Source organism: Nicotiana tabacum, chromosome 12 (assembly GCF_000715075.1).
Source record: "Nicotiana tabacum cultivar K326 chromosome 12, ASM71507v2, whole genome shotgun sequence".
Taxonomy (NCBI): Eukaryota; Viridiplantae; Streptophyta; class Magnoliopsida; order Solanales; family Solanaceae; genus Nicotiana; species Nicotiana tabacum.
Window position 1 is genome coordinate 115,792,561 of NC_134091.1, and position 144,179 is coordinate 115,936,739.

Below are 144,179 nucleotides of genomic sequence, written 5' to 3' on the forward strand. Positions count from 1 at the left end.
ACATCATTTTCCTCGGTCAGACGGGCAACCTCTGCTCCTTGTGTACTGCTGGAACCAGGTGCCTCCTGGGCCTGACTAAGCTGTCCCTCAGGAATGACATTCCGTGCCTTCAACTTCCTTGTCTCTTCATTGGCAATGTTCTGAGCTTCAATCAGTTGAGAGATAGTGGAATTGCTGCCAACCCCTCCTTTCTTATCGATGCACTCACGCTCTTTTAAGGTGGTCTTGGAGAAGGTCTGCTTGCGAGTACCCACTGTAACCTTTCCCAAAGGAACTTTGAAAAACTCAAATACCTTAGTGAGTAAAAACCCGTAGGGCAGCCCATGATTACCATCCTTAAAATCTGCCAATTTCTTTATGTGCTCAATCATAATGCCCGACAGATTTATAGTGGAGTAGGCATCCAGTGCTTCCATGAGGATCAGGTCTGCTCATGACGTAATAGAACGCCTTTCTGCACGAGGGAGCAAAACCTTTTTCACCATCTCGAACAATAATTGGTACACGGGAAGGAGGGCCTTATTATGTACCCGTCCCCCATGCTGTACTGAATCATCCTTCAAAATGACACTTCTGAAGTTTGATGAGTAAGTCCCCTCAATAGATGATATGCCGCCAGTAGGCACTCCCAGAATCGTGCCCAGTACAACCTCATCCATCACAAAATCAACACCATTCACCTTCAGGCATATGTTGTTATTTTCTACAGTAAACATATCAGCATAGAAACTGCGCACCTCCACCTTATACACCTTAGGGCTCTCAGTAGTGAACAAATGTGTCCACTGTTGAAATTCACAGATGTCAACCAGTTGGCGCATCCCTGTCATGTCAAGAATGTCAGGAGCAAATGTTCTGCCCCACAACACTTTTTGGTTTCTTATATTTTCTCTTCCTTCATCCTTGGCCACACCCACCTTGGCCTTCTTGGAGGAACCTAGTTCCTCATTTACACCAGCCTTCCGTTTCACAGATTTTCTCACACTTTTCCCTTTTTCTGTAGATTTCTCAGACACCTTCTTACCAGACTCCTCAGCCACCTTTTCACTAGACTTTTCCACTTCAACATTGCTAAGCTCCATCGTTCTCATAGAGGACTCTTTCCTAGATTTTTGAACAGTAGGTTTCTTATAGGACTTACGAATTAAGGAACTGGGTTCCTCATTCACCTCGTCATCAGCGTCAACAACAAGTGGTGGAGGCACTACCTTTTCATTTACTAACTTTCTACCCTTAACCAACCTCTTCTTCTTCTTCTTCTTCTTCTTCTTCTTCTTCTTCTTCTTCTTCTTCTTCTTCTTCTTCTTTTCTTCCTTATTTTTATTCAGAACTGATTTAAGAGCTTCCTTCTTTTACAGCCTAGTAGTAGGTCGTTTAGGAGTGGGAGTTTTGGGAATTGCCCTACTACTTCTAGCAGCAATAAAACTAGCAACAGAGATATTGTCATAATCCTCCTCACTATCCTCATTCTCTTTCTCAGAGAGAGATTTCATCTCAGGAATAACAATGGTTAATGGCTCAGCATCGAAATGCGGAGAGGGAGCGGGATCAGTACTGACCTGGGTTCTTTTGAAGAACAAGGGGTTTCATCCCAAGTAGGAGCAGAGGGCTCCTCTTGGGCTGAGGGATCAGGTCCCTCATGTGGTTCCCCAGTAGTACTTTCAGGTGCCTGATTATCAATAGGCATCAGTTCCCTACCCTCTACCCGTAGACTGTCACCTTCCCCCCTGAGACCCAATGGTTTCAGAAGCCCCTTCATAACCACCAACTAAACTCCCCTTGGTAGCTATTAACAGCATATTCTCTATGGCCTCTTTGTCATTCAACTCTAAAGTAGATTCAGAAGCACATGAAGAGTATTACCTGTAGGGTTGACAACATTCAAGTCAAGATTTGGGGTAATCGACTCTGATTCTTCACCACTACAAACCGCACTCTGTTGTGCCTCAGTGCTTTCTTCAACTTGCCGACTAGTAACTTCCTGATTTTCATCTTCCTCTACTGTTTCTCCCTCAGCCATTTTTTTCGGCGAGATAGAGGGAGAGGTCACAACCACAAACCTCTTTGGGTTCGAAGTTTTGCGACTCCGATGAGAACCAGAACTTGATTGGGTTGGAGAAGAAGGAGAGGGTAGTTGAGAATCTTGTTTGGGGGTTTGGATTAGATGACATGGGAGACTTAGACTCTGTTGCCTGTGCTTCTTGAGATGGAGACACAGTGGGGGCGACATTTGGAAGATTTGAGGCTTCTAGATTTTTAGACATGGTGAGGTTTTGTAGTAGGAAGAAAGAGTATTTGGTTTTGAGAGAAAAAGGGTTTTTTGGCTTTTGATGTGAACAGTGGTGATAAAGACACCTTTTGGCTTTATTTAAGGAGGGTGAGGGGCCGGTTGGAATGTGTATTAATGTTTCTGGATATACGGGTTGCTTACTAACGGGTACGACTCTTGGGTTCCAAAAAGGGAAAAAAGGAGAAACTGACATTTTAATGACGTTTCACTTTCTCAGCCGTTAAAAATTTGTGCATGAGAGTACAAAGGAACTACTAATCTGTGTCACGAGAACCAGGTTCCCTAACTACTTTTGTAAATGTGAGCCGCATCCTTTTACCAACATGCAATACCATTGACTTCTTGTCTGCTCTGTAATTGCCATGCGTGTCTACCTATAACGGTATAAAAATGAGTTAGAGCTAGCCAGAAAACACTTTTTAGCCTTTTTACCTGTTCATTTATTTCATAGCCAATCATTGAGGGTCCAGGTGCTCATCTTGATTTCATCAACCCTAGTGGAATCGATTTATTTCAAAATGCTCTCTGCTCAGTGCTTTGGTTAAGATATCTGCAATTTGATCTTCTGTGCTATAAAACTTCATGCAGATAAGTCCTTTTTCAACATTATCTCTAAGAAAGTGATCGCGCACATCAATATGCTTTGTTCTCTTGTGCTAAATTGGATTCTTTGCCTTGTTAAGAGCACTGGTGTTGTCACACGGTAATGATACACAATCAGAAAATATACCAAAGTCCTCTAACTGATGCTTGATCCATAACAGTTGAGCACAACAAGAGGCAGATGCCACATACTCAGCTTCTGCAGTTGAAAGAGCCACTGAGTTTTGTTTCCTCGTACCCCATGAAATTAGACACGATCCCAGAAAGTGTGTCATGCCAGAAGTGCTTTTTCTATCCACTAGATAACCAGCATAATCAGCATTAGCATACCTAATCAAGTCAAAGTTGTCTTCTGAGGGATAATAGAGAACCAGGCCTTGCGTTCCTTTGAGATATCTCAGGATTCTCTTGGCAGCCTTCAGATGAGATTCCTTTGGATTGGATTGAAACCTAACACATAATACTACACTGAATATACGATCTGGTCTCTTGTTGTGAGATACAGGAGTGACCCAATGATGCCTCTGTACATGGTCTCGTTCACAGGAGTACCAGATTCATCCAGGTCCATACGAGTGGTAGTGGCAATATGAATCTCAATGATTTTTGAGCTTTCCATATCAAACCTTTTCAGAAGTTTTTTGATGTACTTTTCCTGACTTATAATTGTGCCCTTAGGAGTTTTCTTAACTTGTAGACCCAAAAAAAAATTTAATTCCCCGATCATGCTCATTTCAAACTCACTTCCCATGATCTTTCTAAACTCCTCACACAGAGAATTATCTGTTGCACCAAAGATGACACCGTCAAGATAAACCTGCATAATGAGCAGGTTCCTGCCCCGTTTCTTCAGAAATAGGTTGTTGTCGATTTTTCATCTTGTAAAACCATTTTCTAGGAGAAATTTTGACAGCCTTTTATACCATGCACGAGGAGCCTGCTTCAGCCCATATAAATCTTTGTCAAGTTTAAAAGCATGTTCAGGTTGTTGTCGATTTTTCATCTTGTAAAACCATTTTCTAGGAGAAATTTTGACAGCCTTTTATACCATGCACGAGGAGCCTGCTTCAGCCCATATAAATCTTTGTCAAGTTTAAAAGCATGTTCAGGATGCTCATGACATTCGAAGCCAGGAGGTTGCTTGATGAAGACATCTTTTAGAAAACCATTCAGAAATGCACTTTTGACATCCATTTAGAACAATTTGAATTCCATATTAGATGTAAAGGCAATGAGAATTCTGATGGCTTTCATTCGAGCAACTGGAGCAAAAGTTTCCTCATAGTCATTCCCTTCTTCTTGATTGTAGCCTTGAACTACTATCCTTACTTTGTTCCTTGTTGTGTTTTCAAACTCATCAAGTTTGTTTCAGAATACCCACCTGGTTCCTATGACAGTTCTGTCACTAGGTCGAGGGACCAGGTGCCACACGCTATTCCTCTCAAATTGTTGGAGTTCATCTTGCATGGCAGTAATCTAATCAACATCTTTCAATGCTTCCTTGATATTTTTGGGCTCAATCTGAGAGAGGAAGGCTGAGAAGGCAAGTGAGTTTTTTGACTTTGATCTAGTTTGAATCCCTGAGTCAAGAGGAGTGATCACATTCTGAAGAGGGTATGAACTTTTGTGCTTCCAGTTAGGCACATGAAACTCATTGTGAGAGGGTCCAGGTTCTTGTGAATGTGACCCATTGTTGACTTGAGTCCCACTTCTCAGCTAAGCATCTAGGGTTCCTTGCACAGCATCAACAACTTTGTTCTCAGCTTCAGTTATTGTGACGGAGGAAACAGGTTCCTCTGCATCAGTTGGAGGTACATCTGCATTATCATCATTTGATTCCTTGACGTGAGTCATTATGTCAGCCTTTCCATTTGCTATATTAATGACTTCACCAGGAACTGTTGACTGCTCTCCTTCTTGATCAATCTTATCAAGTGAACCTTTCCCACATAGGTGGTGTGATTAATCAAAGATCACATGTATGCTTTCCTCAACACATTGAGTTCTTTTGTTGTAGACTTTGTAGGCTTTGCTTTGTGATGAATATCCCAGAAAGTTTCCTTCATCACTTTTAGCATCAAATTTTCTAAGTGCTTCCTTACCATTGTTGAGGATAAAACATTTGCATCCAAATGCCCTTAAATGTGTTAGCTTGGGTTTCCTCTTGTTCAGTAGTTCATACGGGGTTTTGTTCAGGAGGGACCTGATCATGAACCTGTTGACTAAGTAGCACGCAATGTTAACTGCTTCTGCCCAGAAGCTTTTTGCAACGCCACTGTAACGACCCGACTTGTCATTTTGAGAATATACGTTCCGTTCAGTGACTTAAGGTCCCGAGCAAATTCGTAATATGTATTATGAACCGCGTGTAAGGTCGAGTTTGATTTTCGGAAGATTCGAAATTTAATTGAAAGAACAATTCTCATTTATAAAGCTTGAATTTCTAAAGTTTGACTAGAAATTTGCTTTTGAGCAAACGACTTCGGAATGGAGTTTTGATGATTCCAATAGTTTTGTATGGTGATTTAGGACTTTGGTGTATGCCCGAATTTGGATTTGGAAGTCCGTAGAACAATTTGACGCATTTTGGCGAAAGTTAGAAAATGAAAGATTTTTAGAAAGTTTGACCAAAGAGTTGACTTTTCGATATCGGGGTCGGAATTCAGTTGTGAAAATTTTCATAGGTCTGTTATGTCATTTATGACTTGTGTGCAAAATTTGAGGTCAATCGAACTCGATTTGATAGGTTTTGGCATCGAATGTAGAAGCTGGAATTTGTTAGTTTCATTAGCCTTGAATTGGAGTATGATTTGTATTTTTAGCATTGTTTGATGTGATTTGAGGCCTTGATTAAGTCCGTAATATATTTTGGGACTTGTTGGTATGTTCGGACGGGGTCCCGAGGGGCTTGGGTGAGTTTCAGAGTGGTTTCACACCATTTCTAGGCCTTTTTTAACTGCTGTTTTTTTTACTACAACAGTGTGCATCGCAGAAAATTCTGTTGCACATAGCTGACTTTGAAAGCTTATATCTCGTAATCTGTAAGGAATTTGAAGATGATCTAAAAGTAAAAGTTGTAGCCTTTTCTATTTAGTTTTTAGAAATTTAAACCGTTTGGCACTCGGAATTGGGTACAAAAAGTTATGGTTGATATACATCAGGCTGTCTGGGAAGAGTTTTGGAAGAGTTTGGTGTTTTGAGCATAAACATGTAATGATTCAAAGGTCCATTTTTAGTTTTAGAGATCGAAATTCGATTTCAAGACTTCCGGGAATTTGATAATGAATTATAGGAATGATCTGGAATGTTTGGTCTAATTTCATCAAGTCGCGATTAAGGTTATAGCGCGAAACATGAGTTAATTGTTTAACGAGAGAAATTGGTATCGCATTGAGCATATGAGCTCCGAATTGAGTTTCAATTGAACGACTAGGTTTGTATTATTATTTTTGACTCATAGGAATAAGAATCATCGAATTCCGAGTTCGTATGATGGATTTAGAGTCTTTTTAGTAAAAAATAAATTGTTGGTGTAAACAGTTATGGTGCGCACCTTTAGCGACTAGATTTGGCACTTTTAGCGATGACAATGGGGCTTTTATGACCAGATTAGTGTTTTTATTGGGCCGAAACTTAAGGACCAAAAATGATCATTTCCTTCATTTCGTTTTGAATTTTTGGAGCACAGTTCTTGGGCGATTTTGAGGATTTCTTCATGGCTTCGACTAGGGTAACTGTTCTACATCCGAAAGTGATTATATTTCATAAATCCATGGTTATATTCATCGTTTAATTCGAGTTTTAATGGAAGAAATTGGAATTTTTGTAAAATCTTTCAAAAATAAAAATTTTAGATTTAGAGGTTGATTCGTTATCGGAATTTGATAAAATTGGTATGGTTGAACTCGTATCGGAATGGGTGTTCGGATTTCATAAAAAATCTATCGGGTTCCGAGAGGCGAGTCCCGCATTGACTTTGGTTGATTTTTAATGCATAATTTTAAGTTGACATTTTTTTATCCGAAATTATTTCCGATGAATTTTAATGAAGTTATACAATCAATTTGGATAGATTTGAGCTGTTCGGAGGTCAACTCAAGCAAGAAGGTTATTTTGGAATATCGGCCTAACTTCAAAAAGGTAAGTATCTTGCCTAACCTTGAGTGAGAGAATTACCCTTTAGGCATTAAGTCGTATGTGAAAATTGTGTAATTGAAAATCATGCACGCGAGGTGACGAGTACGTATTTGGTTTATATGTGCCAATTGACTTGGTTGAAATTCATAAACGCCCTTATGTATTAAATTGAAAAATTATTGGAACATAGCAAATCCTTTATTTGTCATGCCTCATTCCTTGTTTGCCGAAATTGTTTTTATATGATAATTTGGTGTGATTTTTATTTGTTTTTTATGTGAAAAATCGTGGTTAGTTGGGTTGACATTTTTTGTAAATAATTTCATTATGGATTCCTTATCTGCAAATAATTATTAAATAAGTTTAAAAGGAGGCATTAATCTATTTGCCAAAATTTGGATTTAAGAAGGCGTTGTTCCTTGATGAATTATTTTCTAGTTCATGTTGTTGAAATTGGTATTGAGTTATAAAGGCCGTAAATCATATTGAGGCAAAGCGTTAACTTGTGAAATATTATTCTGTTGAGTTGTTCACTCTCGGATTTTTTGTTAAGATTTTGTTCACATTATGGTCGAGCCATGGGCTCCTTATTGTGAAAAATAATGTATTATTGATTTCCGTGGCAAGTTGTAATATTTGAGCACTTGAGCTGCAATTTATGAGATGTTGTGATATTGAAACGTGATATTGTTGGGAGGTTTGTTCGGGTGTTTGCACGAGGTTTCTGCCGTGCTATTGTTACTATTAATATATGCACATGCGGGTGACAAGGCGAGCTATATATGTGGATTTGCACATATAGAGAGACAAAGGTGGAAATATTATTATGCGGGTGCGGCGAGACAAGGCGGGCATTTACTTTATTATTGCGCACGTGGCGAGACAAGGTGGACTATGTCGGGGATTGATTTGTGATGACTTGTAATGGCGTGGGGGCCTTGTTTTTGTTGATATTTGTGTTGGGATTACGAGGCGGTACCTCGGGAGTGCCTTTTTGTTGATATTTCTCTATGGCTGCACTTGCCTTTGGTTATTTTGTTTTTCCGTAATATGTAAATTCTTGTGTTCTCCTAATGTATTATTTGACTTAATATTAAGTGTTTTGTATTTCTTGTTGTATTGTGTTGGCTTTGGCTTTTTCATACGAGACTCTAAGGATTCGTATGTCGGGTTTGTACTTGTTCTTTATGATTGAGTTGTTTTAAATAAAAGTGTTACACCTCATGTTTTCGTACATGAGAGTACATCATAAGTCAATTGATGTAAGCTTAGAAATGTGATCGTCTTTGAAAGTATATATGGTAAGTTAATCATGTTACCTCGGAGGTTACATATCTTTTAGATCATAAATAACAAGTACCAAGAGGGTTGAAGGACTTAGAAGCTAAGCAAATTGAAGAAAATAAGTTTCGTCGAAAGTCGACAAGTTGGGAATATTGTAACATGTAATCTTGGGATAAGAATAGGGTGATTAACATGATAATGAGGTTATGTTATGAGTTATTTTAGTCTTATGATAGTCATGCGTTACGTTTTTAAGTCAAGCGAGTTATGAAATAAAAGTTGGCAAAGGTCATCACAAGTTACATTCATAAATATTGCGAAGCTTTTCTCCCAATATAATTAGAATTATGGGATGATACACATATCAAATTGAAGATCTACGAGTCTATTTTCTAACTCATTGAACCGTTTGTTGATACGACATAGGAGTAGAGAGATATTTCTAGTTTTGCAAGACTGCATAGGTGACAAGTAGGTGTGTCACTAAAGCTTTTTGAGCAATACATTTTGTGTGTTATATGAGGTCTTTTTGGGACATATTATATACCAAATTGAAGGTCTTGTAATTTAGTTTCCAAATCTTTCAACCGTTCATTTATACGACATCCAGATAAAAAGATATAAGCGTTGGAAGAAGGGCCAATGATAGGGTGTCAAGCTAGCACCTCTTTGACTGTTCAAAAGTTGATATATTAAGGTTTTAGGTCGTCTTTATCTTCATTTTTCCATAGCACACAATCGTAGAACACCAATAAAAATATCCGTAAGCTCTATTCTAGGGTTTCAAAGAAGATTAAAATCCCGGGTACGAAAGCAAGAAGCGATAACACTAGAATGATCCCTACGACGTATGTATCGCGATATCGCCTCTCTTTTTCTTTGTAATTTGAGTTTTGGAAGGTGCCTCATAGTTAATAAAATGTCTACTTTCTGTATCAAGCTTTTATATATCAAGGAAGGTTGATAAATTCGTTTCCTAATAGTTAGAACTCACTGGACGGTGATCGGAAGTCGTGAGTTTGATTTATTTCACCTTTAGTGGACTATTTTGTAGTCCACTCGTGTTGGCCTATTTTGCTGCTGGTTTATGGAGTTTGGAAGGATGAAGGGCATGGAGAAATGCCACATGTGGTAGGTTAGTGGGCTGGTCGCTCGTCGTTGCAATTTCAGGCTAATTGACAACTTGTTGATTGGGCGTGTTGTGGTATATTTGGGTTTTTATGTTGTCTTGAAGGTACTGAATCGTAGTTGGGTTGTTTTTGAGTTGCTGATTGTATTGTGTTTGTATCTCGCCTATAGTAGGCTTGAGGGAGCAATAAAATCAGTGGAAATGCTGTCCGTTTTATTTTAAGAATCAAGTTATCGTTTGAGATACATGATATACTAGCGCCATCTAAGTTGTACACGTATTTCTTTGTTATAGGGTTGGCGCGCTAGTTGTCATAAGCTTGTTGTTGAGTTGCATTGACAACTTGAGGTATGTTAAGGCTATCCATTCTTTTCTTTTGGCATGATCCATATGATACAAACGAAACGTGCAAACGTGGAACTTTTATAAATGACTCTATTCATAGAAGTACTAGGGGTGACTATGTTCTTGATTCCCCATGTGTCCTATTATTATATCTTCTGTTCATGGGTATCAAAAAAATACGTAAGTTGCTAAAGTTTTTCTGAAGGCATATTGATCTTATGACATTCCGAGAAATCTTACTGACTTACTTCATTATGTATTGCATTCATTTATACATGTAAATTGACCCATGACCAGATGACGTTATATACGCGTATATTATATGTATATGGGATATGGAAAAAGGTTATGGCGTTATATACGCACCACCACCTGATCAGCTGGTATACGTTGATGATTTCGCCCACAGTGGCTGAGATGTTATGATGGGATGCCCTCAAAGGCTTGATGATGTTATGTACGCATATACCTATGCATGGTATGACATTTATATGCACATGCATGGCATTATAAATTTTTCATGATTCACATAGCTATTCAGAATTACAGGTTGAGTTCTTTACTCCATGTTTCTTTCATGTCTTTTATATACTACTTTCATGCCTTACATACTCGATACTTTATTTGTACTGACGTCCCTTTTGCCTGGGGACACTGAGTTTCATACCCGCAAGTCCCGATAGACAGGTTGAGAGTTCTCCTAGTAGGCTATCAGCTCAGCGGAAGGTGTTTGTACACCCTACTTGCTCCGGAGTTGCATATTTGGTCAGTATGATTTGGACATGTATTGATTGGTATGGCGGGGCCCTGTCCCGACCTTTATGATATTTATGTACTCTTAGAGGCTTGTAGACAGATGTCATATATATGGATACTTATATGGCCTTATCGACCCATGTTTTGAGTATACAAATGATCATGTTGGCCTTATAGGCCCGTATGTCACATGTATAAGTTTTTATATCATGTTGGGTCGTCCTATGTCTAGTATTCCCTTATATTTTATTCCCGTTATCTCATTATGGCCCTTGTGGCCCACTTATCCATGACGGTATGATAAGAAATATATGTTAGGTTGGTACTCGGTTGTGTAGGGCACCGGATGCCCGTCGCGGCCCCTGCGGTTTGGGTCGTGACAAAAGTGGTATCAGAGCTGTTCCGTCCTAGGGAGTCTACAAGCCGTGTCTAGTAGAGTCTTATTTTGGGTGTATTGTGTACCACACTTATAAGCAGGAGGCTACATGGCATTTAGGATTGTCACTCTTTTTTCTTACTCTAGATCGTGTGGTAGAGCTTAGTTGTAAGAATTCAAACTCCTTAATTCTATTTTATTCGTAATACAATGATACCTACATCGAGAAAGACATTTGGCAAGAGATTGAATGTGGCTGTGGAAGAGTTGAGTAAGAGGAACTCGATTTTGCATCATACTTATGATGAGTAAATGTAAGGTCTTCAGCAGATAATGCGTGTACTAAAATGGGTAAGTTTCTTGATAAGGAACCCTAAGGCATGAATATCTATCCACCCATATGGTAAAAATCAACGAGAGAATCATAAAGTATATACAAGTTTCAGCAAGTAAAAGAAGCAATGCGAAGAAGGATACGAGGTATCTAGTTAATGAAGATTATCAGTATTTATAATTCAGGCAGAGAAACATAAGTATTCTGATTTACTTTCAACAGTAACAGAGATATATACACTTGACAACACCCATCTCAGTTATGCCCTATGAGAGCATCAGGATCCAGTTGGGGTCAGAGTAACCCAAAATTGTGGATGAATTGTTATCATTAGCTCACATTTTCGAAGGACTTGGTAATAGTTCTCCTTGTGAGACACCTAGATGGTGCATTCTAGAATCGTACAGTCAGATATGAATACTAGAATGTTCAAAATTTTTAGAAGATAGGCAGTGGAATCCTAGAAGGGATAAATATTTACCTTAGTATGACTCCCGTCCCTAGAAAAAAAAAGGAGAGAGAATGTTAGGCGTCCCAAAGTGCCAGCGAGATGAAGCAAGGGGAGCTAAAACTGAAAGAATATTTTGTTGAAGTTTTCAGAATAAAGGGATAGACATAATTATTAGCTGGAGAATAAGAAGATCATAAATGAAGTATTGTGAGTAAGATATGATAAATAGGTGATAACGGTAAATCAAAATATGACAGAATGACAGAGTCTATAGTCAAGTGAAAGAAAATACAAGAGGAGACAAGCCTTGAGACAATACAAGAGTATAAGCCCTAAAGTCATATCCTCATTTTGAGAAATGAGTTGGTCAGTCCAACGTGATTACCAAAAGGAAAAGTTCGACCACCCGGAGTAATAGAAATCAGTATGGGCTAGTAAAAAAGATAAACTGAACATGAATTAGGGATCGGAAGATTTGATAATAGTCGGCATCGTGAGAATTTCAGAGATTGTGTTCCGAAAATAATAGAATGGACAACAGAAGAATAACCTTTAAAGGTCATTCAGGAAGACGCTTCCCTAAAATAAGCGCTGTGAGCAGAGTTAAGCTTAAGGGACTAAGTGTGCCAGTTACACTAGGTGTCACCTTCGTGCGTAAGGAATTCAATTATCCTTGGTACAGAAGGGTTACCGCAAGGCGAGTAAGATATGAAAAAAATATGCCAAAGATGAAGAGGTAACTATGGAATAGTGAAGGAAGAATGCGGTAAAAAGGAGAAAGGAATGAGATTACATTTATTCAGATCCTACGGATATGATACGACTCTAGAACATTATATAAGCATGATGACGGGGAGAGGCAGTAAGAGTTACACCACTAGATGTTATTGATAAATAAGTGTAAATGAACACTTGATACATAAGGAGCCAGTGTGCGAGGTAAGTTAAGACAAAGGATATAACCCAAAAGCAATTACGCAGAATATAGATATGAGAATGGACTAATGAGTAGTTAGTAGTTGATTCAGGAAGAGCCTAGTCATGGCTAGACAAGAGGATACATACAAATCAACAGATCATGCAAGATAAACATAGTGAACCCCAACATAGGGAATCCAGTCTCGCAGATACGAGATCGCAATTGTTGAAAAATTTTCATATAGGAGTTGGGGTAGTTAAAGGTACTTTATAAGTGTTCCAAAAATAAAAGAGAGTGCCACTGGGGAGACATTCAAAATTTCAGTTCAGAAGCAACCCTATGAGCACAAGGGTGCGGAGGTAAGTAACGAAGGATAATTATAGGCGAGTAAGAATATCAAAAATTCTTTCGAGTATACGATGTAATAAGCTTGCAGCTTTACAGGAGTCAAAGGGCCCCCCCAAGTACTACAAAGAAAGACTAGCTGAGGAAATAAGGAAGAAGGCTTCAACTTAGGCATAGTGACATAAAGAAGAAATGGTCTTGTAACAACAATCTCACTACAACATTGTATGAACTCCATAAGAAAGTGGAACTTATCGTGGCTAATAAACGGGAAGAAGAAAAAAAATCAAAAGTTATATTTGAGATCATATGAGTTACTGGAAATTCCAGTATTCGTGGGCACTAAGGTAAGCCAAGAATTCATGCAGCAAGTGGCAGAACGACCAGGAAAAGTAATTGTTTATGTTTAAAGGAAATTGAGAAGGCACGAAAGAAAATCTATGGTGCTAGCAAGTTAAAGAAATATTGCGAGTAGTATGAATATATATGTGTAGGTCGCAAGCTAAAGTATCGTAGAGCAATAAGGTTTTAGGTAGATAGGAGCAAGGATAAGAAAAGATAAGTGATAAGGTGATAAGAATAGGTAAGCATCGAGATTAAGCCATCAAAACAAGAGAGGTGATGGTTTCCGAAAGTTATAGAAAGCTCGGTACAACCTGAATGAACTCAGAGGAGTCTAAGACTAAGAGCAATTAGAAGAGATGAAATGCCGCCCTGGTAGTAGAATAAGGGTGTAATGGTGATAGATAAGAGGATGACGTTTAGGCCTTTTAATTGAGTGATGATTTTAAAGAAAAGGGATTTCATGAATTGCACGTGATTAGAATATCCCCATAAGTTGAATCACGTTAGGATGCCATGAAATACGGTTATTGAAGTATAGTATTTTCCCTATGTGGATCAGGCAAATCACTTCAAATGTTCCCCGATGCAACGTGAGCCCTAGTGATAATGTATTACGTAAGAGATTTCAAGTTATCAGTGGTAGAATATAGATCAACGTTGAGGTGAATCACCAATAGATGGATAAAAGTACAAAGTATGAGATGAGATTAGGCTGTCATTCTTAAGATGAAAAGTAATGAGGAAGCACTAAAGGACTTTGATTTATACATATAGATAAGCAACGAGAGAGTAACCTAGAGTTGGGTAGCAGACCTCGATAATAATAAACCGAAGTAGGAGTTATGGTATAGTATGACCTACCTAGTTGTAGTAAAGCCATAAGCATAGATAACCGAGGCTATGAAAGAAGATATAGCAATAGTCGTAAGTTCGACAAAGTACCGAGTGAAGAACTTCAGTACACCTATAGAGGGGCAGCTTGTCATAGTTTTGTATATGTTCACAAAGTGAGACCTAGAGATTGGCTAAAAGCTAGACGAAAAAGGAGAGAAGAGTTGTATAGGCGCACATACAAGGAAAAAGACGTACAAGCTGCATGACAGAAGGTAGCAACAGTTAAGAGATTGGAAGAATTCCGATCACAAGTCGTGGTATGAGAAAGAGGCCTAAAGGGGGGAATGCCCTGACCTTTAGATTTATTCACAGAACAATTACCTAGATGTCAAGGACAATATTAAAGTATTCGCAAGAGCTATAGGTTATGAGACTGATAAGCACATTAGTCAACATTCGAGGATGAATGTTCCTAAAAGGGGAATGATGTTACACCCCATGTTTTCGTACGTGAGAGTACATCATAAGTCAATTGATGTAAGCTCAGAAATGAGATCGTCTTTGAAAGTACATATGGTAAGTTAATGATGTTACATTGGAGGTTACATATCTTTAAGATCATATATAACAAGTACCAAGAGGGCTGAAAGACTTAGAAGCTAAGCAAATTGAAGAAAATAAGTTTCGTCGAAATCGACAAGTTGGGAATATTATAACATGTAATCTTGGGATAAGAATATGGTGATTAACATGATAAACAGTCTATGTTATGAGTTATTTTAGGCTTATGATAGTCGTATGTTACGTTTTAATGTCAAGCGAGTTGTGGAACAAAATTGGCAAAGGTCATCACAAATTACATTCATAAATATGCTGAAAATTAGGTCAAATATTGCGGAGCTTTTCTCCCAATATACTTGGAATTACGGGATGATTCACATATAAAATTGAATATCTACGAGTCTATTTTCTAACTTATTAAACTGTTTTTTGATACGACATTGGAGTAGATAGATATTTCCAGTTTTGTGAGACTGCATAGGTGACAAGTAGGTGTGTCACTAAAGCTTTTTGAGCAATACATTTCGTATGTTATATGAGGTCTTTTTGGGACATATTATATACAAAATTGAAATTTAATTTAGTTTCCAATGCTTTTAACCGTTCATTTATATGACATCCAGATAAAACGATATAAGCGTCGGAAGAAGGGTCAATGATAGGGTGCCAAGCTAGCACATCTTTGACTTTTCAAAAGTTGATATATTAAGGTCTTAGTTCGTCTTTATCTTCATTTTTCCATAGCACACGACCAGAGAACACCCATAAACATATCCTTAATCTTTATTCTAGGATTTCAAAGAAGATTAACATCCCGGGTACGAAATCAAGAAGCGATAACACTAGAACGATCCGTACGACATAAGTATCGCTATATCACCTCTCTTTTTCTTTGTAGTTTGAGTTTTGGAAGGTACTTCATAGTTAAGAAAATGTCTACTTTCTGTATTTACACTTTTATATATCAATGAAGGTTGATAAATTCGTTTCCTAATAGTTAGAACTCACGGGATGGTAATCGGAAGCCGTGAGTTCGATTTATTTCACTTTTAGTGGACTGTTTTGTAGTCCACTCGTGTTGGCCTATTGTGTTGCTGATTTATCGAGTTTTGAAGGATTAAGGGCATGGATAAATGCCACATGTGGTAGGGTAGTAGGCTGGTCGCTTGTCTTTGCAATTTCAGGCTAATTGACAACATGTTGATTGGGCGTGTTGTGGTATATTTGGGGTTTTTATTGTATTGAAGGTACCGAATTGTAGTTGGGTTGTTTTTGAGTTGCTGATTATATTATGTTTGTATCTCGCCTATAGTAGGCTTGAGGGAGAAGTAAAATCAGGGGAAATGATGTCCGTTTTATTTTAAGAATCAAGTTATCATTTGAGATACGTGATATACTACCGCCATCTAAGTTGTACACATATTTCTTTGTTATAGGGTTGGCGCGCTAGTTGTCATAAGCTTGTTTTATTCCCGTTATCTCATGACGGCCCTTCTGGCCCACTTACCCATGATGATATGATAAGAAAGATATGTTACGTTGGTACTCGATTGTGTAAGGCACCGGGTGCCCGTCGCGGCCCTACGGTTTGGGCCGTGACAAAAAGTAATTGCTATTATGTTTTAATTTAATAAGTTTTACATCCAAATCAGTATCTTATCTGATGCTTTAATTTAATTGAAATATCATTTTTTTCCACTCAAACTATTTCAAAAATAAACTCTTTTCTTTGTTGAATTCTTACTTGATTTACAAATAATAATAATAATAATAATTGTAACCTTACTTTATTGAAAATAAATTGATCGTGCAAATTTTATGTATTGAGATATATTTGGCACGAGAGTTATCCATGCAGTTGTGATAGATATATGGGCACGAGGTGCCGTGAGAATATGAAAGGGGGCTAAGACCCGTATTTATGATTATGATATAAGATATTTATTTGAAAGGATTTTCTTCCAAAGATTTCTATTCGAAAAACTTATAGATAAAAGGTGTATATTTTGAAGGACTTCATTAATTGGTTGTGCTTGTGTTTATTATTCGTTTGGGCAATATTTATGGTGTTCTTGTTGCCTTGCTGTTTATATCACTAGTTGATTATTGTTGCTATCACTGGTATTTGGTTTCTATTATTTTTGTATGTTATGTTACACAGGTTATTTGAGTAGTGAGTGTCTTGATTGTACCTCATCACTACTCCACCGAGGTTAGTCTTGATACTTTCTGGGTACCGACTGTGGTGTACTCATACTACACTTATGCACATTTTTTGTGAAGAGCCAGGTATTGGAGATATCGTACTCGGGCAGAGTTAGTGTGTTGATCGCAAGGAATTAAGGTAGAGCTGCTTGGCCGTCGCAGTCCCTTGGAGTCTTTCCATTTTTATTGTACTGTCACTCTTATTCGAACAGTATTGTACACTCGATCCTTGAGATCATTGCATGTGTTCAGTTAGAGTTCGTGACTCAGTATTACGAGTCTGGGGAGGTTGTTATATTTGTTTCCGCTTTTGGTTTTGGCACTTGTAATAAATTACATGTTTCAAAAAAGAAATGGCTCGAAATATAATTTTAATCGGCTTACCTAGTCTTAGAGACTAAGTACCATCACGACGCTTGTGGTGGGATTTTGGGTCGTGACAAGTTGGTATCAATGCTCTAGGTTCATAGGTTCTACGAGTCACGAACGAGTTTAGTAGAGCCTTGCGGATCGGTACGGAGACGTATGTACTTATCTTCGAGAGGCTACAGAAATGTTAGGAAATTTTCACTTCTTTCATTCCTGTCATGCAGAATTTGTTGATCTTGGATTTTGAATCTTTGTATCTCTACTCTCTAACAAATGGTGAGGACACATTCTACCGAGTCAGCTGAGCAGACACCCGCGCATTCTGCTAGGTCCGCAAGAGGCCAGGGCCGAGGTAGAGGCCGAGGAAGGGCACATGTCGCAACTAGAACACTGGTCAGGAGTAGCGCGAAAGTCTACCGAACGTGGGAAAACTAACTTCTAGTGAGGGTTGGCGCCCTAGCCTAAACCTATTAGTCTTGCTAGCTTAATGTCTTGGGAGTGAAGTTCTTCCCGGGCGGGGAGAGCGAGCGGTCATGCCAGAGTCTGTCCGGGTGGCAAGCTAAAGCAGGAGAAGAGAGTTAGCTTTCTGCTGAGTGAGACCGAACAGGAGCGGACACACACTAGATTAGAGCAAGTTTAGCTGGCTCAATGGCGCAGACACCTACTAGGATGAGGCATAGCAGGAATTGAACCCACATCTCGTTAAGCTGCTCCAACAAGGCCTCCCCCCAAACTGTACTTGCAAGTTTCCCCGCAAAAAGCTCTGAGCAGTTTCCACTCTGCTCGTACTGAACACGAGTAATTCCCTGCTACTTACCCAATATTTTAATAGAGGGACAACCAACGGTGAGGCGTATCAATGGTGGCAAGCTTATGAAGGGGGTATACCAGCCGATGCAACACCACCAACTGGGGCTCAATTTTCAGAGATATTTTTGAAAGAGTTTGTTCCCCAGACTCTCCAGGATGAGTGGCACACAGAGTTTGAACGGTTGCGTCAGGGCACTATGACAGTGTCAGAATATGCTATCAGGTTCATTGAGTTAGCCCGTCATGTACCTATCTTGGTTTCTACAGTTAGAGAGTGAGTCCGCAGATTCATCTAAGGGCTTGATTATGATTTTAAAATATGTATGGCTCGAGAGTTGCAGACTGACATTCCATTTCAGCAAGTAGTTGAGATTGCGAAAATGTTAGATGGTGTTCGAAGTGAGGAAAAGGAGTCTAAGGAGACCAAAAGATCTGGGAACTCTGGAGGATTTAGTGGATTCTAATCTGCAGCTATGGCTCATCATGGCGGAGACTCGGACAGTCGGTGAGCCCAATCTGCAATTCAAAGTACTCGTAGTGCTCCAGTTAATACTTTTAGTGCACCACTAACACGAGGTTCTTATAGTGGTTATTTTAGTTATCCGGCACAGACTCAACACGAGTAGCCGCGACCTCAGAGGGGTTGTTATGAGTGTGGTGATACTAGGCACATCATGAGAGATTGTCCCAGATTTGGGAGAGGCGGATTTCATCAAAACACTCAGGCTACAAGCTTTATTCTATCTAATACTCCAAGTGCATAGCCATTTAGGGATGGAGGACAGACGGATAGAGGGCGCCCTAGAGGGGGAGGCCCAGCCCGTTGATATAATTGCTATGAATTGGCTGAGGCCAATACACCAGATGTTGTCGTTACTGGTACGATCTTGATTTATTATAAAGCAATATTTTCCTTAATTTGATCTGGTTCTATGTATTGAGATGAGTCCTCCTATCATGCTCCACTTATGGGCGAGCTTCGTAATTCTATAATCTACTTTTGTGTTTACCCTGTTGGGAGATTCTATGGCGATAGCAGTGTCTATCATTCTGTTTTGATCACTATTGAGAGCTATGAGGCTAAAAGTGGCTTTCTGTTACTCATTACGATGAGTTTTGATGTAATTTCGGGATAATTGATTACAATTTTATGAATTATATGCCCTATTGGTATGGGGGTTCATTATGTGTTGTTAAATTATTTCACAGAATTTATCAAAAAAAAAAAGGAAAATTTCAGTTGGCACAATGTGCGAAGTACTTGTGATTCATAATTTGAGGATGGGATCCTCGCGGTTTAATATTATTTGATATGTTTAAACCGGTCTACGTGCCGCGGTAGAAGTTATATCAGGATGAGATCCTTGTGGTTAAATTCATGTGTTTTAAATTCTCCCTTTGTGAAATTTAATTTGTACTATAGTACTGATAGGGAGTCATGCCTGTTACGCTTATTAGATAATTCTTTTATGTGTTTCTATGCATATTTAGCCATATTCGTGCTGTAATTATTGAGTTTTAGCCTACAAGGTGAGTGTCCAGGTGGCGTTAAATGTGACTCATTAATTCGGGTAAATAATTATGAGGTCTTCATGCCTCGTGTCTCGTTGTTAGTAAGGTGAAGGTTTGAAACGAGATTTTAGGAAACATGAGGTTAATTGACGACGCTGTAATCGATTATGAACAACTATTATGACCAGAGATGTGGTTATGAGAATATGTATGATGTGTGCGTAGGCACGAGTTGCTACAACCGGTTGAGACTAATACCATATGTTGATCTGAAAAATCAGGCCTTTTAGAAATGTTTGGAGTGTAAGAAATTGGTTTTAAAGTTTATAAATGTGGATAAAAGAAATAATCTCAACTGAGATGGTGTTGTCAGACCATGTTAAAATTTCGGTGAAGTAGACTCACCACGAGTAGGTGTGTAATAGTACACTAAGTAATTTAATGTTCTCAGAATAATTCTTGGCATGTTCGAGGACAAACCTATGTTTTAAGAGGGGGAGAATATAACGAACCGACTTGTCATTTTGAGAATTTACGTTCCGTTTAGTGACTTAAGGTCCCAAGCAACTTTGTAATATGTGTTATGACCCGCGTGTGAGGTCAAGTTTGATTTTCGGAAGATTTGGAATTTAATTGAAAGAACAATTCTCATTTATAAAGCTTGAATTTTTAAAGTTTGACCGGAGATTTGACTTTTAAGCAAACGATTTCGGAATAGAATTTTGATGATTATAATAGCTTCGTATGGTGATCTCGGACTTTAGCGTATGTCCGAATTTGGATTTGGAAGTCCGTAGGAAAATTCGATGCATTTTGGCGAAAGTTGGAAAATGGAAGATTTTTAGAAAGTTTGACTGAGGAGTTGACTTTTCGATATCGGGGTCGGAATCCAGTTCTGAAAATTTTCATAGGTCCGTTATGTCATTTATGACTTGTGTGCAAAATTTGAGGTCAATCAGACTCAATTTGATAGGTTTCGGCATCGAATGTAGAAGTTGGAATTTGTTAGTTTCATTAGGCTTGAATTGGGGTATGATTCGTGTTTTTAGCATTGTTTGATGTGATTTGAGGCCTCGACTAAGTCCGTAATATGTTTTAGGACTTGTTGGTATGTTCTGACGGGGGTCCCGAGTGGCTCGGGTGAGTTTCAGAGTGGTTTCAAACCATTTCTAGGCCATTTTTAACTGCTATTTTTTTTGCTACAACAATGTGCATCGCAGAAAATTCTGTTACACAGAGTTGACTTTGGAAGCTTATATCTCGTAATCTGTATAGAATTTGGAGATGATCTAAAAGTGAAAGTTGTAGTCCTTTGTATCTAGTTTTTAGAAATTTAAACCATTTGTCAGTTGGAGTTAGGTACAAAAAGTTATGGTTGATATACTTCAGGCTGTTTGGGAAGAGTTTTGGAAGAGTTTGGTGTTTTGAGCATAAGCATATAATGATCCAAAGGTCCATTTTTAGTTCTAGAGATCGAAATTCGATTTTGAGACTTCCGGGAGTTTGATAATGAATTATAGGAATGATCTGGAATGTTTGATATAATTTCATCAAGTCGCGATTGAGTTTTTAGCGCGAAACATGAGTTAATTATTTAACGAGTGAAATTGGTATCGCATTGAGAAAATGAGCTGCGAATTAAGTTTTGATTGAACGACTAGATTCATATTATTATTTTTGACTCATAGGAACAAGAATCATCGAATTCCGAGTTCGTATGATGGAGTTAGAGGCTTTTTAGTGAAAACTAAACTGCTGGTGTAAACAATTCTGGTGCGCACCTTTAGCGACCAGATTTGGCACTTTTGGCAACGGGAATGGGTTTTTAGCAACAAGATTATTGTTTTTATTGGGTAGAAACTTAATGACCAACAATGTTCATTTCCTTCATGCCTTCGACTGGGGTAAGTATTCTATATCCGAAAGTGATTATATTTCATAAATCCATAGTTATATTCATCGTTTAATTTGAGTTTTAATGGAAGAAATTGAAATTTTTGTAAAATCTTTCAGAAACGAAGATTTTAGATTTGGAGGTCGATTCGTTTTCGAAATTTGATAAAATTTGTATGGTTGAACTCGTATCGGAATGGGTATTCGAATTTCGTAAAAATTCTATCGGGTTCCGAGAGGCGAGCCCCGCGTTGACTTTGGTTGACTTTTTGATGCAAAATGTTAAGTTGATATTTTATTATCCGGAATTATTTCCGATGAATTTTAATGAAGTTATACAATCAATTTGAATATATTTGAGTTGTCTGGAGATTTATCAAGAAAGAAGGCCATTTTGAAATATCGGCCTAACTTCAAAAAGGTAAGTATCTTGCCTAACCTTGAGTGGGGGAATTACCCCTTAGGCATTGAGTCTTATGTGGAAATTCTGTAATTGAAACCATGTACGCGAGGTGACGGATACGTACTTGGTTTATATGTGCAAATTGCATTGGTTGAAATTCGTAAACGCCCTTATGTATTAAATTGGAAAATTGATGGAACATAGTAAATTCTTTACTTGTCATGCCTCATTCCTTGTTTGCCGAGGTTATTTTTATATGATAATTTGGTGTGATTTCCACTTGATTTTTATGTGAAATACCGTGGTTAGTTGGGTTGACATTTTTTGTAAATAATTTTATTATGGATTCCTTATCTGCAAATAATTATTAAATAAGTTTAAAAGTAGGCATTAATCTATTTGCCAAAATTTGGATTTAAGAAGGCGTTGTTCCTTGGTGAATTACTTTCCAGTTCATGTTGTTGAAATTGATATTGAGTTATAAAGGCCGTAAATCATATTGAGGCAAAGTGTTAAATTGTGAAATATTATTCTGTTGAGTTATTCACTCTCGGATATTTTGTTACAATTTTGTGCATATTATGGTCGAGCCATGTGCTCCTTATTGTGAAAAATAATGTATTATTAATTTATGTGGCAAGTTGTAATATTTAAGCACTTGAGGTGCAATTTATGAGATGTTGTGATATTGATACGTGATATTGTTGGGAGATTTGTTCGGGTGTTCGCACGAGATTTCTGCCGTGCTATTGTTACTATTAATATATGCACATGCGGCGTGACAAGACGGGCTATATATGTGGGTTTGCACATGCGGCGAGACAATGTGGAAATATTATTATGCGCATGCAGCGAGACAAGGCAGGCATTTACTTTATTATTGCGCACGTGGCGAGACAAGGTGGGCTATGTCGGGGATTGATTTGTGATGACTTGTGATTGCCTAAGGGCCTTGTTGTTGTTGATATTTGTGTTGGAACTACGAGACGGTACCTCGGGAGTGCCCTTTTGTTAATATTTCTCTATGGCTGCACTTGCCTTTGGTTATTTTATTTTTCCGTAATTATGTAAATTCTTGTTTTCTCCGTGATGTATTATTTGACTTAATATTAAGTATTTTGTATTTCTTGTTGTATTGTGTTGGCTTTGGATTTTTCGTACTAGACTCTGAAGATTTGCATGTCGGGTTTGTACTTGTTCTTAATGATTGAGTTATTTTAAATAAAAGAAATTACTATTATGTTTTAATTTATTAAGTTTTATATCCAAATCAATAGCTTATCCGATGCTTTATTTTAATTGAAATGTCATTTTTATACACTCAAACTATTTCAAAAATAAATCAAATTATTTCTAAAATAAACTCATTTCTTTGTCGAATTCTTACTTGGTTTAAAAATTATAACCTTACTTTATTGAAAATAAATTAATCATGCGGATTTTATGTATTGACATATTTGGCACGAGAGTTGTCCGTGCGGTTGTGATAGAGATATGGGCACGAGGTGCCGTGAGAATATGAAAGGGGGCTGAGACCCGTATTTATGATTATGATATAAGATATTTATTTGAAAGGATTTTCTTCCAAAGATTTCTATTCGAAAAATTTGTAGATAAAAGGTGTATATTTTGATGGACTTGATTAAATGGTTGTGCTTGTGTTCATTATTCGTTTGGACAATATTTATAGTGTTCTTGTTGCCTTGCTGTTTATATCACTAGTTGATTATTATTGCTATCACTGCTATTTATTTTCTATTATTTTTGTATGCTATATTGCACTGATTATTTGACTAGTGAGTGTCTTGACTGTACCTCGTCACTACTCTAACGAGAATAGTCTTGATACTTACGGGGTATTGACTGTAGTGTACTCATACTATACTTTTGCATATTTTTTGTGCAGAGCCAGGTATTGGAGATATCGTACTCGGGCAGAGTTAGTGTGTTGATCGCAAGGATTCAAGGTAGAGTTGCTTGGCCGTCGCAGTCCCTTGGAGTCTTACCATTTTTATTGTACTGTCACTCTTATTTGAACAGTATTGTACACTCGATCCTAGAGATTAGTATTACGAGTCTTGGGAGGTTGTTATATTTGTTTCCGCTTTTGGTTTCGACACTTCTATTAAATTACATATTTCAAAAAATAAAAAGCTCGAAATGTAATTTTAATCGGTTTACCTAGTCTTAGAGACTAAGTGTCATCACGACGCATGTAGTGGGATTTTGGGTCGTGATAGCCACTGTCAATCAACATTGTCCTTGCCATGTCTTCAAAAGTCCTATTTTTCCTCTCCACAACACCATTTTGTTGAGGTGTTCTTGGAGTTGAAAATTGTGATTTATGCCATTTTCAGCACAGAATTCATCGAATTTTGCATTGTCAAACTCTGTGCCATGATTAGATCTTATACACACAACATTTTGGCTCATCTTCACCTGGATTTTCACAAACGCAGCAAACACTGATAAAGTTTCATCTTTGGTTCTGAGGAACAAGGTCCAGGTGAGTCTAGAATAGTCGTCCTCTATAACAAAAATGTATTTTTTTCCTTCTCTACTTGGCACCCTCATAGGTCCACACAGATACATATGGAGAAGATTAAGTGGCCTTGAGGTGTTGACCTCCTTTTTTGGGCTTGAACGAGGACCTGACTTGCTTTACTTTTATACATGCATTATACACCTTGTGATTTTTGAAGTTTGACTTAGGCATGCCATGAACCAGGTCCTTCTTGACCAATTTGTTCAGCAAAGTAAAACTTTCATGGCCCAATCTTCTATGCCATAGTTCAGTATCATCATCAACAACGCTCAGACATGTGAGATCCCCATTTTGCAAGGATTTAAAAATAAATGTTTTTGTATCTTTTTGCCACCAGGACCACTTCACGAGTCACACAATTTGTGACTATGCAGACTTTTGACACAAATTTCACTTTGTTTCCTTTGTCGCAGATTTGGAAAACACTCACTAGGCTATATTTCAAGCCGTTCACGTAGTACACATTTTTACTTGAGTGAGTGAGTGACTTTCTAATTCTTCCTACTCCCAGAATGTATCCGTTTTTGCCATTGCCAAAGGACACACTCCCTCCTTGCAGGGCTTTGAGCGAAAGAAAATTATCGATGCTTCCAGTCATGTGCTTAGAACAGCCACTATCCATGTACAATTTTTGACTTCTTCCTTTCACTGCTCCTCGCACAAGAGAATCAAGGATTAGACTTAGGAACCCAAACAAGTTTGGGTCTCTTGTAGTGAGGAAAAAGGAGAATTAAATTTCTTTTTGTCCAGGTAGGCAATACACGTTTTTTAACGGAGGGACCATGTTCCTTAGCAGCAGTTACCTTTTCAATAAAAACCTTGTTTTTCTATTGGGACTGAATTCTAGCCTTACAGTTTTCTTTAAAGTGACAATGTTGCCACAGTGAGTGCAAAGCCAGTTATTAGGGACAGTAACATACTTGCTATGTGGATTATGGGGAGTCTTTTCCTTTTGGAACCCGACTCCCTGTCTGTTCCCACCATTGCTTTGTATACATGGCAGCAATTGTGTCAGAGGACCAGGTCCACTTTAGAGATTTTTCTAGGTCATTTTTAACTCTGCCTAGATCTTCTTGAAGCTGTCTATTTCTTTCAAGTTCAGCACACAGACTAGATTTCACAGATTTGAATTCATTTTCAAGCTTAATGTGTGCCTCATTTGCAACTTTCTTTCCCTTTTGGTCAATCCCAAAACCGTTTCTCCTTTTTAATTTCTCTATTGTTTATTTTAGGTCCATGACAACTACCAACAAATCATCTCTCTCATTTTCTATGTCCTCACCTTTTTTTTAATCAGAACACTCTTTTCTCTCATTAGATCCTCGATGGTTTCTTTTAGGTCAGCCACTACGATTATCAAATCATCTCTCTCATCTTCTACCTCTCCTAGCTCAATAGTTAAAGCATTTTTATCATTTATAAAATAGTTATAAGCATCAATTAAAACATTTGCCAAATATATAAGCTTTTTCTGAGAGTAAGACTTCAGATTTCTTTGAACGTCTAGAAAGTTTACCTCATCATCATCATTATCTTCATCATCGTCAAAATTTGCTATCAGGGCAAAGATAGAATCATAGTCAGCTGCTTCACTTTCAACTGCCATCATGGAGCTGTCACCTTGTTCATCATCTCCTCCAGATTCGTTGGAAGAGTCTCCCCATGTAGCAAGAGCTTGTTTTACAACATTGTCAGCGACATCTTTTCTCTTGAATCTTTTGTCAGGAACCGGGTTCCTTTTGGTTGTTTTGTTTGTGTTGTGCTTGTACTGATCTTGCTTGAGGAGAGGACAATCCTTGATGAAATATCTTGGCTTCCCGCACTCATGACATAAGTCATACCCTCTTGGCTTGCTGGAGCTGCCCCCGTTTTGGAATGCCTCCATTTCTGCGAACCATCTTCTGAAATCTCTTTGTTAGGTAAGCCATATCAACATCCTCACTATTTGAGTCATTGTTGTCTGTCTTGAGGACCAGGTTCTTCTCCCTTTTGGGCTCTCTTCTCTCATGATCCTTCTTCTTCTTCTTCTTCTTCTTCTTCATTTCATAAGTTTTCAGATTACTAATGAGTTCATCAATGGTCAGCTTTTGTAGATCCTTTGCCTCTCTGATATCATTCACTTTGCTTTCCTAGGAACCAGGTAATACACTAAGTATTTTCCTGACAAGTTTTTTCCTTGGAATGATTTCTCCCAAAAAATGAAGCTCAGTGATGATAGAGGTGAAACGAGTGTGCATGTCCTGAATGGACTCATCATCCTTCATCCTGAAGAGTTCATACACAGTGGTTAACATATCAATTTTTGAATGCTTGACTTGAGTTGTCCCTTCGTGTGCCATTTGGAGAGCTTCCTATATCTCCTTGGCAGATTGACAGGCAGAAATCCTGTTGTATTTGTCTGGTCCAATGCCACAGACGAGGATCTTCTTAGCTCGAAAGGTCTTCTCTATAGCCTTGCGATCAGCATTGTTATACTCCTTCCTTGTCTTGGGAACTGTCACTGCTGGTTCACTAATGGTCATCATGGGAACGAAAGGACCATCGCAGATAACGTCCTAGAGCTCTAAATCTTCAGCCATGATAAAATCATGCATCCTTGTCTTCCACCATTTGTAGTATTAGCCATTGAATCTTGTGGTCTGTAGGTAGATTGACCTTCTTCAAAGTTTGGTAGAGTAGCCATGAGGATCTTTTCTAGGTGTTAGCCAGATAGAAAGTACCTGCTCTGATACCAATTGATAGAAATTGAGGGTCCACCAAGCTGTATAGAGAACCGGGTTCTCTATCGGTTCCCACAAAACACACACAAAGAGATAAGAAAATGAGACGACATAATTTTATATGGAAAACTCCCAGCTCATGGGATTAAAAACCACGACCTATATTTGTAGGATTTCAACTTCACTAACCGAGCAAGTTCAGATTACAACTTATTGTAACCTAGGAATTTAACCCTTAATCCCTCACTTACTTATAATAACTCTATTATAAGCCTCTTTATAATAACTCTATTACAAAATTCACAACTCGACTAACTCTAGCCAAGACACAAATACATGGTTTATGATTTTACAATTTGTTTGCTATACGATGCTTCTATCTAAGCTAAGTAGGAATTACAATTAAATCGCACTAACAAAAGAACAACACAACTAGGGACATGTGATGATACAATACTGGGAACTGGTCCTTCGTTATGTTGTTCTTTGTTCTTGAAGCTTGGAAATCACTTGCAAGTCCGCGACACACCTTGAGAGAGAGCTTAATGAAATCTGGAATGTGTAAGTGTTGATTTTCCTTTGCTTCATGTTAATATTACACAAGTGACATCACTTGAGTTATGCAAGCATATTTGGTACAAGGGCATTTCCCATAAAGTGACTGCTCCATTGTTTGCACTGTTGCGTGTGTGCAGAGGCACAATTGCAGCCACTTTACAACTGTGGGAAGTTGACTGGTACTGGCAGCTAGGGAACTGATGTCGATCCGTTCCCTCTATTGTTTCTTTGACTCTGAATGTTGGAACATGTCCCAAACTTGAGACTTGTTGATGTTGAGCACTTTGAGGATGTAAAACATGTTCCCTATTTGATTCTTATCATGTAAGTTTGTTAGATCATCAAAACAAAATATGGCACTTAACCTATTAGAGATCCTCTATCCGTAATCAGAAGTTTTGTTCGAGTCTTGGAAATGAAGAATTCATAATAGGATTCCCATAAATCGACTCTACTTGTCCCTAAGTTGGTAAATGAATTTCGAATACCAAATGGTTAAAAAAACCCGCGTATTATCTTCTCATATCCATGTGAGATATACGTATAAGCAAGGATTTGAATATATAAAAGACACGATACCTTGGCTTAAAACATAGATATAAGGCTGTCACATCATAGCAATTTCTTATCATATTCCTTTCCAACTAGCTAGTTTAAGTACCGAAAGTATTCTTTTGGATATTCCATTAATATACTCTTCATTCATAAAACCATTTCCCCTTACGGAAGCAAACAAAAGAGGCCAATCTTGTGTGTTAATTCCCTCCAAATTAAAGTCTTTCATTTTTCATATCAAGAAAGTAGTATGCATTTTCAGTACTATCTAATATTCTTGGCTAGTTTTGGATTGTGTGTTCTTCTTTGTGGTGCTGAATTTCCATATTTGAAGCAATCTGTAAAAGCTGATGGCTCACTTAGTTTTTTGGTGGTTGGAGATTGGGGAAGGAAAGGACTCTATAATCAGTCTGACGTCGCCTTCCAGGTTCTTCTTCTTTCCCTCCCATTAATTATTAAGGCGGAACTAGGTTTTTTGAGTTTATAACTTCTCCATTCTAAAAAAGCAGTTAACTACATAAATTATTTATACATATTAATTAATAAAATAATTTTTTTTTAATATAAGTTTTGAATCAAAGCTACTGAATTCTGCTGAACCCGCTCTCGATACTCTAGCTCTGCCGCTGCTGCTCAGTATCTTCTTTTATTCCTTCATACCCTATGAGTTTTCTAGTTCGTGTTCTTGTTCTTCTACTTCTTCTTAAATATGGTTAGTCATAAGAAATCATGCTTGTGTTCTTGAAGTTTTAATCCTCTCATAATACTTACAAGTCACGTTCCTTCGTTTTTCAAAGTAATTGTTTACTGTTTTTTCAGAAATCTTTAAATGTTGAAAAGTTGTGCATGATCAGTACTTGATTAGTCTGAAAAAAGTTTGTAAGAAAATACAATAAAACTCACATTTTTTTTATTTTCTTCTTTAAGTCTGGTTAATATAAGAAATCATGCTTGATCTATATAGTGGATTGACCCTCAAAAAATATTTGAAGAAATAAAGAGGAATTTTTTCTTTTAAATTTGGCATAAATGATGACATATCAATAGGTGTAGGAAAGGCAAAATCCCAATTGTTACAAATGCAACAAAATAGGATGTTAATGTTGGATCTACTTTGTATTATCGCTAATGTTTGACTTTTAATTATGCATGTGAGGCACAAAGTTAAATACTGTATTAAATTGTTGCAGCGCAATAATAGTTGCCATTTCATTCTCTAAGAAATACGAAAAAAATTTCTCTGAAAAAATTAATAATGCCATTTAGTTAACTACCTTTAAACACTCAATTTTCTTCTCTATTTTCTTTTTTCTTCTGATTATTTAATAAGGGGTTGGGATGGGGTGGGATGGGGTGGGGGAGGTAAAGAGGAAGAGTTATGGGGGATTCAAAATAATTAAGCATATGACTTTTTTGGCAAAAGCCATTCATCCAAACTTCCAAAGTTCATTACTTTAAGCAAGAGAAATTCTTTTTACTCTTCTTGTGTTCCATATGAAAATCGAATTTTATTACCAGGTTTTATGCACGTTTAAAACACCGTATCAACCCTTTAACCGTTTAACATTATATCCATATCTGTACTGTTTTCTTGGGGTACGTAACATCATAAAGTAAAGGAGAAGAACAAAGAAACGTGCCATATGTTTTGACGCTAGATTTAGATGTACTTTTGTCAAGTTTGAGTGAGAGCCCGTTTAACCCATCTGTCAAAACTGCTTATTTATAAAAGTATTTTTCAAAAAAAATATAATTTGTGTTCAACTAATTTATTAAATAGAGTTCTATGCAAGTAAATTGTGTTTGACTAATTATTTTAAAAAATATTTTTGATTATCAAATTACGAAAAAGGCTGTAAAAGTACTTTGATTAATTTATTTATCCAGTTAAAGTTAGTTGAAAAAGTAAGCAAAACATCTTAAGCATGAGTTGAGAATATAGTGTTGCTATGATCTAAAAATTGGTCAAACTTGAAAATTTAACCTTTATGTTTTGATTTGTAATATATTATTATGTAATCATGTTCTTTTGTTATTTTTGGTTTATTAAATTTGTAGATGGGAGAAATAGGAGAGAAGCTAGACATTGATTATGTAATATCAACTGGTGACAATTTCTACGACGATGGGCTCAAAGGTGTTAATGATCCTGCATTTGTTGATTCATTCACCAATATTTATACAGCTCCTAGCTTGCAAAAGAAGTGGTACAATGGTAAATCTTTTATGCAATTTTTTTATCACCATTATTGTACTCAGAGTCGAATTCAGGAGTTATAGTTTATTGGTTCTTACAGGATGCAACAATTTTAAATTAATATACAATAATAACTAGTTCAAAAATAAATATATATATATATATATAATCTGAACAAAAACTATTGGATTCACGTTAACCCATAGATGACACTCGCCCTGATTGTAGTTTATTATGATTACAAGCCTTTAAAAATTACGAGGACGTAAAAACAAGATTAGGTAAACGCATTAATTCCATGTGATTAATCCTAAAGAACATAAAACTAAATTAACGTGTAAATATATTGTATGAAACTGAATATCCAAATTTGTATAATTAAGTTGCTACTTTTTTTCCCGCTTCTTGTGGCAGTGTTGGGAAATCATGACTACAGGGGTGATGTAGAGGCGCAATTAAGTCCACTCCTTAGAGAAAAGGACGAAAGATGGTTTTGTTTGAGATCCTATGTTCTTGATGCAGGTAAAAATAAGAATATTTGACTACAATTATTTTTTTTTTCAAAAAAGAATCGTCTTTTTCCAAATAAGAAAAGAAAAAAATTAACACTAAAGAGAGGTGCATATTCTTAAGAGCAAATATTGATATTCTTGTCCATTTTTTGGTGAGGCAGAAATTGTGGAATTTTTCTTCATAGACACCACCCCATTCGTGAACGACTATTTTACACACCCAAAAGATCACACTTATGACTGGAAAGGTGTCTTGCCAAGGGACAAATATCTCAAAGATCTCTTAAAGGTAATATTTCATCTGTTATAATATAGTATGTGTTTTATTCTTCTTTTTAGTCTGTTTAAAAAAATATTATTTTTAATACTTTAATTCTAACATTTCACATGGAATATTTAAAACTAAAATTTTAAAGAACATTTTAGTACATTACATACATCTTTAATTCAAAAATCACAAGATTTAAAGTTGCATTTACAATTTCTTAAATTTCATGATCTCAAACTAAGATATATAATATAAAATGATATGGAGGCAGTAATGAATGCTATGGTACCTCATATTATCAGATTATTACCATGTTGGTCTTTTTAAACTTTTGGCCTATGAGTTATTAAGAGTTGTGATATCTTCACAAAATTTACAACACAAAAGATAGAAAGATAGAAAGATAGAAAAACATAGAGCATTAGTAGTATTCGAGGACTTTTTGTGCCTTGTAAAATGGTTATATATATATATATATATATAATACTTTATAGAATTAATATATTGAGAACTTTTCTTCTTTAATTTCTCTTAACCTTTTTTTTCTTATATTTCTATTTGGGGTTTTCAAAAAGGATTTGGATTTGGCATTAAGTAGGTCTACTGCAAAATGGAAGATGGTGATTGGTCACCATACGATTAAAAGTGCTGGACATCATGGTATTATTAAAGAGCTTGCTGAACAATTAACCCCAATACTTCAGGTAATTTATTAATTAATTAGTACTACACATATATAGTTTTGAGAGTTAAATATGAGCTAATCTTCACAATTTCTTTTTTGGATTTATAGTTATTGTTAACTTTATCCAATTATTCCATTTAGGAACATAATGTTGATTTTTACATTAATGGCCATGATCACTGCTTAGAACGCATTGGAAGCATTGACAGGTAGCCGAACTTCAAGTATACATTACATATATTGTTTTATCTAATCAAAATTAATTAACATACATTTTCATCTCACTTATATACCAGAAAAATATCAATATTTATTTTTATCTCACTTTGATTATAGTGTGCGAACTAATTATCGGTTTAATTATTTATTTAGCAACTTGGAATTTTTAACAAGCGGAGGCGGATCCAAAGCATGGAGGGGAGATGTTAAATGGTGGAATCCTGAGGAATTGAAATTTTATTATGATGGACAAGGATTTGTTTCAGTTGCATTGAACCAATTAGAAGCTGAGTTTGTGTATTACGATGTTTTTGGAAATGTCTTACACAAATTCAAAGTGTCAAAGGACTCTTATTTAGCTAGTCAATAGCTAAAGGTAAATGCTAGTACATAATAGCAAGATGAATATCGAAATTAAAGTGTATTTTAGTATGTTATTGATTGTCTTCTATGTAATCTGTTAGAGATGGGAATGAATATTGCATACAATATGTTTCTTGTTTTGTCTATATGCATGTTTTATCTATGGAGTAATTTCATTGGTATTAAGTTAGATTTTCTTATTCTTTTAGATCGTTATTACTATCTGATGTTGCTTCCGCTGCGGTTATATAATTATCTTCTTGTTGTTTTCATTAACTTCTTGAATACTGTATTTCTTTCTCTAAACTGTTGTGATTATGTGTTAGGATCAGAAACTCGGATAGTGCGGAATTTAGCCAAACAACGTTATAATGACAATAACAAAGACAATGCAAGTTGATAACAATGACAATTAAATCATATAAAGAAGACATCAATTTAACGTGGTTCGGTCAAAGTGACATATGTCCACAAGTGGAGAAGAACAATTTAACTATAGCAACACGAGTACAAAATTAGAGTAAATACTCTAATTAGTCCTAAATATCCTAAGAGAATAACCTCACAAAATCACTCAAAAGAAAGGGTTCACACAAGTGCTTCCCAACACTCAACTCTCATACAAAACACTCTTAATAAAAGAGAAAAAGAAGAAACAAGAAAAGACTCAAGTTTTGTTAGTGTGTATAAAATGAACTAATGACCTTTCTTTTTATAGGCAGTAAAAGCCTTGGCCTCCTAGTTGTAAAAAAAAAAATACAACTTGTACAAATGATACCCACTACACAATATAATATTTTTGGGTCCCAAAGAATATTGACAACAAAGTCTACTTTGCAAATAAGCTTATGCTTATGTGAGATGAACTCCACTAGCCAAAATATTGGCCATAATTACACTATGCTTGACCTGAGTCGATGGTTTATCGGAAACAACCTATCGACATGCATAAGGTAGGAGTAAGATCTGCGTACACAATTTACTCTCCAAACCCCACTTGTGAGATTTTATTGGATATATTATTATTGTTGTAAATCATATGTTGATGGTGGTTGGGGAGGAGGTGATGGTGATGGAAGAAGAAGTGGAAGAGATGGATTAAAATGGATTTGGGGCGCGGTGAGGTGGTATGTACACCTCACAAAAATATCAGTTCTGCGTAAAATCGAACGTTTCACCTTGGATATAACCCTAACACAGGAAGCGTATATTTAAGCCACTCAGGTAATGAGGGGAAAAGTACAAAAGGTAAATTAATCTTTTCCCCAAAGTAGAAGGGCAAATTTGGATATTTTCCCATGAATATTGTAATAGAAGGTAGTAGGTGCAGTACATCCGCCCATGAAATTGGATTATAGACAAGAAGCTGCATGCACTAGTTTTCTATTACATCAATGGTAAGGAGATTTTACTGCTAAGCAGAAGCAAATTAAATCCATCAATTTTTTTTGGGAGCTATTTACATAATGGAAAATAGGGGTTTTGAGGCACTCCATTTATGCAAAAGGTTGCCAAAAATGTCAAAAAATTGGAGTCCAACTTCTGTTTGAGAAATTTGCATTGCCATAAAACCTTGTCCATCATAATAAAACTTCAATTCCATTGGGTTCCACCAATTGATATCACCCCTCCATGCCTTTGACCCCCCACCACTTGTCAAAAATTGAAGTGGACTGCAAAAAAAAAAAAAAAAAATGTTATAAAAAATTTGACCCCCTTTTTAATTTTTTTGGAATTAAATTAAAGTTCACTTTTTAGTTTTAGTTATGTTTAATATTTACCTGTCTGAACTGCTTATATGCTCTAAGCAGTGATCATGTCCATTTATATAGAAGTCAACATCGTTTGCCTGAAAAATGAAGGTTAAAAGAATAAGAGAAGAAAGAACTACTTAGGAAACGATATTATTGTTTCAATTTATTAAAAAGTCAACATTGTTTGCCTGCAAATATCACTTGTATTTTATTTTCAAAAATAAAGATCTCGGGAAATTTGATATAAAAACTACAAGAATTTGTACTTATTAAAAAAATTCAAAATTCTTTAGAGAAATGTATATTTTTAGCCGCTCCCAAAAATAATAACCGATAAAATGTATATTTTTTGTACATATGTGTATTATATACCCATTTTATATATTTTTTGGCTAACAAATACAATTAATCTCGACCGAATGACCAATTTTGTATCTTGCCCAATTCTTTACCTGCAAGACAGGGAGTAACTGGATTTCAAGCTCCTTGGTGTTACCATGGTGGCCAGCACTTTGAATTGTGTGGTGACCAACTACAATCTTCCATTTTGCACTTGATTCCTTTAATGCAGAGTCCAAGTCCTAATTTGGTCAAAATTTAAAACACATTTAATATTTAGTGGGCGTTTGGACATAAGAATCGTAAAATTCAGGAAAAAATTAAAAAAAATTTAAGTGAAAATGGTATTTGAAAATTAGAGTTGTGTTTGGTCATGAGTATAATTTTGGACTATTTTTGAATTTTTGTGAGTGATCTGAAGCGAAAATTTTAAAAAATAGTTTTTTGGAGTTTTTAAAATTTTCGAAAAATTTCTAAATTCATTTTCAAGTGAAAATTGAAGATTTCAACCCCTGATTTCGAAAAAAAAATCGAAAAAAAGAATATTTTTTTGGCCAAACGAGCCCTTAGGTTTGTGTTTTCTAAAACGTTAAACGTCTTGAAACAAATTCAGTTTACCAAAACGGCTAATGCATAAATTAACTTTACCTTCAAAATATTGTCAAGATAATCTTGTCGAGGCAAAATGTCTCTCCAATCATAAGTATGATCTTTAGGATATGTGAAATACATATCTTGGAAAGGAGTTGTATCTACAAAGAAAAATTCTGCCACATCTGCTCAAGCCAAGGGAAGAAGGTGAAATGTTTAGATATTAGTGAAATTTAAAATTTTCACCTAATAGTTAAAATTTCCTAATCAAGCTTAATTTAATTAAGTTTGTTACCTGTATTAACAATATAAGACCTTAAACATATCCACCTGCTATCCTTTTGCTTAAGGATGGGACTCAATTGTGCTAAAGCATCACCTCTATAGTCATGGTTCCCCAAAACTGCAATAAAAACATTAACAAATAAAATTTTCAATATGGACCAAATTAGTTTTTAAAAAATATTTTTTCCTGGAAATATAAGCATATGTCTTCACATGTATCATTATCACTAGTTACTAAAAACAGATTTCGACCGTCATATGATAAATTAATATAATTTTATATAAATATTGAATGAGAATAAGTTTTAATTCATGAATTTCGTACGATATCTTGTTGGAATTATACAGTGGTCCAAAGTAGTACTTAGCTGCTGCCCAAAATAAATTTTTGAAAGATGATAGCCACAAATGCATGCATAAAATCAAACGTGGGAAGTACATATATCCACATGCTATTGTTATTATTGTTTTTTATAATGATAATATATTCACATACTATTTTAGTTAGAAACCTTTTTGACTTTAAGTTAAAAGAATTCAATATATATATATATATATATATATATATATATATATATATATATATATATATTAAAGTTATAATAAATAAATAAATATTATATTTGAATCTATTATATGTTAAGAATCTTAAATATTGAATTTATCAAATTTAAATATTGTATTTGTCTCTACTTTTTGTTACTCTAATATATTTGAATATATTGCAATAAATAATTAAAAAGGGAAAGGAAAGAAGCTCACCATTGTACCACTTTCTTTGTAAACTTGGAGCAGTGTAAACATTGCTAAATGACTCCTCAAAAGCTGAATCATCCACACCAGTCAATCCATTATCATAGAAATTGTCGCCAGTTGATACAACAAAATCTATGTTTAATCTCTCTCCAATTATTCCCATCTACATATATTCAAGATAAAAGAACAATATTTTAGGAAATATAAAATAGAGAAATTATATTTAACCATTTATCTACTCCTATTCATCTTTGAAAATATTGGCAGGCGTACATTTTACTTCTTTTGCAAATAACTACATTATCATGTCATATTGGGGGTTTTCAAGTTTTTATTTTTATTTTTTAAATCACACTTTAAGAGTGGAAGGTTAATATTAGAAGTGATTAGTGACACATTATACCTTTTAAAATAAAAGAAAAAGGTAAGGCAGTATGAATGAAAGATATGAAGCCACGTAGTCAAATTTAAGTGAACCGACAAAAGAAACATAAAGTTTGAAATACACAATATTGATTAGCTAGGTGTCAATAAATGAATGGATTAAATAAAACAGAAAAAAAAGAAAATGGGTCCTCAATGAGTAAAGATATTACTCATATTGCCTATTATTCTGTCAATTTCAAGTTTCATATCTCTAACTTAATAAAACCATAGAGGTTAGGAGGCATTAATCAAATGTCTTTATTCAAGAAATAATACAAAAGAGAAACAAAATGAATTGGAAGGTCGCCAACCAACAAAAAAGAGCTGAGTTGATTAGGGCCGAAGTATGATTATGACTCCTCTTTCATTAGTGAGATATGTTAGATAATCGATATTTTTGAGGACCCACATGCTTAATTAATTGAGGAATAGGATTAGAGGTGGAAGCTTAAATTAATATATAATATTAATAATAATAATAATTTATCGTCAATAAGTTATTGAATTCCTGTAAATTATGATCTAAATCCATCACAGGTTATAGGAACATATTTGGAATCTGCAAGGTATCATTCTTTAGTTCCCCTGCCGGCCAAAGGCAATGAGAAGTGGGAAATAGACATTTAATTTTTGTCTTCCACCACTTGTATTCTTTCAAATGGCTGGCATTGGTTTCACTTATAATAATGACACAGTTTTTTTATTAGGTCATTTTTAGAAGAATAACATATTTTTGTATTTGAAAATAATTTATTTAAATTTTTATTACTTTTAATTAAAAAAATATATTATTTGGCAATTTTAAGATCAAATTGTGTCATATAAATTGGAAAAGATGGGTAAAATATTCTTTTCTGTTACTCAGTTTGACCTTAATCTATTTTCCTACTTCCATATAATTTATTCCAAGAAAATTATGGAAGATAATTAAAGTCAAATTAACTAACCCTTTGTTGTAAAGATTAAGTGTAATCTTAATTACCTGATGAGCAACTTCAGTTTGGTTATAGGTTCCTTTCCGTCCCCAATCTCCGACGACCAAAATGCTAAGCGAACCGTCGGTTTTCGCCGGATGTTCCAACCTGTGAAGCTCAGCCGTGGCCTTAAGTAACAAGAAGAAGAAAGTAAAATGGTTGAGTTGAAGAAACATAAGCATTTTCATGGAAGCCATTTGGAATTGAAGGTATAAGTGTGGGTGGGGGTGGAGGGGTGGAGGAGATTTAAGTGAGAGAGAAGATAGGAAGTTTCCTTCCTCAAATAAGCTTGATAAATGTTCAGCTAAAGTTTAGACCAAAGGACAATAGGCTTTGGATTTCATGATAAGGAACTCAGTAAGGGAATTAGGAATATAATAAGAGTTGTAGTTATGTATATCATAAATAATTCCGATACGTTATTAGGTCACTCAAAGAATATTTATATATAAAACTCCTTAAAATATGTGATTTGTGACACAAGTTACTTAATAAAACACGTAATAGTGATGGATGCTTAAGTCGAAGATGTATATAACTTAAACTCTAATAATGATACTACATGTGTTAACTCTTGTACATCGAACCCCACTATCCTTTTAGAGACAGAGGGAGTACCGACTACTAAGTAGTTAATAATAATTTGAAAGAGTGTATATAAGTCTGGTTGGTTCGGGTTTTACAATTACCAAACTAAATAAATTGTGTCGGATTATTAAATTTAAAGACCAAATGAAACAAATAAAACTCGGGTTTTTCAATCACGGTTTTTCTCGGATTTTTGGTTTATTCGGGTTTTTTTCGGTAAAATATTCATAGCATAAAACATATAACTTGTTCTCTAAATATTTCTTTAATCCTAATAAAAAACAACTACATAAGGTGCTTTCCAAAAAAATAATATAAAATATGCGATGTGTCATGACATTATCCTAAAATATTTAACAATAAAGACAATAAAATCACGTAATATAAATATTGCTAATTAAAAAGTCATAATAAAAATAAACATAATCTAAAAGTACTAAGTCATGCTAAAATAAGTAGACTAATAAGGGAGTATTAATTACATGACTAAACGCTAAAGAAAAAATAAAAATAGGTTATGCATTTTTATCTAAATCGTTGCAAAACAAAAAATAGATATTCAATACATTGTCATTCCTAATATTGAATTGAATGTCTTTTGTTAGCATTAATATTGATTTGATTTTGGTTTGGGCTTTTGTTAGCATTATTTGAGTTACTAATATTAATGGCTTAAAACTAACTGAAACACTCAAAAGTTCTAAGTACAACCTTAAAATAATACCTTAAAAGATAAAATTATGAAAAAGTTTAATAAATACTTATAAATTACATCACAATAAGTATATTTATGTATTAAATATATCTAAAAAATTTATATATGTAATGTCGGGTTGGTTTGGATTCGGTTTGACCTTTTTTAGTTAAAATCAAACCAAACCAATTATGATTAGATTTGTTTTCCAACACCAAACCAAATCAAACCGAACCATAGTCGAGTTTTATTTTCTTGGTTTGACTCGGATTATCGATTTTGTGCGGTTTATCAGTTTCCTTTGTACACCCCTAATACTTTGTTATATCCTTCATACATTTCAAATTATTTAACATATTTTGAAGTCAAACAAATTATATTTTGAATGTGTTTGCAACAATAAAATTTATTGCGATATTGTTCCCTTTGGCCTAAGTTTACACAACTTTGAATGTGTTAGTTGGGTAATTAGGCTTGTTTCTTTGTATTTCTCATGTGTTTTATCTACGTGGATTTTGCATATTGTATTTTATACTCCCCTTCCGGGACTTACCGTCTTTGCTATGAGTTTTTTAAATATGGTCGAAGTTGCACGCAAAGTGACTCTAAAATTTAGCATGACAATTTATCCCAAAATTATTTGCTTATACATCATACTAAACGACCATTTAGAAATTTATTGTCTATTCTCGTAAACTCATGATTGCCCATAATCATTTTAGGTTCTAAATTATTTTAGAACCTAAATCTGGATATCACATGGAATAAGTTTCCTCATTTAGCATTTTAGAGATTTTTAAATTATCTTTTCTCATACACTCAAGATTCCCCGTAATCATTTCTTCACTAAATTATTTTAGAACCTAAAACTAGATATCACATGGAATACACGTTCTTCTGTGTTAAAAATGAAAAATGTCTAAGTGCAAAGAAGAATAGCTCGAGTTTGACTGACAAATATAAGACTCAATACACGATTGGATCTTGTATTTTGTTACTCCACTGATACATTTACACAGTTATTAAGACATAATGATATAGTAATAAATAAAGAACATGTAGCATTATTAAAGGAAATAATGTGGAACCACATCCAACTTTTTAATTCTAATTGTAAATAAAATAACACAAATTTGTGTTAATTACAAAGAAAATAAGTCAGTCTTAAATATATAGTCTCTTTGACTTCATATTAAGTAAATTATAGTACAATTGGATAATCTATGTAACTGTTTGCTGAAATTTTTCTCTTTATGTCTATGATATAATATATAATGAGATGGCAAGATAAGTGTGGTCCCAAAGACAAGAACTATATAAGTGAGATAAAACCATGTGACCACAGCCCTATTCATTTTTTTTGGGCTAAATCTGAAGTCTGAACTATATGTGAGTGAATAGTGATTTTGATCTGTCACTCACATAAAGTTCATTGTTTTAGAATCTAATCTTCTTAAATTAATGTTAGTTGTAAAACTCTTATCTTGTTTAGCAGTAGGTTAACAAACAAGTGATTCATCTTCTCGTTTCCTGATCTAGAAAACAAGCATATGAGAACGACTCATAGCTTGTTACTTGGAAGAGCGTCAAATATTCAATCCAAGCTTCAATTGAAGTTCGAGGCATTTACCTTCCAATAATGTTTTCAAGTTTCAAACTCAATCAAATACAAGAGATCATTTCTTTTTCATTGACCCGTTCTCGTCGGTCGCCTCCTGTCATGGACGTCACATTTACAATTTAATCTTTATAACAAATTATAGAATGATCACTCACTCGGAAAGAAACTTAAGCACAATTTTTCTAGCAATTATAAGAGTATTGTTTATAGAAGAAGATAATAAATGAAATTAAAGCAAATCAAGTCAATCAAAATAGACTAGGAGTTGTTAAGTTGTTCCTATTCCATTCGACGTTTTGAAGTAATAATGTGGAGGAAACCGGTAGAAGAAGGATGAACCCACTAAATTTATTTTTTAATCAATGATTCATAAAAAGCTGAAGAATGTGGTGGAAATAAACTCTATCTACACAAACCGTGTTCAGTTGTAACATCATTTCCCATTATTTGAAGTACTTCTGAACCAAACTAGTCTCATTTTTTATTTTTATTTTGCTTTATTAAATTAGTTAACAGTTTCTTTCGGTTGTCTTTTTGTCATTTTCTTATTATTTCACTCTCTTTTAGTGGAAACATCAGTTTCATCATTGAATCATACCCATATCTCCTTTGTCCCAAATACTTTAAGAATATTAAAATAAAAATGTTCATTTCTAGTATTATCTGCCTTTGACAGATATATAGTTCCATTATCCAACTGTGAATTATTGGATCGAGTTGAATTGTTTTGAACCAGAAAAGCCTTGTTTTGTTAAGAGGATTTTCGGAGCAACGGTAAAATTATTTTTGTTCGAGCCGTGAAAGCAGTCATTAATGCTTGTATTAGGATAGGGTAGGTTGTCTACATTATACTCATGGCTCCTAGGACTTGGGATGCGACCCTTTCCCAGACCCTGCATGAATGCGAAATATTTCGTGCACCAGGTTACCCCAATTTAAAAAAAGCCTTGCTTTTTGTACTATTTTTAGACATGTTTGAATTTTTTAACTGAAACTTTTATTTATATGAAACTTAGAAATGAAAATGTTAGAAATACTCGGTAGCGCTTTTCAAACCCAAGATTTAAACTTCAGTAAATTAGTGAGTATTTGTACTAGTAAAACACCTTATTCTAATTTTACTTTCATGTTATAGTGAACTTACGTACGCTTTTATAGGTTTCTTGCAAGTTTATGGAGAAAATAGCTTCAAATCACTCTCTTTTATATGCTACAAGTTGTAAAAATATCTTTAAACAGTTAAGAGTAATTAATTATTCTCTCAGCCCTATTTAAAGTGAAGAAATTTGGAGTACGAGGATTAAAGTACCTAATTATTAGTGTAAATTCGAATATAGATGCTTCAAATTATTTTGAAATAAAATTAATATATATTCATAATTATGTGAGCTAGTATAAGTTCATAATTCAAAATATTGTCTCTTTAATTAAGAGTAGTGTAATTATGTGAAGAGGAATTAATTATTACAAAACAAAGCTAGAGAGAAATTTTTTTGTACAAGTGCTCGTTAACTCTTCAAAAGTCAAAGACACCTTTTTTTTTTGGGGCTAGAAGGCGCTGAATTTATTATTATGCAGTAAACTAAAGAGAGTTATTACAGATCCGGACTGATCTTAACGAAACAGTCCCTAGTAAGTCTTTGGGGAAAGTAGAGAAAGCAAATAAAGGTGGTTCACTCCAGAAATGTTCGTCACATTCAGCGTTAGTATGTGAGTTACAACTTCTCCCAAACTGTGCTAGTGTGTGCACCACTTGGTTTCCTTCACGGTAGACATGCCTAACATCCGGCTGGCCCAGTGCGTCGATTAGGAACCTGCAATCATGGAGAAAATTAGCATTAGCTTTACTGTGAGATTTGTCTTGTAATAGGTTCAGTAATACCTGACAATCTGTTTTCACTATAATCGGAATTCGATTTTTTTGTGAAACAAAGTTCCAATCCTTTTAGTAGGGCGAGAATTTCTACTTGGATGGGTGACGAGACCATTATGTGGCAGGAGAACCCATCAATCCATTTTCCTTCGGAATCTCTTATGATTCCACCTACTCCTCTAATGTTGGAGTTTTTATGGTGTGCACCATCTATAGTGAGTTTATAGATGTTTTGTGGCGGGGTGTCCATTTTATTGGGATTTTTGTGGTTATGAAATGTTTGAAGTTATGGTTTGTTAGGTAGAGGTATTCCATTGCGTGGGTAATCATTTTTTTACTATCAATGTGTGTTGAGTAGTTATCAAAAATATTATGATTATGGTTGAGCCAAATATGCCAAAAAATAATTGGTGTGATAATAGCCAACATGATTGATGAGTTATTTGGTAGTATGATGCTCGTAGTGGAGGTACAATTATCCTTTATCCAATCTAGTTGGTTTGAGTTTGGGGTGAGTTTGGGGTGGGGTGGTGATGTTTAGCTCTCCCCATATTGTATTGTTCATAGGGCAGTGAAAGAATGTGTGGTTTATGTTTTCCTCTGTCCCACAATGTTTGCAATAGTTGCATTCAATTATTTTCCTTTGGCTTAGGACAACTGCAGTAGGGGATTGAATAAAGACTGATTCCAGTAGGGGACATTTATGCCATTACTACATGATAGTAGGAAGAAAATGCATAGGAGTTGTTAAAAGGTCCTATGCACATCCGGTAGATCAAATGTGAATTAAAAAATAAAAAATAAGTACTTTCATTATTATTAAATGTTAATAGACAGTCGGTGATGTATTAGTAGCCAGAGGAAAGTTTTGAGTTTGATGTGGCAGTGTGTTTTCCATATCTAGAAGTAGTTAAAAGGTTCATGAGGTTGAATTGCCTCTCTAAGCCTAAAGAAGAGATTGTAGGCAGATTTTTCGGTGAAGTTCCCATCTTCCGTTTCTTTCCAGAAGAAGGAATCATTTAATATTTTTGAGAAAGGAATGTACGTTTATGTTACGATGTCAGAAAGCGTATTTGGTAGGTCGTATGGTGGGGTTTCTAGGTTCCAATTTTTATTAGTAATGATGCAGTTAACTTTTTTATTTATATCTTCCTTGCCTAGCGGCCCCTCAATTAGTTCCCTTATGGTGTGACTGCCAATAACCCATCTATCATCCCAAATACCTATTTGGCTCCCGTTTCCAATATTCAAGGCGATGCCTTTTGTAGCACCCCTGAAAATTTTTGAAGTGCCTAAGCGCTATTAAGAAAGTTGATGTATGCTAATTACATTATTTTGTATGCAGACGAGGACTATTAATTTGATAAATATTAGTTAGATATAATAATAAGTGTAAGAGGTGTATTTGAAGTGATATAGGGCCTAAGGAGAGCTCTTGGGACAAGTTAAGTTGGAAATTTCATGATAGACTAAAGCTCCAAATGAGTACGCGCAAGACCTAAATTTGGAGAAAAATATCTAGACATATATAAGAAGTTATGCAGTGTATAACCTATCAAATGGAAGATCTTCGAGTCTAGTTTCTAACGCTTCAAACCACTCGTTATTTGAACATTTCTACAAGAAGTTATGATCAAATTACCAAAGGCTGGTAGTGAAGTACTGCCATAGCGTCTGGGTCTGCATCCGAGCTTGGAGGAGGAGTGAACTGGGGACGCGAAGCGTCCGGGGTAGCATCCGAAACCCAGAAATTTGGGCCTGTAAGTACAAAGTCGGGGAGAGGGACTATTTTGAGCTTTTGGGGTTAGGGTTCTTGAGGTCAAGAGGCGATTTTAAGCACAAATCAAGTCCAACCAACTAAGGTAAGTTGTTAATGATATTTTGGGTTGATTCTTACTCAATATACATGATTTATAATATAATTCTTGCATCCAAATACTAAATTTCATCATCAAATCCTCAAGAACACAAAAATTACCAAAGTTATAATTTTTCAAGATTAGGTAATTCTAATGCTTCAAACTCGTTTATTATGAGTAGTTAGAAGTATTTGAAGCATTTATTATAAATTTTAATGGTTGAAAGATTGGATTATAAAATCCTAGTTCACGGCATGAATAGTACTTTTGAAAAAATGAGAGAGAAGATGAATAGTAATCTTGGTGATGAAATTGATGAATACAATAAACCTATGAAATTATTTGTTAGTAAAAGTGGGAAGTGATCAACTATGTAATCACCCGAATTGTGTATTTTGCAAGTGTTGATTATGAACGACGATAAATAGTAATTTGGTGGTATTGGACAATTAATGTAGTATCATTAATGACTTCGAATGGGTATTAAAATATAGGAATGAAGTTGAATGGGCTAGCATTTTAATCTATTCGGCGATTTGAGTTATTGGTGGCTTGTGGTCAACTTATGATCCATAAATGAATATTGTTCAAATTTTTAGGTCATATTTTGATGTAATTAGAATATCTAATTGTAGATATCGACTTCTTGGTGATGTTTGAGAATTTTAATCAATATTGGAACGATGGACGAGGATTGAAAGCTTGTGAATGTTAATAAAGCGAAATCGAGGTAAGTTGATTAAAACTTACTCTTCTTGAGGGATCTTCTCTAAAAGCATGTTTCGAGTTAATGCGTAAGTTGTTTGCAAATGTGCTTTCGTGCTTGTGGGGACAAACAAGTACGGATGTCTCCATGTACTAAAGTATTATGTTGCATATGTAGTTTCGTGTTGTTTTATAAAATTTTATTTTAAATCTTGTTGGCAAAATGACACTTAAGGTAAATGTTATAAGTTTTTATCAAAACTTACGTATTGATAAGAGTGTACATATTTGAGTGCTAAATATAAGTTTTCATGGAAAGTAATTCTGTTGAAAATTTATAAATAGAATAGCACTTATGGTATCTTTTAAAGATTGATGTTAAATTGCTAAAGGCTTTAACATATAAAAGATTGTTTATTTAAATTTTATTCAAATGGTTTAGATTTTCTATTAAAGTTATGATTTGATAAAAAATAGATCCTTTGAGGCTACTATGTTATCAATCTATCTTTGAAGTATCAAATATTTTGGGAGTTACTTGTGTTCATCGAGATTGACTTCGGATATATTGTGTCTGTCGTCATGAAACTACACGTGCCAGTGTAGGCGTAGATGGCCACTTTGTGGTATAGACTACGACAGAGTGCTCTCCCTCGAGAGGATACTATTTTGTGCTATTATTAGCATGACTTAGTCGATTCTTACGGTACTACGATGAGACGACCTGAGCAAGTATGGTATATGATACTTGCCGCTAGGTAGATAACCAAGTTGACCTTCTTTTTCGGTGATGGTATAGTACTCCCAGTGAAAGGTAAGGATGATTTTCTTATGTTTAGGCCTAAGGAGCCGAAAATGATTTCAATGACTTAAAGCAAATGGAATGATTTTGTATGATTTTATTCAAAATCTTGGATTGACATAAAAATTTTAAAAGTTTATATTGTTGTTATATTTCACTTGTCTTTTATTTAAAATGATAAGGATCATGAATTGATAAAATTTCTTATCGTTTTATATCAAATATTGATGCATTATTTTTATAAAGTTTGTCCCAAGAACTTAAGTTAGAGAGAGTCTATGACACTTATTGAGTACCGTTGTGATGTACTCAGCCCTTAGGGGCCCCCCCTCCAAGGCCCCGCTTACTTTGCATATTTCAGGATGAAGTGTGATATGTGGCATGCAGTTAGGGCTAGGATGACTCTCTTCCTGAGGTATATGGTGAGGCACCACTCCTATTTCGTGGTAGCTATCATGTTGTTTTCTTAATTTATGCTAGTCGTGTATTAGCCCAAGTGTTTGATTCTATTCTTTACTATAGAGGCTCCATAGATAGTTGTGAAAGGTTGTAGTAACGGGTTTGTACACGACATACATAAAAATATATTTATTTTACTTAGTCTCATTATTATAATCATGAAAGGCGTCATGTGTGACTTCGAATTGGAAAATATTTTATCATTTAATTTAAAAATGTATATGATTTTTAAGGAGCTTTCGCAGTTGAATTGATTTTCATGTATATGATTTGGATGCATCACATGATTTGATTTGCTCGGGTCGGGTAGTGTGGAAGGTACCAGTCACGTGGTTTTGGGTCATGACACCTTTGGAGAAGAAAGAATAAGTTTTTGCAGAGCTTTTCCAAATGTAGGAGTCATTTGTTTTGTAACCCATAGGGTTCCTTCTTTGAGTGCTAATGTATTTACCCTTAATTATTTTAGCCCATAGAGATTCAGAATTTGATAGATATCTCCATAGTAGGCTTGATAATAGTGCGATATAATTCCCTGTCGCTTTGTACAGCCCCAGGTCTCCCTCTTGCTTAGGTGATACTACCTTATTCCAGTTGATGTGATGGATTTTTCTTTGGTCCGTTGCAGAACCCCATAGGAAGTTTCTCTGGATGTGATCAATATTGTTTCTAGTCTTTGCTGGAAGAAGGTTTATTTGCAATTGATGGGAATAACTGACAGAGTCGACTGTATAAGAGTTAATCTCCCAGATAAAATGAGTAGTTTTGCTTTCCATCCTTTTAGTCGAGTATTCATCCTGTCAAGTATGAATTGATAATCCGAACTTTTTGACTGTAAGTTTGTAATCGAAAATCCCAGGTACTTCCCCACATTAGTTTTATCTTAATGTTTAGTGTGTTGGCCAGCGATGTTTGGTTGGTAACTGGTACATTAGAGAAAAAAATTATGTTGGATTTGAAAAAATTTATTCTCTGCCCGGATTGATGGAAAATGAAGTTGAATATGTTTATGATAAAAGTTGTACTAGTATTGTCTGCCTCGGCAAATAGGATAAGGTCATCCGCAAAAAGGAGGTGGGATATGGCTGGGCCATTGTGGCTTATTTTAATGGGTTTTCAGTTCAAAATATCTACTTCATAATCAATCTCTAGTGATAGTAACACAAAGATCCCTTATGTTTGAGCGTATGTCTAAAATAGTCTCTTATACTCTTGAGCAATTTTGATCCCTTTTTCAGTTTTGGTCCTTTAAGTTTGTCAAAAGTAATTTTTTTGTCTTCTTCAGATATTTAACAAACTCTGGTCGTTAGATTTAGCAAAAACTGTAAAAATAAATAAATAGAAACTCTAGAAGGCCCATCAAAACCCCAAAACTGCAATACGAAAAGCTACACTAAACTCTCAGAAATATACCAAAAATAAAAATAAAAAATACACCCAAAAAAACTACATCATACATTAAAAATAGACCAAAAAAGCAAAGATTACAAATTACACATCCAACTATGAGTTCTCGTTAATTCTTATTTTTTTCTTTCAAAATTCTTGATAAATCTAGCAACTACAAGTTATTGAATATTTTGACGACAAATAAAAATGCTTATTTTTGACAAACTTAAAGGATTAAAACTGCTCAAAGGTACATTTAAGGTACTATTTAGACCTGCCCCAAACATAAGGGACCATTTTTGTCATTTTCTTACATCTCTACAAATATGTAAATTGGGTTAGCCTGCAGTACCGCAATAATGGCTCAGAGTTTAAGGCCCATAAGATTGTTTAACTCCCTATTTACACAGAAACTACTCCTATTTAAAGAGAAATAATTATTTCTTCTAAGGTTTTCCTCAATGAACTATATAATTGATCTATATTAATTTGTACACAGTTTATCAATATATCTCATTCTCCATAAGTTTTATGTAAACAAGTCAATATTTAGGTAAACTCGAAGACAACTTGGCTATCGAACTGTGAATCATGATATTTTGTTGGCAAAAACAATACCATATTAGAAATATACTTAAAAATAGAACACTGAAGACATCCTATGTAATGAACTTATAGAATTGAAATGAAAACTAGAAGTAATCGAGAAATGTAATGCAACAACTGTATTTATTATTTCTTCAACTCAGTTACAATTGGAATTACAAATTGAATTGAAAATAATATGCAACTCCATTGATGAATTCCTAACCTGAAAGAAAAGAATTATGGTGATGTAAAGAAGAAGAGAGAGGATGAAAAGAAGAGAGAATTACCGGCCCAAAACTGAGTGTGTTGGCCCAAGTCCCATTCTGTTATAACATCCCAATCCGCTAACTGCCACTAATTATCTACACCATTAGATTTAATGCATCTGAGCTGTTTGATCTCTTATTATGTCTCCTCTATTGTTGCCACATGTCCTGATGATTAATCCCTAATTTCTAATATATCCCTCTCTTCAGACAGTCGTCACATACCTAACAATACTACCTCGTTTAAATTGACCTTGTCCTCAAAGGTCAGAACTGAGCTACAAATGCCGGAAACTGGCCTTTAATGTAACCTCAGTCCTCCCATGTAGCCTCATCGGCACTGAGATTAGTCCACTGCACAAGGACCTTCACTATCTCCACATTATTGAACTTCACCATCCTTCTCTTCAAAATAGCTAATGGATGCACTAATATGCGACCATCACCATCACATACCAGAAGCTGTTGGCTAGGCACAATCGTGGGTCTGACTCGTCGCTTCAATTGGGAGATGTGGAATACATGGTGGATTTGAGACCCTGGTGGCAGATCTAGCAATGACTAAACCCACTCTCTTTAGCACTGTATAAGGCTTGTAGTACCTAGCACATAGTTTTAGATTCTTTTGCATAGCCATCAATGCCTATCTGTAAGGCTGTAATTTAAGGTAGACCAAATCGCCCTCATTTAGAGATCTATGAGTCCAGTTTTGGTATGCGTAGAATTTTATGTGAGCCTGGGCTTGCACCAAATTCTCTTTTATTTGTTGCCGTTGGGCCGCATGCTCTCAAATGTAAGTGTGTCGAGTGAGGGAGAGACCCTAATGGTATCTGAGGAGGAATGAACCCATAGAGTACCTGGAAGGGAGTAAATTTCAGTGAGCTATGGTGGTTGGTGTTATACCACCATTCCGCTAAGAGAAGCCACTTAACCCATTGTTTGGGTTCTGAGAATACCATAGATCTGAGGTAAGATTCGTGACACCTATTGAGTCTTTCAGTCCGACCGTCTGTTTGAGGGTGATAAGCAGTATACATGGTAAGTTTAGTACCCATAGCTCTGAATAGCTGTTGCCAGAAATGGCTGGTGAAAATGGGGCCTCAGTCTGATACAATTGTCGTAGGCAGGCCATGCAACTTAAGATCTCTTTCAAAAAAAAATATTAGCCATATCATGAGTTATGTAAGGATGTTTTAAGGACAGAAAATGACCATATTTGGTCAGTTTGTCTACAATCACTAGAATAGCATTCTCCTGACTTGATAAGGGTAGACCTTAAATGAAATCCATGGTTATATCCTGCCATGGTAACTCAGGAATGAGGAGGGGTTGTAGAAGCCCTGAAGGGTGTACATTTTCTATTTTAATCCTTTGACATGTGTCACATTCAGAACCCTATTTAGTTATATCAGCTTTCATGTTGGGCTAATAGAACCTAGATTTGACCCTTTTATATGTACCCTGCTGACCAGAATGGCCTCCCAAGGGTGACAAATGTAAGGCTTCAAAGATCTTCAGCCTTAAATCAGCTCCTCTTCCTACATAAATCTTGTCTTCAAACCTGATGACCCCTTGAGTCAAGGCAAACTTAGGTTTAGCCCTAGGTGTTGTAATCAGCTCAGTTATGAGTTGCAAGCCTGCAGGGTCATGCTCATAAGTCATCTATATTTCGTTCATCCATGTAGGTTCTACTATAAAAATAGAATATAGTATCGGCTCCTCTTCTAATCTTCTAGATAGAGCATTCACCACCCTATTTTCAGTGCTTTTTTTTGTATTGAACCTCATAATCCAAACCTACCAGCTTGGTTAGACCTTTCTGTTGTAGTGCAGTTATCTCCCTTTGCTCCAGTAGATACTTTAAACTGTGGTGATCAGTTCTAATGATGAAATGACTCCCATGTAGATAATGTCTCCATCTATCCACAACAGATAATACAGCCATGTACTCCTTCTCATAGGTAGACAACCCCAAGTGTCTAGGGACTAGTGCTTTGCTGAAAATGTCAATGGGCATGCCTTCTTGTATCAACACTGCACCCATTCCTTTAGCACAAGCATTAGTCTCAATTATAAAAGGTTTAGTAAAGTCTGCTAGAGCTAGCACATGAGTTGTTATCATGGCTTCTTTGAGCTGAGAAAATGCATGCTCAGCTTCAGGGTTCCATTGAAAGGCATTCTTCCCTGCTACCTAAAAAACCTCCTGTAGTATCCTGTCAATCCCAAAAATCCACTTAGGATTTTAATTGATTTGGCTACAGGCCAATCAGACATAGCCTCAATCCTGGAAGGATCAGTGGCTACTCCTTCACCAGTTATGATAAGGCCCAAGTAGTCTACTTTAGGTTGCCCAAATGAACATTTGGACAGCTTAGCATAGAGATGTTATGCTCTCAATATTTCTAATACTTTCTTGAAATGGATAACATGAGTAGTAATAGAAGAACTGTAGACTAATATATCATCAAAGAATACTAGAACAAACTTCCTTAAGTAGGGCTTGAACATATGATTCATTAAGGACTGGAAAGTGGCAGGGGCATTGGTTAAGCCAAAAGGCATGACCCTAAACTGATAGTGCCCCAAGTGAGTCCTAAATGTTATTTTATAGATGCCTCCTTCTCCCATTCTAATCTGGTGATACCCTGCCCTTAAGTCAATTTTAGAGTATATGTTTGACCCACACAGTTTATCCATCAGATCATCCACTAAAGGAATTGGGAACCTGTCTTTAATGGTCATGTTATTTAGCTCTCTATAGTTAATACAAAACCTCCAGCTCCCATCTTTTTTGTTTTTAACTAATAGGACATGGGAAGAGAAAGGGGAGTGACTTGGTTGGATCAGCCATTATGGAGCATGTCATTGACCTGTTTTTCTATCTCATTCTTCTGAAAGAAACTATACTTGTAAGGTCTTATGCTGATTGGGTTATCATCTGCTTTCAGGGGAATATGGTGATCATGGTTTCTCCTTGGTGGTAGGGTTGTGGGTTCAGCAAACACATCTGAGAAATGCTGAATGACTGAACTGATAGCTGCAGGTATGTCCTCTTTGCTCTGCACTTCGAAGCTAAAATGGTAAGCAAATGAGACCATATTGTCTTTCCTTTTTTAATGAGTTGTTTCACTCCATAAGCAGACATATTTTTCAGTTCCCCTTGGCTATAGATTCCCTTAAACTTTACTCTCTTACTTTTGTATGTCACTTTCACCTTGTATTCAACAAAATCTAGAAACACAGGGTTGTGCCTTTTCATCCAATCTCCTCCAAGAATCATTTCATTTCCCCCTAATCTGATCAGCCTTACAGTCTTCAAACTCCACTCCTTGAATTCTCCATTTGAAGGTTGGGCAAGTGTGATAGCTCATCACATGATTCCCATTGGCCACAGTAACCCTCATAGGAGAGGTGTTCTTGATCATACACCCCATTTTTTAGCAGTTTCTGTGTCTAGAAAACTGTGAGTGCTACGTGAATCTAACATAATGGGCATACTGTTCCTTTAGCTTAATGGTGTTGTGAACCTCAGTACCTGACAAAGCATTAAAGCTGACTACCTCATCAATGACTTCCTCTTGTGGGTCTAAGGCTGTTTCCTCAGACCCTGCTTTTGTTAGCTCCTCTCTATTCTAATCAGTGGTTGCAGAGATAGCATTTAACTGCTTCTGTTTGCACTGGTTGCCTGGATAATATCTATCCCCACACTTGTAGCACAATCCTTGAGCCCTCAAACTCTCAAACAGTTTATTCCCCTAATTACCAAACGAGTTACTGGGAAACTTAGTAGCCTGGGATGAATATATGTACTTAGCCCTTTACCCCTTTGCAACTTTTCCTTCTACTCAAAGACTCCAATAAATTCTCCTAATGTCTAGCCTTTTCTACAACCCTGCTGAAAGAATATGGGTCGAACATTTTAACTAAGTGTCTAATCTCTTCCTTCAACCCTTCAATGAAGAATTCTAAGAAGAATTCTTCTGGGATTGTAGGGTTCCTAATCAACACCCTTGCCTTCAATTCTTCAAACTCCTCCAAGTATTTATTGACATTCTCTTTTTGTTCAATATTTTTAAATTCACCAATGAGGTTCAATTTACTATTAGATGTACCTTCAAATTTGTCACAAATTTTTGTAGTAAAATCTGCACATCTAACTATGTCTTTACTGACATGATAGGAGAAGAACCATGATTCAGCCTTACCATTGAGGTGGAGGACTACCTCCTCCAGCTTTTGATGTGGGTCAGTGATATGGTTGTATTGGAAGTATCTCTCACATTTGCGCAACCAAGCACAGGGATCCACACCTTCGAAATATGGAATATCCCGCCTCGAGTGAGAAGAGTTTCCTTGTGGCCGACTCAAAGAAGAATCTCCATTTTCTCCCATGCGATGTATACTACCAGATCCCACACTACTAAAAAAAGGGGAAAAACTGACCGCCAAAACCGACCTATGTTGGTCGGTAATTGGCAAAAACAGACCGAAAATCGACCGATCTGTGGCGGTCGGTAATCGTAACGTCGGTAGAGCTAACCGACCGACTTTGGTCGGTATTTTCCGATCGATTTCGATCGGTCAATTAAATTTTAAAAAAATTCAAAAAAAAAAAACGATCAAAGTTGGTCGGTTTTTTCCGACCAAAGTCGGTCGGTATTTTAATTATGTAATTAAAAAAAGCACCATCTGAAAATCGAACCGGGGTCTGTACTGTGGCAGGATACTATTCTACCACTAGACCATTGGTGCATTTTGTTTTAAGACTGTATTTTATTTCATTTATACTCTTTAATTGTATTTTCGCACGAAAATAACCGACCGATGTCGGTCGATTTTATTAAAAAATAAAATTACCGACTAAATTCGGTCGATTTTTTAAAATGACTGGCCGAATTAACCGAACGATTTCGGTTGGTTTTTTAAATATTAATTTTAATTTATTTTAATGAAAAACCGACCAAAGTTGGTCGGTTTCTTGAAAAATAAATTTCGCGGGACTCAAAAATAGTTTCCCGCATTTTTGCGCCAAAGAAAACCGACCAAAGTTGGTCGGTTTCGTAAAATAAAATTAAAAAATAAAATATTTTGAAAAATCGACCGACTTCGGTCGGTTTTTTGGCTGGTTTTTTGACCGACCAAAATCAGTCGGTCGACCGCGGTCGGTTTTTGCCGAATTTCTAGTAGTGCCCTAACTTGCAAACCTTTAGTTGGAGCACTGCCCAGTAGTCCACCTTGTTGTGGAATAAGCTTCTCCATCAACATGTCAATCTTCTTCCCCAAGTCATCAATCTTTGAATCATTGGACGATATGTAATTTTGCAACTGAGCCTTCAGTTTTTTTACTATTTCGTAGTGGATTTATATCTCGTCTCTGATCCTGTCAATGTGAATTTGGCTAGGAAGCAGCTCTGATACCAATTGTAATGAACTTTTAGAATTGAAATGAAAATTAGAAGTAATCGAGAAATGTAATGGAACAACTGTATTTATTATTTCTTCAACTCAGTTACAATTGGAATTACAAATTGAATTGAAAATAATCTGCAACTCCATTGATGAATTCCTAACCTGAAAGAAAAGAATTATGGTGAGGTAAAGAAGAAGAGAGAAGAACGAGAAGAGAGAGCATGAGAAGAGGAGAGAAATGAAAAGAAGATAGAATAGAATTATCGATCAAAAACTGAGTCTGTTGGTCCAAGTCCCATTCTGTTATAACAACCCATAACAGCTCAATCCACTAACTGCCACTAATTATCTACACCGTTGGATTTAATGCATCTGAACCGTTTGATCTCTTATTATTTCTCCTCTATTGTTGCCACGTGTCCTGATGATTAATCTCTAATCTCTCATATATCCCTCTCTTCAGACAGTCGTCCCATACCTAACATCGTAGGGATGTCAAATGAGCGGGTTAGGCTGATTTTGGACGGGTCAGAATGAGCTGAATCAAAAATGAGCGGGTCAATGATCTGCCCAAAAGTTATTTGGGTTGGGTCAAGATGAACTAAAATTTGGGCCATAGCCTAACCTGCCCAACTTACCAAGCTTTAATTAATATGTATCATTTTCTTATGAATTGTGTAATTATGAAATACGACTTTTTTCCTTTTGTTATGGTCATATATAACATATATAATAAAAAAGAATTATTCAAATGACATTTTAGCAAAGTTACTCATGCATCAATTTGGGCTAAAAATCAGCCCAACTTTAGATGGACTGAGATGGACTGGGTCAAGGTAGGCTAAGTTCAACAAATTGACGATCAATGACCGACCCAACCTTAGGTGGGTTAAATGGATTTGGACTCAAATTGCCATCCTTAAATACATCCTTGTTATACAGATGAACATAAAAGTACCTTTTTCTGTTTTATCTTCAGAAGGATACACTTAATATAAAGGAACAAAATTTACACCACCATATTAAAGCACCTTTACAAATGGCATCTTAAGAAAGCGCCTTTTGGAAACAGTTGCATTAACCACAAACCAGGAAACTTATACATAAATTACAATAAAGAAAACATATACAGATGTGTTCCGAATGATGTTCAAGATCAAGAACCAGCAGGATCAACATTTAAACACAAAAGGGAAATGCACAGCTGCTTATTAGCCTATAAAAACCACGCCAATCACAAACAAGTTGGAATCAGCTATATGAATTCTCATTGTACGCTCCATTTTATTAAGCCCGACCAAGTCCAATATTATGAAAATGCTTCTAGGCCTATGGCTTACCAAAATTGCAAACAACACTTCTTGCTTAGGACATGGATTTGTAACAAAACTGAACTCCACAAAGCTAAGGCCTCATTCAAACTGTATGATACTCTCATTTTCACGGTGACATATCCGCTAGTAATTTGGCCCCAAAAGATCCAGTAGGAAGGTCCGATAATTGCCAGAAGTCTCCGAATAAACAGCATCATTCAGACATTTCTTGTATTTCTTTCGGTACTCTGCTTTTATATACTGCATATCAATCTCAGCTCGTGTTATTATTATTCTAATAAGAGTTGCATCATTTGTTCCCAAGCCCTTCATAGCCTTGTGCAATTGCTGAATGCAGTAAACATAGTTTATGTTATATAAAGTAGTGCTTTGAGCATATATTCTACATTTGAACATGTATAAGATTAAGTCAATACTGGTTTTACTAGGTTAAACACAATATAACAATACAAATCCAAAAAATGAGTTCACAAAAATCAATATCATGATAGGCACTACTACCTTTGCTTTTGTGAATTTCATGAGGACTTTAGAGAATTAGACAATACCTTTGCAAAGTATCTTGCTGGATTCTTAGCACATCGCAAGATAGTCAAGAGTGCAAATCTAAAGAGCCCTGAGGTTTCACTTTTTACAGCCTGCAATATCAGGTATATATCCAATAGTTAACTAGTTATCATAAAGGTTAATTAAGCTGATAAGAGATTTACCTTTTTCAATTTGTTCTTATACTTGCTTTGATAAGCATAACTAACAGCAGCCAAATGTGCACTGCTGCTTTCACAAAAGATGCGTATAAAAGTCTTCTCATCAGTTCCCCATCTATTTTCTCCAGCTTTATAAAGAGCTTTAGCATCACGTTCCGCCATAACACTGTCAACTTCTGGTCCTTCGTAGCGTATTGTACGTACATATGATAGAAGCAACTATAAATATAAAGAAAAGATACCAATATATCAATTTCTTCTTTTGAGAAATCTCAGCATTATGGATTGATGACTTAGTTTAAATTCTTGACAACAAAAGGAGGTAGATCCACAGCTACTACGTCTCATTCCCAAATTACCTGTTGCGCTCTATTTAGATTTAAGCCCACTGGTCCAATATTCAATAATCCATCTCACAATACAAATTAGGAAATCCTAAAGTTGGAGATTCGCTAAATCATATACCTGCACCGACATATAAATCTGTAACCAGACTAAAAAGGCTACTGGCAACACCTAATCTAATGCAAGTGTACCAACAGTTACTACCATCATAGCGTCAAAGGCACAAGGAAAATTTATCAAGCCAATCTCCAGTGTTACCTCAAGCAAACATTTACATCTTCAAAAGATATCAGAGTAGGAATTCCCAACCTTAATATCAGCTAATAAGATCACACAGGCATCTTGAATATGTCAGAGCAATAAGAGGTGAAGGAAAGAACATAACTGGAGAAACCGACTCTTTCTATATTCTTCTCTAATGCATAATGGATGGTGTACACCACTAAGAAAATACAAGATGAAGGAAAATTCACACAGGGACAACTGAAATATCGAAAACGGATACTACAAGAAAGGAAGTTCAGTAGTCCACAGATTGACCTCAGTTCCCATGTGACAGCACCAGTGACTTCAGGTGCCCCAAAACTAAAGGCCGCAGGGCTGGAGCTATATGGTCCGAAGGGCTTCAATTGAATACCTTTCTCGGAAAATTATACTGCGCAGATAGGGTAAAAAGAATTTTTTCTCTACGTATATAAACTGTTAGATCCCATTTACATAAGTAAATCTTATAGTGCTGTGAGAAAGGTGGCTCAAAAATGTTTTAGGTTGCAGGTTTGAAACTCCGGAGTGGGTTGCTCTAGTGGTGAGCACCCTCCACTTACAACCAAGAGGTTGTGAGTTCGAGTCACCCCAAGAGCAAGGTGGGGAGTTCTTGGAGGGAGGGAGCCGAGGGTCTATCGGAAACAGCCTCTCTACCCTAGGGTAGGTGTAAGGTCTGCGTACACACTACCCTCCCCAGACCCCACTAGTGGGATTATACTGGGTTGTTGTTGTTTGAAACTCCGGAGTGTCGTTGTTGCATTTTTATACCCCCTTATTAAAAATCCTGGATTCACCATTACTGAAGGGTGTAGGATATAATTATATGAGTCAGTTAAGCATCCCCTGATCTCTAGGATGATGCCCTCTCAAAAACTTTTATTGCTCATACATAATCATATACATGTTTTGGACTTCAGAAGCTTGTAATTGTAGAATAGCAAATTTACATTTCCTCATTAATTTTCTCTTTTATTCATCAACTCCAAAGTTGTTACCAGACAAAGTTGTCTAATTTTAGATGACCCAAAATCTTTCTCTTTCATGTATTCGTCATTGTTTAACAAGGAATAGAGAAGAACTTAGAGTGACAATTATCTTGTGCATCTTCAAATGCAAAGGAAAATCAGTATACCTTTTTGTGATCATCAGACGCCCGTGACTCGATATCTTGCTCAAGGTAGACACCGTACATGGTATAATAGATTTGTTTGAAATATTGTATCTGGGAAGGAGTCCGGGAGCATATTACTTCGGTAGCAGCTCTGAGATCACCACTCAAAGCCTGCCTGACAACAGTGGCATCCCTTCCTGGTGGATCATGCATCCATAGCAAGAATGCTCTCTGAAATCATTAATCCAAATGATACAGTAAATCAAAATACAAGACAACTTGACAGAGAAATTTAGTGTAAAAAATTTTCACACTATCAGTAATATACTGTATTTAACATGTCGCAGGTATTCACCATATTTTTCAGGACACTATTATGGACGATTACATGTAGTTATCTTGTAAGTGACATGTTACTGTAAAATTTCTTTTATACTATCAGTATAGAAGTTAAACTTGATGTCAATACCTTGGTGTCACCACTAAGCTCTTTGGATAAGCGATTATTAAGCTCTTCGGAATACATAACTTTGTATTCCTGTTGAATGAGAGCACGTTGAGTTGCATCACGATGAGCAAGGATGTTAATGACTGATCCAGTATCACACCCAAATCCTGGTATAAAAAAAAGGAAATAGTTCCTTGAGGTACAAATGAATTAGCAGTACAGATCAGTTAATGAGAGAGAGAGAGTGTGTGTGTGTGTATACTACTACTAATCCACATATATTCTAATCAACTAAAACTCAGTAGGGAATAATTTGTACCTATTATCATGGTTAGTTTGTTAAAGCCGTATAAGCAATACTGTAATGGGATTCATCAAAGTCTAATAAGAAATATGCCGTATAATATATTTGTCTGAGCCGATATAGATAAGTTCATTCGAAGTCCATCCATGTGATACCAGAACCGCAGTATGATTTCCTCTCACCTGAACTCATAGAACTAGTCTGAAGCCACAGATGAAATTCTTATCACTACGTGACCAGGTCTCCAGCATGAAATAGACACTCCAAAAGAAAATTGTATAGAGCAGTGAAGTTGAGGGTAGTAGAAAAATTAACAAAGAAATGAAGCTCTACTGAAAGGTGAGTGGGTTAATTGTGTCACAGTGTCAAGATTCACAGGCGAATATATAGTTTATCCTCAAGGCTCAATGCAATGGAAGACCAATGGTTCCATCAACACAAAATTTCTCACAACACCCAATAGAAGGTTCTTTTTTCTTTTTTTACGATGAACTCAGCAAACTTTTTTGGGTGTTTAAATTGAAAAATAAGTAGTTCCCACCAAGACAAGAATGATAATTAAAATGGCATCAAGAGCTTGATGAAGCCAAGAATCATACTAGTTCAACTTCCACTGGTGATGGCAATTCCTTCTTGAAAAACAGTAGGATTTCCTTGGACGTATTATGGTTTTCACAGAGGGGGTGGATCGAACTTAGCTGTGAAAGACAACTCTCTCGTTGGAACTCGGCTAGATAGCATGGCGTAAAGTGTACTCTTTCTAGTTGGGGGTGGAATGTGCCTGAACTCCAATCGTTATTCCATCCCCAGAATCACTTCACTCTTTATTCTTGCAAATAATAATGAAAAGAAGAGGTCCTTTTTGGTGGTTCAAGACAGAAATGTGAGCGGGGATATTTAGCTATTTAGCTATATGAGTTGAGTTTAAAGAAAGACATGATCATTTTATACCGCCGACCCCAACTTGTTTAGGACTGAGGCATAGTTGTTGTGTTGTAGCCTTAGAAAGGGGAATTTGCCCAAAAATTGGATGCAGCTCAAGACATTGTTGGGAACCGGCAGCTGACTCAACTGCCCCCCGAACCGTGCAACCCTTTGTGGAGAAGGCAAAATACATTAGCTACCAAGCGCCCACATCGGAATTCAGAAATACCTGGATTCGGAAGACCTGCTTCATGCTAATGCTTGTCTGTTTGGACTCTTTGACAGCCATTGATGACATTCATGATACTCTGTCTGACAAACCACTACAACTCTAAGCAGGACAAGCACAGTAATGCATGAGAAGTCTCTCACATTCAGATTGTAACAGGAATAGGGCATAACTTGAGCTGTACACAGATGGAGCACAAATGATGCATTCTGACTGCTAAATCATGTCTACCGCTTCAAAATGCCATTATGAAGCATCTTGAAATTTAACGAACAACAATTGCAAGTCCACATTGATCAACACAATGTGCTCAGCTCTTCTTCAAAGAATATAGTAGCCGATAGTTTAGTTAATTCTTTGATCAAACATCCTAAAATAATATATATGGCCTCATTGTCCGAGTGAGATCTGTCACCAGAGATAAAGGTATGCACAGTGTCTCCTACATATAACCAACTGCAACCAGCAGTTTTCTTGACCTCTTTTCCTCTCATCATTTTCATTACCCTTCCCATCTCATTCCATTTCCCCTCCGAGGCATAGATACCAGCCAACTGCGCATATCTAGACCCATTCTCTCCTTCGATTTGCAATAGCTTATCCTCTGCAGCTTTTGCAAGTTCAGCATTTCTGTTCATTTTGCAAGCATTTAGAAATGCACCCAGAATTACAGCATCTGGTTCTACAGGCAACTTTTCCATTAATCTTACAGCCTTCTCAAGTTGATTTGCCCTTCCATACAAGTCGATCATACTTGCATAGTGGTCAGTTTCAGGTGATATTTTGTAATCTCTGGTCATGGAAAAGAAATAATTTTCTCCCATTTTTACTAATCCACAGTGCCGGCAAACTGATAGAAGGGCAAGGAAAGTGACTGCATCAGGTTGGAAACCTCGCTCTGTCATCTGACTAAAAAGCTGAATAGCTTCATTTTCATACCCATGGAGAGCATAACCAGCTATCATGCTATTGTAAAGCATAGAATCTCTATCAACAGCCAATTGAAAAACCCTCTGTGCATATGTTGCATTACCACATTTTGAGTACATATCAACCAAAGAATTTGCCAACTTAGCATCCATTTCAGTCCCAGTTCTCAGTATACAGGCATGTATTTGCTTCCCATAATTAAAGGTCGCATGTACGGTGCATGCACCAAGCAGGTTTATAAAAATCAGTTCATCAGGAACAGTTTCCCCCTCTGTCATTAACTCTCTGAAAAGCTGAAAAGCATCTTCACATTGATGAGCTTTCACGTATCCAGATATTATAGCAGTCCATACAACATGATTCTTCTCAGGCAATGAGTCAAAAAGCCTTCTTGCTTCTAACATGTTACCCATTCCTGAATATCCTACGATCAATGGTGTGATGGCAAAAGGGTTCTCTTTCTGAGTAGTTGTACAAACAGAATATGCATAACTCAAGAGACCACACTTGCAATAAAGATTAATGATACTACTGCTAATAAATGGATGCAAAATCATTCCTTTCTTCAAAATCCAAGCATGAATCTCCTTCCCAAGTTTCAAATTCTTCAGGCCAGAACAAGCACTTATAACACTAGAAAAACTGTGTTCATTCCATACAAACCCCTCCTCCATCATGCTCCTGAACAACTTGATGGCCTCCTCTTCATACCCATTTTGGGCAAAACCCGATATCATTGTGTTCCAAGACACTTCATCATTCAGTTCAAGCCTACACGAAAACACATCCCGGGCCATTTCCAACTCACCTTCTCTAAAACAAGCTGCCACCATCGCATTCTTGGAAACCGTGTCAATGGCTCCAACATCAGATTCATCAAAGATCCTCCAAGCATCTCTGAAACACCCGCATTTTGAATACATAACAATCAAAGAACTCAATGCATACCTACTTAAACTATTCCCACTCTTCAACATATACGAATGCAATTGGCTACCATATGACAAAAGATTCAACTTTGTTACCAAACCAAGCATGGTAGTCAAGGCATATTCAGATACTTTGTCCTCATATTGCATTTCAACAAATAATCGAACTGCTTGATCCTGAAATCCTTCACAATTTACATAACCAGACAGCATTGTATTATACGTGACACAATCCTTAAGGGGAGCAGCACTCAGAAACGTTCTCGCTTGAGCAAAGTTTTGATCTTTAACATAAGCGTTTATAATAGCATTCCAAGTGAAAACATTTCTTTCAGGCATTTCATCGAACACGTTTTGGACTTCTTGAATAAGAGAATGCTTTGAGTATATATAAATAAGGTGGTTTGCGTCAATGATTCTTGGGGTTAGACCGGATTTGATGATAAAGGCTTGAAACTTGGCGCAGTCTAACAGTGATTTCATTGTGACGTTTGGACTGTTGTTGGAATAGGTTACTAAATTGATATAGTATGATTTTGGGTCATGTTTCAGACTCCTATTCTATTATTATGGAATATGAACATTGATCTCATAGATTATAAGTTCGTATTGCAATCCGAGCGCGGATAGTATGACCCTAGCTTGTTTGGATGGTTTTTATACGTAGTTTCATAATTGCATTATACTGTTTTAATCAATATAATGATTGGACAAATTATATCGTTTTGTCATCAATTCATAAGTGATATACCAGTAATATTAAGTATAAACTTGCAATATTATAAAATATATAAAAAATAAGATACCTGGTAGAATTATTACGTAAAAAGGTAGGATAAAAGATTAAAAAAATTTATTTAATAATAAGTAAGGGCAAGATAAGAGAAAAAAGTAAGGTAACAACACAATCATACCAAATCGATCATTTACATAACGACCGATTTAACAATACAATACAATAAAATTTAAGTAACAATCAAAACAAATATTGTATTTAAAATAATAATACGATACAATATAATAGATAACAGGCAAACATAGTGAGACATCATATGTAGTGTCAAGTTATTGCTATTAGCCCGTTTTGAGGTAAGATTTAAGTAGTATACTAATAGTAATTTGTTTTAGCTAATTAGTATAATTTTTTTTTATATCATGTTATTTTAGCATACTAATATAAATATTTTTATGCGGTCAATAAATAGAACTTAAACTCTTTGAAATATACCATTAAATAGGGGCAGAGCCACCATTATAGTTATGGGTTCGGTAATCGACATATCTTAGTAACTTTAGTACAAAATGCTACGTCTTTTGTCGTTAACTAAGTACACGTGCGGCTCTTGACAACTCTTTTACGATCTTGCACAACTTGCTCACGTTCGCTATGCCAGGTCAGCTTTACCACACTCAAGATCGCTAAGAGAATGTTAGATGAGAAAGATAAGAGAAATTTGTCAAATGAAACTTTTTATTGAAGAGAGCTTGATTGTTTTGCTTAATGAGTTACAAATGAATAACTCTCTTGATATACTAGTCTCCTAGGAACTAGTGAGTAAATAATAATTATTACACAAGGCCCTTATTATTTACAAGTAATTTTCTTTTCTAGAATTTTCAACACAACTAGAATCTTCTAAGGACATTCCTAACACTTCCATAGGGTTCTAATGTCTTCCATGAGAAATCTCCATATTTCTCTAGAACCTTCTCACATGTGCTAGTCTATTTCATATGTAAGCTTTTCATATGGTATAAATATATTTCAAGTGGCACCTACGTGGTATGATGATGTGGCGGGCCATGACACTCTCCCCCACCCAATTTTGTGCCGCCCTCGGCACAAAGCATCGACACGTACAATCGCACCTCACCTTGGCATCGCCAAAGATCTTTGTCCATTAGCCATGATGCCCTGTAGAGCGGTTCGTCTTCCTATGTCACAAGGTACTGGTCACCTTTCTTCTTGCCCCATTTATACTTTGGATGGCTAGCAATGATGGCCTCGATCCTTCGCTCATCGGATGCCTCTCCTTGCTCTTGGCCTGAATCTCCCCGTGGCTCAACCAAGTCTAGCAGCTTCACAAGCATTGGGTCCATGCTTCCACTCCCTATTTGGTTACCCTCCGTGGTCCCAGCCTTACTAGCAAACTTGACCCCTCTGCTTGGTGCATTGCCTAAGTTAGATAGCGTGCCATCACTTTGTAACTCGCCATCCTCTTCAAACTATGTCCATCCAACCTTTCTTGCTACCACTATGCTCCATTTGCATGGTGCTAAGATAGGCTTTGGAATCCCCTATTTTCGGCTTAGATTTCAAGTGCATCCCTCCAATGCAGGCGGTTTCTCTCCTGTGGAACTCTTGTGTGCCTGAGCAAAGTTCCCGAACATTGCTGCAAGCTTCCCAACTCTGGGCATTCACTTGCCCGATGTGATCCTTTACAGAAATAGCACCCTCATTTAGGCACGTACTCGCAACCGTTTTTCGGCCCCTTGTCGTTTCTCTTGGACCTTTGTCCATTATGGAATGGTCCCTTGCCATTGCCCTTGTATACCTCAGCTATGCCTTTTCCGTTGTCCTTATCATGATCTCCCCACCCCCGTCGACGTTGCCTTCTTTGGACTTGGCAGGAACTATTTTGAAGTCAATGAGCGACTTGGCTATCGCTATGGCCTCGTCCACGTTGGCTACTTGATGTCTTATTAAATCCTATTTTGCCCAATTTTTCAACCCATCCATGAAGTAGAAAAGGGAATCATCTTCAGACAATGTATTTGTAGCATCAAGATAGTGAACTCGGGCACATACTCCCGAATTGTGGCCATCTGTCGGAGCTCCCTTAGCTTCCGCCTAACCTCATACACCACATTCACGGGGTAGAATTGCTTCTTCAACTCCTTCTTGAATTTCTCCCACGTCTCATTCTTGCATAGCCCTTTCTCCATGTCGATACACTTCTGAGGCCACCATAACACGGCAATGTCTGAGAGGTACAACACATCGGTGTTGATCTTGGCCCCATCGTCCCTCATTTTTCCGTGCTTGAAGTAATTCTCCAAGTGCCAAAGGAAATTCTCCACTTCTTGTGCGTTACGAACACCTTTGAATATTGGTGGCTTGGGAGCCTCGATCTTAGTCTCCCTTGTCACAACGATATTGCTGGCTACCTTAGTCACGCCAGCATCAACCTGCTCCTCGAGTGCCTCTATCTTAGCCTTCATGGCATCGATAGTGCTCAGTGCCTCAAGAGTCTGCACTCCAAGGTAGTGATGGTTTGTCTTAGCTCCATCTCGACATGCGTGGGTCCCTCCAAGTCATTTTATATACTCTCAAACTCTCCGAGAGTGTGTCCCTCAAGAACACTAAGGGTGCCTTCCACGTTCCCCCAAGCGTTGGCCAAAGATCTCCACAACATCCATCCCCGCGTTCACCTTCATCACCCATTCTTTACCGATCTAGATGTCCTCCGGCAGAACCTCCACTTCATCCTCGCTCGCCTCAGTAGCAGATGGTTCTTGGGATGTAAGCCCTTCATTTGACACAACCTTGGGCGGCACCTCCTGGCTCTTGTTGGTGGCATTCCTCTTTTTGTTACGACCCTTCTTACCAGTAGTATCTTGGATGACGTTGGCTTGGGTGTTGGCAGCATTAATTTCTCCGTCGTTCGCCATTCCCTTAGTTGCAACCTTTGCTCTAATACCACGTTGTCACGTCCTTAGTCGTTAACTAAGTACACGTACAACACTTGATAACTCACCCATGATCTTGCATAACTTGCTCACGTTCTTGCTATGCCAAGTCAGCCTTACTACACTCAAGATCGTTAAAGGAATGGTAGATGAGAAAGACAAGAGAAATTTGTCAAATAAAGCTTTTTATTGTAGAGAACTTGATTGTTTTGTTTGACGAGTTACAAATGAGTAACTTCCTTTATATACTAGTCTCCTAGGGACTAGTGAGTAAATAATAATTATTACATAAGGCCCTTATTATTTACAAGTAAGTCTCTTCTCTAGAATTTTCAACATAGCTAGAATCTTCTAAGGACTTTCCTAGCAATTCCATAGGGTTCTAAGGTCTTACATGAGAAATCTTCATATTTCTCTAGAACCCTCTAGCATGTGCTAGTCTATTTCATATGTAAGCTTTCCATATAGTATAAATATATTCCAAGTGGCACCTACGTGGTATGATGATGTGGCAAGCCATGACAAAAATCTCTATTTGTGTTATAAAATTCATTTAATATGTATAAATGAGTTACACAATTTGCTCACGTTCTTGCTATGCCAAGTCAGCCTTACTACACTCAAGATCGTTAAAGGAATGGTAGATGAGAAAGACAAGAGAAATTTGTCAAATAAAGCTTTTTATTGTAGAGAACTTGATTGTTTTGTTTGACGAGTTACAAATGAGTAACTTCCTTTATATACTAGTCTCCTAGGGACTAGTGAGTAAATAATAATCATTACACAAGGCCCTTATTATTTATAAGTAAGTCTCTTCTCTAGAATTTTCAACATAGCTAGAATCTTCTAAGGACTTTCCTAGCAATTCCATAGGGTTCTAAGGTCTTACATGAGAAATCTTCATATTTCTCTAGAACCTTCTAGCATGTGCTAGTCTATTTCATATGTAAGCTTTCCATATAGTATAAATATATTCCAAGTGGCACCTACGTGGTATGATGATGTGGCAAGCCATGACAAAAATCTCTATTTGTGTTATAAAATTCATTTAATATGTATAAATGAGTTACACAATTTGCTCACGTTCTTGCTATGCCAAGTCAGCCTTACTACACTCAAGATCGTTAAAGGAATGGTAGATGAGAAAGACAAGAGAAATTTGTCAAATAAAGCTTTTTATTATAGAGAACTTGATTGTTTTGTTTGACGAGTTACAAATGAGTAACTTCCTTTATATACTAGTCTCCTAGGGACTAGTGAGTAAATAATAATTATTACACAAGGCCCTTATTATTTACAAGTAAGTCTCTTCTCTAGAATTTTTAACATAGCTAGAATCTTCTAAGGACTTTTCTAGCAATTCCATAGGGTTCTAAGGTCTTACATGAGAAATCTTCATATTTCTCTAGAACCTTCTAGCATGTGCTAGTCTATTTCATATGTAAGTTTTCCATATAGTATAAATATATTCTAAGTGGCACCTACGTGGTATGATGATGTGGCAAGCCATGACAAAAATCTCTATTTGTGTTATAAAATTTATTTAATATGTATAAATGAGTTACACAATTTGCTCACGTTCTTGCTATGCCAAGTCAGCCTTACTACACTCAAGATCGTTAAAGGAATGGTAGATGAGAAAGACAAGAGAAATTTGTCAAATAAAGCTTTTTATTGTAGAGAACTTGATTGTTTTGTTTGACGAGTTACAAATGAGTAACTTCCTTTATATACTAGTCTCCTAGGGACTAGTGAGTAAATAATAATCATTACACAAGGCCCTTATTATTTATAAGTAAGTCTCTTCTCTAGAATTTTCAACATAGCTAGAATCTTCTAAGGACTTTCCTAGCAATTCCATAGGGTTCTAAGGTCTTACATGAGAAATTTTCATATTTCTCTAGAACCTTCTAGCATGTGCTAGTCTATTTCATATGTAAGCTTTCCATATAGTATAAATATATTCCAAGTGGCACCTAAGTGGTATGATGATGTGGCAAGCCATGACAAAAATCTCTATTTGTGTTATAAAATCCATTTAATATGTATAAATAAGTTAGTCAGAATACACTAAGCAAATCAGAATACACTAAGCAAAATGAATTGTAGTCCAGAATAGAGGCAGAACTATATATGATTTAGAATTTATGGCCCGAAGAATTCATAGTTAGTTTTAGTTACTGAATTTATAATTTAATATTTATACACATTTAACGAAATTTCATATTCCGATCTAAACAAAAGCTACTGAATTTATCTGAATCCGTAAATTATACTCAAGTTCCATCTATGATTCGGAACTCATGAATTAAAAATTCTGAATCCAAGCAAAAGCTCTAGTCCAATTATACTCTAACTATGCGATTAAACTTCTGGCTTGGGATAAAATAAATGCCCCGTACGTAACAGCTGTAGGGTAAATCCATATCATCATAAGTACAACAAAAATCATATAAATTCTTTCATTATATCAGTGCAACCAAAATTTAAAAAAAAAACGGTTCTCTACAGATTATGATGGATATCGTAGTTACCTCACTACAAGAAAATGCTTATTTTGTGGAGGTTATTTTACTAGTTTGTGACGGTTTTTGACCCCCACAAAATGAATTGTGTAGGTTTAAAAAAACGGCACAGTTACGATTGCCACGAGCAATATTGTGGTGATTTTTTAAAACCTCCACGTCGACCCCCACAAAATAAATTTTTAATTTGTGACGGTTTTGAAAGATAATTAGTGGCAATTTATAACCTCCTCGAGATGATCTCAATGTTTAAAAAAAAAATTGTGGGAGCATATAGCCCCCAAAATATGATCTCAAATTTTAAAAAAATTAATTAGTGGCAGTTTATACTGCCACAATAGGTATGCTTGACGAAATTTTATTTTCTATTGTAAAATTTTATCGGTAGCATTAGATAAACAGTTTTATTGAATAACCTATAACATAAATCAAATTCCATTACAAATAGCCATGGTAACAAGCATCAGAAATTAAATTCTTATAGGCTTGTAATTTGCTGAGTTTCTTTAACTAGCAACTGTTGTTTCCCTTACATTTTATGTATTCATAAAACGTGCCCGATCAACACTCTCATATACATTCAAGCAGCACCTTATTTTGTGTCGTCTTTTTGCTTATAAATTGCATTAAAATCTGGATATGTGGTGTGCATAATATAAACATATACTTAATCAATCAAAACACTCAAAACTAAATGATCACAAAATAATAAGGTGAAAAAACAATAAACTAATTACCCTTGAACGCTTTGTAAAGTTGCATGGCGTCATCACGAGGCGACGTTAAAACCGGAGGTATAATCAAGGTAGCCATATGTATCTGTTAACTCTGTGCTAACAATCACCCGTACGTTAAAAGAACCAAATCAGAATGGTTTCGCCTATTCAAAATTAAGAAGAGATGCCGCCTACTACTAAAATCTCGGTTTCTCTCTTTTTTTCTCTCCCTTTTAGATATTTTTGATAGTAAATCAAAAAAAGAGAGAAATTAAAGGTAGAAAAGAGAGAAACCTTGATCAGTAGAATATTGGAGACATGCAATGTAACGTAAGTGATCATTCAGAATAGAGTTTGGAAACTTTGCATGAATTAATTGTGCATGATTATGAATGGTACAACGAAAAATGCGTCTGAGAAGTGGACGCTTTTGACGGTCGCTCACCCATCAAATGTTTTTTGGCCTCTCTTCAATAATAAAAAATTATGTATTTTACCGCCAAAGGATGTGGTGCAGTGAATAAGATTGTTCTTTCTTTAACCAGAAATCTCGGGTTCGATCCTTGGGTATGGAAAAATCCTGGGTAGGAAGCGCGTCCCCTCGAATGGGGTCCTACGCGGCGCGAATCCGGATATAGTCGGGCTCCAATGCGGGTACCGGACATCGGATGGAAACCAAAAAAAAATGATGTATTTTCTGGTGTAGTAAATATTTCCTTTCCTTAATCAGAAATTTTAACTTCCAGCTTTGAGTATGAAATTGTTTTTGCATGAATCATTTTGACTTAAATTCAAATTAATCCAACCACAATGTATTGAATGGAGAAAAAAAAACAAGATGATGTGCCTTACACCTAAAAAAGAAAATGTGCGATAAGAAATGTCCAGTCCCATGTCTACCCTTAACATTAATATCTATCCTTCGGATAGTGATTCATTTCGGTTTGTATATCTTTAAAATTTTGTGTGTTCGGTTAAGCTTGTTATGAAAATATCTACTAAAAAATAGGACTGGCAAATTTTGCAGTTAAACAAAAAATTTTATCGCTAATTTTATTTAGCGACGGATAGCAACATATTATCAAAAATATTGTTAGCTATAAACGATTTAGCGATGAAGTTCATAGCTAATCTTAATTTTTTATATTATATATTATTAATAAATTTATAAACATATTTTCGGGTTTCTGTCATTTTATATCTAAGGTTAACAAAATGACGCTCTTGTATAGGTTGGATCAATCTTATTATTTTATTAGAGAAAGAAAGAAAAGTTTTGGCATGGAGGCTTAGGTTAGCAGTACTAAATTTAATCGAACCCATAATATAAGAAAGTATTGGAGTGCATGCATAAACTTCTTGGCTAATTATCTAAAAATTAGATATTTGCTTTTTAAATTTCAGGAATAATTATTGAACTTTTTTTATATAACAATAAAATCACAAATAATTATTTTTATCACATTAAAATAATACATAAGTGTTATAACATAAAAGCAATTTAGTAAAATATGAACAAGAAATGGAGATAGAGAGAAGGAAGAGATTTTCTTCTTCAATTGTGTGTATTTTCTTATCTATTACAAGGCCTTTATATAGACATGAAAAGTGAAGAAAAATATGTCATTGAATATGTCATTAAGCATAGAAATATGTCATTGAATATGTCATTAAGCATTTGAGAAGATCATGGAGGAAGAGTAGGCATCCACCATAATTTGATTTTTCTTATAACACTTCCCCTTGGATGTCCATAGATAATGTGCCTCGTTAAAACCTTATTAGGAAAAAACCCTATGGGAAAAAAACTCTAGTGAAGGAAAAAGAGTACACATGTTTAAAAATACGTCTTTTGGTTGCCTCGTTAAAAACCTTGCAAGGAAAACCCAGTGGGACAAAACCTTGTAAGGGAAAAAGAGTACAACGCGTATTAACTCCCCTTGATGAGAGCATCAATTCACATCCTTGAGCCTTCGCATTCCAATCTTGTACACTAGTTTCTTGAAGGTTGACGTCGGTAGAGATTTGGTGAACAGATCAGCCATATTATCACTTGAACAGATCTGTTGCACATTGATATTACCATTCTTTTGAAGATCATGTGTGAAAAATAACTTTGGTAAAATTTGCTTTGTCATATCCCCTTTATGAATCCTCCCTTCAATTGGGTTATGCATGTTGCATTGTCTTCATACAAAATTGTGGGTAGTTTGTCACACTTCAAACCATATTTGTCTCGAATAAGGTGTATTATAGACCTCAACCATACATATTCTCGACTTGCTTCATGAATAGCAATTATCTCAACATGATTAGATGAAGTAGCCACGATTGATTGATTAGTCGATCGCCAAGATATGACAGTGCCTCCATATATAAACACATAGCATGTTTGAGATCGAGCCTTATGTGGGTCATATAAATACCCAGCATCAACATAACCAACAAGATCGGGACTGCAATCATTGCCATAAAATAATTCCATATCGGTAGTCCCTTTTAGATACCGCAATATGTGTTTGATTCCATTTCAATATCTCCTTGTAGGAACAGAGCTATATCTTGTTAAGACATTAAATGAAAAAGTTATGTCAGACCTTGTAATGTTAGAAAGATACATTAGTGCACCAATTTCACTAAGATATGATACTTCGGGATCACGAAGCTCTTTATTATTTTCATGAGGTCGGAATGGATGTGCTTTATCCATATAGAATCGCTTTAAAATTATTTTAGTGTATGCTGATTGATGGATAAAAATTCTATTTTTCATATACTCAATTTGTAGACCAACACAAAATTTGTCTTTCCAAGATCTTTCATTTCAAATTTTTTTTTTAAATAGTCTACTTCTTTAGGAAGCTCTATATCATGACCCAATTTCACCTGTAGGTCGTGATGGCGCCCAACATTATAACTAGGCAAGCCAACTAATAAATTTAGCATACTTTGATAAAGTTTAAAACTAAGAAAAAAAATATATAACCCAAACTCTACCAATGTGTGTGCCAAGACCTGGTGTCACAAGTGAATGAGCATCTAGTAGATTATACAAAACTCCAAATACTGTCTGAAATAAAATAGACAGAATGTAAATATAAGAAGAGACACTGGTAGCTGCAGAACGGCTCAGAAAGGCAGCTCACCACTATGCCTCGGGATGACGTGGGTATGTGATGATAGGTCCTCCACTAGTACCTGTCTCAGGTCCTGCACAAAAAGTGCAGCAAGTGTAGTATGAGTACGTAAACAACGTGTACCCAGTAAGTATCAAGCCTAATCTCGAAGTGGTAGAGACGAGATGGCCGACTTTGACACTCACTATGGGTCAATAATAACTGAAATAAAACTAGGATATTTAAATCAGCATAAATTACAGAATTTATAATAATCTATTTAATCAGCGGAAATAATCAAATTCCTTCAAATGTAACAATTCTAAATATATTAATTAAATTCCTTCAATTCAAATAATTTCTAATTTATCAATTAAATCTCATTTACAGGAGTAACGATTAATTCCTTAACAAGCAAGAATAATAATTCATTAAATTCCAAAGATTTTCTAATTTATTAAATTCTTATGTGCCTCTGAAAGGAGAGTATGTTTATTATAAGATAAATTTGGGAGGAGAACAATTTCTTTTAATAATTAATTGATTTAAACAAAAATTAAGCATATGAGATTTTCATCCTTTAATATCTTTATCTAATAATTCACAATATATTCATATATATCAATTAATATTAATTAATTAAAGAATACAATTTTACACAAGTAAGGCATGCTTTGAGTCCTAAACTACCCGGATTTTAGCATTAATAGTAGCTACGCACGGACTCTCGTCACCTCATGTGTACGTAGCCCCCACAATTTAGCAACAATTGTTTAATCTTAATCACCTATGAGGTGATTTCCCCCTCACAAGATTAGACAAGAGACTTACCTTGTTTTGCTCCAATTTAATCCACTATAAGGCCTTTTCCATGATTATCCAACTCCGTCTGGCTCGAATCTAGCCAAAATAATTCGATACAATCACTAAATATTATAGGAATCAATTCTATAAGAAAATACTACATTTTAAAGAAAAAAATCCCGAAATTAATTAAAAATTCTCCCGCGGGGCTCACATCTCGGAATCCGGCGAAAGTTATGAAATCCGACAACCCATTAAATTACGATTCCAACGATACCAGTTTCACTCAAATTCGACTCCGAATCGATACCGAAATCTCAAAAATTTATTTCTATGAGATTTCTAAAACTTTCCCAAATTTAAATCTCCAAACACTAATTTATGGTGAAAATAATGATATACTTGTATATGTAGACCAAATACGAGTTAGAATCACTTATCCCAATGTTTTTCCCTTGAAAATCTGTCAAAAGTCGTCTCTTCTTAAGCTCAAGTTCGTCAAAAATGGCAAATGGGACGAATGCCCTCTTTTTATAAAACTGCCTAGCAGCCTTCGGAACTGGTCCTCGAACTGGGCCTCGATCGCGGCTTCGATCACAGGCTCGATCCTGGACCTCGTTCATGGCTTGCCTTCAATCAGGACATCGAGGCTGGGCCTTCGATCAGGTCATCGAGCATGTGCCTTCGATCAGGACATCGAGCATGTGCCTTCGATCAGGGCCTCGAGCATGGGTCTCGATCCCAGCCCTCGAGCCTTACCTTCGATCATGTCCTCGAGCTGGACCTTCGATCATGTCCTTGAGCTGGACCTTCGATCCTAGCTTCGATCTCAAGCTCGAGCCTGAGCCTCGTCAACCCTGGGCTCGACAACTCAGAATATCCAACAGAAGAGGAAACACCGCAGCAGCTTTTAAGTCCAATTTTTGATCCGTTAACCATCCGAAACTCACTCGAGGCCCTCGGGACCTCAACCAAATATACCAACAAGTCCTAAAACATCATACGAACTTAGTCAAACCTCTAAATCACATCAAACAACGCTAAAACCATGAATCATACCTCAATTCAAGCTTAATGAAACTAAGAGTTTTCAACTTCTACATTCGATGTCGGAACCTATCAAATCAACTCTGATTGACCTCAAATTTTACACACAAGTCATAAATGACATAATAGAGCTATAAAAATTTTCGGAACTGGATTCCGACTGCGGTATCAAAAAGTCAACTCATCGGTCAAACTTCCAAACTTAAATTCTTGTTTTAGCCATTTCAAGCCTAATTTAACTACGGACTTCCAAATAAAATTTCGAAGACGCTTCTAAGTCCAAAATCACCATACGTGGCTGTTGGAATTATCAAAATTCTATTCCGGGGTCATTTTCACATAATTAGACATCCGGTCACTATTCGAACTAAAATATTTTAGTTTTTCTTCGAAATTCCATATCTCGGGCTAGGGACCTCAGAATTTGATTCCGGACATAAGCCTAAGTCCCAAATCACAATACGGACCTACCAGAACTGTCAAATCACTGATCCGAGTCCGTTTGCTCAAAATATTGATCAAAGTCAACTCAATTGAGTTTTAAAAGCTCTAATCCACATTTTAATCCATTTTTCACATAAAAACTTTCCATGAAATTTTATGGATTGTGCACGCAAGTCGAGGAATAATAAATAGTACTTTTTGAAGTCTTAGAACACATAATTAATTATTAAATTTAAAGATGATATTTTGGGTCATCACATTCTCCACCTCTTAAACAAACGTTCGTCCTCGAACGGGTTTAGAATTATACCTAAAGTGCTGAATAAATCTGAATTATCTACTCCGTATGTTTTCCTCGGCCTCCCAAGTCACTTCCTCGACTGGTTGGCACCTCCACTGAACTTTTATTGCAGAATTCCTCTTGGACCTCAACTGGCGGACCTGTTTATCAACAATGGCAATTGACTCCTCTTCATAACCCAAGCTATTATCTAGCTAAACTGTGCTGAAGTCTAACACATGTGATAGGTCGGCATGATACTTCCGGAGCATTAGATACGTGAAAAATCGGATGAACTCATGATAGGCTGGGAGGCAATGCAAGCTCATAAGCAACCTCCCCAACTCGTTTCAACACCTCAAATGGGCCTATAAACCTTGGGCTCAACTTTCCCTTCTTCCCGAATCTCATAATTCCCTTCATCGGCGAAACCTTCAAGAGAACTTTTTCACCTACCATAAATGATATATCACGCGCTTTCTGATCCGCGTAACTCTTTTGTGTGGACTGTGCTGTACGAAGTCGCTCCTGAATCAACTTTACCTTTTCCAAGGCATCACTTACCAAATTAGTACCATATAACTTAGCCTCACCTGGCTCAAACCATCCGATAGGTGAACGACATCGCCGACCATATAAAGCCTCAAATGGAGCCATCTCGATGCTGGATTGGTAACTGTTATTATAAGCAAACTCGGCCAAAGGCAGGAAACGATCCCACTGACCTCCAAAGTCGATCACACATGCCCTGAGCATATCCTCCAAAATCTGAATTGTCCTCTCTGACTGTCCATCGGTCTGCGGATGAAAGGCTGTGCTGAGCTCTATACGGGTCCCCAACTCACTCTGTACTGCTCTCCAGAAATGTAAAGTAAACTGAGGGCCTCTATCTGATATGATGGAAATTGGCACACCGTGCAACCGAACTATCTCCTAAATATAAATCTGGGCCAACCTCTCTGAAGTATACGTAGTCACAACGAACAAAATGTGCCGACTTAGTCAACCTGTCAACAATGACCCAAACTGCATCAAACTTCCGCAAGGTCCGCGGCAACCCAACTACAAAATCCATAGTAATTCGTTCCCATTTCCACTCTGGTATAGTCATCTGTTGAAGTAGGCCACCTGGCCTCTGGTGCTCATACTTAACTTGCTGGCAATTTAGACACCGAGCTACATACTCAACTATGTCCTTTTTCATCCGTCGCCACCAATAATGCTGCCTCAAGTCATGATACATCTTCGTAGCACCTGGATGAATAGAATATCTAGAACTGTGTGCCTCTTCCAAGATCTTTTTCCTCAGTTCATCCATATTAGAAACGCACAGATGACCCTGGAGTTGCAGAACACCATCTGGACCAATAGTGACTTCCTTGGCACCACCTCGTAGTACCGTTTCACGAAGAACCATCGAGTGTGGGTCATCATACTGGTGAGCCTTGATCTATTCAAATAGTGAAGATTGGGCCACAACACATATAATAACTCGGCTGGGCTCTGAAATATCCAGCCTCACAAGTCTGTTAGCCAAGGACTAAATATCTGAGGCTAATGGCCTTTCCTCTGCTGAAATGAAAGCCAAACTACCCATACTCTCCGCCTTTCTGCTCAAGGCATCTGCAACCATATTTGCTTTGCCCGGATGATACAGGATAGTAATATCATAATCTTTTAGTAACTCCAGCCATCTGCGCTGCCTCAAATTTAGGTCCCTCTGCTTGAACAAATGCTGCAAACTGCGATGATCAGTGTAAACTTCACAAGACACCCCATAAAGATAATGCCTCCAAATCTTAAGAGCGTGAACAATCGCAGCTAACTCCAAATCATGTACCAGATAATTCTTTTCGTGGGGCTTCAGCTAACGTAAAGCATATGCAATAACTTGCCCTTTCTGCATCAATACGCAACCCAAGCTGACGCGCGAAGTGTCGCAATACACTATATATATATATCCCCGAACCGGAAGGCAACACTAACACTGGTGCTGTAGTCAATGATGTCTTGAGCTTCTGAAAGCTTACCTCACAATCGTCGGACCATCGGAATGGAGCACCCTTCTAGGTTAATTTGGTCAAAGGTGCTGCAATAGATGAAAAACCTTCCACGAACCGACGATAATAACCTGCCAAACCCAGAAAACTCCGGATCTCCATTGCCGAAGTAGGACGATGCCAATTCTGAACCACCTTAATCTTTTTGGGATCAACTTTAATACCTTCGCCCAATACAATATGTCCCAAAAATGCTACAGACTCAAGCCAGAACTCACATTTAGAGAACTTAGCATATAACTTTTGTTCCCGCAATGTCTGAAGCACTACTCTCATATACTGCTCATGCTCCTCCTTACTACGTGAGTAGATCAAAATATCATCAATGAAGATAATGACAAATAAATCAATATATGGCCTAAATACTCTGTTCATCAGATCCATAAACGCTGCCGGGGCATTAGTTAAACCGAAAGACATAACCAGAAACTCATAATGACCATATCTAGTACGGAAAGCAGTTTTCGGAACATGCGAATCTCGAATCTTCAACTGATGATGCCTCGACCTCAAATCGATCTTAGAGAACACCCTAGCACCCTGCAACTGATCAAATAAGTCATCAATACGTGGCAACGGGTACTTGTTTTTAATAGTGACTTTGTTCAATTGGCGATAATCAATACACATCCACATTGTTCCATCCTTCTTTTTCACAAATAATATTGGTGCACCCCAAGGCGATACACTCGGTCTGACAAACCCTTTGGCTAGTAACTCTTCAAGCAGTTCTTTCAATTCTTTCAATTCTTTCGGAGCCATGCGATACGGTGGGATAGATATAGGCCGGGTATCTGAAGCCAAGTCAATACAGAAATTAATATCACGATCAGGTGGCATACCTGGAAGATCTGAAGGAAATAAATCGGGGAACTCCCGAACTACAAGCACTGAATCAATGGCCGGAGTCTCTGCAGTAGTATCCCGAACATAGGCTAGATAAGCCAAACAACCCTTCTCAACCATGTGTTGAGCCTTTATAAAAGAAATAACTCGATTAAATGAACTAACAGGCGAACCTTTCCACTCCAGCTTAGGCAATGCTGGAATAGCCAAGGTAACAGTCTTGGCAGGACAATCTAGAATAGCATGATATGGAGATAACCAGTCCATGCCCAGAATAATTTCAAAATCGGTCATCTCAAGCAATAGGAGATCTGCTCTAGTTTCATAACCACAAAATATAATAATACAGGACCGGTATATCCGGTTCACAATAACAGAATCGCCCACAGGAGTGGACACATAACAGGAGTACTCAAGGACTCACGAGAAACGCCCAAGAATGGAGCAAATAGAGATGACACATATGAATACGTAGATCCTGGATAAAATAATACTGAGGCATCTTTGCCACAAATAGAAATAATACCTGTAATCATGGCATCTGGTCTCTGCATCTGGTCTAGCCGGAAAAGCATAGAACCGAGCTGGAGCGCCAACTGTCTGGCCTCCGCCTCTCGGTGGTCGGACTACTGGTGGAGCAACTGGTCTAATAAGCATAGGCTGATGACCCTGTTGTACTGGTCTACCTCGAAGCCTGGGGCAAAACCTCCGCATGTGACTGGGATCCCCACACTCGTAACAACTCTTCGGTGCGATGGGTTGTTGACTAAGTGTCTGGCCCTGGGGACCTGAATACCCATGGAAAGAACCCTGAATAGCTTGTGGGCGATAAGAAATCTCTAGTATAGCACTGAAATAAGGTCGTACTAGAGCACCTCGAGGAGGTGGTGGTGCTGGATATGGGGGTCTGCTGGACTGTCCCCTCACGAACTGACCTCTGCCCCCGGACGGAGCACCTCTGAACTCTCTAGAGTACCTGAACCGCTTATCTCTCATAATCTGCTCTCGGCTCCGCTGACGTACACCCTCAATCCTCCGGGCTATCTCCACAACTCGCTCATAAGAAGTACCCATCTCAACCTCTCGAGCCATAGTGGCCTGAATACCAGTATGTAAACCGGCTACAAACCTTCACACTCTCTCCGCCTCAGTAGGGAGTATCATTAGTGCATGGCGAGATAATTCAGAAAACCTCGCCTCATAATCAGTCACTGACATCTGACCCTGCTGGAGCTGCTCAAACTGAAACCGCAACTCTTCCCTCTGGGAGGGTGGAATATACCTGTCCAAGAAGATGCGGGTGAACCTGTCCCAAGTCATGGGAGGAGAATTTGCTGGTCTGCCAAGAGCATAAGACTGCCACCATCTACGGGCTCTACCCTCTAGCTGAAAAGTAGCGAAATCAACCCCATGGGATTCCAATATCCTCATGTTGTACAGTCTATCCTTGCAACAATCAATGAAATCCTGTGGATCCTCATGTCGCTCACCCCCGAAGACAGGAGGATGTAGTCTAGTCCATCTGTCCAATAGTTTCTGAGGATCGGCGGCTATAGCTGGCCTGGGCTCAGGTATAGCTGCTGCCACTGGCTGGACTCCACTCACGGGTAGTGCACCCTGGGTCTGATATACAACAGCTGCCTGTCTATGAGCCTGCGCGGTAGGGGTCTGTGCTCCCCCGTCCGCCTGAGATGTGACTGGGTCTGCCGGAAATAAACCGGCCTGAGTCATATTATCCATGAATCGCAGCATACGACCCATGACATCCTGAAATCCCGGTGCAGATGTGAAGTCCACCGGAGCTGGCTCTGCCATAGGCACCTCACCCTGCTCCTCAATAATGGGATTCTCTGCTGGATCCACTAGCGGCATAACTGGAACAGTCCTGGGACGTCCTCGCCCTCTACCACGGGCTGGAGCCCTCCCTCGGCCTCTGCCTCGGCCTCTAGCAACTGGGGGAGTAGCTCTTCCCTGGTCTGGAATCTCATTAGAGCGTGTTCTCACCATCTGTGAGAGAATAAGAGAAGGATATTTAGTACTACATCAATTGCACGATGGAATATGAAGAAAGGTAGTTTCCTAACACCATATAACCTCTCGAAGATAAGTACAGACGTCTCCGTACCGATCCGCAACTCTATTAGGTCTGCTCATAACATGTGAGACCTACGTGAACCTAGTGCTCTGATACCATGTTGTTACGACCCAATTTCACCTGTAGGTCGTGATGGCGCCCAACACTACAGCTAGGCAAGCCAACTAATAAATTTAGCATACTTTGATAAAGTTTAAAACCAAGAAAAAAAAATATAACCCAAACTCTACCAATGTGTGTGCCAAGACCTGGTGTCACAAGTGAATGAGCATCTAGTAGATTATACAAAACTCCAAATACTGTCTGAAATGAAATAGACAGAATGTAAATATAAGAAGAGACACTAGTAGCTGCAGAGCGGCTCAGAAAGGCAGCTCACCACTATGCTTCGGGATGACGTGGGTATGTGATGATAGGTCCTCCACTAGTACCTATCTCAGGTCCTGCACAAAAAGTGCAGCAAGTATAGTATGAGTACGTAAACAACATGTACCCAGTAAGTATCAAGCCTAATCTCGAAGTGGTAGAGACGAGATGGCCGACTTTGACACTCACTATGGGTCAATAATAACTGAAATAAAACTAGGATATTTAAATTAGCATAAATTACAGAATTTATAATAATTTATTTAATCAGCGAAAATAATCAAATTCCTTCAAATGTAACAATTCTCAATATATTAATTAAATTCCTTCAATTCAAATAATTTCTAATTTATCAATGAAATTTCATTTACAAGAGTAACAATTAATTCCTTAACAAGCAAGAATAATAATTCATTAAATTCCAAAGATCTTCCAATTTATTAATTATCTTCATAAGCTGAAATAAATTATTAAAGCATCGTGTAATTATTATTATTATTAAGCACGATTTCTGTCGAGGACGTACGGCCCGATCCAGAGTGTCGTGTACACTGCCAAGGGACGTGCGGCGCGATCCATAGATGCATCTATCCTGCCGAGGCGTTCGGCCCGCTCCACAAGAAAGGAGGACATTTTCTTATGTGCCTCTGGAAGGAGAGTATGTTTATTATAAGATAAATTTGGGAGGAGAACAATTTCTTTTAACAATTAATTGATTTAAACAAAAATTAAGCATATGAGATTTCCATCCTTTAATATCTTTATCTAACAATTCACAATATATTCATATATATCAATTAATATTAATTAATCAAAGAATATAATTTTACACAAGTAAGGCATGCTTTGAGTCCTAAACTACCCGAACTTTAGCATTAATAGTAGCTACGCACGGACTCTCGTCACCTCGTGCGTACGTAGCCCCCACAATTTAGCAACAATTGTTTAATCTTAATCACCTATGAGGTAATTTTCCCCTCACAAGATTAGACAAGAGACTTACCTCGTCTTGCTCCAATTTAATCCACTATAAGGCCTTTTTCACGATTATCCAACTCCGTCTGGCTCGAATCTAGCCAAAATAATTCGATACAATCACTAAATATTATAGGAATCAATTCAATAAGAAAATACTACATTTTTAAGAAAAGATCCCGAAATTAATTAAAAATTCGCCCGTGGGTCCCATATCTCGGAATCCGGCGAAAGTTATGAAATCCGATAACCCATTTAATTACGATTCCAATGATACAAGTTTTACTCAAATCCGACTCTGAATCGATACTGAAATCTCAAAAATTCATTTCTATGAGATTTCTAAAACTTTCCCAAATTTAAATCTCAAAACACTAATTTATGGTGAAAACAATGATATACTTGTATATGTAGACCAAATCCGAGTTAGAATCACTTACCCCAATATTTTTCCCTTGAAAATCTGCCAAAAGTCGTCACTGCTTAAGCTCAAGTTCGTCAAAAATGGCAAATAGGACAAATGCCCTATTTTTATAAAACTGCCCAGCAGCATTAGGAACTGGTCCTCGAACTGGGTCTCGATCGTGGCTTCGATTACAGGCTCGAGCTTGGACCTCGATCATGGCCTGCCTTCGATCAGGACATCGAGGCTGGGCCTTCGATCAGGGCATCGAGCATGCCTTCGATCAGGGCATCGAGCATGGGCCTTCGATCGGGGCATCGAGCATGGGTCTCGATCTTAGCCCTCGAGCCTTACCTTCGATCATGTCCTCGAGCTGGACCTTCGATCATGTCCTCGAGCTGGACCTTCGATCCTGGCTTCGATTTCAAGCTCGAGCCTGAGCCTCGTCAACCCTGGGCTTGATATCAACTCAGAATATCCAACAGAAGAGGAAACACTGTAGCAGCTTTTAAGTCCAATTTTTGATCCGTTAACCATCCGAAACTTACCCGAGGCCCTCGAGACCTCAACCAAATATATCAACAAGTCCTAAAACATCATAAAAACTTAGTCAAACCTCTAAATCACATCAAACAACGCTAAAACCATGAATCATACCCCAATTCAAGCTTAATGAAACTAAGAGTTTTTAACTTCTACATTCGATGTCGGAACCTATCAAATCAACTCCGATTGATCTCAAATTTTACACACAAGTCATAAATGACATAATAGAGCTATAAAAATTTTCGGAACTGGATTCCGACTCCGGTATCAAAAAGTTAATTCATCGGTCAAACTTTCAAACTTAAATTCTTGTTTTTAGCCATTTCAAGTCTAATTTAACTACGGACTTCCAAATAAAATTTCGAACACGCTTCTAAGTCCAAAATTACCATACGGAGCTGTTGGAATTATCAAAATTCTATTCCGAGGTCGTTTTCATATAATTAGACATCCGGTCACTATTCGTACTTAAACATTTTAATATTTCTTCGAAATTCCATATCTCGGATTAGATCCTAAATCACGATACGGACCTACCGAAACTGTCAAAATACTGATCCGAGTCCGTTTGCTCAAAATATTGACCAAAGTCAACTCAATTGAGTTTTTAAAGCTCTAATCCACATTTAATCCATTTTTCACATAAAAACTTTTCATGAAATTTTACGGATTGTGCACGCAAGTTGAGAAATGATAAATAGTACTTTTTGAGGTCTTAGAACACATAATTAATTATTAAATTTAAAGATGACATTTTGGGTCATCACACTCTATTGCTTTAGGAAGCTTCCTAAGAGTTCCAATGATATTTAAATCATCAACATACACGGTGATTATAACAATTTTAGATTCAGATCGTTTTATAAAGATACAAGATCAAATTGAATTATTCTTGTACCCTTCTTTCAACAGGTACTCACTCAAGCGATTATACCACATGCGCCCTGATTGTTTCAATCCGTATAAGGATTTTTGAAGCTTTATTTAATAAATATTTTGAAAACCTTAATATGCTTCAGAACAATTTAAATCCTTCAATGATTTCCATTATACGCCTATCACGTTTTTCTTTTATTGCCAGATTAAAACCTGAAATGGCGACATCCACCACAGGAGAACATGTCTCTATATAATCAATGCCAGGATATTTACAAATCTTCTTGTGACACAAGTCGTCTTTATGTCTATCCACTTGACCTTTATTTTTTGCACAAGAACACATTTATACCTCTACTGGCTTTATACTTTCAGGTGTTGGGACTATCCGTCCAACTTTATATTTTTCAGGTGAAATCAATTTTCATTGCGTATTTTTTATTTGGCCAATCATTTATCTGTCCAAATTTCATGATAGATTTGAGCTCAAGATCCTCGTCAATATTAATAATATTGAGCGCTACATTATATTAACAATATCGTCGATGATCATTTTTTTATCGGTTCTACTATTATCCAATAAAGACATAACTTATTAGGATCTCTTTATCTTATTATTTTCAGGTACTTGAGCCTCTCCCATGAGGTCTTATGAAGTGTTATGTCGTGGTACTCTTCTAGAGCACTTGCCTCCTTATTATGACCATCTTGAACATTTGCTCATCTCCTTCTTCGAGGAGTTTTATCTTTGGAATCGATTAGTCTATTATGCTTAATGCATGCCATAGACTCTATTTTTTATAAACTTTATTTTATTTGGAGCATTAGCAGCTGAATATGACATTTAGCTTTGGGTCAGCAAATACGCCTGGCAATATTTTGCAAATGAATTATCACTTGAATTTCAAGTTCACATTTTCTTGTACGAGAATCTAGATGTACTCATAATAATTCATTACATGCATTACTTTTTCAGCTGCCCATTTTCTCCCCCAATTGTTGGGATCACCAACACATATCCCTAGCCTTATTTGGGGATCCATCTTTGTGCATTGTGGTGGAACAATTAAATCATATAGCAAATTCATATTTCTAGATGGAAATTATTTGGTTCTTGACCCTGAACCGATTGTGATAGGGAGAACTTATCATAACTTGGGTAGATGTATACACGTGCTGTTATATATTAAATAATACATTACATACCAAATTTTATTTTGGCAGTTTTGTTCTCATAACCAATGGTTTAGATATAATTGGAGGCATACAATTTCTGCTAAATCAACTTGGATTTAAACCAGTATTATCAAGATAAATCATCATAATTTATATTCTGGAACTGTGCTCTAATAAATTGAGCAATCAATCTTGCAAAAGCCAAACTGCAAGTTGATAACAAATGCACATGTGACCATAGAATAGATGCATCTATTAAAATCATATAATAGTAAACGGTCCGCATGGAAGATGACTGAGCCCATATATTTATCACCTTTTATTCATTCCAGAAATCAAGGAATTCAATCCCAACTTTAACTGATATACCATGAGAATAAGCAGCACAAGAGAATTCTTGAAGAATCTTATATTTCTTCAATATATGCCAATGTAATTCTCAATTAATTTTTTCGCATCATAATTGAACCGAGATGGTCAACCGGTCATGCCAACTAATATTTATTTTAGTAAACCTCTAGTTTACTTGTGGCTTGTGATTGCATCATCATGCTTATACTTGTGTAGTACAAATAGAAGAAAAGTCAGGTAACCTTTCATATTTATCCGGTATGATTATAGTAATATAAAGATATTCAATCTTCTTTTTATTTATAGTCTCAATATGCCAACCACTTTGGCTAATATATTTGTAAACCAAAATGTTTCTTTTGAGACTTACTACAATATTAATGTCATGAACAATTTCATTTATCCGGGTAGTAACAAATTAGTTCTCCCAGAGCTCTTAAATGTATTTGTATTACAAGATCTTTTATCACATCATCCATATTATGAATGTCTCCTTCACAAAGAGAATCATATCATAATAATTGTCATGTTCAAAATCATCATAAACAAAATAATTTTTTACTTTAATTTTGCTTTTAATAACTTTCATAAGGCTTGACAAAATATTTTTGGCGTATCACATGTATGCGACTAATGATATATTCATGTAACTACACAGTAATATTCATTATCTTTCTTTGTCTCAAACCTCCCTTAGAGGTGAGTTGTAATATTTATCCAACCATGCACAAGTATATTATTATGCATAATCTTTATCACATATATATTTTCACATTCACTTTCAGGAATGAGTATGCAATCTCAATGTTTATCACAAGTCATATTCTCTTCAAAGAATTTCTCCCTTTTTATAATTACCATAGTGATAACTATTATTATTTTGGCCTTTCGCACGCCCACATTCATTGGTCAACTACTTGTCTTTATTTAGACTTATCATGCACTGCTATCACATTCACTTCAAGAATGAAGCAAATCAAGTGGGATAAGCTTCATGCTTTTTCATGAAAAATACATTATTTTTCTTTAGTTATTATTATTATTATTATCAATATGGTACATTAGGACTCAAACCCAATGCCTTACCCATATAAAGGTATGCTAGGCCATAATGCGTTGGAACTTGAATCCAACGTCTTTTCATCAACATAGTGCGTTGGGACTTGAACACATCGTCTTACCCTCAATCTTTGGCATAATAGGCCAAAATTCACTAGGACTTACACTCGAGCCTTTAAAATATTATTACTTCATAATTATAGGCATAAGTAAATTAACTTTCAAGAAGTCTTATATAACTATTTCAATCTTGAAACAGTTCCTCTGCAACAAAAATGTTAGCTATGATATATGCCATTTTTAAAAAATGATACAATCACTTTTACATTTTAATAAATTAATTAGGGAAAAGGTGCAGATAACCTATAACTACTTATATTTCAAAGACTATAAGAACTTCACAAAAAATAATTCAATACGGAGGAATGAGCCTTATGTTTCCAGCAAAACTATTTAAGGCTTAATGCATAATCGTGATTATTATAAATTATAACCATAATGAGTTTATATTGATTGTATATTCAAATGCCAAATTTGCAAGGTACCGTAAAATCGCCTACATATTTGATAATTTTGCTTTCAATGAAATACATCATGTGATGGTAAAAATATTATTACTAAATTGCCTTAATAATTATCTAACACAGTATGTAAACGGTCAGAACATATATATATACGTTGGAATATTAATTTTGTCCTATAAGAGATGTAGCAAATAAAGATATACCTTTCCAGTTCTTTATTTCACTGAAAATATTTAAGGCTTAATGCATAACCGTGACTATTATAAATTATAACTATAATGAGTTTATATTGATTGTATATTCGAATGCCAAATTTGCAAGGTACCGTAAAATCGCCTACATATTTGATAATTTTACTTTCAATGAAATACATCATGTGATGGTAAAAATATTATTACTAAATTACCTTAATAATTATCTAACACAATATGTAAACAGTCAGAACATATATATACGTTGGAATATTAATTTTGTCCTATAAGAGGCATACCTTTCCAGTTCTTTATTTCACTGAAAATATTTAAGGCTTAATGCATAACCGTGACTATTATAAATTATAACTATAATGAGTTTATATTGATTGTATATTCGAATGCCAAATTTGCAAGGTACCGTAAAATCGCCTACATATTTGATAATTTTGCTTTCAATGAAATACATCATGTGATGGTAAAAATATTATTACTAAATTACCTTAATAATTATCTAACACAATATGTAAACGGTCAGAACATATATATACATTGGAATATTAATTTTGTCCTATAAGAGGCATACATTTCCAGTTCTTTATTTCACTGAAAATATTTAAGGCTTAATGCATAACCGTGACTATTATAAATTATAACTATAATGAGTTTATATTGATTGTATATTCGAATGCCAAATTTGCAAGGTACCGTAAAATCGCCTATATATTTGATAATTTTGCTTTCAATGAAATACATCATGTGATGGTAAAAATATTATTACTAAATTACCTTAATAATTATCTAACATAGTATGTAAACGGTCAGAACATATATATACGTTGGAATATTAATTTTGTCCTATAAGAGATGTAGCAAATAAAGACATACCTTTCCAGTTCTTTATTTCACTGGATACAATTAAAAAAAACAAAGATATGAAAGTATGAATGGGTTTAGATGGATGTAAAATTTATCTTTGTATTATCATCCAAGACATTTTTCATTGTACTTGATCTCATTGTCTGCTTATAATTTACATAGTCTTGACGTAGAAGATCATGAAATGAGCAATTCGTGCTGATATCGTGTTATAAAATAAAAGCAATTTAGTAAAACATGAATAAGAAATGTTGTTATGAAATAAAAGCAATTTAGTAAAACATGAACAAGAAATGGAGATAGAGAGAAGGAAGAGATTTTCTTCTTCAATTGTGTGTATTTTCTTATCTATTACAAGACCTTTATATGGGCATGAAAAGTGAAGAAAAATATGTCATTAAATATGTCATTAAGCATAAAAATATGTCATTAAACATTTGAGAAGATCATGGAAGAAGAGTACATATCCACCATAATTTTATTTTTCTTATAACAATAATATATAACTTTGCTTTTTGTACCAAAACCTCAAGGTGACAAGTCATTTACTTTTAACTTTAATATAAATTATTGAAAAGATTGTGCTCAAACTCAGACAGACATCCAAAAAGTCTGATATTTAGCCAATATTATATACTCCCACAAAGTCTGATTTCTTAAAAAGAAGGCACGTGGGATGCACTGATTAATTTAGAGGAAAAAAATAGTTACAAATACAGTTGCAAAGATCTATTACTGATCCAGATCTCTTCTCTACCTCTCTCTCAGCTTCAAACAAGTCAGCAGACATCTAGGTAACATCCTCGTTTTCAAATCCCATCTCCCAGGTTTAATTTGTTATTTAAAGTTTGTTATTTATGTTTGCCATTTTAGCTGATTGTTCTAAGGTTCTTGAAAATTTTCAGTTGCTGTGAGTAAAATGATGAATATGGTGCTTGTTTGTGAGATTGATCAAGAATTAACTTGATTTTATAAATTGGGTTGTTTGGAATTGTCATAAATATGTTTGATTTTCTTTTAGATATGTTTAATTTAATTCACCTACCAAGATTATTTGGATTATTATCTGTCCCCACAGGTTAACAAATTAGCAGTCATTATCGAACCAAATTTGGGGTGAGGACTTTGACATCAAGAGTTTATATAGCATGATCATAATTAGTATGCAAGTGCTTGATTTGGTGATTTTATTTTTAATTTTACCTTGTTAATGTAGATCCACCCTGCTTCCATTAGTGCATGATCAAAGTCATTATCATTTGGTTTGGGTTTCCAGAATTCTTTTCCCCATCGTACACCCCTTCAAAACCCACCTAGAATAGACTTATAGAAGCCTAAAGATTCTACTGCTTTCTTCATTTGTCAATCTAGTGATTGAACAGACAAACAAAGGCTAGTTTCCAGATATGTTGTTTGCTGATGATGTGCTATCTCCTGTATTCCAACATTTATTTCCTTTTTTATAATGATGGTGTAGGGGACAGCTTTCGCGCACCTTGACTATTTTACCTCCCTCCAGCACAGTTACTGGGTAGTAAGTGTGCCTCCAAGACTTGGGCATTTTTGTCTTTACTGGGATCTGAACCCTGGTCGTATTCCAACATTTATTTCTTAAAAACTCTTTGCTGCCTACCAGCATAATGTTATTTGTTCAATGACCACTTTAAGACTATGCTATGGAAAGCACTCGTTACAAGGGGTAGTCAAAATCAGGGACTGGTATATGTGGCAGGAAAGATATACATAATCATTAGGATAATGAAGAGTAAAGATGGTGTTGTACTGTACCCAAGGGGTCAAATTTTACGATGCTTACGCAATAATAAATATTGGCTTGAAATAAGTAAGCCTTGGAAGCCTAAAGAAAAAATTGTAGCACCAGATTGTGTTAAAAGTGATCGAGTCTCAATGATGCTTGCACCAGTGAAATTAGTACGCTGGCTAACAGAAATAAACTTTGGAACCCTAAAATAAGATTGAGACTACCCGTAGAGGTGAGAATCCTTTTTCATTGCGAAGAATATGGTGCTGGTGAGTGGTGATTGATAGAGTCTTGTTTGTAGTTCAGTTTTCTCTATCTGGTGAGTTTTAATTGAGTAATTTTTAGCTGTTGTGATCTTTTTCTTCTTCACCGTAAGTTAATTGTTTTTGCTGGAGTCCTATGTATCATAGAAAATAATGTAATGACAATCTCAAAAATGTTGTCTTTGCGAACTTCCTACTTCCTCAATTGGGACTGCAGATATTAGATGGAGTCTACTCATGTAATATTTGTCCTGTGAGGTCCTTTCTCCAAGTTCCACTTCTTCGATTTATTCTTTGGTTTTCTCTGGCTAAAACTTGTGGAGCTAAGTCTCTTAGACTTAAGATAAGTCACAAACAACTCTAAACCAGAGTCGCTATACTTACCCCTTAACACAGTGGTACTAATACCCATTGATTCTATTATTGTTTTAGCAAATCTTGCATGCCATTTTCATTATCCAAAAATCCCTAATATTTCTTGAATTAATACATGGAAAATTAAATGTTCATTCCCATTTTCTTTATGAGAGAGCAGAGAGCTCTGCAGCTAAAGATGATAGATATAAACCCTAACCTCCTTTTAAGTTTAAGACCCAAGATTTAAGAAAATCCTCCTTTTAAGTTAAAGAACAAGAGTTAACTCCAAATATGAACCTGAATCTGACAAGATCAGTCTTGTTGCATCTGATGTGGCATAAACTAATTACTAAATGGAAACCCAACATGTTTCAGTTACATGGGGTGTGGTGAAATACTTCTCCAAGTAATCTAGTTTAGATGTTTCTTAAATTCAAGATCCTGTATAGAGCGTAACATATGGATTTCTTTTGCTATGTTCTCTTGCCCGATTAAAAGAAGTGAATTTGACTATCTTCTTGAATATCTAAGCATTACATAAAATGCGTAAAAAATTCATTGTTCTCTTATTCTAGCATTTGTTTGATTCTTACTTGTTTTCGATATTAAGCAAAATGATTAGTTGAGTGATGCAGAACAAAAGGAATCTGGTAGCTTTTCTTACGAGTAACAACAAAATCTATCCTTTATTCCCTGTAGGTGTTTTACATAGGATGGCCTTGGTTACCACTGCTGAAGTTTGTGATGCAAACCCACAGCTTATTGTGAGTGGTGAACTACGTGCACTGCAGCCAATCTTCAAAATATACGGCAGGCGCCAAGTCTTCTCAGGACCTGTTGTCACTCTGAAAGTATTTGAAGACAATGTTTTGGTCCGTGAGTTTCTCGAGGAGAAAGGTAATGGAAGAGTTCTTGTCGTCGACGGAGGCGGCAGTCTGAGATGTGCAATTTTGGGTGGCAACCCTGTAGTACAAGCTCAAAACAACGGATGGGCTGGGATTGTAGTAAATGGTTGTGTAAGAGATGTGGACGAAATCAATGGTTGTGATATCGGAGTAAGAGCTCTGGCGCCACATCCAATGAAAGCCAATAAGAAGGGTATTGGAGAGAAGCATGTTCCGATAACCATTGCCGGGACTAGAATCTGTGACGGTGAGTGGCTTTATGCAGATACTGATGGTATTTTGATTTCAAAAATGGAGCTATCTGTTTGAGAATGTTCCCATACCATATTAAGTACACATCAGTTGTGAACTTCTATTTTTATATATAGCTTATGATGGGACTAGTGCTATATATGTATTGCAATTATGAGATCTGTTAATCTGTTATCTTCTGTAAGTCAAACTCATTATCACTGGAACACATTTAACTTAATTTTACTCTATTTCCCCTTAGACACTGTCTTTGCTAGTTGAACTGCAAATTTTGGAAAACTTGGCACTGAATAGTAGTCGATGGGTAGTTTCATAAGGAATCGTTAAAGTGTATTTCTTCAAGGTAAAGATATTCTTAGCTTTGAGCTCAACATGAAGTTGAACTTTAATTGAGCAGGTGCTGCGCACGCTTAAGCTTGTACCTTTGTCTTGTTCTGTGTTCCTGGACTTAAGATTGAAACTTGGGACATCTCATGAGGTTCTTTTGGTTATTTGGATGATGCTCTTAGCATTTCATACTTGGCCATGCATATATGTAATTTTAATCTCTTTTTAGATGTGACTCTTTTTATAGTTTCTTAGATGCTTAAATCAGTTTTCTTAGAATGGAACTTGTGTGTGCTGGTTAGTAGCATTTTATTCTTAAGATAGAGAATTTCTGCATTAACTGATAATTACTATCAAGAACTGTTTAGAAAGTAGCAGAAGCTGTCAAATGCCGAATGCATTTCTTGGTTGACCTTATGATTATGATAATGGTTGATTAGGAAAGCTATTTGCCCCTCACCCTTCTATCTTGAAGCTGGAAAACCCCCCCGGCTGTCGAGGGCAGTTTTGTTTCTAGACTCTAAGTAACTCTGCCAATCGACCTGCCTGTTCTCTTTGATGAACTAAATTTACCTAGAACCTAAATGTCTGCGTGTCGAATCCTCCAAAAATAGTGCACTTTTTGAAGATTCATGTAGGTAGTTTATCGCGCCTTAGTTTTGCTTGGGTTTTGTAGCGTATGGCACTGATATCGCCCAAACTCACACCACTAATTTAGGTTGCGAGGCGGTCGATGCAATAATAAAAACCCAACGCGAGTCGGGGTCGATTCCACAGGGAGCTTGATGTGGGATTAGGTATATACCTAGTGTGAATGTATGACGTGCCTAAGATTACACTTCCACATTTTCAAATGTTGTTTCTACTTCTACTTTTACGCTAACGCTTGTAGTTGTAAAGCTAAGAGACAATGTTTTTGGTTTTGGTTGTTTTTCAAGTTATACAAGATCTAGGGTTGCGACTTCCGCCTAGTTGGTTACCTAACAGATTTATAGCTTTAGACATGTTTGGTTGATCGGGATACAATATAGCAACAACAATAACAACAGCAACTCAGTATAATCCCACTAATGGGGTCTGAGGAGGGTAATGTGTACGCAGACCTTACCCCTACCATGAGGTAGAGAGGCTGTTTCCAATAGACCATCGGCATCCTTCCCTCCAAGAACTCCCCACATTGCTCTTGGGGTAACTCGAACTCACAACCTCTTGGTTGGAAGTTGAGGTTGCTTACCATCAGAGCAACCCCTATCATGAGGTATAGCAATCATACGTAATTACTCACTCTATACCTCTCGGTAGTTTGAGTGATTTTGCCCAATTCGGCTTTCTCAAGTCCAAATGGGTATCTCACCAAACAGTGATAAATGCTCAAGTCAGGTCTTACTATCTCTAGATTCAACCCTTTAATTGGGGCTATCAATTTCTTGAGTTCACCCCAATTTCTTGTTAGCCAAATTTTCCTAGACTTAGTCTCACTTTCTCAAGTATAGACTAATCCAATTAGGCATGAATCAATGTTTGCAACCATCAATTCTCAAATTCAAGCAAGAACTAAGCTAAAATTTATATACCCAATCACAAATAAGCCCTAAATCAATCACCCATTAAGTACCCATACTATAGTTGGGTCACAACCCTAGCTAAGTGCTTAGCTACTCATGGACAATGAAGAAATTAAAGAAGAAACTAAGATAAAATGCATAATAATTGATTAAGGAAAGAAAATCTAATGTTTAAATACTAAACTAGTACAAAATTGCCCAATACAGTAAATAAAAACGGCTCTAAGTGTTCAGGTGCACAAAACTTAACCTAAAAACGACAAAAAGATCTATTTATACCAAGCTGAAAATATCTGACAAAATTCCCCCTACGAAGGTTTTGCGGCCGCACAATTCTGTGTGCGGTCCGCACTTTGAGACTGACTGGTGGATATGGCTTTCTGCGGTCGCACAAAAGTGAGATGCGGTCGCACTTCCTCTAATTGTGCAGACCGGACAATTTTGAGTGCGGCCGCACCCTTGCGCTTGGACTGGATCAGGGCTTCACTCTGCGGATCGCACATTTGTGAGTGCGGCCGCACAATAATGATGCGGTCCACACATCTTCAAGCTCCCAAAACTAAAGGTCTTTGAATCTAGTCTTTTGCGGCCGCACAATAATTGTGCGGTCCGCACTCTGTGAAGAGATTCTATCAGTGCATTTTCAGAGTTTTTGGCCACACACAGTATTGTGCGGTCCACACTATAGCCCGATTTGCCTTATTTTGGTTCTTGTCCAATTTTACTCTTTTTGAGTTGATTTTCACTTCTTTGGCTCGTTTCCCAATATTCCTGCAAGAAAGCACATTTCATTAGTTCTCGGGAATACCTTTAAGCATTTTGAGCTAAAACGTAAGTAAAAGAGAGCAAATAAGCGTCCAAAATCCCTATTTATCAACTCCCCCAAACTTAAGTTTTTGCTTGTCCTCAAGCAATTAAAACAATTTCCCACCTCCACTAGAAAATGACTATTTTAGCTGGCCTAAGTTGAATCAAACACAAATCAATTGGGACCAACAATTACCCAAATGCTTATGAATCATTAACAAGCCTATGAATTGAATGTTAAAGCACAAATGGCTCTAATGTGACGCTTGAGCATCAAGGGCGACTTTGTTCATCAAGGAAGCTCACACTTTCATGCAGGTCACTGTGGATCCCAAACTCCTCCTCCTATACTCTCCGGAAGCTCATCTCACTTACGAATGAAGAATTTAATTCAATGACTCGAGAAAGATTCGCTTTTCACTCTCAAAAGAATGTCACAAGCCCGACTCTAAGTACCATATGCTTGCCCCTCATGTAGATCACTGCTAATGTAAGCTCGCTCGGTTTGAAATCACGCAAGGCTTTTTCGGCATGTAATGAAGGCTTTTGGACTAAGGAGGGAAATATCGGAATGGAATTGGTTCATCTTCCCTTTAGCACTCCATATTCTCTTTTTGGCTCTTACTTTGCCGACTTTTTGAGTCATTTTCTTTTCCCTTAGGGGGATTAGAGGGACTTACATCACTCTTTCTTTGTCATGCTATTCATACTTTCCTTCTTTGTTATCCATGTTTTGAACTTTTGCTTCTTCTTTTTTTGCATCTTTTCAACCCTTTCACATTATTCACTTTCTTTTTGTGTTTTTCTTTAGTTCTTCCTTTCTTTTTCTTTTTCTTTGCCTTTCCTCTTCTTCATTTCTTTTCTCTTTTTTTTGTGCCTTGAGACCATCTTTAAACTCCTTGTCTTTCCCCCAAACTTATGTTTTTTCCATTTGAATCACATGAGTGCTAAAGAAAGTTCAAGTACCAAGAGAGAGTAACTATAAAACGGGTAAAGGCTTGTGATGTGGTTATCGAATAAAAAGGCTTTTAGGCTCAAAAGGATTTACTAAGGATGATATCATTGGTGGGCCATGGAAGGTTTCAAAACGGGTCAAGGAAAGCCTACAATCACTTCTCAAGCCAGGCTAACTTAGAATTTCGCCTAGAAACACATTCGGGACAAGTTCTAGACCACTCGTACGGGTACTTGGACTTGTAACAAAATACATCACCTCTCAAACAACCAGATTGTCAAAGAGAATAGAGTCGAGGGCCCACAACAACCGCATTCAAGATTGAAAATCGCTAATGGTTCAACTAAACCACCCGATGATTGCCTAAGTCAACACAAGAGTCACAAGGTCACTAACTATGGCTATTTCTTTACAAAAACTTGTTTTAACCATAAACGCGTAGTTAAGTGTATTGGTACCAAGTGAAGAATTCTTGACCCTTCTTTATTCATTAATACTACTTGTTTACTAATCATCAAAAACTGACTCGATCCCTTAAGAAGGTTGTCATGTCATCCATCGTTGGGAAGAGCCACCCGGTTCACACAAGACACACCTTTGGAAAGAACCGTAGCATTGAGAAAACCAAAGGCTTATTGTTCACTAAAACATAAAAAGAAGCTAACAAATCAAAAAGAAGCTAATAAAGTAACTAAGAAGCTATACTATTAAGAAAACAAAATGAAGAAGCTATGAAATAAAATACGGAAAGTAAGGCAAATGAATATACAAATCGGGATGAATAAAATATATAGAAGTGGGATAAATATATACATAATGAGGGAGAAAATAAAAATAAAGATAAAAGAAAAAGAGTATTAAAGTTATTACAGGCCCAAATCTAATCAAATGTCATCACAGTCATCCAAAATGAACCAAAATAGACCACCCCCGAGAATAAGAATAAGCATTGTCCTCAATGCTTAGAAAAATCAAAACAAAAGAGAATATAGAGTAAAGAAAACTCCTTATGTGGTCTCAGGGTGACTGGCAGCATCACCACCCTCAGTCTCCTCCAACTGTATCTCATCATCACCGGGCTGAGGGACAACAGGGTTGGTGAGCATCTGAAGCATCTCCTTAGTAGTGAGGGCAGTGAGATCCGACTCGTCAGACTGGCCAGCTGGTGCCTCTGCTGATAGTGCTGATGGGTTAGCTGGTACTGATGGATTTGTCTTCATCAGTAGGTCAAAAGGCAAATCACCTGCTACTGTTATTTTCTTCACCTCCCTGCTCAAACTCTCCATTGCTTTCTTTGAAACCTGGGATTTCCTCATCTTCATCACTTGCTTGGTCAACTCCTCAATAACACCCCCGTGAGCCACCAGAGTATCCATAACAGTCTTCTGGTTGTCCAGAATCTTCTTCAATGTTTCCTCCACTGACGGAGGGACCTGTGGTGTTGCTGGGGTGGAGGACTGTGTTGCAACAATACTGGATATATCACATAACTTAGAAGTGGTTGTCTGCATCTAGTTGTTGAGGCTCGCCAAAGTCTGGGAGACTCGCAGCGCAGTGAGAGGATAAGTGGATGCGGCTGGCACTGGTACTGCAGCCGATGGCCTAGAAGATGAAGATGGTGGCATGGCGGTTGTCCCGGTGGAAGGCCCGACTGTTGTGGAAGACATGGGAGTTGTAGATGGCTAAGCACCACCCTCAGAACCCACCATCGATGGCTCGTCAGACTGACCAACGGTGGTAGTGATCTTACCCTTGAACTTTGGGTTGTCAGCACCCTGCAAGTGGTACCATGAGAAAGGCTTCTTAGCCTTTACTTTTGTGTCATATGGCCTCGGCTCCACCTTGGCATCATTGAAATACTCTATGAGGGTGTTTGGATAAGGGTAGGATTTTTCACTTTTTCAGACCGTCAATGTGATGTTGGTTGACATGATGGTACCCACATTAATCGGGTACCCCACCATAATAGAAGCCACCAAAACTGCCAGGGGAAGTGGGAGGTTGTTCTCATTCAAACTCGGATCAATCCGGCTACACACAAAGGTTTGCCACCCTTTGCCACAATTCCCGGAACCTGTTGAAGGCTGTCAAGCTCACGAACCGATCCTCCCACATTTCCTTTTTCTTTGACCTCTCAAGGCCGCCCACTTGAGTGTCCCCCTACCATCATCCGGGACATCTTTAGGTGTAGAGGAGAGCTCGGAACCCTCGCTTCCCGCATCAGAACCCCAGAAGAACTAGATGTAGGTTCATCGCGCAATTGAAAACACCTAGTACGTTGGGATGGTTGGGATTGGGCCCCAGGTTGGACCTCCATTGAATGACCCTCGGAGGCTTCCCTGGATGAGGCATAGGAACTGGACTCTGAGGGCTCTGTGGCCCTTCCTCTCCCGGTGGTCGGCTTTTTAGAAATAGGTTTCGATTGCACTCGTATAGGGCGAGTTCCTTTTCCTCTGCCTCGGGAGGGTTCACCTCTCCCTTTTGATGTATCGCCTCCATAACATGATCTAACCATTGTATGCAATACAAGGTACATAGGTAAGTTGAGTTCAAAACACTTCAAACATTTACAGAACAATTGCAGCACAACAATCATCAAAGGAGACAGTGCGGACCACACAATTCTTAGTGCGGCCGCAAACTGTCTAATGCGGACCACACAATTTTGAAGTGCAGACCGCATAATTATGAGTGCGGCCGCACATCCTGAAGTGTGGACCGCACAATTTTAAGTGTGAGCGCACAAGTCCATTTCTGAGATACTGATTCTCTGAAGTTCACAAGTGTGATCACACACATTTTTATGCGGTCACACAATTTTTCTACGGACCGTACAATTTTGAGTGCGGCCGCACAAGTCCAATCCTGAGATACTGATTCTCTGAAGTTCAAAAGTGCAATCACACACATATTTATGCGACCGCACAATTTTGAATGTGGTCCGCACTTTTCAAGCACAATATTTTTCCTAATCAAGTGGTCTGCGGACCACACAAATTTGTGTGCGGACGCATAATTTGAGCATTTACGACAGTAAAGTTAGGGTTCATGCAATTTTTCACAATTTAGACATGGCATGCACAAATTAACATGATTAATGGTCTACCTAGTCCCTAATGAACATATATGAAACTACCCACATGATTTTAAGCACCCATGACTAACAATTGACATTTTAGGTCTAACAACTCGCACCACAAAAGAACAAAAACTAAAAGAAATTGAAAAATCTAAAGATGTAATGAACATACCAGATATGAAGGATGCATGTAAGAATCTACACTGATGAAATGAAGGAAGATTGTGAATTAATTGATCGTGCACTGTGTTTGCTTAGGGTTCAAGACTTCAGAGTGGTAAAGTTATGAATAGTGTCTCGAGGTTCTATTGTAGGTTGACCAAGTTGCCTCAAACTTAAGGCGAGTGCGGCCGCACAATTTTGAGTGTGGACCGCACTCTTTACTTGGACCTTGAAGCAACTCTGCGGTCCGCATAAAAGTGAGTGCGGCCGCAGAATATGTGCGGACCGCACAATTTTGTGTGCGCCCGCAGATTGGCTATGAATTTTGACAGGCCAACTTCAGAGAACTTGCAATTTTTGTCTTCCAGTTGTGCGACCGCACACAGAATTGTGCGACCGCAGAGTGATTTCTGCTGCTGCCTTTAGAATTGTGCGGTCCGCACAATTAATGTATGGTTCGCACTCTTTCGACACTTAGCCAAAAAATTTGACACAGTCCCTACAATGCACATCCATTCCTGCATACACTTCAAAACTAGTTATCACAAAAAAAGCCTATCTAATGATAAAGAAAAAGACACATGGGTTGCCTCCCAAGAAGCATCTGATTTAACGTCGCGGCATGACGTAGGTTACCATCAATCACTTGAAATGAATTAACACCACAACGTGGCCAGCATCAACTTTGCCAAGATAATGTTTCACCCGGTGACCATTGACTCTAAGCATTTCATCATTCTTGTTCTTCAAGTCTAATTCACCAAAGGGTGTCACATGCACAACCTCAAATGGACTACTCCACTTGGATTTCAACTTTCCCGGAAACATCCGCAATCGAGAATTTAACAACAGCACAAGATCGCCTTCTTTGAACTCCTTGTTCTGGATGTACTTGTCATGGAGGTACTTCATCTTGTCCTTGTACAAAGACGAACTTGAATATGCATGGAACCAGAATTTATCAAGCTCATTCAATTGTGCCACCCTTAAGTTGGCGGCGACATCCCATTCAAGATTAAGCTTCTTCAATGCCCACATAGCCTTGTGCTCAAGTTCCACCGGTAGGTGACAAGCTTTCCCGAACACTAACCGATATGGAGACATACCAATCAGTGTTTTGTAAGTCGTCCTATAAGCCCAAAGAGCATCATCAAATTTCTTTGACCAATCTATCCGGTTGGCATTCACGGTCTTTGACAAAATACTCTTAATCTCCCGGTTGAAAATTTCAACTTGCCCGCTTGCTTTGTAAGTAAGATATCAAAAGTTTTGTTGCAAAAGTGTGATCCCCCATCACTAATAATGGCCCTTGGAGTACCAAACTTTGTGAATATGTTCTTTTTCAAAAATTCCACCACATTCGGAGCTTCGTTGTTAGGCAAAGCCACGACTTCAACCCACTTTGACATAGAATCCACATCTACCAATATGTAAGTGTTCCCACAATAGCTCACGAACGGACCCATGAAATCAATGCCCCACACATAAAAAAATGTCAATCTCCAAGATAGTGGTGAGGGGCATCTCATTTTTCTTAGAAATCCCATCGACCATTTGACATTCATCACACTGCTTGACGAGATCGCTAGCGTCCTTATAAAGAGTAGGCCAATATAATCCACAACTCAACACTTTTGTTGTCGTTCTAGATCCACCATAGTGACCACCATATGGCGAAGAGTGGGAAGCTTCAAGAATTGCCATTTGTTCCTCCTCCGGTATACATCGTCGAATCACACAATCGGTATAAATCCGGAAGAGATAAGGCTCATCCCATTAATAGTCAAGGCAATCCCGTTTGAGATTCTTCTTTTGGTTTGAAAAGAACTCATTCAGTACAATACCACTCACAAGATAATTGGCAAAGTTGGTGAACTATGGCATCCCAGTCATAGAAATGAATCATTTATCTCAAGGCCATCAAGTGGCCTCCCTTCCTCCTCCAAACGAGACAAGTGGTCCGCCACTTGGTTTTCACTACATTTGCGGTCTTGAATCTCTAGATCAAACTCATGCAAAAGAAGCACCCACCGCATTAGTCTTGCTTTAGAATATTTCTTGCTCATCAAATATCGAAGCGTCGCATGGTCGGTGTGAACAATCACCTTTGTACCCATCAAATACAGGCGGAACTTTTCCATAGCAAAAACAATAGCAAGGAGCTCTTTTTCGGTCACTGTGTAGTTGACTTGGGCATCATTCATGGTCTTACTAGCATAATAGACCGGATGGAAGATTTTGTTGATATGCTGCCCCAAAACTGCTCCGACCGCCACATCACTTGCATCACACATGAGCTCAAAAGGCAAGCTCCAGTCTGGTGCGGTGATAATAGGAGTAGTAGTCAACTTGAACTTGAGCAATTCGAATGCCTTCATACAATCCTCGTTGAAATGGAACTTGGCATCCTTCTCCAAAAGTTTACACAATGGGTTCACTACCTTAGAAAACTCCCTGATGAATCGGCGATAGAACCCCGTATGATCCAAGAAACTCTTCACTCCCTTCATGGATGTAGGGGGCGGGAGTTTGGAGATCACCTCAATTTTGGCCTTGTCGACCTCAATACCATGCTTTGAAATTTTGTGGCCGAGGACTATGCCTTCTTCGACCATGAAGTGACATTTCTCCCAATTCAAAACCAAGTTTGTCTCCTCACATCTTGCCAAGACCTTATCCAAGTTGTTCAAGAAATCATTGAAGGAATTCCCAACCACAGAGAACTCATCCATAAAGACCTCAAGATAATCCTCTACCATGTCGGTGAAGATGGTCATCATACACCATTGAAAAGTCGTCGGTGCATTGCATAACCCAAATGGCATCCGCGAGAATGCGAAAGTACCATAGGGACAAGTGAAAGTAGTCTTTTCTTGGTCCTCAGGAGCAATGAGAATTTGATTGTAGCCGGAATATCCATCAAGAAACAATAAAAAGCTCGTCCGACCAACCTGTCAAGCATTTGATCAAGAAATGGAAGCGGAAAATGATCTTTCTGAGTGACTTTGTTGAGCTTCCGATAGTCCATGCACACTCTCCACCCGGTCACCGTTCTTGTAGGAATCAATTCGTTCTTGTAATTGGTGACCACAGTCATGCCCCCTTTCTTTGGGACACATTGCACTAGAGAGGTCCACGAGCTATCTGAAATGGGGTAAACTACCCTGGCATCCAGCCACTTTATGATCTCCCTCTTTACCACCTCTTGCATTGCTTAATTTAACCTTCTTTGATGTTTAATGAAAGGTTTTGCATCCTCTTCCAAAATAATCTTGTGCATGCAAAAGACAGGGCTTATACCCCAAATATCCGCCAGTGTCCATACTATAGCTTTCTTCCTCTTTTGAAGCACCGCCAAAGTAGAATCTACCTACACGTTAGTCAAGCAAGAGGAAAGAATAACAGGTAAAGTAGAACATGGGCCAAGAAACTCATATCTGAGATGTGAAAGCATTGGCTTTAACTCCAAAGTGGGAGGCTCCTCGATTGAGGGATTTGTTGGAGGAGTCTTCCGGTTCTCAAGATCTAAGGATAATTTTCGGGGTCCATAAGTATACGACCCCATTACTTGTAATGCATTTACACATTCCACATAGTCATCCTTTTCATCATCATCATCATTATTAAGCAATACGGCCTCCAAAGAATCATCAACATTCATCATGACACTGGCATCATCAACAATCACCTCGGTCACTAAGTCCACAAACGAACAAACTTCGTTGCTATTCGGTTGCCTCATAGATTTGCACACATGGAAAATCACCTTTTCATCACCCACCCGAAAGGTGAGGTCACCGGCTTCCACATCAACAAGAGTCTTCCCTGTAGCAAGGAAAGGTCTACCCAAGATAATAGACATCTTATAGTCCACTTCGCAGTCAAGGATCGCAAAGTCCGTTGGGAGGATAAACTTATCAACACGAACCAACACATCATCAATAATACCCAATGGTCTCTTCATAGTATGATCCACCATTTGTAACCTCATAGATGTAGGTCTTGGTTGCCTAATTCCCAAAGATTTGAACACCGAGTAGGGCATCAAGTTGATACTCGCCCCTAGATCACATAGAGCTTTGGCAAAGTCGGCGCTTCCAATAGTGCAAGGGATTGTGAAAGCACCGGGATTTTCCAATTTTGGAGCCATTGTGTGCACAATAGCACTCACTTGATGTCTCATCTTAATAGTCTCACAATTCATTGATATTTTCTTTGTCACCAAATCTTTCATGAATTTTGCATAACCGGGCATTTGTTCCAACGCCTCAACCAATGGCACGTTAATGGATAAGCTCTGCATCATGTCAATAAACTTCTTGAATTAGTTCTCACTATTTTTCTTGGAGAGCCTTTGAGGGTATGGAGGAGAAGGCCTTGGCATTGGTGCCTTGTCCTTTGGCACTACCGGTTCCGGTATGTCAATCACGTGTTCCCTAGACGGGTTCACTTCTTCTTGGGTCTCCTCCGCACTCTCATCAATATCAATTTTCACTTCTTCATTAGCTTGAACCACATTGCTTGAAATCTCATCTTCTTGAACCACTACATCATCATCCACAATTCTTCTTTGATTTGAGGTGGTTTCATATCCACCTCTTCCACTCCTTGTTGTTGCGGCTATGGCATGTCCCGTGTTGTTCCCACTCTTCCGGTTTACCACCGTATCACTAGGTAGTGCCCCCTTAGGACGAGTGTTTAAAGCGTGCGAGATTTGCTCCAATTGAACGTCTAAATTGCGGATTGAATTGTTGTGAGAGGCTAATTGAGCATCGGAGTCGGCATTTTTCTCCATCATTTGTTTGAACATATTTTCAATCCGTCCCATCTCATTTTTATAAGAGCTAGAACCTTGAGACGGATAAGGAGGCGGGTTGTTTGGTTGTTGATACATTTGGGGCCTTTGAGAGCCAAGCCCCCGATTCCCTTGGTTACCGTTCCAACCCCCTTGGTTGTTGCATCCCCAATATCCTTGATTGTTGCCACCCCAATTGCCTTGGTTGCCCTGATTATTGTTATTGTTCCAATTCTTGATTGTTGGTACCACCACTCCAATTGCCTTGGTGGTTTTGATTGTTCAAATTTCCTTGATTTTCTTGAGATCGCCATTGTTGATTCGGGCCTTGAGAGTTGTTTATTTTCCCTTGGTAATTATTCACATATTGCACTTCTTCCTCTTTCTCATTATATGATCCGTCTTGGTCGAACCCACTATCATCTTGCACAAATTGTTCTACACGGTTTTGCACTTGTTGACCCTTTTGCCTTCGATTGTTCACCATCATATTGACTCCTTCCATTAAATTTACTTGCTTAGGACCTTGAACCTGTTGAAGTTGAGCTTTGGCTAATTGATTCATTGTAGTGGTCAACTCGACAATTGTTTGCCCGTGATCGTGTAATTCTTTGTGTAGGTGAATCACATTTGGATCACCTTGAGGAACATTTGCTCTACTTTGCCATGCCGATAAGGTATCCGCCATTTCATCTAAGATTTCGCAAGTTTCGGCATATGGTGTTGTCATGAAATTTCCACGAGCAAGTTGGTTGACCACGCATTGATTGGTAGTATTGATCCCCCTGTAGAAGGTTTGTTGAATCATAGCCTCGGTTATGTCATTATTCGGGCACTCTTTCACCATAGTGCGGTACCTCTCCCATATCTCGTGCAACGGCTCATTGAATTCTTGTTTGAATGCTAGAATCTCGTCTCTAAGAGTAGCCATATGCCCGGGAGAAAAGAACTTGGCAATGAATTTTTCCGCCAATTCATCCCATGTATGGATAGAATGGTTTGGCAATCTTTCTAACCAGTCCAAGGCTTTCCTTCATAGATAAAAGGGAAATAGTCTCAACCTTAAAGCATCCTCAAAAACGTTGGTCTGTTTACTACCCCAGCAGGTGTCCACAAATCCTTTCAAGTGTTTGCACGCATTTTGATTCGGAGCCCCGGTGAAGAATCCTCGTTGCTCAAGTAGTGTAAGCAAAACATTTGTGATTTGAAATTTTCCTGCCCTAATGCGGGGCGGGACTATGGCACTTGCGTATCCTTCATTCGGCAACACCCTGTGTGGAGCCGCTCTTGGTGGATTTGGGGGAGGAACGGGAATGTTGTCTTGAGGTTGTTGGCCTCTTTTATTTGCTTGAGGTTCAAGAGAAACCTCTTCAACTGGGTCATCTTCCACGTCCACATCCCCCAAAGGCATGTTTCCGAGAGGATCATTGTTGAGAGCCATTTTTTTGTACCTATAATCGATTCACAAAAAGGTTAGTAACCCAGAAGGAAAAGAACACAAGTCACCCACAAAACCAAATAAATAGCTAAATCCGGTTTTAGCTCCTCGGCAATAGCGCCAAAAATTGATATCGCCCAAACTCACATCACTAATTTAGGTTGCGAGGCGGTCGATGCAATAATAAAAATCTAACGCGAGTCGGGGTCGATTCCACAGGGAACTTGATGTGGAATTAGGTATATACCTAGTGTGAATGTATGACGTGCCTAAGATTACACTTCCATATTTTCAAATGTTGTTTCTACTTCTACTTTTACGCTAATGCTTGTAGTTGTAAAGCTAAGAGACAATGTTTTTAGTTTTGGTTGTTTTTCAAGTTATACAAGATCTAGGGTTGCGACTTCCGCCTAGTTGGTTACCTAACGAATTTATAGTTTTAGGGCATGTTTGGTTGATCGGGATACAATATAGTAATCACACGTAATTAATCACTCTATACCTCTCGGTAGTTTGAGTGATTTTGTTAAATTCGACTTTCTCAAGTTCAAATGGGTATCTCACGAAACAAGTGATAAATGCTCAAGTCGGGTCTTACTATCCCTAGATTCGACGCTTTAATTGGGGCTATCAATTTCTTGAGTTCACCCTAATTTCTTGTTAGCCAAGTTTTCCTAGACTTAGTCTTACTTTCTCAAGTATAGACTAAGTCAATTAGGCATGAATCAATGTTTGCAACCATCAATTCTCAAATTCAAGCAAGAACTAGGCTAAAATTCATATACCCAATCACAAATAAGACCTAAAGCAATCACCCATTAAGTACCCCTACTAGGGTTGGGTCACAACCCTAGCTAAGGGTTTAGCTACTCATGGACAATGAAGAAATTAAAGAAGAAACTAAGATAAAATACATAATAATTGATTACGGAAAGAAAATCTAATGTTTAAATGCTAAACTAGTACAAAATTTCCCAATACAGTGAATAAAAATGGCTCTAAGTGTTCAGGTGCACAAAACTTAACCTAAAAATGACAAAAAGATCTATTTATACTCAGCTAAAAATATCTGACAAAATTTCCCCTGCGAAGGTTGTGCGGCCGCACAATTCTGTGTGCGGTCCGCACTTTGAGACTGACTGGCGGATATGACTTTCTGCGGTCGCACAAAAGTGAGATGCAGCCGCACTTCCTCTAATTGTGCGGACCGCACAATTTTGAGTGCGGTCGCACCCTTGCGCTTGGACTGGATTAGGGCTTCACTCTGCGAACCGCACATTTGTGAGTGCAACCGCATTTTAGCATCATGCGGCCGCACAATAATGATGTGGTCCGCACATCTTCAAGCTCCCAAAACTAAAGGTCTTTGAATCTAGTATTCTGCGGTCACACAATAATTGTGCGGTCCACACTTTGTGAAGAGATTCTATCAGTGCATCTTCATAGTTTGCGGCCGCACATAGTATTGTGCGGTCCGCATTGTAGCCCTTTTTGCCTTGTTTTGGTTCTTGTCCAATTTTACTCCTTTTTTAGTTGAATTTCACTTCTTTGGCTCGTTTCCCAATATTCCTGCAAGAAAGCACATTTCATTAGTTCTCGGAAATACCTTTAAGTATATTTGAGCTAAAACGTAAGTAAAAGAGAGCAAATAAGCAATCAAAATCCCTACTTAGCAATGACCCGCCATATCATCATGCCACGTAGGTGCCATTTGGCATATATTTTTGCCATATGGAAGCTTACATATGAAATAGACTAGCACATGTGGGAAGGTTCTAGAGAAATATGGAGATTTCTCATGGAAGACATTAGAACCCTATGGAATTGCTAAGAAAGTTCTTAGAAGATTCTAGCTATGTAGAATATTCTAGAGAAGAGACTTACTTATAAATAATAAGGGCCTTGTGTAATAATTATTATTTAATCACTAGCCCCTATGAAACTAGTATATAAAGGGGGTTATTCATTTGTAACTCATCAAGCTAAACAAACAAGTTCTCTACAATAAAAAGCTTCCTTTGGTAATTCTCTTTTGTTCTAACATTCCTTTAGCGATCTTGAGTGTAGTAAGGTTGACTTGGCATAGCAATAACATGAACAAGTTGTGAAAGATCGTGAGCGTTTCAAGTGTCGCACGTGTACTTAGTTAACGACTAAGGATGTGACAACATGGAGGGACGTACACGGACTGAGATAGAGCTACGGCAAACCATCACTACCTTGGAATGTAGACTCATGGAGGCCTTTAGTACTATCGATGTTATGAAGGCAAAGATAGAATTAATCGAGGAGCATGTCGATGCTGGCGTAACCGAGGCAGCCAACAATGTTGTGCTGATGAGGGAGGCCAAGATCGAGGCTCTCAAACCACCGGTGTTCAAAGGTGTTCGTGATGCACAAGATGTGGAGAATTTCCTTTGGCACTTGGAGAACTACTTCAGGCACGACAAAGTGAAAGACGGCGAGGCCAAGATCAACATTGTTGTGTTGTACCTCTCAGAGATTTCCGCATTGTGGTGGCGTCGAAAGTATGTTGACATGGAGAAGGGCTATGCAAGATTGAGACATGGGAGCAGTTTAAGAAGGAGTTGAAGAAGCAATTCTACCCGGTGAATATGGTGCATGAGGCTAGGCGGAAGCTAAGGGAGCTCTGACAGATGGCCACAATTCGGGAGTATGTGCGCGGATTCACTACCTTAATGCTGCAAATTCCGTCGTTGTCCGAGGAAGATTCCCTCTTCTACTTCATGGATGGGTTGCAAAATTGGCAAAGCAGGAGTTAAGAAGACATCAAGTAGCCAATGTGGACGAGGCCATAGCGGTAGCCGAGTCACTTGTTGACTTCAAGATGGAGCCTGCCAAGTCCAAAGAAGGCAACGCTGAGAGGGGTGAGGGAGATCATGCCGAGGATAATGGGAAAGGCAAAGCCGAGGTATACAAGGGTAATGGAAAGGGGCAATCCCATAATGGACAGAGGTTCAAGAGAAACGGCAAGGGGCCAGAAAACGATAGCGAGTACGTGCCTAAGTAAGGGTGCTACTTCTGTAAAGGATCACATCGGGTAAGAGAATGCCCGGATTTGGGGAGCCTTGCATCAATGATCGGGAACTTCGCTCAAGTACAAAAGGGTGACACAGGAGAGACCACCTATATTGGGGCATGCACTTGGAATATAAGCCAAAAGTAGGGGATTCCAAAGCCTATATTGGCACCATGCAAATGGAGCATGGTGGTAGCAACAAACGTTGGGTGGACATAGTTGAAGAGGATGGCGAGTTACAAAGCGATGGCGCGCTATCGGACTTAGACGAGGCACCAAGCAGAGGGATCAAGTTTTCTAGAAAGGTTGGGGCCATAGAGGGCAGCCAAATAGGGAATGGAAGCAGGGACCCGATGCTTGAGAAGCTGCTAGACTTGGTCGAATCATGGGGAGATTCAGGCCAAGAGCAAGGAGAGGCATCCGATGGGCGGAGAATCGAGGCCATCATTACTACCCGTCCAAAGTACAAACGGGGCAAGAAGAAAGGTGACCAGTACCTTATGACATGGGAAGGCGAACCGCTCCATAGAGCATCATGGCTAATGGACAAAGATCTCCGACGACGCCAAGGCGAGGTGCACGCGTACATGTCGATGGTTTGTGCCGAGGGCAGCACAAAATTGGGTGGGTAGGGGAGGAATGTCATGACCCGCCACATCATCATGCCACGTAGGTGCCATTTGGCATATATGTTTGCCATATGGAAGCTTACATATGAACTAGACAAGCACATGTGGGAAGGTTCTAGAGAAATATGGAGATTTCTCATGGAAGACCTTAGAACCCTATGAAGTTGCTAAGAAAGTCCTTAGAAGATTCTAGCTATGTAGAATATTCTAGAGAAGAGACTTACTTATAAATAATAAAGGGCCTTGTGTAACTCATCAAGCAAAACAATCAAGGTTTCTACAATAAAAAGCTTTATTTGACAATTCTCTTGTGTTCTAACAATCCCTTAGCGATCTTGAGTGTAGTAAGGCTGACTTGGCACAGCAAGAACATAAGCAAGTTGTGAAAGATGGTGAGCGAGTTTTCAAGTGCCGCACATGTATTTAGTTAACGACTAAGGATGTGACACTAGACCCTAGAACTCCTGTAGATATGGAGGCATGCTGCAATTGATGACCTCTGACTTGTGTTGTCTTCATGTCAGCCTAAGTGACATGGGATCTTTATACAATTAGTCGGTCATATCCATTGTTTATCTTTTTCAGCCATATACATAGTTTATACATATATAATACATAAACTATGCATATATTATACCTCAACCGGCTATTTTTAGTTTAAGTGGTTAGGTGGGCGGCTATTTGGGTTAATTCTTCTTCATATCTTTTGCAATCTAATTAGGCAGAACATAACGAGCAAAAATCATTTGTAGCCACTCGGTAAAAATTAATGATAACTGGTAGCCATAAAATAAGGCATACAATTCATAGCCCAAAACCAATTATAAGGGTTAGCAAGTGAAACCCAGAAAACCAGCGGGAGACTCTGGCTCCTCAATGCAACCATAATAGCTGCTAGCCCGACCTTTGATAGTCACCTAACCTTCTTTTACACTTTATATTAGTAGTCAAAAAAATTCAAATCCTGCCAAATCACACCAAAAATCCTTCAAACCTAGTGAAATCCTTGTCAAAATCTACCCTTTTAGCCCAAAATATTCATTAAACCCAACCGTTTTCTCCATAACCATCAAAATTCTTCCTATTATACACAAATTATAATCCCATTTTTAATCGTTTACAAAAAAATTAAATTTTTAGTGATCCAATCTAGAAAAAATATAATATTCTATAAGCAAAAATACCCATGATATAAGAAGAGGAAAAAGGTGATGTATAGAATTTACACGTACTATACATATTATACACTTGTATAAAGTGTATATATATATTTTATACATCGTTGAACATTATATATACCATTATACACTTTATATACAAAATTATATGAATATTAAATTTGTATAAAAAGTGTATATGCATTATATCAGTGTAGATACACCTTTCATATAAATGTGCATACATAATATATACACATTATATACAACATTTTCAACACTCAACATAGCCACCGTAATCGTTCACGTCCAGTTTTGTATAATAAGTGTATAATAAATGTATCATTAGTGTATAATGTATACATACTGATTATACACCATATTATACAATTATTACACATTGTATAAATAAAGGAGCATTGACGATAATGGAGGACAACGAACTTGGCCGGAAAAAACTTTTCTCGGGCAGCAGCTATTTTAGTTTCTCCACTTTTCATCTTCTTGAAAAATTCATCCGAAAAATATCATTCAATATTATATATGAAAGTGGACAGAAAGCGAAGAAAGCGGCAACCACCACCAGATTTTTGCCAGAAATTACTTAAAGAAGATAGATATTTTTGCATTTAAGTAAAAGAGGAGGAGATCACAAAGAAAAAAGAGAAAATTAAAAAAAGACATGTGTTGGTTTCGCTATAGGAGAAGAAAAGAAAGAAAGAAAAAAAGAGGGAGTGAAGAAGAAGGGAAAAGATGAGAAGAGAGGTAAAAATGGAAAAAACTAGTAGATTGAAAATTGTAGAAGATGAGAGGAGAAGTAGGCGGTTGAAAGAGGGTAGAGGTGCATTGAGAATAGTGTCTATAACTTGTTAATAAATTTGGCCTAAAGGCTATTTCGGGTCCATGAAAGAAAATGTGGGCCAATAAAATTTTGAGGGGCTATAGAGGGTGAAATTCAAAAATAGCCAAATTTACAAGTGGTAATTGAAAAATAGCCACAGTTTAAAAAGTAATCGAAATTTAGCCACTTTTCATGTAAAGATAAATCTGAACGAAAATCCTGTTCAAAATCCGAAAAATACTCCAGCATAATATACTGGAGCTCCAGCATAACATACTGGAAGTTCATACACAGGTGCTCCAATCTCTAGTATATTATGCTGGAACTTTCTGTGTGTTGGATTTTCAGCATGAAGTTCATACACAGGTGCACCAATATCCAGTATATTATGCTGGAACTTTTCGTGTTGCAGCAAAAAGTGGCTACTTTTCAATAATTTTGCAAATACTGGCTATGTTTCAATTATCAGTCCGAAAACGGGCTAACCCGTGCTATTTTTACGCTATAGAGGACCGTTTTCTCGAACATAATAGCTGTGGGCTTCTCGCCAGGCCTATTATGAGGAGAACTTCTGCCTCGTGCATTATAAGGGTCAATTCATTCTGGTGTGAGCTCGAACATTGATTCCTTAATAATTGCAAAATTTTCATAATCGAAACATTATTCCCCTTCTAGAAACAAAAGTCACATAATGTTTTAAAGTTAAAAGCATCTTAAAACTATTTGAAATGATTATATTTAAAATAGTTATAATAATAATAATATATAAAATAGGCACCCAAGGGTGTGACAGTGAAGTGGTTGAGAACTATGAAATCTCAGGTTCAAATTCGAGCGGAGACAAAAAACACTTGGTGATTTCTTTTTTATATTCAAGTCTTGGTAGACAGAGTTACCTGATACCTGTTTTGATGGGAGGTACTGTTAGAACCATAATACTTTAATATGAAATCATTCATCTTTTACCCAAAATCTATCATGTCAAATTATCGAGAATAAAAACTAGATGCAGAAGCGTACCTGAATCCATGAGTGCCATAGAAATCACTAGAGCTTTCGGTGTACAGTCTTCCAAATCAAGACGTAAGCCGTTGTTTTCTTTCCAAGCGCTGGGATGTTAGAAAGAAAAACTTACGTGTAATTTGGGGACCATAACCCAATTAATAGGCACACAAGTTTATGCATTTCTAATTTAGCCCATCATCAAATTAGAAACTACATCCAGGTATCTACCATAAGACCCCATACTTTACAAGGTATCTAATAGACCCATTTAACTTTCAAATCTTAGCAGATCACTTTTAATTTGGGTCATCTTTTTAATGATAGCAACTAACATACAATTATTCTTAATACTATATATGTGCAAATCCATAAAAAGTTCTAATAAGCTTCCACTTATATGTCACCTTATGAGCTCAAAATATATGCTATCATAAACCAAAGTACCTCCAAACAATCTCGTCCATCAATCATGCTAATATTAAACCAAGGCGGCTTTCGTTATATTTATCGTAACTAAACCTTCCTTGATAAAAAAATACCAACATAACCAAATGACATAGATCAAGTATGGATGTGTAGCATGAAAATTACATACAATGTGATCCAAGCATGCCTATTTTCAACCGGTCCAACTAAAAAATAAGTCAGAGTAAAAAATAACCCGAATACTTTATTTCTGCAGGAATACCTTAAATATCCTTAAACTGAAATCATTACCTAAAATTTTAAACTGAAACCAATTTCTGGCCATAAATAACATTTAAGAGGTTACAAACTCCCACTGAAACTGAATTCCTTAAATGACATGACACCCATATAAGCAATATGCTCATGAAAATCTTGGGTGGTAGTCCATTTGTAAGTGGATCCACAATCATGGGGTTTGTACTAATATGCTCTATAGACACCTAGCCACTCTCAACTCTTTCTTTAACAACCAAGAACTTTATGTCAATGTGCTTTCACTTTTACCGAACTCATGTTGTTATTGGAATACAAGATTGCTAACTTATTGTCATAAAATAACTCAAGTGTACTTCCAACTTTATCCGGTGGAAAAATTTTACACTCATATTCCATAATCAGATGCTACATAATATGTAATAAATTAACTGTCATGGTGAAAAGAGCTATAAGTGTTCGTTTAACACTCTTTTCCTTATATAGCTCATCAACTAAATATGTCATATATATCAGCATTTAGTGAAGTCGATATCTAAATACCTGATTATCTTTAACTTTTTCGACTTTCTTTATGTGAGCATAAAATAGTTGTTCTCTTTAATTACCTTTTGGACCTTTAAACTACTTTCAAAAGATAAATTTATAAATTATTTAAACATCTATCTGACATCCCTAAATTAAATGAGATATGTAGACGCATACAAAGTTGATCATACATCAGACAATAAAAAATATACTTACTCCCACTAAACTTGTGGTATACAAAATAATTAACAAGATTTATCTCGAAATAAAATGAGACAATAACTTGATGAAATCAATAATGCTATTAATGAGACACTTTCTTAAGTCCATAGATGATTTTCTTTATTTAAATTTATTCTTGAGGTTGTAGAGTTTGTTCTTTAGGAACTACTTCTTGAAGGATGGGTTAAATAATATTGTCTTTGATTCGAATTTGCTTCTTGAATAAAGTCAGGTATAGAAACATGTTCCTGAGCATTGACAATAGCAATTAAAGGAATATAATTATGTTCCTCTTCAAAGACAAAGTCCTCAACTCTCTCTCTCTTCCTCCACAAACTCAACATCCTCAAAGAAACTCATATTGTTGGAAAAAGTAGCCTTGGTAGTGGAATAACAATTCTGAAAAATTGAGGGGACAGAAAATATTATTGGACGAAAGTCTCTTAATTCTCCTTTAGAGATATGACCTAATCTCTCGTACCATAAAAAAGTTGTCTACTGGATGGTTAATTTACCCTTATTACCAGTTATGTTAATATGCAAGGTTCATTGAACGAAGCAATCATGTCAATTAAGTATAAATTATTGTAACGTGATAAAGAAAGAGACTAAAAAAATTTCAAATAAATAAAAATAACCAAACTTGTCTAATTTAGAAACAAAAATCAAATCTCATCAAATAAATGGTACAACATATGTCTCATTCAAATTCAAATAAAACTAGTTCTTAACAATAATCCAAAAGTTCCAATTGCTTCGAATTTCACCGACTTGTGAAAAATGCCTTCTTGCACGGGGACTCGCGCGAGGAGGTGTATATAGAGATAGCACCCAAATATGGAATATGGGTGGTCTTACATTTTTTTCTATTTAGAGAGGGGGTTTCAAGTTCTTAGGAAGATCCGTACGAGACAGCTCATGTGCGATTCGGGAGCCGAGCCCCTGCACAGGGGCTTAGGTCTGTTGTCACTATCGTAGATGTATCTTTCACCATCATCAGGCTTTCGATAGTTTAGGCAACCCTGCATAGACACAGTGATGTGAATTGTTATACCGTAATCTATCCATCATCTGTGTCTTGGTACCAAAGTCAAATTAACCTTAAAACAAACAAAATTAAGAGTTGTACCTTTCTTTGCACGCCATGCGTGATAGTTGGTACAATCCTTCTTCTTATGACCTTCAACTTTACAAAAAAAATAACCATCTGTAGTTGGTTCCTGATGTTGTTCCTTTTGTGTTGTTGTATCTAAAACTTCCTTATTCTTTCTCTTCTTGTCCTTCCTTTTGTCCTTAGGCACAACGGCTAAGTGAGCACTTTCTATCTTTTCCTGCTTCAGTCTATCCTCTTCCTGAACACAGTATGAGATGAGCTCATTTAGAGACCAAGTCTCTTTCTGACAATTTTAGCTCACCTTAAACTGGCTAAACTGTGGTAGAAGGGATATTAAAATCAAATGCACTAGCAAGTCCTCAGAGAGGTCCAACTTAAGTGCTTTCAACTTAGAAGCAAGATGAGACATTTGCATAATGTACTCCCTGAAGTTACCTTTGCCTTGATACCTTATTGAAGTCAGACTGTCAAGAGTGTACCAATCTCATCATTTTTCACTCTTGACAAATACCTTTTTAATTTCAGCCATAAATTCTTTAGTTGTCTTAACTTTATCGGATATAGTGCCCCTGAATGTTTCTGAAGTGGCTTTCTTCATGATCATCACACACATTCGATCTGATCTCTCCCACCTTCCCATCCCCCTCTTTTCATTAGAGGTACTCTTATCTATAAGAGGTCTTGGAGAATCAATCGTTAACACAAGGTCGAGATCCATGACTCCGAGAACAATGTTGAGATTCTCTTGCCATGACTTGAAGTTAGTACTATTCAACATAGGAATTGAATTGATGTTGGTTGCAGGAGTAATTTCAGCTGAATTAGAGAATGACAAACGACGAAATAAGCTCACATAAAACTTAAAACTAAAATGAAAATAAATTTGAATAAAGGTAGACCCCATCTCAAGGTACTGATCACTCCATTAATATTTCATCTTTGGACAAAATATTAACTTGTAAGTGGTATCTTGGTGTAGTAACAAAACACTGATAATAAAGAACATGTCGGATATTAAATCTTCCTTTGGGCCGATTTATTATTCACACGTAAAACCAAATAATTATCATGTGTTTATTACTACAAGATGCACATGTAATTCTGATAAACATTGACCTTCCTTTGGGCCGATCAATATTCACATAAGTTATACTCACAAACCTTTTATATTTCAAAACAATAAATCTCTACAAGAGATGTCACTTTGGCAACATCAAGCTTCGACTTTATTTATCTCAAAATATATACAACTATACCAATATTCAACCTTAAATTCTCCAAACCGAAACATAAAAATTTTCTAAGTCAAATAAATTGTGGTGGACCGGAATTTATTCTAAATTTGCTACCAGTATATTCAAAATTACAACAAAAGAATATTGTATAAATAACTCTAACATTAACAGTTCTGGCAACAATTTGAGGAGGACAAAACCTCTGTTCAAACTTAATTGCCGCAAGAGTGGCGTCCAGATTCCAGAAGCACAAGAACCACTTGCTCTCAACCGTTTATTAATTTGGTATTTCCCAAATATAATCAACACAACCAAATACGTAGAGGAGGGCAAACTCCTTTCTCTGTAATGCCACAAGCAATGATGGAGTATACAAGTAATTTATTTATTTATTTATTTTTATTGCTGTAAATAAAATTTTAAACTTTTGAAGTCAAAAGCTTGAGAAGCAAAACAACAGCAATACCCATGATATAATTTCCATTTTGCTGCACGAAATATCCCAAACTTGCTTTATACAAGATACAATCCATAATCATTCTCCTTTTACAAACAAAAAACGGTTTAACCTAAATTCATGTTCCACTTGCTTTACGAAAATGATATTGCACTAAATCAAATTAAAATTAACTCATCACCAAAAAACTTAGAAAGGGACTTCAATGAAGTTTTTTTTAATAGCCCATAGATGACCTAGAATCAATCCTTAAAATGGCATACAAATTGAAATCCAACACCGCAAAGACGGCTTAAACCAACTACATTTCTTTTTGTTATGAAACAACACTTTACGCAATTATCCCAACAATTTAACATGATATAGGCTCTGATGTCAATTGTTAGAACCAAAATACTTTAAGATGAAATCATTCATCTTTTACCCAAGATCTATCATGTCAAATCATCGAGAATAAAAACTAAATGCGAAAGCGTAGCTGAATCCATGAGTGCCACAGAGATCACTAGATCTTTCGGTGTACAGTCTTACAAATCAAGACGTAAGCCGTTCTACTCTTTCCAGAGATGAGATGTTAGAATAGAAAAACCTACGTCTGATTTGGGGACCATAACCCTATTAATAGGTGCACGAGTTTATGTATTTCTAATTTAGCCCATCATCAAATTAGAAACTACATCCGGGTATTTACACATAAGACTTCATACTTTACAATGTATCTAATAGACCCATTTAACTTTAAAAATCTTAGCAGATCACTTTTAATTTGGATCAACTTTTTAATGATAGTAACCAACATACAATTATTTTTAATACCATATATGTGCAAGTCCATAAAAAGTTCTAATAGGTACCAAATATCCTGTGGAATTAGTCGAGATGCGCGCAAGTTGTGGCCCGAATACCACGACTATCAAAATATAGAGAGAGCAAATGGGACAGGAAGCATATATTGTTCCATCTTAATACCAAAAAGGACACATATCTTTAGGGTGGCTGAAAATAATCCACTTATTAGAGAACATTTGAAAATAATTGTCGTTCAGATTGCCAAACTGCATTTTTTATGTGATTGCAGATTGTACTTGGAAATGCTTACTTCTAAAATCAGGCCAAAAATATTATAGATCCATTGAATATATCAGCAGCTGGTCTGTATTGTTAGATCAATAGTCTAAAATCTTAAAGTAGCATACATCCATTCAGTCAATTTTATGTCCCACCATAAATTGAGTGCCCATTTTGTCATTTGTTGCTCTCACATTGTCTGGTTTTCTTTTTTTGTTCTTTGTATGTTATAGCTTACAAATTGTTCTATATGTCTATCTTCATTTAAGTAAATCAATTAACTACTCATTCCTATTTCCTACTATTATTATGTGTTGCTCTTATGCCTAAAAGGAGGCCATGTCTTTATTCATTTTGATGGACCCTCTCATATAGTCGAACTTGAACTTAAGTTAATTTGCTGTCATTGAAAGCCCAATCAAATGAGAAAATCATATCTTCAAAGCTCATCACTTTAATATAGGCATTGAAGTCAGGAGGCCGACCCCCAAATTTTTTCTAATGGATCCGCAGAAGAAACGAACCTCTACAAATAAAGTCATCGTACCCTTTTTTATTAGTAATAAGGTTGTCAAAAGGTTTCTCTTAAATATCCTTATAACATAAATAACAAGGATAAGAACCAGAAGCAAAGTCACAATAGTAGTTACATGTTTGGATGAAACTATACCAGTATTTGTATTAATAAATTCATTAAATATTTATAAATATTTAATTGTGAACTTAGTAAACAAAATAAACTATGAGTTCGGTGGCAAATTGAGAACTCATAAACGTAAGAACACCAGAGAGTAAGAAAACGCACTCTAAGTTTTCTTGTGTCGTCTAATTTATTGTAATTCAGTATTTATTATTTCAATTCTGATAGTATGAATGCAAGAATTAGTCCGCAAAGAGGGCTCACCAATAAATCTAGTTTCCCAGAGTCCGCAGCTTCAGTTTTCTTGTTTCATGCAACATATATGTATTCACATATTGGAGTTATTTATCTTATTAATTCAGTTCAACCCTCCATTTAACATCCCTAACTGCATTCATCTTTATCAGAAAAGGACATTGTTGAACCACTATTGGTTAGTCAATACTATTATTAATGATGATGATGATTGTATATGAATAAATATTTGAGGTACAGTAGGTAAGGGTGCCCACATATATATCGACCCACTATTTCCTACATTTGGTAATGCCTTTTCCTTTTGGTAATTGATAATGTTTGTGCTTTATTTTATTCTCTTCCAACTTGTACTCAATAGTCGGTTCTGTGTTGTCAACCATGTATAATTCCTGGTGCAATCAATGTCTTCACCAAACTTCTAACTATTATTTATAATCTTTGTTTCATCTGAAATATGTGTTAAAACTTTTCGTTATTACTAGTCTTAAGATACGTGTGTTACACGTGTATATAACGTCAATAAATTAAAATTTGTATGCAAGAAAAAATTAATCATGCAAAATAGTAAATAACATTAAAATAACAGTGATTTAAGTGACAAAAATAAACGTGATTACATAGACGTAGTAATTGGATATTTTCAGAACTTGCAAAGATAAACATATCAGTTAAGTTAGTTATATATTATTTTAATTATAGATATTTTATTTTATGAGATAATAATATGTTAGTATATTATTGAATCTAACACAATTTCTCTTTCATAAATGATGTTGTTGGTCCTAAAAATTTCAAATTATTTATTTAATACTGAAAGAAAAATAATGATTCTTTATCATTTAATCATTTGGATGCATATTAATTTACAATAATAATAACTTACCAAGTAAAATATTTAATCAAAAAAACTATGAAAAACGTTTTTAAGCTAATCAGCGTATTTAAATATAATTAATAATTTAAGGTTGTAAAAGGAACAAAAAACTCAAAAGAATAAATTTACAGAAAAAATATAAATGAAGAACATATAATTTCAATGAGCTATATATAGTGAAACTACGTATAGACATATAACGCAAAGATTAGTAGCAAAAATTCGAGAAGATTCAGAAAAAATATAAATCAATAGTTAATTTCAAACATTAGTTTGAATAGTAGAAACAGATTTTAGCTAGAGCACAAAATGTAGTTCGATTTCATTAGGTCCTACACTAAAATTAATGCACTGCAATTGATCGCAAGTGGTAAGATCATAATAAAGAGATAAAGAATGATTCAAATTTTCTTCAGATTTGTCGAACGAACCTCCATGCTTAATGCAGACACTACAAAAACTATGATGACCCAAAATGTCATCTTTAAATTTAATAAGTAATTTTGTGTTCTAAGACCTCGAAAAGTACCATTTATCATTCCTCGACTTGCATGCGCAGTCCGTACATTTTTTCGAAAAGTTTTTATGTGAAAAATGGATTAAAATGGGAAATAAAGCTTTAAAACTCAACTAAGTTGACTTTGGTCAATATTTTGAGCAAACGGACCCGGATCAGTATTTTAAAAATTCCGATAGGTCCGTATCGTGATTTGGGACTTGGGCATATGCCCGAAATCAAATTCTGAGGTCCCTAACCCGAATTATGGAATTTTAATAAAAAATTAAAAGCTTGAAAGCTTAATGATTTCTAAGAAATTACTGATGTTGGATTTATTGATCTCGGGTCCGTATTTTGGTTCCGGAGCCCGGTATAGGTCCGCTATAATATTTATGACTTATCTGCCGAATTTGGAGAGAATCGGAGTTGATTTAACGTGATTCATACGTCCGATTATAAAAATATAAGTTTTAAAATTTTCTTGAAAACTTCCTTTGATTTGGTGTCCGATTCGTAGTTCTAGGTGTTATTTTGGCGATTCGATCGTGCGAGCAAGTTCGTATGATACTTTAGAAGTTGTGTGCATGTTTGGTTTGGAGCCCCAAGGGCTCGAGTGAGTTTCGGATAGGCTACGGGATGTTTTGGACTTTGAAAATCTGGTATTTTGCTGCAGCAGGTGTTCTGGCATGTTCTTCTTCGCGTTCGCGAAGGTACTTTCGCGAACGCGAAGAGTAAACTGGGCAGCCAGATTTTTCTTCTTCGCGAACGCAAAGGCTTGGTCGCGAAGCGATGGGGGCATTACCCTTCGCGAACGCGACCATCTCCTCGCGAACGCGTAGTGTTAGGCATACCTAGGGGAGGGTCGATCATTCCTTAAGCACGAACGCGAGCTATGCCTCGCAAACGCGAAGGCCAGGGAGGGGGAGGACCTTCACGAACATGAAGGAGGACTCGCAAAAGCCACGGGCTGCTACTCATCGCGAACGCGACAGGCCCTTCGCGAATGCGAAGAAGGCCTGACTCTTGTGACTTAAAACTGAACCAAAAACAGGATTTTTCCCATTTTTCACAAACTCTCAATTATAACTCGTCTTAGGGGCGATTTCAAAGGAATTTTTCATGATTTCGGACTGCGTAAGTGTTCTTTATAATATAGTGATTGTATTTCACAAATCCATGTCTATATTCATCATTTATTTCGGATTTAGATGGAAGAAATTGGAATTTTTGTAAAACTTTCCAAAAACGAAAAATTAAGATTTGAAGGTCCATTTGATATCGGAATTGGAAAAATTTGGTATGGTTGAACTCGTATCGGAACGGGTATTCGGATTTCGTGAGTTTTTTGGGATTTGAGACGTGGGTCCTACCGCCGAATATTTTAATGAATTTCGAATTTTTATCCGTAAAATTTATAAATTCATATGGAATTAATTCCTATGATTAGTATTGAATATATTGAATTGTTTGTGAATAGATTTGAAGCTTTCGGAGGCAAATTTAAAAGGAAAAATTGTGATTGAATAATTGATTGGAATTTGCAAAGCGAGGTAAGTGTCGGGGTTAACCTTGACTTGAGGAAATAGAACCCTTAAATTGTTTGTTATGTGAATTGCTTGTAAACGACGTATAGGCGAGGTGACGAGTGTCTATACGTCGTCAAATGAATTATTTTCCTGCTTACTTGAAAAATCATAAATTATTTTTAATCATAAATTAAATATTATAATAATTATTTCTCTCTTATTCTTTGTCAAATATCAATTCTTCAGTTCCTGCATTAATTGTTAAATATTATTTGAATTATGTGCCTTAATTGTTATTTGATATTTAGCATATTAAATATTAAACTGCCTATTTGCTCCCTGATTTCCATAATAATTTGCTATTTGCCATTATTTGCTTCATAATTAAATCATAATTATTGTATGCTTGTTGTATTATGATTTTATATTAATTATTGTGTTTATTGAAAAATTTCTTCTATAAGAATTGATTGGTAAATGCATATGTTGGAGGAGCGGATTGCACACCGCAACATGATTGATTATAATGAATATATTGGAGGATCGGGTTGCACGCCGCAACACACTTATTAAAAGTCAATATTGGAGGATCGGGTTGCACGCCGCAACACACTTATTAAAAAGTTCATATTGGAGGATCGGGTTGCACGCCGCAACACACTTAATAAAAGTCAATATTGGAGGATCGGGTTGCACGCCGCAACAGACTTATTAAAAGTCAATATTGGAGGATCAGGTTGCACGCCGCAACAGACTTATTAAAAGTTAATATTGGAGGATCGGGTTGCACGCCGCAACAGACTTATTAAAAGTCAACATTGGAGGATCGGGTTGCATGCCGCAACAGACTTGAATGTGAATATATTGTGAGAGCGGGTTGCATGCTGCAACTGAATTGATGGAAATGATAATTGGTTATGACTGCTGAGTTGGATTCGATTATTATAAATGAGTTACTTGATTTATTTCTATTATTGTTGTTGTTTCTAATATTGCGTACAGGTAATGTAAGTGACCCGCCTTAGCCTCGTCACTACTTCGTCGAGGTTAGGCTCAGCACTTACCAGTACATGAGGTCGGTTGTACTGATACTACACTCTGCACTTCCTGTGCAGATTTTGGAGTTGGTCCCAGCGGCGTGCCATAGTTTTGCTCGGATTTCAGCTACTCGGAGGAGACTTGAGGTATAACTGCATGGCATCCGCAGTTCTGAAGTCCCTGTCTATTTCACTTTAGTTGTGTGTTTATTTCCAGACTTTTATTTGTATTTATTCTAGAAGCTCGTGCACTTGTGACACCAATTCTGGGATGATATTTAGACATCGTTATTATTATGAATTATTTCAAAATTGCTTCCGCATTTGCTTCCTTATTATTAATAAATTTAAAAATTATTTTAAAATGGATAATATTATTCTAACGTTGGCTTTCCTAGCAAGTGAAATGTTAGGCGCCATCACGTTCCGAAGGTGGGAATTTTAGGTCGTGACAGTTGGTATCAGAGCACTAGGTTACATAGGTCTCACGAGTCACGAGCAAGCTTAGTAGAGTCTAAAGGATCGGTACGGAGACGTCTGTACTTATCTCTCATAGGCTATGAAGTTTAGGAACAATATCACTTCTTTCTTATTCTGTCGTACGATTTTATTCTATCATCGATGATTGAACCATTCTACTCTTGTTCTCTTGCAGATGGTGAGAGCACGTAATACCTCTACCGATGGACAGGGACCAGAACCCCTGGTGGCAACTATGGCCAGGGGTAGAGGTCGATGCCGAGGTAGAAGAACCTCAGATAGACCTTCAGGAGGAGGTCCCAGTTCAGAATGTACCAGTTGGACCACTTCAGGTCCCGGAAGGATTCATAGCCACTCCAGTGCTTCAGGATGCTCTAGTCCGATTGGTGAGTCTTATGGAGGGTGTGGCCCAGAATGGTACATTTTCAGTGGCATCAGCCATCTCACAGGCTGGGGGGAGGAGCACAAACTCCCACTACTCCCGCTCCGAAGCAGATGGCTCCCCAGAATCAGGCTCCAGCAGCCCCGCCAGTTGGGGTAGTTCAGCCAGTTCTTGCAGCACAGACCGGTGATAGGCCCTCTATGTCTTTTGAGGCCTTATTGAGACTGGATAAGTTCACTAAGCTCTTTCCAGTTCACTTCAGTGGTACACCTTCTGAGGACCCACAGGAATTTCTTGACCGCTGCCATAAGGTGCTGCGGAACATGGGTATAGTTGAGACCAATGGGGTTGATTTTGCTGTATTCCAGATAACGGGTTCTGCCAAGAGGTGGTGGAGAGATTACGCATTGACCCGACCAGTCGGATCACCTGCACTTACCTGGGAGCAGTTCTCTCAGCTATTTCTGGAGAAGTTCCTCCCTATCACACTGAGAGAGGAATTTCGCAAGCAATTCGAGCGTCTACAGCTGGGCAGTATGACTGTTACTCAATATGAGTCCCGTTTTGTAGATTTGGCCGGTCATGCTCTCCTTTTACTACCTACGGAGGGAGAGAGAGAGAGAGAGGAGGTTCATTGAGAGACTCACTCACCCTATCAGATTTCAGATGGCCAAGGAGACCAGAACTGAGATTTCTTTTCAGGCGGCTGCTAATGTCGCAAGGAGGATCGAAATGGTTCTTGCACAGGAAAGAGGGCAGAGGTCTGATAAGAGGCCGCGTCAGTTTGGTGGTTACAGTGGTGCCTCATCTGGAGGCAGGGGTAATTTTGGTAGGGGTCATCCTCCTAGACCGTTTCATTCAGCACTTCATGTATCTCCCGGTGCTTCAAGGAGTAACGATCCTATTATGCCTTACTCTGGGCAGCCAGTATTCAGTGCACATTCAGCTCCTATCAGTGCACCACCACTCTAGAGATACTACAGTGGTTATCCGGCCCATCTAGGTCAGCTTCAGCTTTAGCAGCCACGGCATCAGGATGGGTGTTATGAGTGTGGGGACATTAGTCACATTAGGAGGTATTTCCCTAGATTGGCGAGTAACAGATCTCGGCAAGATTCTCGTGCCATCATACTGGCACCGGTTGCTTCACCGCCTGCTCAGCCAGCTAGAGGTAGGGGTCAGGTAGTTAGAGGTGGAGGTCAGGCCATTAGAGGTGGAGGCCAGACCATTAGAGGTAGAGTCCGGCCAGTTCAGAGGCTGTCCTAGGGACGCAGTTCAGAGTGGTGGGGCCCAACCCCGATTTTATGCTTTTCCAGCTAGGCCTAAGGCCGAGTCATCTGATGCTGTGATCACAGGTATTATTCCAGTTTGCCATAGAGATGCTTCAGTTCTATTTGATCCATGATTTACTTATTCCTATGTGTCCTCCTATTTTGCTTCATGTTTGGTTGTGCCTTGTGATTTTCTAATTGCTTCTGTGTGTGTATCGACACCGGTGGGAGACTCTGTTGTAGTAGATCATGTCTACCATTCATGTGTGGTTACTATTGGTAATCTTGAAACTAGTGTGGATCTTCTACTTCTTGATATGGTAGATTTCGATGTCATCTTGGGTATGGATTGGTTGTCTCCTTATCATGCTATATTGGACTGTCATGCCAAGACAGTGACCCTAGCTATGCCGGGGTTACCTCGGTTAGAGTGGAAAGGAACTCCCGGCCATTCTGCCAGCAGGGTTATTTCTTATATGAAAGATCGTCGTATGGTAGAGAAAGGGTGTCTAGCCTATTTGGCTTATATTCGCGATCCCAGTGCGGATGTCCCTTCTATGGACTCAGTACCAGTTGTTCGTGAATTTTCGGAAGTATTTCCTGTAGATCTGCCGGGGATGCCACCCGACAGAGATATTGACTTCTGTATTGATTTGGCTCCAGGCACTCAGCCCATTTCTATTCCACCATACCGTATGGCCCCGCCAGAGTTGAAAGAATTGAAAGAGCAGTTACAAGCCTTGCTTGATTAGGGATTCATTAGACCCAGTGTCTCGCCCTGGGTGCACCAGTATTATTTGTAAAGAAGAAAGATGGCTCGATGCGGATGTGTATAGACTATCGGCAGTTGAACAAGGCCACTATCAAAAACAAATATCCGCTGCCAAGAATTGATGACTTATTTGATCAACTTCAGGGTGCCAAGGTATTTTCGAAGATTGATTTGAGATCTGGTTACCATCTGTTGAAGATTAGGGCATCTGATGTCCCTAAGACAGCTTTTCGGACTCGGTATGGATATTACGAGTTCCTAGTGATGTTATTTGGGTTGACAAATGCTCCAGCAGCATTTATGGATTTGATGAATCGGGTGTTCAAGCCTTATTTGGATTCTTTTGTGGTTGTATTCATTGATGATATCTTGATTTACTCCAGCAGTCGAGAGGAGCATGAGCAACATCTTCGAAGTGTGCTTCACACCTTGAAGAATAATTAGTTATATGCCAAATTTTCAAAATGTGAGTTTTGGTTGGACTCAGTTGCCTTTTTGGGACATGTTGTATCGGCAGAAGGCATAAAGGTGGATCCTAAGAAGATTGAGGCTGTTCAGAATTGGCCTAGACCTACTTCAGTTACAGAGATCCGGAGTTTTCTGGGTTTAGCAAGTTATTATCGTCAGTTCGTGGAAGGGTTTTCATCTATAGCAAGCACATTGACCAGACTAACCCAGAAGGGTGTTCCATTCAGATGGTCAGACGAGTGTGAGTTGAGCTTTCAGAAGCTCAAGACCGCTTTAACTACGACGCTAGTATTGGTATTACCCACGGGCTCAGGATCGTATACGGTATATTATGACATATCTCACATTGGGCTTGGTGCTGTATTAATGCAAAATGGCAAGGTAATTGCATATGCGTCGCGGTAGTTGAAAGTTCACGAGAAGAATTATCTTGTTCATGACTTAGAATTGGCAGCCATTGTTCATGCGCTGAAGATTTGGAGACATTACCTCTACGGTGTCTCGTGTGAGGTATTTACTGATCATCGCAGCCTTCAGTATCTGTTCAAACAAAAAGATCTTAATTTGAGGCAGAGAAGATGGTTGGAATTATTGAAAGACTATGATATCACCATTTTGTATCACCCCGGAAAGGCCAATGTGGTGGCCGATGCCTTGAGTAGAAAGGCTGTGAGTATGGGCAGTCTTGCGTATATTCCGGTTTGTGGGAGGCCATTAGCTACAAATGTTAAGACTTTGGCTAATCAGTTCGTGAGGTTAGATATTTCAGAACCCAGTTGGGTTCTAGCTTGTACAGTCGCTCGGTCTTCTTTATATGAGCGCATCAGAGAGAGGCAGTATGATGATCCTCATTTACTTGTCCTTAAGGACACGATGCGGCACGGTGATGCCAAATAGGTTGATGTGGGGGAAGATGGAGTTCTGCGAATGCAGGGCCGTATTTGTGTGCCTAATGTGGATGGGCTTCGTGAATTAATTCTTGAAGAAGCACACAGTTCCAGGTATTCTATTCATCCAGATACCGCTAAAATGTATCAAGATTTACGGCAACATTATTGGTGGAGGAGAATGAAAAAGGATATAGTTGCACATGTAGCTCGGTGTCTGAATTGTCAGCAAGTTAAGTACGAGCATCAAAAACCTGGTGGTTTACTTCAGAAGTTAGAAATTCCTGAGTGGAAGTGGGAGTGTATCACTATGGATTTTGTTGTCGGGCTCCCACGGACACAGAGAAAATTTGACGCAGTTTGGGTCATTATGGACAGGTTGACCAAGTCAGCCCATTTCACTCCAGTGGCAGTTACCTATTCTTTAGAGAGGTTAGCTGAAATTTACATTCGTGAGATTGTCCGCCTTCACGATGTGCCCGTGTCTATTATTTCAGATCGAGGTACGCAGTTTACCTCATATTTCTGAAGGGCTGTACAACGTAAGTTAGGCACGCGGGTGGAGTTGAGTACAACATTTCATCCACAGATAGACGGACAATCAGAGCGCACTATTCAGATATTGGAAGATATGCTTCGCGCTTGTGTTATAGACTTTGGAGGTTCTTGGGATTATTTCTTACTACTTGCGAAGTTTGCTTATAATAATAGCTACCAGTCGAGCATTCAGATGGCTCCAAATGAGGCATTATACGGAAGGCGATATCAATCGCCAGTTGGTTGGTTTGAACCGGGAGAGGCTCGGTTATTGGGTACCGATTTGGTACAGGATGCCTTGGATAAGGTCAAGATTATTCAGGATCGACTTTGCACAGCTCAGTCTAGGAAAAATAGTTATGCCGACCGTAAAGTTCGTGATATTGCATTCATGGTTGGAGAACGAATATTGCTTCGGGTTTCACCTATGAAAGGTGTAATGAGGTTCGGAAAAAAGGGCAAGTTGAGCCCTAGGTATATCGGACCCTTTGAAATTCTTGAAAGGGTGGGTGAAGTAGCGTACAGGCTTACATTACCACCTAGTTTATCAGCGGTTCATCCGGTGTTCCATGTGTCTATGCTCCAAAAATATCATGGTGATCCGTCCCATGTGTTAGATTTCAACTCAGTCCAATTGGACAAAGATTTGACTTACGAGGAGGAGCCAGTGGCTATTCTAGCCCGGCAGGTCCGACAGTTGAGGTCCAAGAGTTATCCTTCAGTTCGAGTGCAATGGAGAGGTCAGTCGATAGAGGCATCTACTTGGGAGTCCGAGTCGGACATGCGGAGTAAATATCAACATCTTTTCTCCAGCTCAGGTACTTTTTTCTAACTCCGTTCGAGGACGAACGTTTGTTTTAAATGTGGAGAATGTGATGACCCAAAATATCATCTTTAAATTTAATAAGTAATTCTGTATTCTAAGACCTCGAAAAGCACCATTTATTATTCCTCGACTTGCGTGCGCAATCCGTATATTTTTCGGAAAGTTTTTATGTGAAAAATGGATTAAAATGGGAAATAGAGCTTTAAAACTCAACTAAGTTGACTTTGGTCAACATTTTGAGCAAACGAATCCGGATCAGTATTTTAAAATTTTTGATAGGTCCGTATCGTGATTTGGGACTTGGGCGTATGCCCGGAATCAAATTCCAAGGTCCCTAGCCCCAGTTATGGAATTTTGATGAAAAATTAAAAGCGTGAAAGCTTAATAATTTTTAAGAAATTACTAATGTTGGATTTATTGACCTCGGGTCCGTATTTTAGTTTCGGAACCCGGTATAGGTCCACTATAATATTTATGACTTATCTGCCAAATTTGGAGAGAATCGGAGTTGATTTGACGTGATTCATACGTCCGATTGTAAACATATAAGTTTTAAAATTTTCTTGAAAACTTCCTTTGATTTGGTGTCCGATTCATAGTTCTAGGTGTTATTTTGGCGATTCGATCATGCGAGCAAGTTCGTATGATACTTTAGAAGTTATGTGCATGTTTGGTTTGGAGCCCCAAGGGCTCGAGTGAGTTTCGGATAGGCTACGGGATGTTTTAGACTTTGAAAATCTGGTATTTTGCTACAGCAGGTGTTCTGGCATGTTCTTCTTCGCGTTCGCGAAGGTACTTTCGCGAACGCGAAGAGTAAACTGGGCAGCTGGATTTTTCTTCTTCGCGAATGCAAAGGCTTGGTCGCGAATGCGAAGCGATGGGGGCATTACCCTTCGCGAACGCGACCATCTCCTCGCGAACGCGTAGTGTTAGGCACACCTAGGGAAGGGTCGATCATTCCTTCAGCGCGAGCTATGCCTCGCGAACGCGAAGGAGGACTCGCGAATGCGAAAGTCACGGACTGCTACTCATCACGAACGTGACAGGCCATTCGCGAACGCGAAGAAGGCCTGACTCATGTGACTTAAAACAGAACCAAAAACGGGATTTTCCCATTTTTCACAAACCCTCAATTATAACTCGGCTTAGGGGCGATTTCAAAGGAGTTTTTCACGATTTCAGACTGAGTAAATGCTCTTTATCATATAGTGATTGTATTTCACAAATCCGTGTCTATATTCATTATTTATTTCGGACATAGATGGAAGAAATTAGAATTTTTGTAAAACTTTTCAGAAACGAAAAATTAAGATTTGAAGGTCCATTTGATATCGAAATTGGACAAATTTGGTATGGTTGAACTCGTATCGGAGCAGGTATTCGGATTTCGCGAGTTTTTCTAGGATTTGAGATGTGGGTCCCACTGCCGAATATTTTAATGAATTTCGGATTTTTATCCGAAAAATTTATAAATTCATATGGAATTAATTCCTATGATTAGTATTGAATATATTGAATTGTTTGTGAATAGATTTGAAGCTTTCAGAGGCAAATTTAAAAGGAAAAACTGTGGTTGAATAATTGATTGGAATTTGCAAAGCAAGGTAAGTGTTGGGGTTAACCTTGACTTGAGAAAATAGAACCCTTAAATTGTTTGTTATGTGAATTGCATGTAAACGACGTATAGGCGAGGTGACGAGTGTCTATACGTCGTCAAATTAATTGTTTGCATGCTTACTTGAAAAATCATAAATTATTTTTAATCATAAATTAAATATTATAATAATTATTTCTGTCTTATTCTTTGTTAAATATCAATTCTTGAATTCCTGCATTAATTATTACATGTTATTTGAATTATGTGCCTTAATTGTTATTTGATATTTAGTATATTAAATATTAAACTGCCTATTTGCTCCCTGATTTCCATAATAATTTGCTATTTGCCATTGTTTGCTTCATAGTTAAATCATAATTATTGTATGCTTGTTGTCTTATGATTTTATATTAATTGTTGCGTTTATTGGGGAATTTCTTCTATAAGAATTGATTGGTAAATGAATATGTTGGAGAAGCGGGTTGCACGCCGCAACAGGATTGATTATAATGAATATATTGGAGGATCGGGTTGCACGCCTATAAGAATTGGGAAATGAAAATGTTGGAGGAGCGGGTTGCACGCCGCAACATGATTGATTATAATGAATATATTGGAGGATCGGGTTGCACGCCGCAACAGACTTATTAAAAGTTAATATTGGAGGATCGGGTTGCACGCCGCAACAGACTTATTAAAAGTCAATATTGGAGGATCGGGTTGCACGCCGCAATAGACTTATTAAAAGTCAATATTGGAGGATCGGATTGCACACCGCAACAGACTTATTAAAAGATAATATTGGAGGATCGGGTTGCACGCCGCAATAGACTTGATTAAAATGAATATATTGTGAGAGCAGGTTGCACGCTGCAACTGAATTGATGGAAATGATAATTGGTTATGACTACTGAGTTGGCTTCGATTATTATAAATGAGTTACTTAATTTATTTCTATTATTGTTGTTGTTTCTAATATTGCGTACAGGTAATGTAAGTGACCCGCCTTAGCCTCGTCACTACTTCGTCGAGGTTAGGCTCATCACTTACCAGTACATGGGGTCGGTTGTACTGATACTACACTCTGCACTTCTTGTGCAGATTTTGGAGTTGGTCCCAATGGCGTGCCATAGTTTTGCTCGGATTTCAGCTACTCGGAGGAGACTTGAGGTATAACTGTATGGCGTCCGCAGTTCTGAAGTCCCCGTCTATTTTACTTTAGTTGTGTGTTTATTTCCAGACAGCTTTACTTTATTCAAACCTTTATTTGTATTTATTCTAGAAACTCGTGCACTTGTGACACCAATTCTGGGATGGCATTTAGACATCGTTATTATTATGGATTATTTCAAAATTGCTTCCGGATTTGCTTCCTTATTATTAATAAATTTAAAAATTATTTTACAATGGATAATATTATTCTAGCGTTGGCTTGCCTAGCAAGTGAAATGTTAGGTGCCATCACGGTCCGAAGGTGGGAATTTCGTGTCATGACAAAAACGTACTTAAAAGATAAATCTGCACTCTAGACTAATTTTCCATAACCATTGCTTTTGAGCCTACAAATATGATATGAAAATAAATTATAGTTTATAATCTTAATGCTATAATAAAAGTACAAAGTTTATCCAATAGATCATTAAATTTTAATTGATTTCAAACTCCTTTATTTAAGCAATAATATACAATATTTCATATTATAATTTTATTTAGCATAAATTTATGAATGTGTGATTTATCAAGAACAGAGCGGTAGAGAATTCTTACGTTAACGAAGAAGGGAAACTTCAGTTATCTTCATGAATAGTAATGTTTGAACAATTTCAATTCTTGGCCTAAATTTAATTTTCTTCCCACAAGATCTATTTTTATAAGTTGTAAAATTTAAGCTTGAATTTGTTGAAAAGAAAGTTAGGCTTAAATGTTAAATTTATATAAACTAAAATCTCAAAAGTTTAATGAAGAAAGACAAAAACCTCAAATTTGAAGGAATTTTAAAAGAAAATCGTAAAAACAAGAAAAGTCTAGACAACATATTGGATACCTACAGGGAATTTATGTTAACAAATACTAAGAACAAGGGTTTCGGAACCGTATTGGATGCCTCTAATATTTATTCACAATGTTGTTATGTCTCTTAACTAACCAAAAAGAAGAGAATTATGAAAAAACAAATATGTAAGAAATTGTAGTCATGTTACATAATATAAGTAATGAAGGATTTATATAAAGTAGAATTTTAATAAATTTTAAGTCCTAAATATTAGGTTCCATGCATAAACGCATACTTCTAAATTTGAGATAAAAGTGCTCGAAATTTTTACCATAAAAAATAAAATAATCCTAAACCTAAGCCAAGGTGGAAGTGCTCGAAAAGTTTACCAAAATAATTTATAAATAATTAATAAATTTTGTACCTAACATAATTATAAAGAATTAGTAATATTTTTCTTACAAGGAATTGATCGTTTTTTTTTTGTAAAGACTCCTAAACCTTAAAAGAGGTCAAAGCACTCAAAGTTTTTATAACTTATAACAAATAAAAGAAAACTCCAAAACTTAAAAGGAATTGAAAGCACTTAAAACTTTTACCTAAATTACCTATTTTTTTAAAAGAATTAATTTTTGAAGGCATGACAAACAAAAGGACTCCCAAAGCGTAAAAGTAGTAAACGACATTTTTGAAACACGTCACAAAATATTGTGATTTTTCTTTTACTAATTTGTTATATTACACCGTTCAAATTAGGAAAATATTTAATACATAAAATCTAATTGATATCGAATTCCTAAATATTAGGAAACTATTAAATGACTATTCATATTTCTAATATTAGAGAACTAATCAAATGACAATTTTGTCTAGTATGAAATCTATTTCTAAAAGGTAAAAAAGGCGAACGACATTTTGCTAAGGGCCTTCATGCTTTTAATATAGTACTAGTTTAGTGTACGTACGTTGCACGTGTGCCTCATGTCAAGTAAATATATGTACAAAAATAATGTGTTTGACTATAAATGATTCATCCCGATTTTATATTTTTTTCTTATCAATTTAACATTGATAGATTTGTGATAATTTTCATATATACTAACCTTAGCTTTTACTACATTTTTAATTGTTGTAATTTCAAAGGGGAAAATTTTTAGAAAACAATCTGGAAAATTAGAGTTTTGGAATAAGAAAAATGAATCTAGTCATCTCAAAAAATTTAGGGTTTTTTCTCACCATTTTATTCCCTTCTTTTGAGTCGTCTGCTTATTCTGATCTCATAAAAGTTTGTACAACCAAAACTGGCATGAGAACAATATATAAATAAACATCAAATATGAGAATAAAGTTATAGACGGACATAAAAAATACTAAGCGGCATGAAGTTTAAATCAATAATTAAAGCTTAGATCATAAATTAATAGGATTATGTTATCATGCCAATAAAAAATTTACAAGAACTATGAAATACATGGCACATTAAAAAAAATTAAAAGACTAAAAGAATTCATTCCTCCTAATCTCGTCCCAAAATCATATGAATACTATATTCATTAGATAAATAAATATCAAATACAAAAATATAATAGAAGAAAATCGAACTTTTCTGTAAAAACCTATCAGAAAGAGAACTAAATAACTTTCAAAAGCCTATCCAACAATTAATAACTAACCATGGAAGCTTAAGAACAAACAAAATATTGAAATAGCAATACATGTGTCGAAAGAATTGAAAGTTTTAGACCAAAAAGGAGAAAAAAAAGAGGTTTCTGAACGTGAAATCAATAGGTAATTTGACTTCAGATTGTAGTCCTACGGACAGTCAAATATGTATTTATTGTATTTTTTTCCAACTTTTTTTTCAAATAAAATTTACTACATTCGAATGTTAAAAATTAAAATTACACCTAACATATTTTCGTAAGGAAATCAATTCAAACCATTAGATCTTGATAAATAGTGGATTGAATTTAAATTCAGTTTTCTTTTTTTGGCCATGAATTAGAGCTTTATGTAGTTGCTATATATGTATTTCCGACAATAATATCTTCTTAAAAGATTTACCATTTTTTAAATTGTGACTGAATAGAATTTATTTGAGTTATATAAAATTATAAATAAACGTTGAAGAAATAAAGATATTTTTTTTAACATAATAAATATTGTTCTCATTTAGATTACTCAATAAATAAAGATATCATATACCTTAAAAGTTTTTAGGATGCCTTATTTGTGATTTAAAAAGGACTTATATGAAAATTTGAAAATTAAAGTTAAATCTTTTGGTCTTCTAAATATTTAGGATGAAAGTTGACATTATACTTCCTAAAATTTAATAGTGACAATATAAAATTTAAAGAATAACTAATGTTGAGTAGTATTTTACTACAACTAACTTAATTTAAAAGGATAATATAGTGAGACATTGTCACCTATAAGACTGAATAACCGAATGCAAGAAAGAAAAAAAAAATGATAACTCATTTATAATATATTTGGTATTCTACTATTTCATCTTTATTGCTTCAAATTCATATTATTATCAATTTCACTCTTAATTTTATATCATAAATTGACTTTTTAAATTTCTTTCACCATTAATGCTCTTCCTACAAAAATTAATTTATATACCTTAAAGAGTTGTCAACGTGACAAATAAACTTATTTATATAATAAATTTAAAACAAATATTAACTTGAACTCTTTTGCATTAGTTAATTCAAAAACTTAATTATTTATTCTCAACATTAAAGAATATAAATTAACTTTTATTATCAAATTCTTAATATTAGTTCATCCCAATTTTAAAATTTAACTATAATTAGAACTTTGTTCAATAGAATTTTTTATTTCAAATAGTTAAAAATCATTAGTATGCCAATTTTGATTCGTTTTAGTGCTTCCAAAATCATTGTTCATTAGTATGTCAATTTTGATTCGTTGTTGTGCTTCCAGGATTATTGTGCTTTTTACTTCTAGAAAATATTACGCATAATTTCTAAAGTTTTGAATAATAAGAAAATCTTATAGTTTAATATAGTTCTAAAGCTTTAATATTAATACACGTCAAATAAGGACATTCATATAAGGTAAAAAGTTTAATAATTTAAAGTGCTAAATATTAGGATTTGCTTCCTAGTTTAATAAGGAAAGATTTAATAAATAAATTTCAGTTGATTTTAGAGTCCTAAATTTAGGAAAGCAACTTAAAATTATAAATTTATTCAATGTGAAATCTTTTTTTAAAGGATAAAAAAGGCGAACGATATTTCGTTAAGGGCTTTCGTGCTTTTAATATAGTATAGATATAGATTTGTTCAAAAATTAGTATTATATTTGGTTTTAGTTAAAATCGTGAGGTATGAGGGAAATGGGCCAACGAGCTCTATTTAATTTGTTATCTTATAACATTACTAAGCTTAGCTACTCCACTAATTGAAAGCACACGAGGGTCTCATTTGTCATGTTGCTAATTATCAATGCTTATCTAGCTTTTTATAGAGGAAAATTGACGTAAAAATGAGTCTTAAAATAACTGTAAAATTATCTTTACTCGATCGGTCTATAAGTTATGTGTTTATTTATTTTATATATATATTTTGTATTTTTAGCTAACGAATATAATTATTTTTGGTTGATTGGCCAAACGTGCAACTTGCCCCAAATAATACATTCATTTGTCTATTAATTGATGTTTCACTTCATATGAGTTGGCTTTCTAATCTTTGTCTATTTATCTTCTGATTTGGATGTGCATAAAACCCTTTGGCACGTATAAATATATTTTTTGATCTCACGTACGTACATGGACTTGAATGGAACTTACGAGTGTGAGAACAAGCTTGTTAAATTTGATGCTGATACCAATAAAAGAATATGAACATCCAATCAAAAACTTACAACAATGACGGAGTAACAAAGATCTTATAAATATTTTTGATACCCATATATACTCAACATAAAAGGGAGCTTTAAAATAATGGTAAAATTGTTTCTATTTGACCTTTAGGTTGTGAGTTTGAGTCGTGGATTCGGTCACTAACGCTTGCCTGGGGATAGATTGTCAGCTTGGAGTGTGCTCTTTTTCCGAATTCTACATGAACAAGAGATGCTTTGTGCACCAGACTGCCATTTATATATACTCGCGGTTGGGCATGCATTATACAATTCTAACATGTGGATGTTTAAAATTGTCAATCAATTCGACATTGTGACTTAACGCAAAGAGGAGGACATTGTGGATATGGTCAGAAACATTCATAATGCATGTGTTCTGAAGATTGCAGCTAAACACAAATTGAAAACATCAAATAGTATGTCTGCACATGACTTAAAAAAGATAGTAGAAATTCCTGCTTCAATGGCACAACATGTAAAGGTTATATCTGCATGCATATTTTATGATACAAAATTAAGATGCGGCACTTGAAACCTTACAGTTATGTCTGTGTTGGAAAAGTATATTTGATAACTTTATGTCCACAAGGACCACTTGATCGCCATTATTGAATATAACTACCAAGAGAATATTGAAGTAATTAATATTTAACAAATTCTACTTTTTGGGCAGTTGGGCTAACAACTTAAAGAATGATTCGGGGAAAGTTAATCAATTGAGTTTAGGTCGAAAAATGGATTTTTTTTTTCTTAAAATTGTGCATCTTTGTGATTCGTCATTTTTCGGACTTCGCGCATAGTAGAACTAATGTTTTCGGAAATCGAATTTATTTCTAGTTTTTTTTATTTGTGATATATATATAGGCATATTTGAATTATTTTCTGTTATAAAAATTTAATTTCATGATTTTGATTCAATAAACTAAAAGTTAATGACTATTTCTGGCATGAATGATGTACCTTTTGATATGGTTGTATGACTCAAAAGAGAAAATGCAAAGAAATCTTTGTTTTCAATAAAGAAAAGAGACAAAATAAAAATATCGGACCCATAAAAAGATTTTCATTGTATTTTAATCATCAAGGCTTCCACTCTGATTTGTAATTAAGGCTAGATATTGATATTTGAGGACAAAAGATATGGGTCCATATATATATATATATATATATATATATATATATATATATATATATATATATATATATATATATATATATGTGTGTGTGTGTGTGTGTGTGTGTGTGTGTGTGTGTGTGTGTGTGTGTGTGTGTGTGTGTGTGTGTGATAATCTATCACTAATCTAAATAAGATTAACGAGAAATATTTTTGTTTAGCTATAAAGTTTTCGTGTCGCGAATTATTCTTATTCTTTTAGCAGTGAAAGAAAAAGAATGAAGGGAACAATAAAGATTTTGCCTCCCTTGAGTAGAAATCAAAATGAAGAACAGAAAATGAGAGACTATCTTTTTCTTGGCCGGTGGGAAATTCTTTTCCAAAGAAAACATTATTCTAATATTTTCTAAGACTAACGACAAAATCCTTATTTTCTCTTTCTACGAAATAAATTAATTTTTAAATGTCTTCCACTTTATCTATTTTCTCTTCATTTTTCCTAATTTCCTCGCCCATAATGGGATCTTACTTTAGTGCACGGAACAAACTTTTTTATTGTTAAATTTAATGAACACTAAATACATGTTATAAGAAATTATAAAACACTCAATTTAGATAAGAGGGACATAATTGTATACGGGTGAACTCGGGGTCAGCACACACCCCGAGTTCTCGGTGAGTTTGACAAAGTACGAATGTATGAGATAGAGACCGAGTCTGAGAACTTAGTAGTTCAATCCCGGAATGGGGTGCTCGCCACCGGACCCGACAAATCAAAATCCTTGAACCCGAAACGAGTTCCAAGACCTCGGAAGGCAGTACAAACGGTTGCACACGAGTAACAGAGGACCGTGATATCCGCACCCAACCGGATATCACGGCGCGGATCTCGCTCGATGCCGGCAGCGTATCAGCGACTGATGTACAAGGAGGATTTTTACCCTTTTTAGAATTGTACTAGGGGTAAAACTCCCTTACTATATAAAGGGGAGGTTACTTATTCAATAGACACATTGTAACATGCATATCAAGACAATATAAACTTAGTTCTCTACTTTCTAACCATTGAAAGGTTCTTATTTTATTCATAGTTCTCCATACATATTTGGCTTCGAATGGAGGGCCCGGTCGAGGGTAAGACTACTGTTAAGATAAAATCAAGTACGGACTCAACGTCACAGCTGGTTTGGTTATTGATTTCATTTTTAATTTGTTTATCTAACATTCTTGATTTCCTGTATTGAATTTATCCGCATATCCTTAAAACCGCGTACAAATTTAATTGTTATACATTTTAAGGGTTTGGCACCCACCGTGGGGCAAAGGATAATAGTGGTGGTTTGATACAAATCTCCATAACACACTCTATTTTATACTTGTTCTTTAAGGTCTCAATTTCAGGTTAGCTTTAAAATGTCAAATTCTCAGTCCGCTCACTTGAACGTTGAGGATGGGTCTGGCCATCATGGCGAAAATAACAATTTGGTGCCTATTAATGAGGTGCCCTCTGCTGATCCCAACGGGGTCCTAATCGTATATCCAGTCGATGTTAATTCATAGGTGGTCATCGATGCCAACCTTCCTACCGACCCCAAGAATAGTATTCGTGGAGGAGCCCGACTAACGGCTCGAGGAACACTCGAAGGTGAAGGTGACGGGGTCAGTCTACGATTGATCTTCGCAATGTTGCAGACTCAACAGGCGGCGATAGCACAACTGCAAAATTAGAGTCGCGCCCCCAGTAGGGTGGAGCCCTAACCATACCGTGAAAACACCCAAAGAAGTGAGCAGATCACCGAAAGATCGGGTGAAGCTGAGTCCGGTGTCATCCCTGAAGTAATGAAAATGCTTGAAGCATTAACGAAACCGGTGAAATAATGTGAAAAGAAAATTGAGGCAAATGACAAAAAGTGAAAACATATAATTTTCGGGTCGATCAAATCTCAGAAGCGCCCCCGATATTGAAAGACCTGGATTCCAAGAAATTTGTTCAAAAGCCTTTTCCTCCTAGCGCGACACGGAAGCCAACCCCGAAGAGGTTTCATATGCCCTATATTCCAAAATATAACGGAACCACATATCCAAATGAGCATGTGACCACCTACACATGCCCCATCAAAGGTAATGACTTGGAAGACGACGAAATCGAGTCAATGTTATTATAAAAGGTCAGGAAAACTCTGTCAAAAGGAACAATGATATGGTACCACAACTTGCCCCCAAATTTCATTGATTCGTTCGCTATGCTCGTGGATGCTTTCGTAAAGGCTCATGTCGGTGCCATCAAGGTCGAAACCAAAAAATCGGATCTTTTTAAGATTAAGCAAAGGGACAACGAGATGCTCAGGAAGTTCGTGTCAAGGTTTCAAATGGAACGGATGGACTTACCTCCGGTTGCGTACGATTGGGTCGTTCAGGCATTTATTCAGGGACTCAACCCCCAAAGCTTCTTGGCTTCGCAGCGGCTGAAACAAAATTTGGTAGAATACCCAACGGTAACTTGGGCCAATGTCCATAACAGGTACCAGTCAAAAATCAAAGTCAAGGATGACCGACTCGGAGCCGCTTCCGTGTCCGTTTATCCCATCAGAACCGATGAGAGGCCTAAGAGAGTCGTCGATTGTGAATCAAGGTCGATCCGAGATCGGTACCAACTATACAGTGTAGATCGAAGGGGGAACGGGTCTGGGCGCAACTCAATCTGACCCTACCCAAAGAGATCTTAACCTGATGTGTAAGTATCATGGCACTCATAGCCACAAGACCGAGGACTGCCAATAATTGAGAGAAGAAGTTGCTCGGTGTTTCAATAACGGGCATCTCCGGATAATTCTGAGTTATCGAGCCAAAAACCACTTCAAGAACAGGGACTCCAACAAAGAGACCGGACAAGAAGAACCTCAACGCGTCATCAACATGATCAGTGGAAAGTTCGATGACCCACAGGGACCGATGATAAAGCGCACTATGTATTCATACGAGGGAAAAATGCACCTGAGATTACATCCTGGAGGGAACTATTTCGTTCAGCGATGAGGATGCCAAAGGCATTGTGCAGCCTCATAACTATGCACTAGTGATATATGTGCTTATTAACAAATCTCGAGTTAAACGCGTGTTGATTGATCCAAGCAGCTCGGCCAATATCATCAAATCGAGGGTTGTAAAGTAGTTGGGGTTACATGATCAAATATTATCAATAGTCTAGATGTTGAACGGATTTAACATGGCTTGCAAAACTACTAAAGGAGAAATAACCTTGCGAGTGAATATCGCCGGGATAATTCAAGATACAAAATTCTACGTGATCGAAGGGGACGTGAGGTATAATGCCTTATTCTGAAGGCCATGGGTTCACAACATGAGGGAAATACCCTCAACATAGCACCAGGCACTAAAGTTCCCTACGCTGGAACGGGGAGCAATCGGCCACAAAAAAATATTTGCAGTCGACGAGCTGATCCCGATGCCCATGGTCTCGACATCATAGAACACGGAGCCGACTAGGAAGGAAGAAATTAAATATCAATCACCGATACTAGCCCCGACAGAACTGGAAGAGCAAGGAGTAGGCAGTCGAGGATGATGAATACGGAGTCCCTAGGTCATTCATTTACACTGATGATTTCGATGCCACCAAATCAACGGTCGAGGAGCTGGAGCAAGTCATATTGATCGAACACTTGCCCGATCTGAAGGTATACCTGGGCACAGGGTTAACTCCCGAGCTCAGGAGAAAACTCATTGAACTTCTTATAGCTAACATATATTGTTTCGCTTGGTCCCATCTTGATATGACAGGTATATGGCCGGAGGTGACCACTCATAATCTGAGTTTGGACCAGAAGTTCCATTCGATTAAGCAGAAAAGGAGACCGCAGTCCAAGGTCATGCACACATTCATAGAATCCATTCGGGAAGTTAAGTACCCTGACTGGTTAGCCAAGGTAGTGGTAGTACCTAAGAAAGGAAATAAACTAAGAATGTATGTGGATTATAAGATCCGAACAAGGCATGCCCGAAGGATTCTTTTCCTTTGCCTAACATCAATCGGATGATCAACGCGACGGTCGGGCACGAGATACTCAGTTTTCTCGATGCCTATTTCGAGTACAATCAAATTCAAATGGACCCGGGCAACCAAGAGAAAACTTCATTTATCACTAAATTCTGCACCTATTGTTATAACATAATGCCATTCAGATTAAAGAACATTGGTGCCACCTATCAATATCTAGTAAACCAGATGTTCAAAGATTAAATAGGAAAATCAATGGAAGTTTATATTGACGACATGTTAGTCAAGCCTCTATAAGCAGAGGACCATTTGAAATATTTGGAGGAAACCTTCGACATATTGAAGAGATACAATATGAAGCTGAACCCGAAGAAGTGCGCATTCGGAGTTAGATCCTCCTTTACTTGGTAGTTTCCTAGGTGGCGGTAAGTGGAGTCCTAGTACGGGAAAAGGAAGGTACGCAATTCCCTATTTACTATATCACTAGAACTCTAGGCGAGGTCGAAACAAGGTATCCTCACCAAGAAAAATAAGCGTGCTCGCTTTGCTAAGTGCCTCCATAAAGTTAAAATCGTACTTTCAATGTCACCCCATATGTGTCGTGACCTCTTACCCACTGAGGAACATCATGGACAAGCTCGAGATCTCAGGCGGGTTGGCCAAATGGGTCGTCAAAACTAGCGGGTAAATCAGAGATTATTATTAGCATGGGGGACAACCTCAGGAATTTGGATCCTTTTTACGGACAGTGCCTCAAACGCAAAGGGGTCTAGGCTCGGCATCGTGCTGAAGCCACCTACGGGGAACGTAGTTAGGAAATCTATTAGAACTGTAAAATTGACTAACAATGAGGCCGAGTATGAGGCCATAATTGCAGGTCTCGAATTGGTCAAAAGCCTTGAGGCCGGGGTGGTCGAAGCTAAGTGTAATTTCCTCCTCGTGGTAAATCAAGTCAATGGGACGTTCGAAGTAAAGGAGGAATGAATGCGAAGGTATTTAGACAAGTTACATGTAATGATACATTAATTCAAGGAATGGACTCTATAGCACGTACCCCGAGATCAAAACATCGAGGCTGATGCTCTGGCTAATTTGGGGTCGTCGGTTGATGATGGTGAATTCAATTCGGGAACAGTCATACAACTCATGAAGTCAGTGATAGAAGAAGGTCATGCCGAAGTAAACTCTACGAGTTTGACCTAGTATTGGAGGAACAAGTACATAGACTATTTGAAAACTGGAAAGCTGCCCTCGGATCCTAAAGAATCGAGAGCTCTATGTACCAAGACTGCCAAATTTATCTTGGTCGAAGGGACACTGTTCAGAAGAACGTTCGACGGCCCATTAGCCAGATACTTAGGGCCGGGATATACCGAGTATGCCTTAAGAGAAGTTCACGAAAGCACTTGTGAAAATCATTCGGGAGAAGAATCTTTGGTTCAGAACATTAATCAGGGCAGACTATTATTGGACCGAAATGGAGAAGGATGCGAAGGACTTCGTACAAAAATGCGACAGCTACGAGAGACATGCATCGATGATCCGTCAGCTGGGAGAGCAACTACACTCAGTCCTGTCCCCATGATCGTTTATGAAATGGGGGATGGACATCGTTGGTCCCCTGCCATCGGCACCCGGTGAAGCTCAATTCATACTATTCATGACTGACTATTTTTACAAATAGGTCGAGGATCAAGCATTCGAAAAGTTCTGGGAGAAAGAAGTCATTGAATTCATCTGGACCACATAATATGTCGATTTGGGATACTGGCCGAAGTCATGTGCGATAATGGGAAGCAATTCATTGACATCAAGGTAAACAAGTTCTTCGAAGATCACAAGATTAAAAAAAATACTATCAACACCTTACTACCCTAGTGGGAACGGACATGCGGAGTCAACAAACAAGACCATACTTCAAAACCTAAAAAAGAGGTTAACCGATGTCAAAGGAAAATGGAAGGAAATCATGTCCGAAGTCTTGTGGGCATACTGTACGACCTTAGAGTCTAGTACCGGGGCCACCCCATTTTTACTAGTTTACGGTGCCGAATCCTTAATACCAGTCGATGTGGTAGAACCGAGCCTCAGGTTCCATTATGCAACCAAAGAGTAGAATGACGAGGCCATGATCACGGGCATGAAACTATTGGATGAAAGGCGTGAGGTCGCCCTAGTCCGGTTGGCCTCCCAGAAATAGCAGATTGAAATATACTTCAACCGAAGAGCCAACCTCTGATACTTCAAGATTGGGGACTTGGTTTTGAGGAAAATAACATTCACATCCGGAACCCGAACGAGGGAAAGCTGGGACCAAATTGGGAAGAACCACGTCGAGTGGTCAAAATTACCATCAAAGGCTCATACAATCTCAAAGCAGGAAAAGGTGTACAGCTACCGAACAACTGGAATGTGGCACACTTAAAGCGGTACTACTGCTAAGGTACGATATCAATTACTCTTTGATAATATTATGAATCGGACTAACACTTGCAGGCAACGGTTAAGGATGAACATGGTCTGAAAGCACGCGTAGCATTCTTTTTTTCTTGAAATGGTTTTGTCCCAAAATGGGTTTTTCGGCAAGGTTTTTAACGAGGCAGCAATAAACGTGCTAACTTAGATTCAAAGGTCGGTTTCACATCGAAGTTAATCGGCATTTATTTTGCATCAACAAGAATCTGAGCCCTCTCAAGATCGACCTTGAATATTGGGGGCCATCACCCTCGGATTAAGGTTTTTAACAAGGAAACACTTAACAAGGAAATAAGAAAATCTTGTATGTTAGAAGCTAAGGTTCGGCGGTTAGGATTCATTGTAAGGGCCAAACGGTCGAGTGGATCGTGCCCACAGAGTCCACTTTAGCCATGATACAAACTTTTACATGCTTTCGATCATGTACTTTACACACAGAAATGAAAGAAAGTTCAGCCTTTCTATTACACATTTTTGCCTCTTAAATTCAGGATCCTAAGAGCCCATGGGCTACCCCTATTCGGGGGGACTATCGAGCCCAAGGGTTATCCCTACTCGGAGACTGTCGTCTGAAAAAAGGTCGAACAATCCGGGCTACGAAATCCCGGAGGTACCAAACCTATTAGGTGGTGCCTAAATACAAATGGCTACGGTCTCCCTAAAAACTACTCGGAGACGTCCGAAGCTCATAATCAAAAGTAAGGCCTTTATAAAAATTTGAAACCTGCTAAAAGGTAACCCTCGGCAAAAACATCGTCCAAAATCACTTAAGCATCTTGCTCCATTTGGACCTTTGAAAAATGAACGCCGTACAACTACATTTGATTGTATGCTTAGGCATTAGAAACATTGCAAGAATAGAAATTATGAAAAGATGCTGAAAAAGTAAAGACTCGAAATAGCGAAAAAGCGAAAATTTTATATTTTTTCCGGAATATACTTACAAAGATATATATATATATATATATATATATATATATATATATATATTACGGAATATACTTACAAAGGTCCAACAAAAATGGCCTCAAAATAAACAAAAAATGTATGTAAGACAAAAAACTAAAAAGGTACTGAGGCATCTACGCCTAATCTTCACCAGGGCCCGACTCTTCGCTAGAGCCTTCGGATCCCTCCAATCCCTCGGAGCCCTCAGAGCCTTCGGCAACTTTGCGCTCATAAAGCTTATTTACCTAGGCTTCAGATTTTTTGGCTTCTTCGATCTCAGCCGACAGGTCAAAACCTCGGGCGTGGATCTATTTGAGGGTCTCTCTTAGGGAAAACCACTTCATGTATTCGGCCTTTGCCTTCATGCGGACTTCGGCTGCCTCCACATATGCCTTGTATTGGGCCACCATTTCATCGGAATCGGTGGAGGTAGTAGCCAACTTGGACTTCACTACCTCATATTCTCTCCCGAGGGCGTCCCTCTTTATGACAGGCGAGCTCAGTTGTGCTAGGAGATCGTTATTTAGTTGAGACCACTTGTCATCTTTCTCCTTGGCCACCCGGAGTTGGACTTCCACCTATGCTAGCTTCACCTTGGCGATTTCCTTCTCCGAAGCCAGCATGTCTATTTTGCTTTTTCACCCATCGGACATGGCTTGGACCTCGTTTATCTCGGCTCGAAGTTTGGTCGATCAGGTCGATATTCTATTGGACCTGTGAGGTTGTGTTGTTAGTCACCATGACTAGCTCCTCATTTTTAGCTTCAAAGACCTTTACCTTTTCAACCAGGTCATCATGTTCCCGCCTCAGGGTCAAAGCTTCCTTATGAGCCCTGTCCAGCTTGGCGTGAAGGTCCTTGATGGCCCCGTCTTGTTACTCGCTGAGGAGCTTGAACATATCCTTATTTCGAGCTTGCTCCTTGAACTCGAATTCGAGCTGGTTAATCTCGGAGCGGTACCGAAGGAAGACCTCGTGGTGAAGAACTGAGGCCTGTAAAACAATGAAAATAGTCATAGATATCAAAACCTAAGTGGAATTCAAGAGGGAGTATTGATGCCTTACCCGGTTCAGCGCCTGTTGCACCTCGTTGAAGATACACGGCACGCCCACCTCGTTCATCTTTACGTGGTTCTCCTAGGTCACCAGGCATCAGAGGTAGATGGTTATTCCCACGGGAGTGGATAGAACCCTAGCATCCTCCGGGATAGTAAGAATAATCGATCTCTTGCGAGTGGGTCTACACTCAGAGCGGGAAACTAATTAACCAGTTTTGGGCTCGAAATCAGCCCGCCAACTTCCAAAGGAGCGTCCTTTTTCGGAATCTCTTACTCGCTCAGCCCTGCAAAGTCTTCCAAAGTAGATGTATCCACGCTATCGAAGAATGAGTGGAAAAGGTCGTCCGCGCCATGAACTCCTTAACTCGACTTTTCCTTTCCTGATTGGACCTCCTCAAGCATGGACTCAGTGTAGGAGGGTGTCTCCATGATGTCTATTACACCGGTCGCCTCCTTCAAAATGGAAGCATCTTCTCGGGAGGTCTCAACCCCCATTTCAATCCCGGCCTCCTAAGTTGGGAGGAGATCGGTCTCATGGATTTCTTCTTCGGCTATCACCCGTTCCCCGGTAGGGGTCGATCCATGAGCGACAAAGATGTCATCTTCTTGAGACTCATCCCTGAATCGGCGATGTGATTCAGAATCTAGCACCCGGGAGTTGGTGTTCCTCTTAGGCTTGCGAACCAGAGTGGTCGCCCTTTTTTTATCTTCGCCTCGGGCCCCTCCGAGCCCGAGGATTTCCTTTTTCTCTTCTTCTCATCTGCAGCAACCTGGGGCTGCCCCGCAACAGAGTGATCAACGGATAGGGATGCACCTTCGTCCCCTTTTAGCGACCTAAGTTCGGTGGTCTTAGGCAAACCTGTGAAGGAAAGATAAAGGTTCAACGTTATATAAGTTCTAGGTGTAATAATAACTATTATGAGAAGAGCCTTACCATGAGAATATGCCTCCAATCGGCCCTTCAAAAGCGTGCACCATGATCGCTCAAAATACGACATCTGCTTATAGATGCCTTCGATCCACTCCTTGAGTCGGGGACCGCATTAGGAACCCGAGCAATAACTGCACGATCACAAATATTGATGGTGAGAAAGGAAACAAATAAGACTCGACAATTAAGGAAATATTACACTTACAAGATGCATTCCACTTCTCGGGGAATGGCAGAAATTCAGGAGGGATTAAATATTCGGTCTTCACTCGAATGAAGCGCCCTTGTCAACCTCGGTCTCAAACCCCATTAATGCTCGAAAATGGGGCATTGCTGGTCCGGCGAGTGAGTTTGATTAGTCCCCCTCGAAAACTTTGGGGACTATATAGAAGGAGAAGGTGTCGAGGGTGAACTGAGGAGACTCAGTGTTATTCACAAAGTAACAGAGGAGGATCACGATCCTCCAAAGAGGCGGGTGAATTTTTCCAAGGCACACCTCGTATCTCTTGCAAAAGTCCAAAATAACTAGGTCTACCGGGTCCAATGTGAAGGATAAGTGTAAACACTTAAATACCCCTCAAAGTGAATGGTGATATATTCCTCAGGCCTGGGGACTACCACGTCCTTACCTCCCTATTTTCAGTCATCTCGCACAATG

General features: G+C 37.2%; 4 protein-coding genes across 10 annotated transcripts; 2 read left to right on the forward strand and 2 right to left on the reverse strand.

The window, feature by feature from the left end:
- The first annotated feature begins 28,410 nt into the window (after positions 1 to 28,410).
- On the forward strand, positions 28,411 to 32,669 carry LOC107824707 (purple acid phosphatase 3). The gene is made up of 7 exons (XM_016651511.2): positions 28,411 to 28,706; positions 30,338 to 30,494; positions 30,891 to 30,998; positions 31,150 to 31,277; positions 31,832 to 31,960; positions 32,083 to 32,150; positions 32,314 to 32,669. Exons 1-7 carry the CDS (start codon positions 28,530 to 28,532, stop codon positions 32,528 to 32,530), a joined length of 984 nt encoding a protein of 327 aa, XP_016506997.1. The 5' UTR covers positions 28,411 to 28,529; the 3' UTR covers positions 32,531 to 32,669.
- A 1,145-nt stretch (positions 32,670 to 33,814) lies between these two features.
- Positions 33,815 to 38,065, reverse strand: LOC107824708 (purple acid phosphatase 3). Its single transcript, XM_016651512.2, has 7 exons — positions 37,657 to 38,065; positions 36,255 to 36,411; positions 35,503 to 35,610; positions 35,265 to 35,392; positions 34,730 to 34,858; positions 34,305 to 34,372; positions 33,815 to 34,196 (listed from the first exon to the last, which is right to left on the reverse strand). The coding sequence occupies exons 1-7, from the start codon at positions 37,843 to 37,845 to the stop codon at positions 33,983 to 33,985; spliced, it is 993 nt and encodes a 330-aa protein (XP_016506998.1). The 5' UTR covers positions 37,846 to 38,065; the 3' UTR covers positions 33,815 to 33,982.
- Positions 38,066 to 54,975: 16,910 nt separating this feature from the next.
- Positions 54,976 to 68,694, reverse strand: LOC107824710 (annexin D5-like). Of its 6 annotated transcripts, none has more exons than XM_016651514.2 (6): positions 68,376 to 68,694; positions 58,129 to 58,274; positions 57,681 to 57,890; positions 55,943 to 56,158; positions 55,781 to 55,870; positions 54,976 to 55,559 (listed from the first exon to the last, which is right to left on the reverse strand). In XM_016651514.2, the coding sequence occupies exons 1-6, from the start codon at positions 68,449 to 68,451 to the stop codon at positions 55,356 to 55,358; spliced, it is 942 nt and encodes a 313-aa protein (XP_016507000.1). In that variant the 5' UTR covers positions 68,452 to 68,694; the 3' UTR covers positions 54,976 to 55,355. The 6 variants fall into 6 exon arrangements, 4 of the variants coding, with proteins under 4 accessions (XP_016507000.1, XP_075082975.1, XP_075082974.1 ...); XM_075226874.1 differs by lacking the exon at positions 68,376 to 68,694 and adding an exon at positions 59,565 to 61,454; XM_075226873.1 differs by lacking the exon at positions 68,376 to 68,694 and adding an exon at positions 59,011 to 59,853.
- Positions 68,695 to 87,024: 18,330 nt separating this feature from the next.
- LOC107824552 (putative 4-hydroxy-4-methyl-2-oxoglutarate aldolase 2) lies at positions 87,025 to 90,171 on the forward strand. 2 transcript variants are annotated; one of them, XM_016651346.2, is made up of 2 exons: positions 87,025 to 87,219; positions 89,474 to 90,171. In XM_016651346.2, the coding sequence occupies exon 2, from the start codon at positions 89,488 to 89,490 to the stop codon at positions 89,986 to 89,988; it is 501 nt and encodes a 166-aa protein (XP_016506832.1). In that variant the 5' UTR covers positions 87,025 to 87,219; positions 89,474 to 89,487; the 3' UTR covers positions 89,989 to 90,171. The 2 variants fall into 2 exon arrangements, with proteins under 2 accessions (XP_016506832.1, XP_016506831.1); XM_016651345.2 differs by having other exon boundaries at positions 87,030 to 87,186.
- Positions 90,172 to 144,179: the final 54,008 nt, after the last annotated feature.

What these genes read in the sequence shown, in the direction of transcription:
- LOC107824552 (XM_016651346.2), top strand. Translation starts at nt 89,488, where the DNA reads ATGGCCTTGGTTACCACTGCTGAAGTTTGTGATGCAAACCCACAGCTT.
- LOC107824708 (XM_016651512.2), bottom strand. Translation starts at nt 37,845, where the DNA reads ATGGCTTCCATGAAAATGCTTATGTTTCTTCAACTCAACCATTTTACT. An exon ending in ACAAAGAAAGTGGTACAATG is followed by an intron (nt 35,611 to 36,254) that starts GTGAGCTTCTTT and finishes TTTTTATTGCAG; the next exon opens with TTTTGGGGAACCATGACTAT. An exon ending in GTCTTATATTGTTAATACAG is followed by an intron (nt 35,393 to 35,502) that starts GTAACAAACTTA and finishes TGGCTTGAGCAG; the next exon opens with ATGTGGCAGAATTTTTCTTT.
- LOC107824707 (XM_016651511.2), top strand. Translation starts at nt 28,530, where the DNA reads ATGCATTTTCAGTACTATCTAATATTCTTGGCTAGTTTTGGATTGTGT. An exon ending in GCAAAAGAAGTGGTACAATG is followed by an intron (nt 30,495 to 30,890) that starts GTAAATCTTTTA and finishes TTCTTGTGGCAG; the next exon opens with TGTTGGGAAATCATGACTAC. An exon ending in ATCCTATGTTCTTGATGCAG is followed by an intron (nt 30,999 to 31,149) that starts GTAAAAATAAGA and finishes TTGGTGAGGCAG; the next exon opens with AAATTGTGGAATTTTTCTTC.
- LOC107824710 (XM_016651514.2), bottom strand. Translation starts at nt 68,451, where the DNA reads ATGGCTACCTTGATTATACCTCCGGTTTTAACGTCGCCTCGTGATGAC. An exon ending in AGCTTAGTGGTGACACCAAG is followed by an intron (nt 57,891 to 58,128) that starts GTATTGACATCA and finishes TAATGATTTCAG; the next exon opens with AGAGCATTCTTGCTATGGAT. An exon ending in CGTCTGATGATCACAAAAAG is followed by an intron (nt 56,159 to 57,680) that starts GTATACTGATTT and finishes TTATATTTATAG; the next exon opens with TTGCTTCTATCATATGTACG.